General features: G+C 32.9%; 4 protein-coding genes across 12 annotated transcripts; 3 read left to right on the top strand and 1 right to left on the bottom strand.

The window, feature by feature from the left end:
• Nucleotides 1–15812: 15812 nt before the first annotated feature.
• LOC108327875 (uncharacterized) lies at nt 15813–17663 on the bottom strand. Its single transcript, XM_017561600.2, has one exon. The coding sequence runs from the start codon at nt 17457–17459 to the stop codon at nt 16146–16148; it is 1314 nt and encodes a 437-aa protein (XP_017417089.1). The 5' UTR covers nt 17460–17663; the 3' UTR covers nt 15813–16145.
• A 19672-nt stretch (nt 17664–37335) lies between these two features.
• On the top strand, nt 37336–44400 carry LOC108329664 (pentatricopeptide repeat-containing protein At2g41720). Its single transcript, XM_017563991.2, has 10 exons — nt 37336–37787; nt 37882–38054; nt 38424–38529; nt 39010–40119; nt 40217–40322; nt 40409–40613; nt 41265–41397; nt 41515–41619; nt 42676–42796; nt 43949–44400. Exons 1-10 carry the CDS (start codon nt 37428–37430, stop codon nt 44017–44019), a joined length of 2490 nt encoding a protein of 829 aa, XP_017419480.1. The 5' UTR covers nt 37336–37427; the 3' UTR covers nt 44020–44400.
• Nucleotides 44401–49182: 4782 nt separating this feature from the next.
• LOC108326875 (AP2-like ethylene-responsive transcription factor At2g41710) lies at nt 49183–53092 on the top strand. Of its 5 annotated transcripts, none has more exons than XM_052873715.1 (10): nt 49183–49581; nt 49713–49795; nt 49924–49932; nt 50278–50366; nt 50609–50682; nt 50754–50804; nt 50891–50950; nt 51043–51104; nt 51282–51913; nt 52646–53092. In XM_052873715.1, the coding sequence occupies exons 1-10, from the start codon at nt 49388–49390 to the stop codon at nt 52697–52699; spliced, it is 1308 nt and encodes a 435-aa protein (XP_052729675.1). In that variant the 5' UTR covers nt 49183–49387; the 3' UTR covers nt 52700–53092. The 5 variants fall into 5 exon arrangements, with proteins under 5 accessions (XP_052729675.1, XP_052729674.1, XP_017415956.1 ...); XM_052873714.1 differs by having other exon boundaries at nt 49188–49581; nt 51276–51913; XM_017560467.2 differs by lacking the exon at nt 50891–50950 and having other exon boundaries at nt 49208–49581.
• Nucleotides 53093–62005: 8913 nt separating this feature from the next.
• On the top strand, nt 62006–134274 carry LOC108327956 (ABC transporter A family member 1). Of its 5 annotated transcripts, XM_052873575.1 has the most exons (41): nt 62006–62331; nt 62800–62879; nt 63131–63299; nt 65739–65821; nt 66840–67056; nt 67898–68127; nt 68224–68284; nt 68729–68815; nt 79302–79534; nt 79626–79740; nt 79821–79910; nt 82942–83162; nt 83240–83352; nt 85606–85712; nt 89041–89103; nt 90940–91026; nt 97572–97670; nt 97753–97937; nt 98983–99037; nt 99146–99217; nt 100397–101104; nt 101216–101394; nt 102282–102492; nt 102798–102881; nt 103187–103228; nt 103316–103412; nt 107161–107288; nt 107363–107467; nt 110897–111043; nt 111328–111585; nt 111694–111829; nt 124056–124153; nt 124252–124359; nt 125748–125898; nt 126470–126606; nt 126694–126768; nt 126872–127175; nt 127950–128083; nt 133506–133564; nt 133646–133728; nt 133928–134274. In XM_052873575.1, the coding sequence occupies exons 1-40, from the start codon at nt 62245–62247 to the stop codon at nt 133725–133727; spliced, it is 5697 nt and encodes a 1898-aa protein (XP_052729535.1). In that variant the 5' UTR covers nt 62006–62244; the 3' UTR covers nt 133728; nt 133928–134274. The 5 variants fall into 5 exon arrangements, 4 of the variants coding, with proteins under 4 accessions (XP_052729535.1, XP_017417193.1, XP_017417191.1 ...); XM_017561704.2 differs by having other exon boundaries at nt 124074–124153; nt 133646–134274; XM_017561702.2 differs by having other exon boundaries at nt 133646–134274.
• The last annotated feature ends 364 nt before the right edge of the window (nt 134275–134638 follow it).

Raw genomic sequence — 134638 nt, 5'->3', positions numbered from 1 at the left:
CCAATTAAATAAGTTTATAAGTTAATAACTAAAAGATCTCTCCTATTACTGCTTTTTTTCTTTCTAGATCATAGATATATTTAAAGTCACCGAATTTTTCAATGGAAAATAAAGTTATTTTCTACATAAATGAACTTTAAATATATTACTTTATATAATATCTAATCTCGTATATTACCTGGTCCTATATTATAAATATAAATTCCATATTGATTCTTGAATGAGAGCAAGACAGATTTTATTCAAAAAAAAAAGTTTTTCTTATATAAAATTACTTTAATACTCTCATTGATCTACATGTTTTACCTTAAGCTCAAGTCTATATTTATTTTCTTATATTTTTTAAAGAAACATAAATCTAAAATATTGTTTACTAAATGTTTAAAAAATTCGTCTTACCTTTCTAATAACTAATACAATCAATGAAATTATTTCTCAATTATGCATACTTACAAGATAATAACATCATATCTGATCAACAAACAATATATGTAGGTATTTTTCTTTTTAAAATATAATGACAGTATAATTAAATGCTATCAACAACTTTTCAACTTGTATAAAGTTAATTAATTTTACGTACATTTAATTCTGGTAAAAGTATTTGTTTAATTTTACAAGCCTTCATTGTAATTCCCTCAATTAGAAACCTGTCTCTTCTGCAACAAAAAGATAAGCAGTGGGAATGGCGAAAGATTGATGCTTCTCATAATGCTAATTCCTAAAACTTTGAAAGCTAAAAAGGGGTTTGGTTTTTGATATCAACATCACAAGTTTTGCAGAAAAGGGATCCAAATGTTGATGTTGTTCATGATCAATAAATACACAGTTACTGTCATTCTTAAATTTTTAGGAGGAAGTAGGTGTGAATTTGCAGGTTCTGCTCTTCCAAACACATCTTTAATTACCATTAATGTTCTTGGAATGCTTACTTCCAAGGTAGGTGGTTGTTTCTTCATATATTTTTAACATTTCTTATATGAATTTCTCTGAATTTGCCATGTGGTAATTTGTGTTTTAAGGAGTTTTACTTTTAGAAATGTTATAATTCAAATTATCTTCTACACATATCCAACCATCTGTTTGGTTAATTTTTTATATTTTAAACTTAAAATTTAAAATGCTTAACATAGAAAATAAAAGAAAAAAATAGATGTTGCAATGGGTTTGGAAATAATTTCTTGCGTTTTTTTAATGTAACTATTTTAGTTATACAATACAGTGGTAATTTTATATATTCTATATGGGCATACACGCAATGGTATATAATGCGTATATATTTTTAAAATATATATTATTTTAATTTTATTATATATACAATTAAATAAATGAGAAATAGTAATTGAATTTAATAACAAAAAATTGCAATCACTATAACTGTTGGTGGCTAAATTTTTTAAAGTTAATAATTCATTTCATAATCAAATTTTTAGTTACATAAAATAAGTGACTAAATTAGTCACTATATATATTATTTTTATTTTGATATTAATATATTATAATAAATATTTTAAATAAATATGTAAAACTATTTAGTACATAATTATTAATATTTCTGATATTTAAATGTAAAAAAAACTATAGTTATGTATTATTATAAATATACTATACTATATATTATACATTATTTTAATAATATATTAATATTACTATTATGTTATATTATACATTAAAGTATGTTATTATATGATTTTTGCAACCATGATTTATGAGGGGAAAAATGTTCAATCTAATGTGTGAATTTTAAGAATAAAATTTTCATTAAAAATTAAGCCTAAATTCACTTGTGATAGTAAATATGCAATTACAGTCCCATAAAAATTTAATCATACGCCTTATATTTCAGTTTTTTAAAATTTAAATAATTATGATATCTAGTTAATTAATATACATTCAATTCATTCATTTATAGGAAATATTAACTCAACCATGTAAATTATCAAATTATCGATATCATAGGTAGTTAAGTAACAAATACATATTAACATATTAAAAACAAATCAAATTATTTAACTTCAGAAAATTGAAAAAACAAAATATATAACTAAAGTTTTATAGAGATAAAATATATATATATATGTATTCACACCAACGTTATTTTATAATATGATGGCTGATGTAAGTTATAGTGACCCACTTATAAGGGCTGATATATTATATTATCTTAACCTTATGATAAGTCATAATCTTGAATTATATGATAGACACACTTAGTGACAACAAAAGAATTAAAAAGTTTGACAGTCAAAACTTGAATAATTGGTTCTTAGATGTTTGGTGGTAGAAATAAAATGGGTTGAAACCCGTGAGTCAATCCGGCTCACCACGGGTTTGAGCTGGGTTGGATTGAAAAGAAATGCAAAATTTTTTATGCGAGCCAATTTTGACCTGGCTCACTAAGAACCCGGCTCACACGGGTTGAACCCGTGGTGGGTCGGGTTGGCTCACCAACCCACCTATTTTTTTAATTAAATTAAATTAATTAAATTAATTATTCAAATCCTATTTTTTTATTGAAATCAAATTAATTAAATTAATTATTCTGCACAACCTTTAGTTAGCAATAGAGTATTTCGCGTTGCTGTCTTTCCAAAAGTTCCCCTTCGCAAATAAAACCCTAAGATTATAGATTGGATAATATTATAGATGGAGATAAAGAAGAAGATGTTTCAAGAGAGCATAATACTGTGGATCTATCCATTCAGGACTCCAATTTAATAGATGGATAATATTATAGATTGGATAATTCGGGAATATATCATTTGTTTTTTCTTTTTTTTAGACCTATCTACAAGCATGACAATTTTATCTTGTGCTATATATTTTTGTTAACGTCTATATGTAGTTTCTTGTATGTCTCACTAAATTAAATTGGCAAAATTTTACACTTGATAGCTTAGAATATATATAACAATATATTTCTTTTGTTTCATTTTCTTTTATATCAATTGGTTCAATTATTATTGTTTCAATTTGATCGATCAAAGTAACATGTTATAAGAATCTGAGAAGAAAAAAGTGAAAAAAAAGTTAATTAAGTGAGCCAATGAGCCAACCCGTTTAACCCACCAACCCGTGGTGGGTCGGGTCGGGTTCGAATTTTTTTGGCTCGCTAATAAATGAGTCGGGTTGGGTTGACTCACTAAGTAGTTAACCCGTGGTGGGTCGGGTCGGGTCGAGCCGGGTTACCCGTTTTGACAGCTCTAGTATCACCAGTGAACAACAAAGTAATAACTAGAAAAGAAAATTATTGTTGTTTATGGCTTCACCTAACAATGAAAATGAAGGGTTTGATTATTTGGCATGTTGGAGGACATAAGTGGTGCATATCCAAACACCACCTTAGTGGCAATGTTTCATTTGGAACTTTCCCAAAGTGTATAAAAAGTAATATAAGACCCCACTTCAATTAATAATAAAATAAATAATTATAATTTTATAAGCACTTCCAAACCGACCAATTTTACATATAAGTTGACTGTTACCAACTTGCTTTTCTCAAGTCTACTTTTAATGTACTTGGTACAAAAGAAACTACTTTTATTTTCTTTTATTTAAAGTAAAAAGAAAAAGAACACAAGAGTTTTGATGGAAAAAAAAGAAAAGGAAAAAGATAGTAGGCTTTTTTTCTACTTTTATAAATATTAATAGAAGGGATGTAAGTTAAAGCATTATTTAGTTTACTAATTCAAAATTATATATATAACTTTCTCTTACCATTTTTTATAATCAATTCAAAACAACGTTTTGACTTAAAACAAAAACAGTTTTACATAATGATATAATATAGCAAATAATGTGTTAAAATATATGGTTTATTTATCACATTGATCTTTGTATTGTAACAGTTTTATTATTTTCCAACTCTCCTTTATATCATATTTCATACTCCACCATTGATAGAGTTTTCTGTTTTACTTGTTTTATATAGAATAATTTTTGTGAAAATTATTTTTGGACATTTGCTATCACATACTTCAAATAATCATTTTAGATATATGTACAATATTAGTATTAGTAGATTAGAAGAACTCATTGTGTTATTGTCATTATTTAAAGCTTTTCATGAGACTCAACTATCTCTGTTTTAAACCAAGTGCATTCATAATATTAATGAAAAGAAAAATACTTTAAGGAATGTCAAAAGAGTTAATAAGAAGATATAACATTAGTTAGAGTAATATGTTATCATTCTATTAATCTATTAATACTTTTAAATCACAATATTGAAGAAAGAAAACATATTAATATCTTAAAAATATAAATAGAATGCATATTAATATTTTTTTTATAAATAAATATGCCTTCCATTCACAAGTAAAATAATTTTGAATATTCCTATCATATTTTGAAAATAATTTTGAATATTCCTAATCATGATCACATAAAATAATTTTGAATCCACTAAATGCTTCTAGATTCTAAGACTCATAAACATATTTATTTTTAAAAAATAATAATGATTAAATCGAATAAAATTGTAAAATTATAAAATTAAATATAAACCTGATTCATTATATAAATATAAAATTATGTATGATATAGATAGATTAACAATTACATAAAAAGACCATAAAAATATTTTATTATAGAAAATACAACATCTCATAATCATTTTTATTTACATAAATCTCATATTGATTTGCACATCAAAATTTTTGTAAATACATTTCTCCTTTATAGTGATTTGAAAGTGCGAAACACATATTATCAATCTAATCAATCCATATGAGAGACTGTTCGAATATATATATATATATATATATATATATATATATATATATATATATATATATATATATATATATTTAAATAACATTATAAATTTAAGGAAATTGATACAATCTTTAAATGATATAGAGTTTTTTGCAAAATGATGTTTCAAACAATTTAAAATATATATAAGGTAAAGCCTAAATATATGGTATTGTAGTTGTAGTGGATGTAATGAAATGGGGGTTTAAAATTAGGGTTGAAAGAGAAGCATAGATAGGAAGGATGGATGAGAGAATTTAATGAGTGCTAAGATTGTAACGTTGAAGTTCAAATATTGGAGAAATAGTGATTAAGGTTGTTCATGGCATGATGATGACTCAGGAGACACCCGTGGATCCTATAATATGTGCATCAACCGTCCTAGTATCTCACAGTTAACCATACCATTCAATCGTACCATCATCACCAATGCCAAAGATGCTGACACCAATTGTCACATCCATACACACTAAAACTATAACATCCTTTACAAAACAACCTAATTTACTTCACATTACTGAAAAATAATTAAGTACCATAATTTATTTGTCTATAAAGAATTAAACGTGTGATAATAATTTTGTAAATGATTTTTTTTATGTTTGATTCTATGTGGTTAAATATAAAAAGTATATTATTTTTTTTACGTAAATAAACATTTTTACTAAAAACCAAAATATAAGATTGTTATCTTAATAATTTACCAATATATAATAATATTATTATTAATATTTATATTTAGGTAAATTATTAAGGTAATAAGCTTGTTTTTTTTAATTAATTATGCATTGGAAGGACATGTAAAATCATAAAAAAAAAATGGAATATAATAATTGATATGTATTTTAAAATAGTGAGAACATGGGTCTTACCCTTATTATAATTGTGTGAGTAGTAGGTGCAAATAAAGTTCCTTAAATGGACGGAGTCATCTTAGTTCTTGTAGAGTAGTTGGGTCTTCTATAAAATAAAAAAAACTAACTACTCTTTTTTTATGTTGCTAATGATTCAATATACATAATTGCATGCTATGTTTAGTTTGAAATTTATAAATATTTAGCATGTGAAGTTGTTGATACGAATTCTATTGAATGTGTGTTGTTTGATATTGAAAGAATTTGTAGTGATTGCTTGTTAAATGTATTGGTTTTAGGTTGCTTGAAATGATGGGACTAAGGTTATAATGAGTTGATATTTGCTGTTGAATTTTAGTGTGACATAATGATAGAGTTATAGTTAGTTTTCGATCTAAATTGGGATTTTGGTAGGTAAATTTCTACAAGAGCGACTATTGGAGCTATAACTTATGTTTGGGAACTGTATTTAGGTCATTTAGAACTTTTTTAGAAAATTTAATTAACCAAAAATTTGATGATGAATGGAAAATTAGTAAATAGATAAAAGTATAGGCTAGTTTTGGTCTAAAAATGAGAGTTTTTGAGATAAGAGTTAATTGGGAAAAACTGAAATTTCGGGTTTGTTTTTAAGTTATTTAAAACTGGTTTGGATTCTTAGTTCATAGAAATATGTTGGAAATTTGTAAAAACATCATATGTTAGCTTTTGGTGGATTGGTATGTGTTTGTGCAACTAAATTCTGGCCAAAAGATAAAAATGATATCTTCTTTTGAATATAAACATGTTCTTAAATCAATTCTAGGATACCTTATACTAATTTTGGTCATTTGGACGAGTCTTAGGTTCAACCAAACCAGAAAAATCATGTTAATGTCAAAACTAATAGAGATAATCGATTATCTTACTTGATAATCAATTATTTCAGTCATAATGTTATCTTTTCTTCAAAGCTTTTTAGAATAATCGATTATCACACCTGATAATCAATTATTTCAGTTAGAAAGTTGTCTTTGCATGATTTTTCTTTGGAATAATCGATTATCACACCTGATAATCCATTATCTTTTAAAAAAATATTAAAATTTAAATTTGTTGGGCGTTTTATTTCTAAGTTCTTAGATGTTTTCTTTGCTTTGGATTCCTTATTCGGGTGAGTTAGTTTATAAATTTGTTATCTTAATTGATTTGAATAAATGGATATTTATGGTTTGTGAATATGTTTATGTATATGTTTATGGTGGATGAATATGATGATTTGCATAATGCTTCATGTCACGTCCCATTTATTTCGGTGCTGAGTCACCTAGCTGCTTCCATCAATGCATCATGCCACGTGTTCTGGGCATTTAAAATCCACCCACGGAGCCCTGCATGCACGCCACTTGTCAAAGTGGAAGTTTCTGAAGTGAATGGTGGGGTGCAGGTGTCAAGCAGGGGGACGTCCGTTCATCTGAAAGTGGGATTTTGAACAAAAGTGCATTTTTCTGGAAAATTTCCCACTCTCCTGCGTGCACCTCCTCCCCTTCCAAACTCAGAATTTTCATTTCTCCTCCATCTCTCTAGAACCTTTCTTCTTCTCTCTTCTGCAACTCACCATTCCCTACTCCGATCAAACTTCAGGCACCGTGGAAGCCATCCAGGAGTCATAAGCTACGTTTTGAACCGAACAGTTTTTGATTCTGAAAACGGGTAAGTTCCACGTTCTCGACTGTTCTTCCTTATCAACATGCAAGCCTAAATCTGGACTGCATGCACCTTATCTGAACCAACCTCGGTTTTCTGTAATTTTAGCTTGAAGAGTTTGATAGAGCGTTAAGAGTAGAAGAGAGTCTTACTGAAAAACTGAATTTCTGTCTGAAGAGCGTACGCACATTTCAAATCCGGGTAAGGGAAGCTTATTAGATTTAATTCATCTGATTTTCTGTACTGTATGTACGTTTATGTGATGTTTGAAGTATGATTTATGATATTGGACTTTTGGTATATGAATATGATTCTGAGATGATGTATGAAAGTGATGCAATGTTCTATGGTTTGATTAAATTGAAAAATGAGCTGCATGATGAGATGATGTATGAAAAAGTATGAATTTTGTACTATGATATGAGCAATTTAATGTATAAAAGTTTATAATGAAAAATGTATTTACTGTAAGATGAATCTGAATATGAAATTCTATGTTAAAGAACGATTGTTATCGAAATGGTCTTTGACCGTTCGTTATTCTCAGTGTCATCTTTGAAATAGCTGAACCCTTTCATTTGGTAAGAATTCTATTCGGGTACGAACGCCCTCTTATATTAGCCTTACGTTTGAGCGTTCGGCCAAACGTAAATATCCTGAGTATTGTGTGAGAAATTGAGAAGCCTGAGACTATATTCAAACACTTAGTCATATTGTTCAAAATTTAACTTCAACATTCTAACTTATGAAAAATCCTATTTCAAATATCTTGAATCAGCGATGGGTCTCGACCCAAAGCGTACGTCCTAAGTAGCGCTCGGTCTTATACCGAACGCTCGTCCTAAAAGTGTAAATGATAAGTAGCGCTCGGTCCTATACCGAACGCTCGTTCCTTCCGTAATTATCAACGAGCTGTAATAGCGTTTGTCTTGAATTGAAATAGCGTTCGTCCATAAATTTAAATAGCGTTCGTCCAATAGATCTAGTAACGTTCGTCCAAGACTTCAGTGACGTTCGTTCAAAAACTTCATTAAATGCCTATTTTCGCGCTCGGTCATTGACTGGCGGTGGGTCTCCTGGATTAACTCGTGTCCGGTTTATTTATCTAAACAAGTTTGTGATGTATCTATCCATTGGATTCGTTCCAGAGTTATTGAACTTAAATTATTCTAAGTATTTTCCAGATCGTACTAGATTCAGTTCATCTAACTGAGTCAAGTTAATATGAAGTCCGTCTAAACCTGCCTTGGTTTTATTCTACTCGTGAACGAGCCTTCTTGGTATTGTATTAACGTTCGTCCTCTATTACAAAGAGGGCTGAACGTTCGCTCTTTTAAGAAAGTGGAACATAGAATGAAAATGTTAATAAGAGGTTGTATTATGGTGTGCGAACCGTATAAGAACTGAAATTGTGATTGTGGTTATTGAACGAGCGTTCCAGGGAGGAACGACTCTTGAATGGAAATTGAGATTTGTAAAGTATGAACGTGGTAAGCTTAGATGGTGGTTCATCCTGATATTCCGTGAGTGCTCGTTCTCAAGTAGAGAGGAGTATGTCATGCGTGGGAATGGCAGGAGGTCTAGTCCATAACTGTAACTTGGACAGAACAGACTAACCTCAGGTGGCTACTGATGAGCATTCCAGTTACCCCACCTGAGTGCACGGACGCCTTAGCTACACAGGATTCATACAGTCCGGACGGTCGGTCTAGTATCAGGATTTGGATGGAATTAATGTATGAATTGAATGTATATGTTGTGAATTTACTTGCTGAATTTGATAAGTATGAAATGTATTTTTGACTTGAATTAAATTCAATAAGCTTACCCTTGCATTTTTCCATTGTGTTGTCTGTATTTGTATGTCCGTCTTGTCAATGCAATGATCATCCGTGTGGATGTGAGCAGAGGGAGATACTTCTTTGGAGGAAACGCTTGAAGAAGGACTTATTGCGGAAGAGAATCTCGTAGAAGTGGAAGTGAAGGCCGAACAGTAGGACGTTCGGTTTTAGTTAGGGTAGTTAGGATAGAGGGCTGTTTGTGAGCGAGCGCCCTTTTGCTATTGTAAATTCTTGGACGTTCGGTATTTATTTTTGTAAATCGTTCGTCCTCATTATTTTGTGAACGCTCGTTAGTTTACTTATATATATGTAAGGCCGTTCGGCCATTTATGAATTCTGCTCCCTTTACTTTTAAAACTGTTTTGCCATATTGATATATGTGATTATTCTAAGTATATAGTTGATGACTGTATAATTTTGGGAGTTACACTTCATAAAATGAAATGTTGAATAATAATATGTATGGTAGTTTTTCACACATGTATGATGTTTTGATGATAATGATTATGTCTTTATCATGTGTAAATTTACGTAATTCCATGACTCTGGTGGAGAGATTCCATGGTGGTGTCCTGTAGTGTATGTATTATTGTGGGAGCTCAGTCTTAGAGGTTATCTTGACACTCCAATGGTCATTCAATCTCAAGTAGAGAGGGATGTCATGTGGTGAGAGTACTAGAAGGTCCTAGTATAGAGGTCGATACCATTGGCAAAGGACGTTTTAACGAATTAATCTTGTGTGGTAGTTTGGGGGGCCAACTATTTCACCACTACCAGTGTACAACCAGCCATAACTCGATAATAATGCATGTATCCATATTTTGAGTCTAGATTTCTTACCTGTTTAGGTGGTATGTTTAGTTTGAACTGAAAATATAATATATTAACTTATGTATTTCTATTATATGAAAGATCTTTTGGTAAGTTAGGTTACCCTTTCTTCTTTGTTTTTAGTTGTCTATTTTGTTTATTCTTTTTTGCAATGATCACCTTAATGGTGTGAGCTTAGGCGATATCTTTAGTGAGCAGGTGCTAGAAAGAGGTGAAGTTGATGTTGAAAGTCTCACATCGACTAGAGATAAGACCAAATTATAATATATAAGTGAGGTGCAAACCTCACCTTACAAGCCGGTTTTGTGGGGATGAGTTAGGCTTAAAACTCACTTTCTAATATAGTATCAGAGCCATGGTTAGAGCCTATCTTAGAGAGTTCTATGTGGACATTCTATTCTTCTATTCCATCTGCTATCGGGCCGTTATCGGACCACCCAATTTCTACTATCACGCACGAGATGTCTATACCTCGGCGTGAAGGGGGTGTGTTGGAAGTCTCACATTGACTAGAGATAAAGCCAAATTATAATATATAAGTGAGGTACAAATCTCACCTTACAAGCCGGTTTTGTGGGATTGAGTTAGGCTTAAACCCACTTTCTAATAGTTGAGATGTAGTAGAATGTTTGATTTCAAGTTTCATTTGTTAATGTAAATACCCTATTACACTTTTCGTTTAGTGTAATATCTCGTAATAGTTCAGGTTTTAGCATATATTTTATTATTATAAGTTATTTTTGGATTATTTGTAATAACATCTTATATACTTCCTTTGAGTTAACGGATTATTACTGAAATGTAAGGAATCCTATAATAGTTAAATGTTATGAAAAATTAGGATGTTACACACAGTATTAGGAGACTTTGTAGTTAAATAGAGTAAAAGATTAGTTAATTAAAATAATAAATTAATTAATTAAACTATAAATTCTTAATCTAACCGTCCATGTAACTCAAAAATTGAAGCATAGTACCACGTAGTCCAAAAATGAAAAGAGTATCAGAATTCATATATATAATTTTAGATAAGATCTCATTTTCATTTTCAATTTCGAAAGTTCATTAACCTTGGATTTTGAGATCCAGAAGCAAATGAATGGTTCTTAATTAAAATTTCCGTATTTGTTGGGAAAAGCCTATGAATGTTGGTTTTATTCGTGAAATTGGCAAAAGAATAATAACAATAAGTGCTTTCTTGGTAATATTTTGGCAGGTAGTTTTTACGTGGTTCTTTTCGCTATGTGAATCTGGTTTTACCAATTTCATACGCCTTAATTAAGTTGAAACTTTTATTAACACAAATTCATTTTGCTTAAATTCTACAAATTCGTAAGAGTGGAAAGTATGAAAATTCAATTTTGCTACGAATTCATTTTGGATATATATGATATGAAGTTTCAAACTTTACTAATTATAAATATATATCTTTCTTTTTTTTTCTTTCTTTTATCAGGCAGAAGAGAGAAAACAAAAGGATCACGAAGTGAGAAAGATGGTGTATTAGAAACTTACAATTTAATCATGTATCTCAACATATCAAATGTAACAACATAAGATTTTATTTTTCCTTAGAATAAACATTAATTAATAGAAAAATATGTAAAAAAGAATATAGTGATAGTTTGATAAATAAGATGAAACTTGCTACATGGATTGATATTAGGATTTGTATGCACATTTCAAAGCATAATTAATGTAATATAATAAATAATATATTAATTAATATTAATTACAGTAATAATTGATATGATTTTTTTAACAATTCATCAAATGGTGTACAACTTTTACATTGTTATCCATTTCTGTTTTCTTTCTTTTTCAGTCAATCATCTTGTTGTTGTCATTACTCCACCTTGGATTCATTCATCAAAAGATTAAATTTCTCACTAGTCAGCTATTTTCATATACAATATTTTTTGCATAGTTTTCTACTTGTGGCAAATTTGAAAAACATAGTATTTTAAAAACTATATCACATTTTAAATCTATTACGTTTTGGAGGATCCAAAATATAGTGTTCTAGATTTGATGGATTAAAAATGTATCTATGCAAATAATAATTCTTAATACTTTTTATAATTACTTATATCTTGTTATAATTACATTTTTTTAACTATATAATTAATCATTAAAGTATTATATATAATCAAATATTGATGTGAAATCCCTGTATTCATTATAATATATTTATATACACATGAAAATATTCCCTAAATTAAAGAAATGAAAAAAGAAAAAGAAAAAAAGAACTTGACCTATTATGTACCCGTCACAATAATCCCAAACAAAGGACTATAATTAAACTTTTAATAGCATACACCTAAATGTACAAGACAATAATATATATGGAGGACTAGTACGTGTGTTTAGTGTAGTAACTAATATGAAAAGACAAACATTTACTCAAATTTTATTTATAAGACAAAAATATATAGAATGTGAAACTTAAAAAACAATGGTGTATCACTAGTGAAAAATATACTTTTTATAGCTATTTTTCATATTTGTTCAAATCCACCAAGTATAGAAAATGATGCGGTGGCAGTTTTGTAAATATGAGAAACTTTTTTACACCGACTATAATGAAAATAAGTAAAAAAATGATACAGTAACAATATAATAATAAAATACAAATATGTTTATACCGGTTGCAATCAAATTAAGTATAAAAAATATTTTGTTTTATATCTTTTAACCCTAGAATAGGTATAAATTATTGAACTACGCCAGTTAAATATTATAACAGTATGAATTAGTTTACAAATTCAATTTTTTTTACCTACATTACTTTCTCTTCTCCTCTGTTGTGCAATTTCTTTTTCATTCTCCCTCCTTTCATGTTCTCCCTCCTTCCTTCTTCCTCATTTGTTTTCCCTCCTTCATTCTCCTCCATTCTCCTTCGTTCTCCCTCCTTCTAGTTACCATTGTTCTCGTTCGGTCGTTGTCATTATTGAAGTTGTCGAGGTGGTTGGGTGAAGCTGTTGTTCGGCGTTTAAAGTTGTTCGTCGTTGTTAAAGTTCTCGACTGTGGTGGGTGAAACCCTTGTCGTGATGTGATGTGTTGTCGTCAAGTGGTCTGCCTTGAGCGAGTATATTTTTATGAATTAGGAGTTATACTCTGACCAATTGTCTGCTTTCTTGGTTTATCGTTTTTACCATTGTAATATGTTATTATATATCTCATAATATGAAAGCAATTATTATAATTGGTATTATTATGAGTAACTGGTTTCATTGAATAGGCTAAGAAGTAATTAGAATAGACATATCATAACAATATTAGACACTAACAAAGTTTGATGTTTTAAGGATATTTTTGAGGACAGTCCCTAAATGTGTCCAACCCATATGCACGGTTCATTTGTCAAGTAACATTAAGACCTTATCTTCCTTGTTGTGGTACATATAAACTGGCTTTGTCCTTAGGAAAAAGACACCTAAAAAAATGTGTGATGCACAAAGTAAACCATTAGAACAAAAACTTCACTGGGGACCAATGTATGTTCTTCCATAACTCCTATGCAAATTTCTATCTTTCAGTACATTTCTGATATGCAAGGAACATCAATAATAAAAAATTCCAATTGAAAAGTATATGAACAACGTGTGACGTGATCTAATCTTCTTCTTTTTTACTGATTTCTTACACAGACATTTGTTCATTTTTATGTTTCTTTTTTACACGTATTGGATCGTTCACAGCTGAAGATTTCAAAATCTTCCATCTCTCTTTCCACAGAATTAAGAAGTGAAATAATAGAAAACAATGTAAAAGAAAAAAAAACAGGGAGAAGTATTTAATGAACAAACTTACAGTTAAACCTACAATTGACACGTATAAAATGTATAAGATGTTTCACGTGAATTTGTAACATGCGTGCATGTATTCTAAAATACATTATATTTTGTTTTATACATCTTCCTTAACGTAACAAGCAGTCAATTATTGGTGTCGGTGATTAAGTGGCCTTCTCCGTGGAAAGGAACTTGTGGTGGTGCTTTTCCTAAACATCCAAATTTCAAAACCTAGCTAAGTTTGTAACAACATTAACAAATTTATCGAGGTTATTCGAGTGTTGTTCTAATTGAACATTTTTCTAGAAATAACTACGTAACAATAACAAATAGTTAGAGAATCCGTGATCTGCCAAATTTATCAACTTATCTTCTACTTGTTGAAGTTGACCGGTCATCAACTAAACTTTAGAGGAAAAGAGAAAATTAATGGGATTTTGGTCAAATATTTAAGATTAAGGGATTTATTCAATTTTTTTAATTTAATTTTTATTTTTGTACTATACTCTCGTATGACTAGTGAGCAAAGGACTAAATATGTTACTAAGATTAATCAATTACGTGAAGGTGATGATCGATCGGTCATAAACTTTAAAGAGTTTTAAGTACAGTCTATATAAAAGCTTAAAAGTAAAGTATACTTACCAAGTATTAGATAGTGATTACTACTGTATCAGTCATAAGTTCATCTTCAAATCTATAAATATGAATTTGAGGTAAGAAAACAAGTGATTGTATTTATTGTAAATTTAAAAATTTACTGTAATATCTGATCAGTCAAATTACTTACTTGAAACCTCCGTGGCTTAAAGTTAAAACACAAAAACTTAAGAAAACTGGACAATGAATACTTAGAACAACGAGTGACAAGAAAAAAAAGTGTGAAAGGGAGTATTTGATTATGATTTCTAACCCCACACATGAAACAATATTATTTTAGAAAATTTAGCGTAGTTTGTTATATTAAATTGGAAAAAAAAATTAACAACTTTTTTTGACAATTTTTTTACAATATGGTGACATGTGATTAATCCATTTCTAATATTTTTCTAAAGTTAAATTCAAGGCTATTAAATTAGTGTTCAGAATCACTAATAATTTTCTAAATCGTGTTAACACCGATTTAAGTAAAGATACAAGAGTGAGTCTTGATTCTGGCATTGATGATACACAACACAGTAAGCCTAAATAAAAAGGAAATGGCAGTACACAGTAGCTTTATTTACAAGCTACCATAAATGGTGAAAAGTCAACATATGCGATCCCTTCAATTTTGCACCAAAAACAGAGGGACAATATACTGGGACTAACAAACTCTTCCAAATCCTTCATTTCCCAATTAACTAAACAATGCAGAAATTAATCACGTTGTCCATTAAACTAATCCCAAAATAAGTGCTTTTGCGCAGCTCCAAGTACAAGACCTCGTTTAGATAACAAAGCAAAAGACAGACACAAGAGCGTAATAAGCACGTTTTTTCCTGCTCTTTCTGCTTTTAGAAGCTGCAACTTTCAAAATTTAGTTTATATATTTACATTAATTGCCAACGCGTTCATTGCTGGAGCCAAAAAGACATCAACCACATGCACTCATCAATTCATTACACAGATCCCTACTGTTCTTTGCTTTCACCCTCTCAAACAACTTGCATTCATATTTTCATTTTACATTGCACTTTCTTCCCATCTACATTTCCGACCCACCAATCTTTAACCACACATGCCACAAAATCTAAGATCTTCATCCATCACAACGTTGTCAAAAACTCTCCAAAACACAAGTCAAAACCACTTTCCTTAAAACCACTGATTTTCCAATAACCTGTTATTTTGGAGAGTATGAAACTCTCTGCGCAGAAAGCTCCCAGAATAATACATTTCGATATTGAAGTTATCAAAACCCAACACTGTACTTTTTCAAATAGATTACAAAATCTTGTGTCCAAATAACTGCTAACAAAATATTACAAAATCAATGATGAAAAAACAGATACTGCAAGTGCCCTAAATCAAGGACCAAAATCAAATTATTTAAATGGGTATAGACAGAAAAAAAAATCATTCAACACGTTCTGATTGCATAAGATGAAGAAATATCATTATACAAATATGAGCACTTGGGTGCATCTGTTGCAAGGTCGTATCTTCTGTCAGCTGCACTGGTTTGGACACACTGGCCCATAACTTTCCCATTGAAGAAGAATACAAAAAATGTAATTTCAAGATGAATGGGTGTATACACAAAAGTAGTGACAAAATTGGTCAGACTAATGCGATAAATAAAAAATAACAACATAAATTTTCCTTATTAATTTTCCCTTGGTGTGTTATTATTCTATCTCACCATTATTAATTTTATTATTTATCCTAAACTGTTCTAATTAACAATCTCTATAGACAGAAGAATCCAACACAGAGGAACACATTTGTCTTCTGATGACATAATTAAGATCGTAATTACTCACACCGCGTTGGACCATCGCGAAGTCCCAAAACGACGTCGGGGAAGAACCACCGGCCTCGGGTATGGTCTCCGACGAAGCGACCAAATCAACATTCTTATTCTTCAAAACGAACCCGCTCCCGCCGACGAGTTGACTCAGTATGGCGTACTCGGTCACGGGGTTTTTCCTCTTCCTGTGCTGCGTGGCCGCGCGGACTATCTCCACCGCCATGGCGCCGGAGAGCCGCCGCACGCCGCGAGCGCCGCCTATTATAACGGAGGACAGAACAACCCGCTGCGTTTTCTTGCCGTGTTTTTCTTGTTTGGAGAATACAAGGACCGAGTTGGGGCCGGGAGTTTTGAGTCGGGCGAATGGGTCTTTGAGAATCAAAAGGGTTTTGACGTCGGCGAGGATCACGTGTTTGAAGGTGCGTCTGACGCGGCCGAGGAGCATGGGGTAGCAGGCCCAGCGGCGGAGAGAGAGAGGAACGCGGTCGAGGAAGCCGGCGAGCGAGTTCTCCGGGTCAAGCTCGGAGGCGTGGAAACTGAGGACCGATCCGTAACCGAGCGAGGAAGCGGTTAAGTTGGTTTTTGTCTTGGGACCCCAAAGAGGTTCCTTTTGTTGCTGCTGATGTTGTCTGAAGCGATTGGGGTGGAATGAGGACTTGGGGAGCTGGCGCAAGCGCGTGGAGTTGAGGCGCGCGTGGAGATGGAGCAGAGTGGAGAAGGCGTGGTTCTCTTGGGAGATAATGGGGGTGAATTTGGAGGAGGAGGAAGGGGAGGGGAAGAGGAAAACGACGTCGGAAGAGGCGGTGAGGTAGGAGCGGTGGAGGAGGCGGAGGAAGAGGCGGAAGTCGTCGAGTGGAGTGTCGTCGGGGACGTGGGAGATGAGAAGGTCGGACATGGATTTGGTGCCTCTTCGGTGGAGCGTGCCCATGCGTTGGAGCGCGAAGGGTGTGTGAAGGGTGTGTGAAAGGGCGTGTGAAGTGGGTTTTGTGGTGAGGGAAGTGTTGGGGAAGGTGGAGAGAGTGAAGAGGAGGAGCGTGGTGAAGAAAAGAAGAAGGCAAATGGAGATGGTTGATTGTGCTTTTGATAAGAGGGTTTTGGAAGGGGAAAGCAGAGTGAGTTTGGGTTTGTCGGTGATGCTCGATTTGTTGTCTTGGGAGAACAACACCAGAAGCATACCCATACCTATGCCACTGCTATTGTTGTTGTTGCTGTTGTTGTTCATGTTTGGTTTTGTAACTGTCATTGTTGTGTTTGATGATGTTCTTCTGCTATGCCTGCATTGCTGCTTCTCCTTCTTCTTCTTCTTCTTCAAATGGTTGAAAATGGTGGGTGGAGAACTTGCGAGACTGTTCGCTCATTTGCTTTGCTTCACACACCCTCTCTTTCTTCTTTCTCTCTTTTATCTCTCTTACTCACTTATACTCTCTCATTTTTTTAATGAAGACCTTAAAATATTGTTTGATTGATGATTGATGGTATTAGACTACACAAACTACAGTTATAAAAGAGTTAGATAGCTATTAATGATGACAAATTTGGTTTGGTTTAGGTACTTTTTATCTTTTGCTTTTATAATTATGGTTAACTTTTCTAGTTTTCTTTTAAGATTTAAATATCCATATTTTTCCAAATTAAAAACGCTGCGATATGATTTAGGCTAATTTTGTATTTGTGACATTACTCTTTCTATATTTTCTTTTTCACGTTTTGGTTTTTAAAATATATACGAAAATTTTGGTTTCATATTAAATTGTTCATACATAGATTTTTTTTTCTTATATTTTAATTAATTAAACTATTTCGTACCTGTGTGTATTAAATGGATATAATAAAGTTACGAAAGAAAAAACAATTGCAATTAAGTTTATTTCTGAATAATTGATATGCTTCTTTTTCTTACAGTGTAACATTTAATGACGTAAATATTTTATTAATATAGTACAAAATATTTAATGGTTTTTTTATTATTTTAAGATGTTTAATTAATCATATATTGTAATTTATATGTCAAAATTTGTATGATAAACTACGATTCTTTATATTATGGAAAATTAAAACTACAGATTATAATACTGTGTGTAAAAAAAAGGTACGCTTCAATTTTTTTTCTTCTTTTTTGTTAGGTAGTCGTAAATTTGTTATAATTTACACTCTTCATAATAAGAAAAATGCTCACTTTATATGTTTTCTAAATGCCACATGTTTCTTCCGTCGCATATTTATCTCATGTATTGAAATAATTTTATTCAAATAACTTCATTCCTTCGATAAGTGAATTATTTTTATTTAGACATAATGAGCATTTTTTTAGGAAAAAAACAAAATAGAAAATTGATGCTTGGTTGAAAATTCAAAAAACATTAATCACTTTATTTCTTTTTAAAGGATAAAAACTACATAGTATTAAATTGGATTTTTTATTATGAGAAATTATAACTACTTGTATATTTTTTATAATTATTAAGTAAATATCAAAAGGAAAATGTATGAATTATCTAACTTAATTTTAGAACTCGTTTTGATGATAAAAATGTATTCTTGCTAAACATGTTTTCTATTTACAGACACAATTTTATGATTTTTTTTTAATTTATAGATTAATTTTGTTTTTAACTTTTAAATTTTGAAGGTAATAATTGAACTTTGTCTTTCTCAAAATCTATATTAAATTTACATATTTGGCATAATGTGAGAAAAAAAACATTTTATTACTGAGAACTTAGGAACTCACAAAATAATATTATATATTTCATACAACAGAATCTATTTTTCTGATATCAAGATTCTATGTTTCTTACATATGTTTTTTATTATTTAAGATTAACATTAGCTAATGAACTTTTAGAAAATATTTTCACATAAATGGATATCTTTAACTATGAAAGAGATTGGAATTCTCTGAATTAAAGTCACCACACTTTAAATGAGAATAACTTTTTTTCCTTGTACTTGGTTCTCATATAGTGTAGTGGGAAACCATAATGTTGTGTCTTAGGTTTAAACTTAATTTGTTTTATTAGCTTAAACTGATTTATATTATTTACTTTATATCATTTTTCTGTTTGCAGTATAATAAACTAACTAAATCAGATCAGTTATATTGAGTTGAGCTAAATCAAAATAACCAACATAATGTGTTGATAAACTTTATCTTTTTATATTTTAAATAAATAATACACATATACATGTAACTATGGGATTATTATTATTTTTTCAATTGGAAAAATAAAATAAAATGTTGAATTGTTAATGGAGATTCCATGGTTGAAAATAAAGAGTACACATAGCAGTAGTATGATTGAAATGGGGAACAGAACATTGAATGCTATGAAAATGCATGGGACAGAGAGAACAGAACAACACCAAACTCAAATGAATAACTTTTAAAGAACCAGTAACAAAAGTCACACAACCCTAGTCTTATTTAATTAATAGTCCCCCACACTGTTAGGTTAAATAAGAAAATTAAATTAATTCATTTGGAAATGCTTCATAAATTCATTGTTCATGGGTGTAAAATAACATAATTTGATAGTTATTCAGTTATTCACTCAGTAGCATTTTACCTTATATATATTATACAAGATAAATATTTTTATGTAGTTACATTTATAATATATAAACATTTTGTTAATATAATAAATTAATAATTAGAAAACATCTTTAATCATATAAATTATATTTATGTTTATAATATAAAATAAATTACAATATAATGTAACTTGATTATTTTATTTAATTTTGAAATAGTAAATTGAGAGGGGTTGAAAAGAAAAAGATGGTAAGGATAATATAAGACTGCTTTGAAATGATTGAGAAATACTTATTTTGAATGTTGCACTAGAAATGTATTGTAATGATAAGATAAAAATAGACAACGATAGTTTAGATAATTATACATATGTAACTAAATAAATTTTACATGTTTTGAATTTATTATTTAAAATTAAAATAAATATCTTTATTAAATGAAATTAAATAATGTAAATTTATACAATATGATGATTTTATATTTTAAAAATGACATTTACTGATAATGGAAGAATCAGAGATATTTATACTAAATAAGATTCTTATAATATATTAAACATGCAACAACAAAAATTAAGAGCTTCAACCATTAAATATAAACTTCGAATATCATAAATGATATATTTTAACACACACAATAATAATTATAATGAAAAATCATAATTAATTAAATTAGGTTAAGGACATATATATAACCAAATATTTATTGTGCAGAGACTATGATAAACATTTTAATTTGTTGAGAAGTCAAATTATAAATATTAAAATTTAAGTTAAAATAACTCGATTTTTAGGTTTTTAGTGGTTTTAATTGAATCTTCATTTTGAAAATGTGATGCAATCTGACTTTTTTTTGTTAGTACAGTATTGACAATGTTAACTGAATATATGTGTTAATCCTTGGTTTTATAATTATTTTTATTTTTTTATTTTTTAAAAAATATTATCACGTGTCAAATGATAAACTTATCATGTAACAAAGATAGAGTGACAGGACCGTGATAGTGTCATGCGTCTTTGTTAGGAAAAGTGTCATGTAAGAAATATCAATTTAATCTTTTTATACGTATTTTGTCTCAATTCAGCATATTTTTTTTTAGATTTGAACAATTTCATCCCTTGTAAAGTAAAACCAAATTTAAATTTTATATACATGTATACAAATATTTTCATTAAAATTAATATTTTTATTAAATATTTTTAACAATATTAAATTTATTTAAAATTATATTTTACATTGAATTTTATTTAAATTTTTGTTTCAAATATTTATATATTAATAATTTCAATATAAATGTTAGAGTTGGTTTAAAAATAACAATATTATAAATTCAAATATAAAATTTTAAAATAGTATTATAACAATTTAAAATAAATCTATTTAAAATTTAAATAAAATTAAATCTAAAATATTAATTTAAATAAACTTAATCTTATTAAAAATATTAATAAAAATATCATTATAACAATTATAACATTTATTAGAGGTGACAAAATATGTCAACCGATCTGTTTAACTTTGACTTGATATTGGCCTTATATAAAAGTAAAATATAAAATATATATTTGAAAAGAAATTTAAATAAAGTTCAATGTAAAATATAAATTTAAATAAATTTAATATATTTAAATATATTTAATAAAAATATCGATTTTAATGAAAATATCATTATACATCTGTATAAAAGTTAAATTTGGTTTTAATTGGGAGAGGGATGAAATTGCTCCAATTTTAAAAAAATTATGACTGAATTAAGAGAAAATACAAATAAAAAGATTAAATTGAGATTTTTCACATGATAATTCTTTTACTAATGACACGTGACACTGTCATTGTCGCGTCACACTGTCTCTGTAACCTGACAGGATCCTCATTTAACAGGTGACAAAAACAATTTTTTGAAAAACAAAATTACTTAAAAAAGGATTAAGAAAAATATAGAAAAAAATCACATAGTGACACGTGACACTAAGTTAATGTGGTTAGTATTGTACTAATGAAATGGTCAAATTGCATCACATTTTTAAAAATGAGAATCGAATTGAGACTACTTAAAACTTGATGACTGAATTGATATTCCAATACAAATATCATAGGATTTTAAGCTAAAACTTAAGTAATTGAAACAAAATTTAAATAAAGTTCAATGTAAAATATAAATTTAATATTATTAAAAATATTTAATAAAAATATTAATTTTAATGAAAATATATTGTACATATGTATAAAAATTAAATTTAGTCTTAATTTGGAGATGAACGAAATTGCTCAAATTTAAAAAAATTTAGGATTGATTTGAGCCAAAAATACAAAAAAAAAAATATTAAATTGAAACTTTTCACATCATTTTTTTAATAGTAACACGTGATATTATTAGTATTATGTCACACTATCTTTGTCATGCGATAAGATCCTCATTTAACATGTAACAATTTTTAAAAAAAAAATACATAATTTTTTCTAAAACTTTTAAAAAATAAAAATTCACAAACTAACATGTGACACTAAGCTAATGTTGTTAGTATTGTAAAAGACCAAATTAAATGACATTTTCTAAAATTAAGAACCCAATTAAGACTACTTAAATCTTGAGGATGGAATTGAAATTTTAATATCATCTCATGGTAATTTTAACCTAAAAGTTAAAAAAAAAAATCAAAAAGTTACATGAAAGAATTATGATAAGCACATACAACTTTTCATATTTCCTTTTCTTAATCTCCAAAATAAAATAAAAAGAGAATATAAAATATTATACGTTAGAAAATCATATGCCAGTTCATCTACATTATTTTCAATAATCAATCTAAATACGTTTTCACTTATTGTTCTATACGTATTAGAAATTGTTCAATTAATAAATAAAAGATTTTTTGTTCATTAATAATTTATCTTGAGTTCATAATCTAACAAATAATTATATTTAAATTTTTAATGTAAAAGCAATTTCATATTCAAATTTAAACAGTCAAATAGAAAAAATTATACTTTTCATTTTTTTTTCTGCCGACAAAACAGTACCCGTTGGAATTGAATAAAGTGTTAAAATCCTTTTTTTTTCTTTTGTAATTTTTATTTTGTTATATATATATATATATATATATATATATATATATATATATATATATATATATATATATATATATATATATATATTCCTGATAGCTTATTTGTTTATTTTTATTCTTCTTCACTTTTCTTTTTTACCTCTCACTCTTCTCAAACCATTTCACCTGTTGTTTCACTCGTGATGATATATATCATTGAGTGTCTATTTATTGTTACTAATTATTTATATGTTTTCTGTATCTAACAAAAAATAGTCCAGAACTCTAAAGTTTGTAGTGTTTTTCCTTAAAATAAGATATTTTTCTTTCTCTTAATTTATAACAAACAAGTCAACGTTACACAGTTGAGGTAATTTCTTAATCATGAATTATGGTACTCTGAAACACACTTTTTTCGCGTCAACTGGATCAATTAAGTTACTGCTCATCAATTTACCACTGTAACTTTGCAGAATTATTACCACTAGCTATGATGAAAATGTTTGAATTACTTATTATCGTACAATATTAAATGCTTTTCTTACACTACCATAAAGAAATAGTATAATATTAAATGTTTCTATATTCATTGTTTTCTTTATCTTTCTTTTATCGTATATAATGTTAGATTTCTTATTAGGTTTTATTTGAATTAGAGGATTTTCTATCTCAAAAAACGATAAGCGTAAAATTACATTCATGTTTGAGCTTGATTAAGAATGATAGATTAGTTTGTTTCTGCATTTGGTTGATATAAATATAAATTTGAATGGTGTATATGTCAATTTTTTTTAAAATATTTTGATATGATTTTTTAAAAATAAATTAGACAATTGATAAATTGATTGTCTCAATCATAAATTAATTTATTTTTTAAATATTTTGATATGATTTTCCAATAATTTATAAATTAACTTATTTTTCCTAAGTTTAAATTATAAGATATTTTATAATTAGTAATAATTATTGTAAATATTTTTAACATTATGTAGCACTAGTGAAAAATATGAAATCATTTTTCATGACTTGGTATTCACCTAAGCATGGTCCACCTTATTTTTTCTTTCTTACTTAAGGTTTTTCTAGTTTCACAATTCTTATTCTGGTTTCGTGTGGTCTCGACCATCGTTTTTGTTTACAATCTTGGTTCGTAATTCTTGTATGTCGCTTTGTTTGTAGTTTCGTGCCTTGTTTTTTGTTGTGGTTTTTGTAAGGAGAGACAACACACATATAGATCTCCACACTGGTAAGATATTATCCCCTTTGGGTCAAGCCCTCACAGATTTGCTTTTGGTACCACTCCAAAAGGCCTCTTACCAATGGAAGTATCTTATGTGTATATAAAATCATGTTCATCTCTTATTTTATCTGATGTGGGACTTTGTTTGTACCCAACATCCTCCCCTCAAACAAAGGATTATGGTTCTCTACCTCCACCTCCCCAACATCGGAAGTCTTTTCTTATTCTCGAGTACATCATGGTCGCCACTTCTCTTTGCTCTCTTTCACGATCAATGGTCAAACACTAAGCATCTCTTGCTCTCTACCTCTCATGATTCATCTGGCTACCATTGACCACTTGCTAGAGCTTCACCTGATCATGAAGGGACATACTCGTCTTGAGCCCGGTCACCAGACCTGAACCATGGGTTCTGATACCATTTGTAGGGAGGGACAACATACACATAGATCTCCATACTGGTAAGATATTGTCCACTTTGGGCCAAGCCCTCACGAATTTACTTTTGGTACCACTCTAAAAGGTCTCTTACCAATGGAGGTATCTTGTGTGTATATAAATCCATGTCCATCTATTATTTTATTCGATGTGGGACTTTGTTTGTACCCAACCTGTTGGGTCTTTCAAGGAGGAGGTCCCCTGTGGGTTACACAAACACCAATAACATCTGAGCCAACTATATAAGGGATCGACACCACTCTTTACCCAAAACCTTAAGGCAATGGGTTAATGGGTCTTTCACCTTTATATATTGCTCTACTTTCTCATTTCTATCCTATGTGGGACTTTGGACTCACACTGACCAGGGCTCAGACGAGTACTTCCCATGATCAGGTGAAGCTCTGGCAGGTGGCAAGTGACAGATAGCCAGATGAGTCATGAGAGTTGGAGAGCAAGATATGCTCAATGTTGCGACCGTGGATCGTGAAAGAGGACAAAGATATGCTCAATTGGCCATGGTGTACTCGAGAATAAGAAAAGACTTTCGCTGTTGGGGAGGTAGAGGTAGAGAACCATAGTCCTTTGTTTGAGGGAGGATGTTGGGTACAAACAAAGTCCCACATCGGATAAAATAATAGATGGACATGAGTTTATATACACATAAGATACCTCCATTGGTAAGAGGCCTTTTGGAGTGGTACCAAAAGCAAATTCGTGAGGGCTTGGCCTAAAGCGGACAATATCTTACCAGTGTGGAGATCTATGTGTGTGTTGTCCCTCCCTACAATTTGTATATGTTGCTTAACATAAAAGTAAAGGTTGTGATATGTGACAAGTTCAATGCTTTCCATTTATTGTTTGTTAGTCAATTAATGGACACTGATTAAACGATTGTTTTAGCTCCAATTTATTTTTAATCATTTGTCCTTTGCTTGTAATAATGTTCTTAATCTCTATGAGGTCTGACATAAAAAATTAGGTTATCCAAATTATACTGTTTTGTCCCACTTACTTATTGGGAAATAAAAATGTTCTTCATGAGATCATGCTTTTGATGCTTTATGTGCTTTTCTTGGGTTCCAGCGCCTTGATTTGATTGATGTTCTTCCAAAGCACAAAATTAATCTATAAAATAGGGAAATTAGTGATGATATCTCCTAAGTGTAATCTAAAGTACAATTATTTACAAAAACAAGATAAAAAAGAGGATTAAACAAGTTTTAAGCTAAATGAAAGCTGATTTTATCTCTAAAATGAATCTAATGAAAAACATATCGTTATCCGTACTTTTATATATATATATATATATATATATATATATATATTTATATTTATATTTATATTTATATTGTGTGTCACTCATGATTTTTATTTATATATCTAAATATTATTTTTAAAGTAAGAATAAAATAAATAATTTAGTTACGACCTTGTTGTTGGAAGTACCATAGTAAAAAAGAAACTTGAGTTCCAAACTAATTGAGAAATAGAATAAAAAAATAAGCAATAATAGATAGGTTGAAAAAGTGGGAGAATTGATTCTCATGCCTAGAAGATGTTACATGCATTCAAAAGAGATATAATTGATTTTCCTTCGCTAAAATCGATTCACAGACAACTCGATTCAATCTTTGATTTTTATTAATTTAGTTAAATTTTTAGTCGTCGATCTTTAACTAAGTGTATTTTCGACTAAAACTAACTTAACTTAACCTTCAATTGAAGCCGATAACAACTTGTAAAATTTTAATTTCATTTCATTTTATGTAAATTTTAATTTTATTATTTTAGTTATTTAAAATGTTTTCTGAAAATTTTTCAATTTCAGTTCTTTTTAATTCTCTCATAAAAAATCATTTTACTTCAAAATTTTTAAAGTAAATAAATTATTCTCTTAAGTCATCTCATACAATCACAACATTAATTAAATACAAATGCTAAATATTTATTTGTTTTGTAATGTTAGGAGACAAATATCAGTTAATGTCTAAATATTACATTTTTATTAACGCAATGATTTAACTCAATCTGTAACACATCGGGCATCTGACAAATGAATAACTATATAGCAATAATATATATATAAATAGGGTACGAGGTGAATGGACTATCAATATGTGCAAAACAATCAATTAATATCAATGTAATATTATTACCAACAGTAAAAGGGTGGAAGAATAATATAACACTTCCATGAAACACGAGGACTGATTATTGGTAAATAAATTGAAGTAAGGCACATATATGGGCATGATTATATCTATAAATAAATACAAATTATGAAAATGAGGGGAGAATTTTTACAAAGAAAATACCGAACATTTGAAGATGATGGAACATGAAAATAAAAGGGTAAATGAAGATGTCTCAGACAAAAAAATCCACATAATGACAACATGTTTTTGTCGGTGGGAAATTCTAAAAACTATGTTTTCTTTACGAATTATTTGACACATTCAAAACTGTAAAATAATAATAATAATAATAATAATAATAATAATAATTATTGTTATTATTATTATTATTTTTATTTGATGAAAAAAAAGAAGGGTCCAACCGAAGCTTAAGATGTAGGCATTGAATCTTGTTGGAGAATTAGATGCAAATGCAATCTAATGGAAGGTTCGAGGAAACACAATACACGTGGTAACAGGAACTGTTTGGTCTTGTCCTCAACACTTTCTAGTACAAAAGATTGCTGTTTCAACTGTCACTAATAATTCATAAATAAATATGTAAAAACATATTTCTAAAATAGTTTTCAAAATATTTCTAAAAGTCATAAACAATTAATGCGACGTACATAATATTTTACATAAAAAAGAAATTCTGTAAAATAGTTTTAAATTGTAAGAGAATTTTGTCGTTATTTTTCTTTGGCTTCTTCCACTAATTACTGTGTCGGTTCTCTTGGAAACTACTGTTCTAAACATTCAAATCTGACAAACCTATAAATTTTCAATCTTCTATCGATTAGCTATGATCGATGAAAATGGTATTAAATTATTCATAACTAATATTTTTATGATCAGAGATTATTATATCAACTTTAATATTTAATGGTCCAATTTTAGTTGAATTATGATGAAAGTGTTACTGTTGTTATTATTAAGTAAATGGGAATAAAATAATATTCAAAAATATAAAATCATAATTTTCTAATATTAAAATTAAAATGAAAATTATTTTACAATTCAAATTGTTCATAATTATTCTAATCAAATAAGGGATAATACCAAAGCTTAATTTGTTCGTTACCAATAATAAGTTTATATTTAAACTGAACATGGCGTCGATATAATTGTAACAAGATTAAAAAGTTGTAAATTAATAAATGAGTAAATTATGTTTTTATAATAAAATTAATAATGAATATAATAACTCATAACTATTTGCAATCATTGGTAGACGTTTGTTTTTACTTATTTTAAAATTTTAAAAGATTAATGTTAGTGTAATTTGTTTTTGTCACTTTAACATTGATTTGAAATTTTTACCAAATACATTAACTAATAACGTCAGAAAATCCACCCATCACTTTCAATAAAGGAAAAAAAATTGACATAATGAAAGTGTGTTATCTTTCAATAAAATATACAAATTATGTTTTTGTTATATGAAGAAGAAAAATCCAAAATCTTATTTTTGTAAAAACTGAATAAAAAAAATATTAGCATGTAAACTTAGATTTAATCTAAACCTAGTTTAAATAATTAGAATTATATTTATAAATTGAGTTAAAAATATGTAAGAACCTAGAAAATTAGAAAATTAGAAAATAGAATATTAGAGTTGATAGGTGTTTTAAAATAATGAGACTAAATATTTTATTTTAAAATAATTTAATAATATAAATAAAAAATTTTAAACTCATCTCATTACTTAACACACCAATCATTTCTTTATAATTATTCCTCTAAGTTCTCTTTCCCTTTTCTCTAAGTTATTTTACTCATTGATCATCTGTTTGACGATCATGAAGTTCTTATGTGATCACAGTTGAGTTATCTTCATTCTCTACCAATCAGATTCTGTTTTAAAGCAAATAAGTTTCTATCTCTTTTTCCTTAAATCCTCAATTTATAATCATGTTTAGGGAAAACATTTCGCATGTATCAATTTTGTCCTTTTCTTGATTCTTTTATAATTTGAGGTCTTAAGGACTTTTTTCGTTTCCAATTTGGTGTTTCGTAAGCATTTCTAGAGTTCCTTGTGAGTGAAGCAACAAGTGTGCTTTGTATGTACTTGTTATATTAATATGCAAAGCTGTTTTGGGTGAGGTAAGATGGTAATTTGAGTGCATTCTAAGTTTCTAAAGTGATCTAGACAGTTGAGTAACCTTGAATATAAGAGGAAAGTAGATTTTGGTCAAAAATGGGAGTTTGAAAGGTAATTTACTAAAATCTTGATCTTCAGTAATGATTTCTGGTTTAGAATAGTTAATATAGTCTTTAGTAACTTGTTCAGGATGCGAGTTATCTAATATGTGGTTTAGAATGAAATGGTAATTATTCTAGTGTGTTTATAATGTTGTTTCAAAGGTAATTTATAGGTTTTGAATGGTCAAATTCTCAATTTGAAAGTCGATACTAAAAATGATGATTTGGAGTCTGTTGTGGAGTCATTTATGACTTGTTTAAAAGTTTGATTTTCTAAAATAGGTGTTAGAAGTAGTAGAATTGAGTTTGAGTAAGTTTAGATTGGTCAAGTTAGTTTGGGGTAGCTACTTTGAGTTCGAAAGGTGTTTACATATGTTTTCGAGTACCTAGAAGGTCGTAGGAGTCAGTTGAACTTGTGTAGAGAGTGTCTAAGGTCATATTAAATGTAAATCAAAATCTGGTGTCGCGCCGAGCGCCCCTTTTTCGAGGAGAATCGCGTTGAGCGCCCCTTCTCCCGAGAAGAATGGCGCTGAGCATCCTCAGGTCTTTTTTTTAGTGTGTTTTGTGTTGGTTTGTGAGCTTTGATGCATTGCTTATGATACTTTATTGAATGTTAATGATTGACTAATGGATTTATATGAAATCAATTATGTGAGTGAAGGGTTGTGGAAAAGAATTCCAAGGAGGAATTTCTTAATGTTGTTATCTAGTGTCGAGTGTATGAATGTATAAAATTAAGTGTTGGAATTTATCCTGACACTCTAATCATCATTCATTCTCAAGTAGAGAGGCATGAGACATGTGGTAAGAGTAGTAGGAGGTTCTTGTCTAGGGGATTTACCTTGGCCAAAGACAATTGTAAAAGACTAACCTTATGTGGTAGTTTGGATTGAACCAGTAGTATTATCATTACAAGTGCATAAACTATCATAGTTTGACATTCATACTATATCCAGATGAGTCAAGTGTAGGTTGATTAAATGTATAACATGTGTGATTATCTTGGCTTGGAATTGTGATTGGTTGATGTATTAATTATTTTAGAACAATTCTGTTTACACTAGCTTACCCTTTTGTTTGTATTTTGTTGTATGTTCTTGTACTTCGTGATCTTGGCTATGATCATGTGGTGGGTGTGAGCAGAGGGGTGTTGAGTTATCCGTGGAGCGAGCATTGGATGACGGGACGACAAATGGTTAGTCTTATATAGACTAGTTCTATGTTTATAGTTTTATTTTATGTTGGTTTGTATATAAAGTTAAATTTATAGTTATGTTTTGTATAACTATGACGAAACTTTTATTCCTTGTTTAACGACTGTTCTATTTTATTAAATATGGGATAACTCTTATTAGTTTAATACTATATTTTTGGGATGTTACATTTTTTGTATTAGAGAAGTACTTTCCTAAGGAATCATGTAGGTTATGAGTGTACCATGTTTGTGTTGTATACTCATAATTATTGCTAGCCAGTATCTCTATTTCTTTGAGTTGAACTGATGGTTTTTCTCTGTGTGAACAGAAGATGACACCTTGACCTCCTCCTCCCCCATCCACAAATCCTGAGGTTCCTAACGTAGTCTGTATGATGGAGTCTTTTGTGGCGGCGATGCAATAGCAGAATGCATCCTTTATGCAGCAGAATGCATCCTTTATGCAGCAGAATATGATTGCCTTACAACAATTAGAAGTTGTTAGACTGTCAGCTGAGACATCCTAGAGGCAGTATGTGGATATGACGAACAATGATAGATCACCAACAAGGCCTTTTCATACTCCACCTGCTCAAGTTCAAGAGTGTAGTTTAGAGAGTTTCCTCCAGCATCATCCGGCCAAGTTTCATGGCAAGGTCAATCCAGATGAGGCGAACCAGTGGTGAGAGATGCAGTGCGATGCGAGACTAGATGAGAAAGTGAATGTTATGTGTCGTGTGTTTGGAAAAAGAAGAGACATGTGTATGGAGAAAAAAGAGAGAAACAAAACGTTGGAACTGCTAGCTTGTGTTGAGTTGCTTCAAACAAAAGAAAAAAGTTTTGGAAAGAAAGCGGTAAACGGGTTGGCTTGCCCCGCCACGTCCCAAACCCACATGGGCTACTAGATTATACAAGTCGAGCTTAAACGAGTTAGCGAATTTAAAATCTTAATGTATTCTATGCTTTTCATTACGGCTTGTCGGCTAACTCGTCTGACACAACTCGCTTCATCATCCTTAATAAAAAAAACCAAAATCTTATATTTAATTATTATTTAGGAAAATTTAAAAAAAATGTTTTAAAAAAATAGATCTCTAGCTGGAGAGATTATGAAAGATTTGGTTGGCTTCATGCTTTATGAAACCAATATAATTCTTTAAAACCAATGTATACATTTGAATTGAAACCTCGTGATGTTAAAAAGAAGGTATATTGTTCATTAAACTAGTGAGGTGGAGGCACAAAACCGTGGGTAATATATACCATAATTAAGGTCTAGTTCACATGTAACAAGAAATTTGGCGGAATATAAATTCCAATAAATAACTTCATGTTTCTAATACCACGACAATGTCCTTTTATACAAGTGAACAAATTTAATGCAATATGGATTCAAGATTGGTCAGGAAATTGGTCTTTCCCATAAATGTATGTTTTGACAAAGTAAATTAATAAATATCATTTGAAGCCAACAATATATTGGTATAAACTTATATACAGCGTTTGAGAGATTTCTTATATTTTAAATTTTATTTTAAAACTAAATTAGTAAGTAATACCTTAATATAATTTGTTTGTGATATATACTACCACTGTAAAACATCACACAGAAAACATAATATATAGTCAATGTATATAACATATGTATGTAAGTGTACCTTATTGGTATGAAAACTAGATTTACCTTATATATTTCATAGAAGTATTTATCTAAATATCTTAAGTCCAATGAATATAAACAATATTTATATTAACATGTTGTCAAGTATTTATGTTACTAGTTAATTATTTCTTTTTACATGTCATTTCAATTCAATTCCTTCCACTTGCAAGCCTTCAAACCTTAATTATTTATATTATTATATTATGAGTAAAAATAGAATACTACATTAGCAATTGCAATTTTGATATATTAATTTCAATTATTTTAAAATTGTGTAGGACAAATGTACAAATTAGTGTAATATCTAAAAGAATTTTATCTTTAACCAAAAAACAAAATAAGGTCTTTAAAAAACAAGAAAAAAAACAAAGATAAGCTAATATCGTAAACGGATCAAATATGCAATTATAATTCAGCATATAACACATTTCACTTTAAAATTAAACAGGAACTTAAACATATATATGCATATTCTAGACTTGACAAATCTGAATACATGTATTGATGTCGAGTTATGGCGGGTCATGCACTTATGGTGGAAGAACAGTGGCCTCCTCCCAAGCTAAGTTCGTTAATCACCTCTGGACAAATAAAATCATTCCATAAACTAAGATATCCTGTTAATCCTCACCACATAATCTCCTTCTCTATCTGAGATGAAATTATTATTAAAATGTCAGGATAACCTGAAAACTAAGCTTCTTACATTATACTACCATAAAATCTATCCACATACTGTCTCTAAAAATTATTGTATTGAAACACAAATGAAACTCAATATCCATAGTACCAAATCAGTAAACTTGGTAAATCCGCTCATGCGACTACAGAATTAGGAAAAAGTTATCGAAAGAAGATTTATAATATTTAACTATTCTTAACTTGAAAACTACTTTCTTTTATGTTTACTTCAATTTATTTTGGTATTTTCTTCTCCTTTTGTTTAGTAATGGTTGGTCTGGATCGCTGTAACTCTTTAATATGGAAATTGGGTGAGAGAGACAAGAAAGTACGAAAAACAAGTCAACTTTTTAACTATGACGCATCTAAAATGGGTAGTTTCAGGTGAAAAGGGGAGAGAAGAAAAAGGGAAAAAAATATAAAATAAAGCCATATGCTATAATAATATAATAAAAATGATTAAAAAATTAAAGTGGAAAAAGTAATCATATATTTATAATTTAAGAAAATGCATTTGTAGTTTGTGTATTGATAGTCAAATTTAATTCCAGTTTCTATATTAACGAAAAAAATTCTAAATTTTAAAAAATGTGAATTTAGTGACCTGGATCATATTATTGCAATAAAAAATAATATCATTAATTTAAACATAAAAACAATTTTTTATATTTTTAAAGTTGAAGAAGTGAGTTATCAATTTAAAAGTTGATAAACTGAAATCAAGTTTGATAAATAAGTATTGAAATTCAAAACATGTTTTTCTAATAATTTTGTGGAATATAAAGGAGAAGATTGTTGAAGTTAAAACTAGAGTTGTCAAACAGACCACCCGACTCGATCTGGCCCGGTCCACCACGGGTTAGTCACTAAGTGAGCCAATTCAACCCGACTTATTTATTAGCAAGCCAGAAAAATTCGAACCCGGCCCGACTCACCACGGGTTGGTGGGTAAACGGGTTGGCTCACTTAATTACAATTTTTTTAAAATTAAAAAAATTACAAACTTTCTATAATTCAAATCTAAACAATTTCACTCCCAAATTTCACTCCCAACATGGGTGTTTAATTAATTTTGAAAATAAGGAACTTAAATAATTTTTTCAAGCAAAAACAAAATAATAAATATTTTTTTATAAAATTAAAATTAAATTTTAATAAAATAAAATTAGGTAGGTAGGTTGGTGGGTAGGTTTAAATAAGCCGAGTTGAAATCTGATCCGCATAAAAAGAAATACAATTTTTTCAAACTCAACCTGGCTCAAACCCGTGGTGGACCGAATTGACCCGCGGGTTGTGACCCATTTTGACAACTCTAGTTAAAACCATATTCTTTTCTCTCTTGAATTTATAAAAAAGAAGAAGGAAAACTCGTTCCTTTTCAATAATTAACTATAATAACGTTAAGTAAATCAGGTCTTAGAATAACTCTTCAGCGATTCATATGAGAATTAGAAAATCAATCATTTGGGATTAGAGAGGGATGTAAATTGTAAAGTGAAACATAAAAGAAAATAATAAAAAAAATAAAAAAAGCTCGGAATTATTGGAGTAAATAAAATTTGTACAATTGTGTCCATGTGCATCCAATGACAGCTTCATCAAACTATTTCCACAGAAAGATTTTGCAAAGTGCAAAGCACTTGTGTGTGTATGTGTTGTTCATGAAGCCACCAAATCAAAATTGAGTACTCATGTGGGTTTGAAACCGACCAATTAAGCACCGTATGTTATATGTGCTCAAAGTATATATGGCTTTCATTTGTTTTGTATTTTTTTTAGAGTTATTTGCTGACATTATCAGAAATATTTGAGAAATTTATGTTGTATTTTAGATAACAACTATGATTTCTTTTCGGATTTAGAATTTCTATGTTATATTTTTTTCATTGTGTTTATCTTTTAATAGGTGATTGATGAAATAAAGACGGTAATATTTTTCATTATATTTTTTTTCATCATGTTAACTCTTTAATATTATTTGTTAAGGATATAAGGATGTAGTTAAAAACAGTTAAAAGTTGTGATGTCAATATCATTGGTCATCATGTGGCTATATAGAAAAATAGAATAAAATAAATAATGTTTTTTTTAAATCTTTTTAATGGATTAATTATTTTAAGGAAGGTTTCTTTTTCGCAGACATAAAAGCGAGTTACAAGGGTATAAGAAAAAAGAGAAAGGTTACAAGTGTAACTCTATTTTGGGAGAATATTGGAGTTAAGAGCTTAACTCATGATTTCCCATAGAATATTTTAATTATATAAATGTGTCTCGATCATACTGATATATATTTTATACATAGATATTATTTGATAAAAATCGTTAAAATACTATATTTTGAAAATGCAAATATATTAATTTTTGATAGTTTGATATTTAAATATTGATTTTGATGTTGTACAGGTTATTGAATGATGTTGAGTTATTTTATGAATTATTTGATGTTTAAATAATTATGGGTGTTAGTAATCAAGTTAGTTTGAGTTCAATTTAAATTTCAAAGTCTTAGATATATACATATGTTGATTTATGAGTTTAATGAGAATGTAAGTTATACTTGAGAAATTTAAAATGTTAGTAATTTTTTAAATTGTTTAAAATTTGTAAGTTTTATATATGGGATAAGAGCTTTGAAAGTTGGTTGGATATGTTAAATAATATTAATATATGATATTTTTGCTTAAATGAAAATAGGAGAAAAATCCAAGTACCTCTTAATCCTGTTTTTGCTAAAATAAAGAAAATTTCGCTGAACAAAAATAATATTGCAAATGACTCTTGTCTTTTTCTTATTGTCAAGGTAAAGGAATTGTTCACTTAAACAAAAATAATATTGTAATTGAGTTTTCTATTTGCAATTTTTTTTATTCAAGCCATGAATTTTTAACTCAAGTAAATTTTCGCTCAAGCTTTTTTTTTTCTATTCTTTATTTTTCTTCTTATGTGTTGAATGTTAATATGAATGTTAGATACACATGGAAATGAAATAATGATGTGATTATATGTACTTTTGTGATGAGTCTTGATATAATGACTTTTAGACATAATTATTTCCAAATAGAAAATACTATGTTGTTGAGATGTTTAGAATATGTATTGAATTTTAGATTCATTCATTATATTAAGGAATAGTCTAATAAAATTCCTATAATCTCATATATAATGTGAAAAAATAAGGGGTTAGGTAAGTCATAGGAAATTATCTTATAAAATAATTTGACTTTTTAAAAGTCTATTATACTTTTACAAAAAGATGAATTCTAACGTTTTCTTTTTGAAAAAAGTTTTTCATTTTAACATAAGTAAATTACCCTTCACTGGTATACCTTTTAGAAGTATAATAATATAATAACCTTAGAACAATCAAATTTTTTTGGAGTCACGTCCGTCATTCCTCATAAGCACTATTCAAGAAAATTCAAATATTGGATTTTTTAAATGTCACTATTTTTCCTCGTAATATTAAATTTCAGTCTCAAATTTTCAAGCAATTTGTCTAATTTAAATCCTTTATGTTTATAAATTATAATTCAAAGAAAATTCTCAACATAGATATTATTCCCTTATGTTTGACTAAAGTTAGAGACGAAAACACGTTACACTAATTATAATGATATTTAAGCCATGTCATATATTATGACTTCTTTATGGTAACCTTTTTCATCTCATCAAATAACACCATCACAAAGTATGAGTTTCGGATCATAGAAAAACACATTGCATATGTATGAACATGGATGTTTACTGTATGGGATAGCTTCATAATTTATTTGATCCACTTCAATGTAAAGGAATTGAGTTTATTTTCTTTGTAATTTGATCAACTTTAATCTAACTTATTCTCATGTTAAACTTGAAATTTAACTTCATCTAAACAAAACTATTAAATAATAATGATATAAATATTATTCAATTCTTCAAATATTAAATAGTGCAGTATATTTTAAAAGAAAACACTCTTAGATGTCTAAAAAGAATTGTAAATTCTAAATTTTAGCAAATTATGACCAAAATCCAACATAATAAAAAAAAGTTAGAAGCCTATATCCATATAAACTAAAGTACTATTCAGTCAAGGAAATTTCTTCATACATGTTTTAAAATATCAATTATACCTGTTGTAAATATCAAAGAAAGTAAGGTGAGAAAGGAAGGATAGTGAAAAAAATCACCCTCTCAATGTGGCAGCTTCTTGCACTTCCATATATTTTTTTTTTCTGCACCCTATATAAAAGAAATTTTGATTTTTTTTTTCTTTTGGAGTGTGTAAATTGAAAGTTAAAACGAAATTTGGATATTATAATACGGAAATTAAAAATAAATTTCGAATTAAGTAATATAGAAGTAGTTGTTTTTATTGAAAAGATATTTTTAAATTGTACATTTCAAAAGTCAAATGGCTTTCAAATTATGTAATATATAAGTTAAATATTTTAAATTGTATTAGAAGTTAATCATTTTATATTTTCAGATTGCATAATTTAAAAATAATTTAATAAGTAATTTTTTAATTACACAATCTAAAAATAATAAAATGAGGATTTTTTTTTCATATGAGAATACAGGAAGAAACATAAAGAGTTGCAAGAAAAAATTACCTCTCAATTTACCCGGATAAAGCCCAATGGCAAACCCATACGAGCCCAATTATAACTACTCAAGTTTGTCACAACAAAAGGATAAGCTTCCTTCTGCACTCCATAATTTCAACATGCATCCCATATATTTAAAAATTTCAATTTTATTCTCTAATATAAGATTTTCATTAGCCTTGAAAAATTCAAAATATATAATTTATAATACAAATTTTTTATTCTATTCTAAAATACAAATTTATATTTTAAAATACATAACTCAAAATACGAAGTTTATATTTTGAATTATGAATTTCAGAACATAAATTTAATTAAAATTATATTAGCTGAGGAAATGTGTAGAGATGCCGAGGAAGCTGCCAAAGAAATATCTAATTTTTCTGAGGACATTTATCCACAATCCATTCTTCCAACTACACTCCCTCCACGTCATAGTCCATGGCCACCACCGCAACTCACTGTCTCCAACTCGCCGGCGCCACCGTGTCCACTCACCGAAGAACTTCCGTTTCCTGCAAGAAGAAATCGGATAAGATTGCATTCAAGGAAACGAAAGAAGGCTTCGTCGACTACGACCGAGGCCTGCACGACGTCTCCACCAAAATCTCCGGCCTCCGCAAGGACAACATCGCCACCCGCTACCGCGTCCGCGTCGCCGGAAACCGCTTCCAGAAGGACTGGACAGTTTCCGAGGTCGCCGACCTCGTCCTCTCACTCGACCTCTCCGACGACATCGATGGCCTACTCAACCGTTGGATAGGCCGCTTCGCACGCAAGAATTTCCCCTACCTCATTAAGGTATTCCGCAATTTCCGATTTTCGTGTGCACCAGTTTGAGTGTTTTTGTTTATAATATAATCAGCATTGGGTTTTTTCGTTTTCGATTTTGTAGGAGTTGACGCAGCGAGGGTCCATTGAACATTGTAATCGCGTGTTCAGGTGGATGAAGTTACAGAGGAACTACTGTGCGCGTAATGATATATACAACATGATGATTAGGTTGCACGCTCGTCACAACCGAACGGACCATGCGCGTGGATTGTTTTTTGAGATGCAGGAATGGAGGTGAATTAATGGATTTAAGTTCTGGATTGTTAAAAGTTTCATAGGAGGAAAAAGTACTTTTGCGAACTCCGTTGTACATTTCCGAATTTTTTGGAGTAAATATACTTTTTGAACTGTCTCAGCTGAAATCCAAGCATGCACTGTGGTAAAATCAATCTGCACACCTCAATGTTTTGGAGTTAATTGAGAGAACTTTTATACAACTTAAGTACATAGTTGATTTTAGCTTATGGGAGAAGCTATATTCATTTTACCTTCTCATTTTTTCTTATTTATGCTTATTATTTTAAGTTCTTATGAAAAAGGCTTATTCAAACAAGGGTTTATTGTTGCGGGGATTGAATTGTTTCTGCGTTGTCGTGGTTGTAGGTGTAAACCGGATGTTGAGACTTACAATGCTCTTATCAACGCACATGGTCGAGCTGGACAGTGGCGTTGGGCTTTGAATATCATGGATGACATGCTGCGTGCAGCTGTGTGTACTATGCATTTTTCTTCCCTAGTCATATTTAGTGAGTTCAACTTGATGTGATCAACTTTTTAACTTAATTATGGTGTTAAATTTAGTTAAGTATATTTGGTGAAGGAGAGGATGCAAGAGAGCATATTTTATAGTGCTGTAATACTTTTACATCTTTAATGGTCACTTGGACATTTAATTAAATTTGTTTCAGTAGATTATACAGAATATCTGTCCACCGATGCTGGTGTAGGAACCCTTAGGTTTTGTTCTGGCTACTGTTGAATTGCTTCATGCATCATGTACATGTTAGAAATAAATTATTAGTCCTGGTGATGAGATTTTTGTGATCAAAGTGATCTTGCCGGTTTTAATTTCATTTTCTTCAAACCCTTTGCTGTCGTAAACTGTCAATTTGTAGAATAAACATTTCAATTGGTGGTATGGTATGTTAACTATAAGTCCTGTTTTTGACACACTGACATATTTTTGCAGATACCGCCGAGTAGGTATACTTATAACAACTTGATAAATGCTTGTGGATCTAGTGGGAATTGGAAAGAAGCACTCAGCGTTTGCAAGAAAATGACAGACAACGGTGTTGGGCCCGATCTTGTTACTCATAATATTATTCTGTCTGCATTTAAAAGCGGTGCTCAGTATTTGAAAGCTCTGTCATATTTTGAACTAATGAAGGGAACTCATATTCGTCCTGACACAACCACACTTAATATTGTTATCCATTGTCTAGTAAAGCTTCAACAATATGACAAAGCTATAGATATTTTTAGTTCCATGAGGGAGAAGAAATCAGAATGTACCCCTGATGTTGTTACATTCACAAGTATCATTCACTTGTATTCTGTGTGTGGGCAAGTTGAAAATTGTGAAGCTGCATTTAATATGATGCTTGCAGAAGGGCTGAAACCTAATATAGTCTCATATAATTCACTGATAGGTGCATATGCTGCTTGTGGGATGGACAATGAGGCACTTTTGGTTTTCAATGAGATAAAAAGAAATGGTTTCCGCCCTGATGTTGTATCGTATACGTCTCTCCTTAATGCTTATGGAAGGTCACAAAAACCCCAAAAAGCAAGGGAAATATTTGATATGATGAAGAGAAACAAGTTGAAGCCAAACCTTGTCAGTTACAATTCACTTATTGATGCCTACGGATCTAGTGGTTTTCTGACAGATGCAATTGAAGTCTTGCGAGAAATGGAAGAAGATGGAATTCAACCAAATGTTGTTTCAATATGCATACTCTTGGCTGCATGTGGACGATGCAGTCGGAAGGTGAAGATTGACACAGTCCTAACAGCTGCTAAGATGAGAGGAATTAAGTTAAACACCATTGCATATAATTCAGCTATAGGAAGCTATATGAATGTAGGGGAATATGACAAAGCTATAGACTTGTACAAATCTATGACCAAGAAAAAAATTAAAACTGATACTGTTACCTACACTGTGTTGATTAGTGGTTGTTGTAAGATGTCAAAATATGGTGAAGCCCTATCTTTTATGGAAGAAATGATGCATCTAAAACTTCCTTTGTCCAAAGAGGTCTACTCTTCTGTCATATGTGCCTATAGCAAACAGGTAAGTACATAATTAAGATGAATTTCAGTGGTGTGAATCCATTAAATTTGAGACTTCTGTTTCTTTTCCTTCACATTTTTCCATGATAATGTTTTAGGGCCAAATTGAAGAAGCAGAGTCTACATTTGACTTGATGAAATCATCTGGTTGTTACCCTGATGTGGTTACATACACCTCCATGCTTGATGCTTACAATGCAGCTGGTAAAATAATTTTTTAATGAGTTAAATATTAGGGTCTTGTTAATATATTAATATATGTATGCTGAATAACAATATTCTATGATCAGGGAATTGGGAGAAAGCTTATGCACTCTTTGATGAAATGGAAGCAAGTGACATCAAGCTAGATACCATTGCCTGTGCAGCCCTAATGAGATCTTTTAATAAAGGTGGTCAACCGGGAAGGGTTCTTAGTCTAGCACAAAGCATGAGAGAAAAAGAAATTCCTTTCACTGATACCATATTTTTTGAAATGGTATCTGCCTGTAGCATGTAAGTACAGATTTTATGATATATTTTTCATTTTACAAGAAGTATTGCACTAAACCTGTCTTTCCCTGTTTTACTCTTTTGTGGGTTTTCTTGAAAACTTCTATGTTAGGTCTAAATTGAGCTAATTAAGCCTGAATGTAGCTAGTATATTCCTGATCAAGACATCGTGGAACTTGATCTGACGCTAAATTCTCATGGCTACTACTTTTCATAGTTAGAATTCTATTATTTGCCGCTTTGATTGGTGTAGATGCTGTAAAAGGGTTTTATTTTAATGACAATTAAGTAGTTTTCATACTATCCACTGTTTGCACACATTATTGTTATTATTGTTCAGCAGAAAATATATTTCTCCACAATAATATTTGGTACTTGTTAATTATATTATTGGTGGAACTTGAAGTTGAATAGCTTGGTTTTATGATGAATTGATACATTTTATACGTTCTTTTTTCATATTATGAAATTTGATGCTTTGGTACATATTTACTTGCCAAAGCTCAGAATTTAATGAGAAGAGTAGGCAAGAAACAAAAGGAAAGATGCCTTCACTCAAATTACATTGGTTTGATTAGCATAATATTTTTTCTTTAGTTAATGATTTTTACTGTTATGTTCCTATCAAACTGAATGTGTCTCTTGTGCCATAAGATTACAAGATTGGAGGACAGCTGTTGACATGATCAAGTACATAGAGCCCTCACTTCCTCTAATTTCATCCGGATGTTTGAATCAGTTGCTGCATGCTTTAGGAAAAAGTGGAAAGATTGAAACTATGTTGAAGGTCAGCCATTTATTCTCGTAGGAGATATTAATGTCATCAAGAACAATAAGTATGATTTCCCACCACATTGATATCTTTTACATTACCTTTTTTTTATTTTATTTTTCATGTGTGCAGTTATTCTTCAAAATGTTGGCGTCAGGTATTGATGTTAACTTAAACACTTACTCTATTTTATTGAAGAACCTTTTATCATCTGGAAATTGGAGGAAGTATTTAGAGGTAAGATCTTGCTCTCTCTTTAAGATTAATCTGATGCAGAGAAGTTCATATATGTAGCTAGAACAAATATTAAGAGTTCTAGCATCTAACTTATTATAGTTGAAAGATGAAAATATATGGTTTTGATGGAAAATGAAGGGAAAGTGCTAAAATTCCTATTTATACTAAATATCTTGGTGAAATACTACTGTAGGACAATTACTACAAAGCCCAACCCAACAACAATATTAACAAAAGGAACTTCAACTTTCAAAGAATCTTAATATTCAAATAAACAGTATCTTTTTTTGCCAAAGTGCTTCAAATCCCACACTAGTTCCTTGTTTATGAAGATGTTACACTCTGGCAATTGTACTAGTTTGTAAAATGTACTTCCAGTGAACGTGAAGTAACATTCACGTTGGGATTTGTGTTGACAGTTATTGTTTTACTTAAACCATAACTATCAATTTTGCATAGTGACCTGTAGCAGCAAGATTCTGCATAGAGGGATGATCTCTATTCAAAATATTTCTTTATAGATTAAATAATTATGTGGGTGTGCTCAAAATTTTAGAAGGGAATTACCCAAAATTCACGACTATTCATAGCTAACAATAGAAGATTGTAGGTCTTAGCAAAACAGTCTAGTGAATAGAAACCGAAGATAAGGAAAGAACTAAATTCAATAGATAATTGCATGTCAACTAGCTTTTAAGTGTGGGTTCCCCAAGTATTTAGATGCTTATCTTAGTTTTTCAAGTTCTAGCTTTTATCTCGAAGTATTACTGTGTTATTTTTCTGCTAAAATCAAAAGAGGAGAAATAAGGAATAACTTCAAACTAGGAACACCTTAAAAAACTATAATTTTTTTATTCCAATCCAACAAATTGCTTTGAAAGTTGACTAACAAGTTCTAAATGAACAAAATTATTACATGATTTAGAACCATGCAAATTACAGAACTATCAAAACTTCTGTTTTTTTCATTACTGTAGATATTTGGCTTTTTAATTTCATTTTGGGTATTTCGCGTTGTAATAAACCATATCTGAAAAATACGCAAATCCTTAGCAGGTATTGCAATGGATGGAGGACGCAGGCATTCATCCATCAAATGAAATGTTCCATGATATATCTTCGTTTTCACAAAAATGCTGTGGGCACGAAAATGCTGCTGTTATAAAAGAAAGACTTGGTATGAATATTAATGTTGCATTGATGATTGCTTTTCCTTATGTTCATATGAACGTGCTTTTATTCTTATAGTAGAGGTTTGCTTAGGCATGTACTAGGATGAATGTGCTCCTTTTAGAGGGTGGGAGGGGAGGGGAGGTTTACCAAAATCAGGCTCAATACTAATATCACAACAATGCTTCTATGTCCCTCTGCTTTCAATGATTATCAACTATATTACGGTCGGTGCCTGTCATATGGAATTTGAATTCTATTAACTGATGATTCTTTGAAAGACTCAGAAAGGGGGAGATTCAAATTGCTACCTGGATCTGAAACCAAGAGTTTGCATTAGCTAGATATATTCGAATTTCAATACTTAGGAGTCGCTACTTCAAACCTCTTCTTGCAGTGTCCTCTATTTTGCTTGCTCCTTGTGTAATGCAGACGGTTTATCCCAGTCAACTTCAACTGTGTAGAAGTGATGTGTGGGTGCAATCTTAGACTTCTTTCTTATTCAAACTGTTTTCTTATCAAGAAGTTATTTTTTCTACTTTTTTTGCCTGCTCAAAATGGGTAGCAGTTAGACCTCACTGATACTGTTTGTGCTCCCACTTACTGTCATGTACATGGAGGAACATTATGGAACCTAATCTAGAATTGACAATAGTATGTCTTTTTGATGGGGTTACTTTGAGTTGGTGGATATACCGTTTGGACAAATGCTACAGGTGGGAATTGATTGTATTACAATCAATTGTAGCAAATGTTCCATTTTACTACCAAATTTATCCCCTTGGAACAGGAAGAAAATAATTAGGGTAATCAATTGATATCTTGACTTGATTTCTAAGTTCACAACAGAAGCCTCAAAATTACACTTACATTGGTCAATAGACATCTTGTACATATCCTATTTTCTCGTGCCACTCCTGGAAAATAAATGTAAGTGATGGTTTCTTTTACACTTAGAAGAGAATAACACCTTTAATGGCATGTTTTTGCCGGTATCATTTTTTAATAAAAAGCCCCGGTGTTTTCTGTCTTATGATCAGCTTTCATGATAGCTCATTGCTCATCTGTGTTTTAATAGCTTCTGCTTTACTCCGTATAGTATGTGGACATTATTGAGAGACACAGATCATACAATAATCCTGGTCATAAATTTGTACAGAATCCTTGAAAAGAAAATCTGAGGATCAAATTTCTTCCAGCCGACCAGGTGAAACTCCGGTTCTTAGTTGACCATTGTCATGGAATCACAATTTGTTTGCTTAGCTGTGACACGCAGGTCCAGCTGTTGCTGAAGTTCAGCCTCTGAGATTTTTTTTGAAGATTGAAGTTAGAACTCAATTTATTGGATCACACGCTACTCTTGTATAAAGATTTTGGGTAAATGTTGATAATACACATTTCATTATTGAATGAAATGAATTTTTTTATGAAAACTACAATATCTCATTAAATAAGTGATGTTTACTAAAATTTTGTTAGATCAATAAATTTTACTGAGTAATAGAAAAATGTTCAAAAGGGTGTGAGTGATTGAGTTCCTAGCATTTTCCAAAGACATTTTGTTCATTTTAGGTCTGCAACATGTAAATAATATCAAGTTTTGCTCCTGTATATATACTACTGATACGTTAGTGCTGCACTGTAAAATGTAAGGGTGTTACTTCCTGCTGTCAAATTTGTTCTTGTATCCCATCACAGACTTCTGGAAATTTTGATCCGGAATTGGTTTAGTATGTTCCGGAAAAGAAAATCTGGTTTGATTGGATGTAGAGAGAGTTGCAGGAATAAGCACACAAAATGTAAGCTCCACTGGATCACTCTTCTAATTATTCCTTCTCACTCATATTTTCTTTTCCACTTCCATAACGTAAAAGGTGACCAACGTGCCTTTATCTTGTCATTTCAAGTTATGTTCTAAATTATGGAATCTGGATTGTGTAGGTTGGAATATAATGTTTGGATTTAGTAATCCATAATTTAGAACTATATTTTGGATTCTTTAATATGGAACCATGGTCCATATTTTTTTTCTGTTGAACTGTTATTTGAAATTTGAAATATAATTTTAGAATACATTTTAAGTTGTGTAATTTGTAAATATTTCAAATTGTTTCATTTGGAATCTGAAATATAATTCTGAATGTTTTAATTCAGAAAATTGTTTCAGTTTTGAAACATATAATTCGAAAGATGGTTGACGTATTTTGGAAGTAGTGAGATTTTTATATATTTAAACAGTAGATAAATGTATTTTAGTAGACGTATTAATATGAGAAGAAAGTGCGGGTAGAAGGAAAAATTGACCCTCTCAAAAACTGTATAAACTCGAGGTTATTTTTTCTTCTTCCCCTCCTGATTTCTTCATGTATTTTCATGGGATGTTTTGAGAAAGTTTAAAATGCCTGTATTTTATATTTTTTGTTTGCAAAATTTGAAAGTATGTTTTAGATTGTATAATTCATAATATATTTTTAGATGATAATAAAATTTGGATTATAAGTTAAAATTTATTTTTAAATTATGTGATGTAAAATATATTTTAAAGTTTTTTATAATATAATTCATAATGATAAATTTGAAGTTATATAATTCGAAACTTGGAATGTTTCTTACCTATAAATAATTTGAACTTATTCACACTTATAAGAGTGCAGGAAAAAAAAGTATGAAAATGCTAAAAGAAATTACCTAAACTTATGGCCCAAATAGGCCCTCAAAGAAGGAAAACTAAGTGGCTTAAGAATTTTATAAGATTGCAATAGAATATTAAAGTAACACTTAATATTATTTAGTTTCGATGATGATACGGTAGGGTCAGTATTATAAAGCAACACTAAAAAATAATCCTGTTTATGTTTATTTCTTTATGGCTTTTATGGCAGTTTTAAGGAATCCAAGTTGGCCTTAGCTGCCTGTCAAATAGTGCTACCCTCTGGAGGACCACATTGGAAGAGGTTAGTTTATTCTAATGCTTGTATAAAGGTGCAATAAATTTTTTTTGAAGATTATTGAATGTGAAAATGTGCCAACCGAATTCATGGTTGATTACGGATTGACTTGAAAAATATTAATTCGACTTGAAATAGAAGTTTTGTAATTTAACTATTGATAAATTAGTAAATTGACTTATTTTTTAAAACTTACATCTCTTAAACTCGAACAACATACTTTTCAATATCAGTACAGGTATCAGCTATTTTTTTTGAAAAAAAAAAGAAAAGAGTTATCTCTGAATCTTAACCATGTTTAGCCATAAATAATGACTATGTTAATAGTATTCTTAGAATAATCTAAACAGTAAAAGGGTAAAACCATAAGTTTCTCTGACCCTTCAGCAAACAAAAAACAATGAAGCTGCTCTTCTTTCCCTTATTGAGCTCGTGGAACCATATGACAGTAAAAACAGACCGTTGAAAATTCGTAAAATAGAAACATTATTTTGCATAGAAAACAATTAGTTATTCTGACCAAAGTTTTGGATTTGTTCCATTAAATAAATGAGAGTATGATGAGGGTTCAGATTTTGATTCTATAAGTAGCAAAAGCTAAGAGATAATAGAAGGAATCTGTTAGTGAAAAGAAGATAAGAGTTAGAGGTATAAATGAATGGGAATTTGACTGTGTGCAAAGGTTATTAAAAGCAAAGGTGTCTGTAAAAAGTTAAAAACAAGGGTGAGATGTTTGAATATGTGACCACAAAAGGATAAAGTGATGGCCAGGACCATGTGATTCCTTCATCGATTTTTCTACATCCATCAAACCGTTAACTAAAGTTTTGCATGCAATCATGTACCATCTTCACCATTTAGGGTTTCTCAAAAGTGGTCAAAATTATTCCCCTACATAATAATCAAACAGAATCATTCTCTGAATTTTCTGATCAACTGGTCCTTCGTGTTCACTGATTTTTTTTTTTCACGACAAACTCGTTGAGAGATATAAATATAGGATTAATGATGAAATTATGTATATTTACATTCATTTAATATGTATTATAAAAATAAAATAGTTGTTAAAAATGAATTTTTATATTTTTAAAACATAGTAAAAAAATAAAAAATATATTATCAAATAAATATAAAAAAATGTGTCAACTATAATAATAAAATATTATTTTATTTACTTATTTTTCATGTGATTTATATTTTCTAAAGAAATTTAATGTGATTTTTTTGTTATATATTATACTTTTTTTACTTATTTGATTTTTGAAATTTAATAATGAACACAAAAAAAGAGAGCAATTGTATTAATAGATACTAGCTTCTCACTCGTTCATCTAAAAAAACTACACATTGCATCTTTTTAAAAAAAATATAAGAACCATACCGACTAAAAAATAAATAAAAGAAATAGTAAATCATTGTTACATGACAATAAAAATGCTATTAAGTCTTTATTCTATTATTTTCTTCTTCATTTTTCTTTTCAATTTCTTAATAATTTATCTTAGGGTAAATGATACAGAAATTAATATTATTTTTAGTTTATTACATTTTAAAAATAATATGTCGTGGTTTATTTTAGTGAATATATAATATATTTATTTAATATGTTGGCTATGCATTGATGATCGATAATGTGAAAAGGTTTTACCATCTCAAAACCAATTTTAAATAAAAAGATTAAATATGGTTTTTGCTCTTTCACTTGGTGAAAATTGGAAATTATTTTTCTTTAAAAAATTTAGTTTTCAACTTTAAAATGGTGTGAATTTAATTCTTTAAATAAATTTTTAAAATTTAAAATTTTATTAATTTTATAAATACATAAATTAAAAAATACATTTAAAACGTTAAATTTAACAAAATTTAATTAAAAAATTTCAATTAACATTTTCTAAAAATAAAAACAGACTCAATTAAAAAATAAAAAAAAATCAATTTTATGAGACTTAAAATATATTTAATCCTAAATAAAATTAAAATACTCCATTATTATTTTTTATAGTTACTTTTTTTTACATTTTTTATGAGATTTTCGGCTTCTTTCAACCTATGCACTCTGAATTTATTTTAATCTTGGATTCGTTTGTCTCTAAATTTATTGGGAGCGTGCTCTATTTTGTTCTTTCTTTTTGTAATTTTCAAACATGTTACTTCTTACCTATCAAAGTATTATTATTATCTTTTTCTTTTTCATAAGGAAGCTTCCTAAGAGATTTTCCATTTTTTGGAAATTGAGATATTCCAATTTTTGAAAAGAGAATTTCCAAAGATTTTGAATTGTATTTATAGTTTTACATGCTTTATTTAAAATAGAAAATATTTTTCTTGTTCGTTTATCTCAAACAAATTTTCAGTTAGCCCCCATTGAAATTGAAATCTTAAACATTTAAACACCCACATTTGATTGATGTGACTTGATGAATTTGTTTGACATTTCAATTTAACTTAATTTGATTACACAATAGAGAATAAAGATAAAAAAACTTGTTGCTAACACTAACAAATTGTTAAGGTAGATTGAGTGAAAATCTAGCAACAAAAAATTACTACTAAACAAATATGTAAAGAGGTGGTTTGAATTAGGTGAGAAAATAAAAAGAATGAAAAAAAAAGTGGTTTGAATTAGGTGGAAAAAATAGAATTAACTATATTTTTTTCTATTAATAATTTAATTTAATTTATTATTTTAGTATTACTTTTTAATTAATTATTTCATCGTTTAATATTATTATTATTATTATTACAAAATAGAAATATTAATAAACTATTTAGGACATGATTATGTAACATAAATATTTTATTATATTTATTATATACTTAGTTACGATAATTTTCACATTTTTTTCTTTGTTTATATACGAAAAGACTTTATTCTTATCTTCATAAACTGTACTTTTTACATCTTTGATAAAAAAAATAATTAATTTTACATTCTTCCCCATCTATAGTTTGAAACAAATTATACAGAAATATAGCCAAACTAGAAAAATTTAAATATCCAAATAAGATAATTGTTTGATGAACATTTGATTAAAAATAATTATTATGAAATTGTCATATAATTATTATGCACTATTACAAACATGAATTTAGGGCATGGTAGATAGGTTTAAAGGAATTAACTATAATTATTTTTTCTTACAAACACATTTCATGAGATTAATTTATTTATGCGACTAAATACTTACTTTAATAACAATAAAACCTACCACAAAAGAATTGGTCTAATTTCATTTTCTATTTTTTATTAAAGATAAAAAATAATTAAAAAAATTATTGGTGGAAAGTAAGTAAGTAAGATGGTGAGTTTAGAAAATAGAATGAGGAGCAGACAACAAGTGGCACCTAACATGCACAATGGTCATACTAATCAAAATCGGCATGAAATGACAGGAGTACCCTCAGGGGGTCCTAGCCGTTACATCGCCTCACAGTACCACTTTACACATTGGTCATTTCAAAACCTGGAAAGGGCATTTCAGTAACTAACTCCACTCATCACTCATTCCTCCTTCTTCCTTTGTAGTTTTCCCCCTCACTCACTCCCACTTCCATTTCACTTCATTTCCATTCCCAAATTCCAATCGCTATCACTCAAACGAACGTACGAACTTCTCTCACTCAGGTTAGGGTTAGGGTTTTCTCCAATCATGGCTTCGTCTTCCTCCGATCCCGGAAAGTCTGCGGAGACGTCGGAAGCGGCGGTGCCAACTGATCAGCTCTTGCTCTACCGAGGATTGAAGAAAGCGAAGAAGGAGAGAGGTTGCACCGCCAAAGAGCGAATCAGCAAAATGCCTCCCTGCGCAGCTGGAAAACGTAGCTCTATATACCGCGGCGTCACCAGGTAGTTACTTAGTAAGGTTCGGTTTGGAGGAAATGAATGGAATTTTTTCTTGGAAGTTAAGCCGATCGACTAATGAAATGAATATATATCTTGGATTGTTGCTGACGGAATTTTGTGGATTGATTGACTAGGCATAGGTGGACTGGTCGTTATGAAGCTCATCTTTGGGATAAGAGTACGTGGAATCAGAATCAGAATAAGAAGGGAAAACAAGGTTTGGTTTGGTTTGTTCTTTGTTTCGGGTTTGGACTTGTGTCAGACTGAAATAGCTTACCTGTTTTTGTTTCCCCTGTTGTTTCGGAATTGGTTCGTTGGACAATGGTTCGTTCGTGGTGGGGCCAGTTTACTTGGGTGAGTTTGCAATCCGGTGCTCAGTTCAGTTCGCATTTATTAGATCATGTTTGGATAAACTTCGAAATAAAGAAACGTGTAGGAGAAGAAATGACAAAATGGATTAAACTTATTCTGTATGTTGAAATCAACTTATGCACACCTCTTGGGGAAATTAGATGAAAGAGCTTGTGTGTGGGATGAGTTTAATTTAGTAACTTTCTTATCTTGCTCTCTTCTCTAAATGTATAAGTATAAGTTTATCCAAATATGGTCTTATTCTTTTGCTTATCATCATTATTGAAATTTCTCGCTCTACACCCTTTTGTAAGGTAATGATGTTAGTTGCTGATGGATTTTGGATAGGGGCATATGATGACGAGGAAGCAGCTGCTAGAGCTTATGATCTTGCTGCTCTCAAATACTGGGGTCCAGGGACTCTCATTAACTTTCCAGTAAGATAATGAAAATTGTGTCCTATTAATAATGTATGATAACTATGGACTATTAGTACAATATCTACGATGCCTTCTTTGCCCAAGTTATTACGTAGCATAAGATTGAACTGTTTTGTTGGTGAATAAGTTTTGACCGTGGAGACTATAGATCCGGTGCCCTTTGATTGGAAAAGGATGTTTGTTATTCTCTCTGGTGAATGTAGTAATTTTTTGTATCACTTATGATGTGTGTGCTGCAGGTGACTGATTATACAAGAGATCTTGAAGAAATGCAGAATGTGTCGAGAGAAGAGTACCTTGCATCTTTACGGCGGTGTGTGTATACTTAAAAAATGTTTTATATCATGTATCCGTGCTGCTTCTTACACGTGATGCTTTCTGCAGGAAGAGCAGTGGTTTTTCTAGAGGACTATCAAAATATCGTGGACTCTCCAGGTGTGTTAATCTATCAACTCTCTTTTACTGAAGCTGTCTGGAAATTAACTTCTTATCTATATCCACATCTCCTTGGGTTTGGCTAGCTATATATGTGGAGCTAGTTCTTCTCTGCTTTGCTACACAGCTACAGATTTTATGATCTGGTATAGCTGTCATCCATCCAGTGTATAAAATCTGATGTGGATTTGACCGCTAACTTAAACGTTCATCTTGCATGTGGTGCTAACAAAATTAGTCGGTGGGAGTCGTCATATGGCCGCATATCTGGATCTGATTACTTCAATAGCATGCATTATGGTATGTTATAATCAAATTTAAAGTTCAGTTAATCTTCTAGCGAACAGAGTTATATGAACCATGTTCATTTCTGCTCCACATGTGGCTATTGGAAAAATAATAATATTTTCAACTTATGTTCACCTGTTTTTCTGGTTGGTAATATCATCTCACTGGTTTACAACGTTAAAGGTGCAGGGGATGATTCAGCAGCAGAAAGTGAATATGTAAGTGGTTTCTGCATAGAAAGAAAGATTGATTTAACAAGTCACATCAAATGGTGGGGATCTAATAAGACTCGACATTCTGACTCTGGGACAAGATTATCATCGGAAGAAAAAAAGCTTGGTTCTGCTGGAGATATTTGCAGTGAGCTAAAGCAATTGGAACAGAAAGTTCAACCTACAGAACCTTATCAGATGCCACAGTTAGGAAGGCCACACAATGAGAAAAAGCAAAGAAGTTCTTCAGTCTCTGCCTTAAGGATTCTTTCTCAATCTGCTGCTTACAAGAGCTTGCAGGAGAAAGCGTCAAAGAGACAGGAAAATAGTATTGATAACGATGAGAATGAAAACAAAAATACAGTCAACAAATTGGATCATGGAAAGGCAGTTGAGAAACCATCAAATCATGATGGAGGCAGTGATCGGCTTGACATTGCAATGGGAATGAGTGGGACAATGCCTCTTCAAAGAAATATCTACCCTTTGACGCCATTCTTGTCAGCACCACTTTTGACAGCTTACAATACTGTTGATCCAATGGTAGATCCTGTTCTCTGGACATCTCTTGTTCCCGTACTTCCTGCCGGCCTTTCTCGTACAGATGAGGTTGGTGTAATGACCAAGTGTTTTACTTTATTGAAATTACATGAGAAGTTATTTAACAGAGCTAAAATAGTAGAGAGCGTAATTTTATAATAGATTGTCAACTGATATTCAAAACAAATAATTCATCAAATTCCGAAGAAAACAGTATTTAAAACAAAAATAATCTGCCCGAGTTTGTGTGAGCGTAGCAATTAAAATTTGTTCTCAGTAAAATATGATTTGAATTATCATCTATAACAATCTCTTTTATGTCTGGTATTAAGTGTTTAAGACGAACTGATTTCCTATGCTATTAAGCCAGAAAGGTGGTATCAACAAATTTAATTTGTTATCTCTTGAATATGATGATTGTAAAGCTGAACATTATTACGAGTGCTTCTCTCACTTCTTCTGAGCCTTAACACCAAAAGGTCCCTTTCTCTTCGTGTTGACACAATGTGGAGGCAAAAGGTCCCATGGATGAAATTTGAATTACAGAGGCCGAAGTTGTAATTTTATATACATGGCAATTATTTCTAGCCTTCTATTACTTCCTGGAGATTTGATTGCCCAGAATTCCCTAATTATCATTTAACACTTTAAAGAGGAAACAGTTTCCTGATTAGTGAGGGGACAGTTGTTCAATTCGAAATCGTCAGTTACACGAAACAATTGATTGTATATGGTAAGATAAGAATTGCTTGTAACATTCTTGTAAACTCACGTTTCCAAGACACTTGGTTTGATGTGCAGGTTACCAAGACAGAGACCAGTTCAACGTACACAATGTTTCAGCCAGAGGAATGATTGGACATTTGAATTTCTAATCGAAAAATGGCTTAAAGACAAAGCACCTGAAAGCTGAGCCCTGTATCAAACAAAAGAACAGCGTATTGGTCTGAAGTGCTCAAGCAGGTCTACCAAGAGAATGCTCCCATGGCTTTTTTTGCAAGATTACATGGGTTTTTAGAGGTCAGAGAAAATAATATATTTACGGTGGTTTTTCATCGATGATACAATATAGAATTAGCCGAATATTTTCATTTAAAGTCAGATATGTATCAGTTAACATCTCCTTCATGTATATGCAATCAGAGTTAGATAAGGTTTGATTTTATGCGGAATATTCTGTACAGAATAAGAGTAGAATTATGCAAGAACGTGTTCATTAATTGATTACCTTGAGTTTATTAGGCGCTATTTTCTTATACCATTGTTTCTGTTTAATAGTAGAATCTGACAAATAGATGTCTAGAAGTTTAATTTCGGAACCCTAAATAGATTTCTAGTTTAATTTTGGAACTTGCAAATATATTTCCGAATCAACTTCCGATAATTTAACTTATAATTTAAATATATATATATATATATATATATTAAAATTGTGTAATTCAAAATATATTTTTAAAAGTAATATATTTATGATTGTACAAATGTATTAAGAAAACACAATGAATTTTGGATTTAGTACCCATTATTGAACATGCATAAAAAAAAACTTTTTTGAGCACAAACTTATTCAATCTGTGTAATTAAACAATGTCTCTTGGAACAAACTTACGGACGATGGGAGGTGAATTGGAGGTGCACCACTGCTAGAAGGAAAGTGAGAGATGGGAATAAAATTTAAGTTTTCATTAAGAATGTGAACATCATTTCATCACCCTATGGGGTGCATGCTCGGAAAATATGGGGTGCAGGAAGCGATGCCCTTGTTTTACTCTGCCTCGGGCCTCTTCGATTTTTATTTTTATTTTTGTAAACAAAAAATGAAGAGTATTCATCATTTACCAAATTAAAAGATTATAATTATAATAAATTAACAATGTCTTTGAAAATTTTTAATTAGTAAACATATTCTTATTCTTATACATAACTTTTGAATTTGCCTTTTTTTTTTTTGGGATCGCCAGATTTGTAATAATAGCACCTTGTTCTGAGGGTTGAAAAAACACATCTACGTCAAGCAAAGGAGAATAAGGAGAGAAAGCAGGGTGATTCAGACTTACAGTTAAAAAGTGAGATTAGATTGAAGTGTGAGTGTTAAAAAAGTTAAACAAGATTGAAAATTTAGTTAACGTTTTAGCTTTGGTACAATAAACTGTGTATTTGCATCTGTAATCAGAACGAGAAGAGATAATTATTATCTCAAAGGTGTTCTCATTTATGTATTTATCGCCATAATACCAATATTTCTCGCACTGGTCTTCGGAAGAAAGCCAAATTTGACTTAACACACATCAATTGAGCGTGTGCTTTACGCCACAACCCCCACCCTTCATTTTGTAGCCGCCCCACACAACTTTATTTTCCACGAGAGATGTTTTTCTCATGTCCAAAGTTTGGTAAGAACAAAAATAGAGATACAAATCATCACTGTGAAGTTGTTTTTATATTCTTTCTCATTATTGAGTACCAGATATTTGAATTTTAATTAACATAGACGTGTGTTTTTATTCTCATGATTGTTTTAAATAACAAAAGGCTGCATACAATTTTTAAAAATATGTTTAGTTGAAAGAAATTATACTTTCACTTATAATATAATGATCAATCTTAATTTAATAATATTATACATTTTTAAACTATTATTTCATTATATTTAAGGAAGAAAGGTTGCTTTCGAGTTTAAGTTATACCGGTTTTCTTAATCATTATAGTGGTGTGGTTTATTAACACTATCAAAAGGAGGAATAAATAATATCATTTGATATAATGAGTGCACATAAGTTAAACATTTGTCATCCCAATATAGTTTATTATTTTCAAAACTTAAAAGTTATACTTGTTTACTAATTATGTGTTAAGAAATTGTTAGATTATTGTATAAAGAAGTTTACATTTTTTTTTTTGATAAAATCTGTTTTTTTTTCTCAATTATAATGTAAAATTGGAATTATTTTTACTCGAAATTTTAATTGTTTGATTTTTTAAATTTAGAAATTAATGAATGGATTTAGTCTTTCACTTTGAATGGCATTAAATTTTTTGATTGATTTCTAAAATTAAGGAACCAAATGAAATCAAAGTTTCAAACAAAAACTAATTTTACTTCTACTTTTGCATTATAACTGATAAACAAAAAGCATATTTAATCGTGTTTTTCTCACTAGCATTATATACTTTTACATTCTTTTAGTGATGTGTCAACAAATTATTAAATTTTGTTTTGAAAAATTATACTGACAATTTATAATATCAATATCAAATTATTTAAGTGTCAAAAATATATTTTACTTTCAACAATAAATGTATGTAAAAACTGATTATAGAAATCTAGATCATACAAGAAGATATTGTCACTGTTTATGAATAAAAGTTATGGTTTCATTTGTTGAAATTGGAGCAATTTTAATCATCTATTTTTTTTAGTTAAGAGCTTATTCTTTCTAAGTTATCGTATTAGAGTCTACTAAGTTCATTCATAGGTGCAACGAATGATTCTTGTATAGGAATGATTATTACCACTCCGAAAAAAGTAAAGAAAAAGTAACTACAATACCTATCTTACAAAAAGAACAAGCTATGTTCTTTATTGCTTTCTTCACCTTAATTTCTAGAACCTTTCTACTAATTTCTTTTTAGGATGAACTTTCACATTGTTTACTTTGCTAAATTCATTTATTACATACTGCACCAAAATAGTATTCTTAACAAACAAAAACTCTATATATTGCGATGTAATTTTTCAGTAAATTACTAGACAAATTTTAATTCTATTAAATAAATAAGAATTATGTTCAATAAGTACTGTACCGTGAGGCTAGACAGCCAATTATGAACTAGTGATCTCAAATCATATCACTAATATTAATTAGTTTAGAATAAAATGTAATTACTAATAACTGAGTCCTAATTAGATCACAGTTAATTCGAATATGATCTGAAAAATTATAAATACAAATTTGATCAAATTTTTACCGATTCACAATTGTTAATTCAAATATCATTCCAAAAACTATAAATACATAGGTGATTGTATTTAATACATGTTAATCGAATAGACATCTAAAATAAAGGATAACTAAAATAAACATTCAAATATTTAAAATACACCTAATAATAAACAGTTAACATTAACCTCAATAACCAAAACAAATAAAATTTCATATAACAAAAAAAAGTATATTTTAGAGTTAGTTTAAGATTTACATACAATTAAACTTTCTGTTTTTCCTGAAGAAGTTATTTTTAGCATAAAAAACTTATAATTGCTTTTACTATAAAAGTTTTCTTTCCCACACGATCTTGATTTGATTAATTTTCTCATGTTTCTTTTGGTATATAGTAAGCTTGTATTATAATTTTTTTAACACTAAATTTGTGCATAATAAAATTGACTTAGTAATTTTTTTTTAACTTAAATCGTGCATGGACAATTTCTTTATGTTTGAACTAAAATCGTGTATAATAAATATAATTTTTATTATATTATGTATGAGTTAGAGTCATGCATAACAAATGTCATTTAGACTACTTTTTAAACAAATGTCGTGTATGTAAACATAACTTTTGTTAAAAAATATATAAAAAATCATGCCTGTTATCCATAACTTCGTTTCAAATATAATACAAGAGAAATTATAGTTGAGACACATAATATCAATTTAGTTATAGAACAATAAAAATGGCCTTTATCATGAATGATTTTGATTTAAAAAAATTAATCATAAACTATGTTTGTCATACACAACTCTAGCTCAAATATAAAACTGTTTGACTTTAATTATAAAAATTACAAGTAATCTTTGTCATGCACAAATTCAATATAAGAAAATTTACAATAATCATGCTTGCTAATACAATTTTAATAATATTATGAAAAAAAAAAATCAAATCTAAGCTGTGTACATTGAATAATAAAATGAACAAAAAAATGAAAATTGATTATATGAAACCTAACTTCTTCAAAGTATTTAAACACGTCTTCCTTAATAAGAACTTGTACTTTCCAAACATAATTTACTCATTTACATAATGATTTTTATTTATTTATTTTTGCAAAAATGTACCATAATGATTTGATTACTCTTTGGAAGTATATGTTTATCTTCCCTAACAATTGGTCACAAATATATTAATTTGTGAATGATGTGATTCATAATTGATATAAGTGTGCTAACTAACGTTTCTTAATTTAGTATATTAATTTATTTGTTTTGATGTATCGTATTTTCGTTTTTTATAACCTACTTTATGTTGCATTAATGCCCTTAAAATACATTGATTTGCTCGTATCAACGTTATCAATGTAAAACCACAAAAATAAAATATTGAACTGTGTTTTATAGTCTTTTAAAAAAGTTCAGAGCCATTTGTTTTGTTGTTTAATTATGTTAAAAACTATCAAACTAAAAGTAAACAAAGTACAAATGATAAAGAAATGAATCAATGGTTGAGAAAAAAGTAAGTGTTTGTGGGAGGAAACACAATATATAATTTTTATTATGATTTGAAATTATGTCTAATCAACAAATTAATCAAATATCAAATATCATTATTAGTTGATAGACTATTTTTCTACTATCACTCCTCTTGAGTGCAACACCCTTATGCTAGTATTTCTCTTAAATTTTTGCAACACAATAATGATATTTAAAAAGAATGATTTGGAATAACATACTAAACCTAACCCGTGTAGTCTGAGCTCTCAATATCTTAAAAGGACAAATATAAATAGTTAATTCGTGAGGATAATAAAAAAAATTTAAGAGCTTTACAATAGTTTAAGGGAAGATGAGTTTGTAAGACAATAAGGTAGTTTTTTCTAAATTTATTTTCTTATATTTTTATTTCATATGTTCTTTTTTATATAAACTTAGAGGGGTTTATAACTAGCTAGTTATTGAGGGGTACATCATCTTGTATATTTATTAATCTGTACTTATATACTTATTTATTTTTATCAGTTAATAATTATGATAAAATTTTCATTCATATTTATTATGAAAATAAAAATTATTTTCATTACATTATTATATAAATTATTTTGAAGTAGCATGTGACATACTACTTTTGAAAAAAAAACTCTTTTCAAAATCCTAACAATGCCACTTTGCTTTATTCTAAGGCTTTGTTCACTTGGAGGAGATGATTTGGGGAGAGTGAGTGAATAAATTTGAGGGTAAATTTTTTGTTATTTATTTAAGTGAATTTGGAAGCAAGTGAAAGTGAATTTGAAGTAAAGTTTGTGAGGATTACGGTAGAATTTGATTGATGTGACAAATAAAAAAATTGTTTAATTGGTAGAAATTAAAAATTACAAAAATATCCTTTGTGATAAAAATAATATAAAATTATATTTATTAATAATATTTATTGATAAAAAATATTATAAAGAGGGAAAAAATCAAAATTATTTTCTATAATAAAAAAATTGTATTTAAGTAAAATTAAATAATTATATTTGAAATATTTTTTTAAGAATAAAGTATTATTTTATTCAATACTCATATTTGAAATATTTTAACCGAATAAAGTAATTAAAAAAACAAACCATTTTAAATTAAAAAATTATTTCAATTTAATGTATTTTAATTCCCCAATAAAAATGGAATAAATTGATGATAAATTATAAAGTAAAAAATAATGAAGAGAGCACTCTTCCCCATGTTCTCTACATCACCATGTTCATTCTAGGTTTACCACCAATCAGTTTATCATGTACCTTATAGATGGGAAGGGTAAAATGAGTTTTTCATAAATAATCAACGCAAATCCCTTCCCTTCACCATAGATAAAAAAAATGCAATGTATCGCGTAAATCTTCACTCTTCCTTCTTTCCAAATTCATGAAAGTGAACACAAATTATTCCGCAAATCCGTCTCTCCAAATTTACTTGAACAATAAAATTCATTGAAGTGAACAAAGCCTAAAATACAATCAGTTAGTCCTTAAATATAATTATCTTTAAAAGAAACATTTGTCAGATATAATAATAACTTAGTATTATATCTATGCTTAATAAGGATGACATTGACAAAATTTGAAATATATTGCATTGAATTAGTTACAATGTTCAATAAAAAATATTATTGATTAATGTGAATTTGTGGATAAATGACAAAAACTTAGTGATAATTTTGAAAGTGTATGTTAATAGGAATGAAATTCATTACTATTTCAAGAGAAGAGATGCATAGGAAAATTTATAAAAAATATTAGTTATATTTTTAAGATAATCATGTATTTTGAATTTATGTTTTTATTAAAATAATATTTATTTCAAATATATAATAACAATGTAATTAATAATAATATAATGATACTCTTAATCATAAATATAATAATACTTAATTATAAATAATAAATATGGATATTGCATTAATAAAAATAAGTTTAAACTATTTCATAATGTTTAACTAACTTTATCATATTATTTAATATATCTATTTGATTTAATAAGAATAATTGTAATATTCAAATATAGTATAGTGTAAAAATAGTTAGGTACAGTATATAAAGAAAAAAAATCATAAAAGTCTTGATGCTAAAACCAGAGTCAGTGTCAATTTTTATATTCATGACACTAAATAGAACGACTAGAGTTAAAATTCAAGAGTTTTTAATGGATAAATAATAGACAAAACTCATTGTATTTTTTTGTTGTTGACATTGATTTATTCTTGACCAAATGAAGAATGAAACCTCCTATACTTCTAGAAAAAAAAAATCGTTTAATGTTTGAAGATAAGGAAAGGACAATAGATTATAAAATGTGCAAACTCTCATAATGCAACTTTCATTAAACAATTCCTCCAAATTTTAATAATCACCATACATTATAAAACAGCCGACCAAACCGTTCTTGATTTACAATAAGAGATTTTCTTATTTCCTTTTTATTTTTCTCAATGTTTCTTATATGAACACACAAGTCCCACTAAGTTAAATATAAATATTATGCACCAAATGGCTACAATAATGCATGTTTCATTCGGGTACCATAATTCATTGTAAATTACAGTAATAGTCTGAAAAAAAAGACAAAAAGAGAAATTAGGTGATATTTTACTAAAAAAAAGGACAAAATTCATCACGTGCTTTTTATGTATTTGAAATAGCTAACCATCGACTGTTGATAAGAAAAACTCCCTAAATATTATGATAATTCTACTTTTACTCATATATATATATATATATATATATATATATATATATATATATATATATATATATATATATATATATATATATATATATATATATATATATATATATATATATATTAATAGGCTCATGTTGTCATGTTTGAATGAAATATTATTATTATTATTATTATTATTATTATTTTATAATTTATTCTCAAATGAATTATTTTTCACCTCGCAATCAAAGTAATATCTTTATTAAATTATCATAAAAAAGGACATATTCACTATTATTATCATATGAAAAATCTTTTAAAGTATTTTGATACAGTAAATAAAAGAAATAGTATAAAGTATGTATTAAACAATTTTTCTATGAATTTTCCTATCCCACCTCATAAGCCTTTTTGTTTTCTACGTAACCATTTAGAAAACGACGCAAGCATATTTATATTTTCTACCTAACATTCGTTCTATATATAAACTAAGCATATAGAAAATGACGAACCGTATTTATGGTTAGGTGTGACATGTTCCGACTAGCAAGAAACTCAAAATTAAGATTAAGTATGGTAAGAAATTTATAAAATCGTAAATTATACATTTAACTTATAAAAGTTAATCTAACATATCAAGTTAACAAATTAAGCATTACAACCTATATATCTTTCAATTAAAATCACACATTTAACTTTGTCATGTATTATTATAATTCACTGGTTTTTCTTACTTCGATTATGAGCTACTATTTAAAAAAAATAATTTTAAATATCTTTACTGTAATATCTGTATGTTAAAAACTTAAATCAAATCACATTTTAACAATTTTAACTAATAAATATTCATCTCGAGTCTATATATAAAAAAAATGTAATATTATATGTTATTTCAAAAGTTGTAAAATTAAGTTATATAAATGTTATGAATTGGATAAGTGATCAAATATTTTTTACATGCAATTTGATATATTTTTATCATGCTTAATCTTAAATTATTGGAACCCAATTCTAATTTTAGATTTTTTTTTTCTTTTGAAATAGATCGAAATAAATATTGTTGACAAACTTGTTTCAATTTCTTGCAAAACTACCCTATGCTACATTTAAAAAAAAAAATTCAAAATCTTGTACTCCAACTATAGAAAATTCTCAAAGTCCTCATTTTCTCCCTTCTTGCCACAATAACACTGAAAAATAGATTTCTGATAGTAAAAAAATACTCATTGTCATCTAATCCAAAAACGTTGAATGATATTTTAGAAAGTGGTAAACCATCATATATTAATAGCTAAATGAGACAAAAAGTTGTCAAGAGAAATATCATAAACATATTTAATAGATATTATGTGTAACTTTATTTACAAGTCATTGTATTTTAAGTTGTTTTTAATCTTTCATTATTTTTATCAATGGAAACATCAATTATTAATATATATTTTTTATTTTTTAGTAATTAAATATATTTAATGTATTTTAAATTAAATCTTAAATAAATATAAATTGTCTGTCCAATTTGGACTAACAAAATTACTTAAATTCCAAGACTTACCGTTGAAGCAAAAACTAAAATAAATTTTGTATAACCCACAAAAATAAAATAAAAATTATTTTGAGAGCTTAGAATAACCGTTGTTGCTTTACGAAATTTCTCATCCTAGGTTTCATCGATGAACAGTAGAAAAACCCGTCAAAGAAAAGAATCTTAAATGAAAATATCTCATTTATTATTGTTTTTCGGGCAGCCCTTTGAGCCTATGACTCTGTCAAGATAATACCGCTTGCATTCATTCGTTCGTTTTTTTCTCGCGAGAAGAGCACGACACCGGCGCGCCAAGTCCCAACCGAAACCTGGAATGATAAATTCGCGACAAGTAACAGACCCCACCACTGCTCAGAACACTTCAGTTAATTAATTAGTTTCCTCCATTATTTCGAAATTAAATTAAATAAATATTACCATACTTATCCGAACACCGTTTTTTTGTTTGGTTTCCTTGCACTTTTCGCAAGCAGGCACAGAATAATAGTAATTAATTACATAGTTTAAAAAGAAAAAAAGTAAAAAAGAGACGCTGGTGGGTCTTGGTATTGTCCGTTTAAGCCTCCACCTTCTCCCACTACAGCCAAATCAGGAGGGAGAGAGAGAATTCAACGTGAAGAGTACTAGCACTGCACACTTCTTCTTCCTTCGTTCCTTCGCTTTTTGATTTCTTTCTCTCTGAACCACAACCTCGTCGCTTCTTCTTCTAGGGTTTCGCAGCCATGGGAGCTGCGTGGAGGCAGTTGAAGGTCATGCTCCGCAAGAACTGCCTCCTCAAAATTCGTCATCCTTTGGTCACTGCCGCCGAGGTTCTTGCATTCTCTTCTTCTCACTTTCAACTTTTTCTTTCCTTTGCATGTTTCTCAATTCTCTCTCTCTCTCTCTCTCCACACACACACACACACACACACACACACTTATTCCTTACACGCACAAACACACTCTCTGTTTTAGAAGTTTGATCCTTTGCTTAATTTGAACGATTTCGTGCGTTTGGTTGCTTGTGCGGGATGATGTTTGCTTGATATTTCTGCTTTTATTAGTTTTTTTACGGTTTACTTTTTTTTTTTGGAGTTGATAAAAGTTATTTATTATTTTTCTGGATATGTAATGCAATGTAATGTTTCTTTTATGGTGTGTGTGTGTATATTCATTTACATATTGTTTTAAAGATGTGTTTAGGATTTAGTGTGTGTGTTTTTGTCGGTTTTTCTTCCAAGTGCATTTCAATCTGGTTAATACCGGAATTCTTATCCATATCGCTCTATCCATGGCAGATTTTGCTCCCTACGATTGTATTGTTGCTATTAGTAGCTGTAAGGACAAAAGAGGATACACAAATTCATCTTGCTCAACCGTGAGTGTTTTTGTTCATTGCTCAGTGTTACCGTGTGAGTGTGTTTTAGTTATTTCTCTGTCCCGTGTTGTATGGAGGACCGTGGAAGGTTTTCATTTGTTTTTCTAATACGCATTTTGAATATTCGTTTATTTATAAAGTAAAAGTGAATGGAAATGACTTTCCGAAACTGGTCTATGTGGAGGGAAATTTTAAATATTTTTCACATTTAGTATTTTGTGAGGAGTAACGTTTATGTGGAAATGGAGCAGGCACATTCAAAAAGATATGTTTGTGGAAGTGGGCAAAGACATATCACCCAACTTTCAACTAGTTTTGCAATCGTTGTTGGAAAAGGGAGAGTATTTAGCTTTTGCGCCAGATACTGATGAGACGAAGCTGTTGATAGACGTAGTGTCAATAAAGTTTCCACTCTTGAAGGTACCCATTCATTCACTGCGTAATTTCTGATTTTCTAGGCTTAATTTATCCCTGATACGAAGGGGAAGTATTTTGCTTTGATTCCTCCATTTGATGAAATGTACCCTCTGCCAAGCTTAAACTTTGCTGTGGTTGAGTGCTTGAATGCAGTTTCTCCTTGTGTCATGCATGATTCCACACATTAAACCCCTGTTTTGGATTTTTTTAGCCTTTGTTCTTTGTTGGGAAGTCTCAAATTGCTTTCCTCAATTTTTGGAGTGCAACTTATATATTTATTGGTAACTTTGCTTAATGTCAATTGGTTTTAAGGCAAAATATGATATGATATTGTAGCCTATATCTTGGTAAATTGCCTATTTTGGTTTCGACTTTTAGTGGTGGTATTTGATAGTCTTTGTGACACAAAGAAACTAACGGATCACCTTAAGAATTCTGGCTTGATTTTGTTTTTTATTTTAAAGAAGGGTATTGACACTATACTCAAGAAATATGTGAGAAGTTAAGTGAAAAGTTATGGAAATCTACAAGGAACTAACATATAATCATTGAAAAAATGTACAACGAGTAAAGAGTTTATTTCAATCCGACAACTTCAAAAGTATTGCCAACCTGAAGTGGACTAGAAAAGCATCCCATATTCTCAACGTTAGAGTTCCTCCAAATACCACCGCAAGCTGATAAATTCCCTTGCTTTAAGAAGGTGCCATCTGTGTTGCAGTTAGCCCATCCATAAATTGGAGGATATCCATTAACTTGAGTGATATTTTCTGTATTCTTGACGTGCAAGTAACAGCAAAAGCTTTTGAAACTTTTATTTCAGACATAAGAGAGTTCATACTTCCATTAACTGCAGAAAATATCCTGCTTTTAATATGCTGATATGGCATGATAAAATTATCAAACTTGATCCTATTTGTACTATTCCAGATGTCAGCTAAAACATGACAGTATTCACAACATCACTCCCTTTAATCTGTTACAAGGTAATGACAGAAGTAGTGGACATACGCTGCTCAGCGAGGCTCCCAAGTCAGTTCCCTATATTAATTGCAAAAGTACACTGAAAAGAGGCACTGTTTTTGCAGTTTCACAAGAATTATAGCAATGAGGACAATAATGCCACATTTCCTGAGAAGATCATCTGTTGGAATTGTACTATGTAAAAGTCTCCAAAGAACAAAAGTCTTAGAAGGTAGAAACTGAGCCATCTGACTTAGCACACTTAACCATCTGATTAGAAGCTGAACCATCATCCTCCAACACCTTGCTAATATTTGTTAGGTTTTTCATCGTAGCTCTGCAAAAAATATGATGTCATCAACACAATGAGTATGAGTAGGGAAATTAAAGGATTTAGATCCCGCCATTCTTTCAGTAAGTAAATTAGACATAATCTTGTATTTGAAATTAGCTAAAGCAAACCAATCTCATTAGCCTTAGGTTCTTTGGGAATTCAAATAATGTAGTTTGAGTTAAAATGAGTAAGTATCCGTTTACATTGTGGTAAACCTTCTTTGTAAAGATCTTCAGGAATTGTAATAGCCAAATGATAGCCTTTCCTACGCAGTGTAGGTAACTGGGATAATGACAGTTGGCTTTGGAATCAATGATGGTTGTTCCAAGGAAGGGGCAAGACATTTCCATGGGCATATGAAGTTTTCCTCCATGTTTGAACATGGGAGAAAGAAAACAGAACAGTTTTGAAATTTCAGTGATGAAGATGATTCATGATATGAAACTTGTAGAAATTGGTAGTGGGTGGCACTGCCTTTGAGCCTTGGAGAAATTGGTGGTTGATGCATGGATCTTCTATCGCTCTTGTGAAGCCATATCATTCCTCATGTTGTGAGAGCAATTGGAGTAGTTATTATTTAATGAGAAATGATCAATGTCTCAATCTTCACTACTATGTTGGACCTATAAAAAATTCTTTATAAATTTTTGTTAACTTATCTGGTACGCATCAAATTCCAAAGTTTAAAAAAAATGTGCATCCTTGTATCTTATTGTAAAATTACTAATCTTAAAACAAGTTAACTAGTGTATACAAAATGTTAACTAGTGACTGCTATTTTCTTGGAAAAGCTTCTCAGAGCATCAAACCAGCACTTTCAACGTTTTTCCTTTTTAGGAAGGATGAAAGTTTTAAAAAAATTTCAGTGATGGTTATTTTAATGAAAGAAGTAATTTACAAACTTCCAATGCCTTTATACAGAAGTATTGTCGTACTAAATTTTGAATTAAGTCGTAGCTTTATTTCTTTGCTGCTAATTTAACTTGGTAAATTAAGTCATTCCCCTTTATTTTTGGGGTATCTTCTTGCAACTAAATGCATCATCAAACAAAATTCTCTTCCTATTTTTTCTTTCTTTCTGAATTTTTACATTAAGCAGGTAAGTATAATCTCTGTTCTTACTAAAATTTGATTCCTATATGCAGTATGTTAATAGAGTATACAAAGATGAGGTAGAGTTGGAAACCTACATCCGCTCTGATGCTTATGGCACCTGCAATCAAGCAAGGTAAATTCCGTTTCTATTTTGGCAATAAATCCTGCTGGAGTGATATGTTATTTTTTTTATATGCTGCAGTGGGTACAAGGTAAAAAAAATAATTCTTGTTACATACCTAGAAGGGATGAAGGATACTAACAAGCAAATGTAGGATAATTTCTGAGATATCTTGTTAGTTGTGTAGGCATAGCTGAGTGAGGTCCGGCCCAGGAAATGGAGTGGCAGGTGTATGCAAGGAGAAAGAAAGGACAGGCTGGCTATTATAAGGGCAATTAATATATTAATAATCTGGGTAGTATCTGATTTATATGCATTTGGAGGAATGCTGCATTTGTGGATAGCAATTTAGGTTATATTCTTGTTGATTTAACTCAGTTGTAAGGAGACAGTCTCCTTGGATAGCTGCACAATAATACTTACTCTCTTCTGATTCTTTTTCCCAATTTCTCTATTTTGCTGCTGTACAATTGTTCTTCTACATGTTCTCTACCTTATCTACATACTTTAGTTCTTCGATATTGAGATTTAAGTTGCTTCATAGATTATTTATTTTGTTATTAGTATTTTGGGTTACCATCAGTTTGGATTCTTGTGTGCTTTATTCTTGTAAATAATCTCTCCTATCAGATAAATAAAGCTTCTGCTATTAGTTGAAATTTGGATTTTTAGTTTAGTGTACTAATTTGTGCTTGCTTCTATTTTACTATGTTGAATGAATACATGGATGTCTATGTTGAGTGATCATGATGCATATCTCTTGTTATATATTTTTCACGTAGAAGGAAAATGAGTCAATTTTTTCCGCCATCTTTTCTCCCCTATTATAGTTGCTTTCTTTTTCTCGTATGTACATATTTCTATTGAAAATTGAAATTATTCATATGACTACCTTAGATTATAACAAACTTTTTAGCTTTAGTCTTTACTACAATTTTATTAGTCAGTGACATGACACATGAAAATGATGCATTTATTCATATGGATGGTTAACTGATTACTTTTCTTTGTTTCTCTTCAACCCATTTAGGAATTGTTCAACTCCAAAAATTAAAGGAGCAATCGTGTTTTATGAACAAGGCCCTCAATCATTTGATTACAGCATACGCCTCAATCATACATGGGCTTTCTCTGGTTTTCCTGATGTTACAACAATAATGGATACCAATGGTCCTTTTCTTAATGACTTGGAACTTGGTGTTAGTGCTATACCGACAATGCAATACAGCATCAGTGGGTTTTTGACTGTATGTTGCTTTATTCTCATTCAATTTCTTATTTGTTCTTGTCTCTTTCCTGCCTATTTTTTTATCTCTATATATTGGGGTAGTTGGAACTTGGAAAGTGTAATATTGCTTGTGTTGTGATGAGGAACCCAATTACTAAAATGTGTTGTAGAAGGAATAGGAAACTCCTAGAGGGGAATTACGCCTATGAGTCACTGTAACATAAAATTACTCGGTGTTGGAGATCTCACATCTACAAATATGATTAAATAAAGTGTATAAGCAAGGGATATCCCTCGTTTTACTAGCTGGTTTTGTAGGATTAAGTTTTGTCTAATTCTAACATGGTATTATAATATATCCTAGTGATTGTTATTGGCCTATTGTGCTAGTTACTATCAGGTTGCTGTCTATCATCCACTAATGTCTAGTTGCAAGTTCAAAGTGTCTAGTCACACGTTCAAAATGTCTAGTTGCACATTCGAAATGTCTAGTCATTGACTTCACGGGTGTTTGTTGGAGATCTTTATAGAAATATAACTAAAATAGATTATACAAATGGGGCCAACCTTCACCTTAGAAGATGATTTTGGAGCGTTGAGTTAGACCTAAACCCATATTTATAGTTAAATAGTGCTGATTAAAAAAAAATTTAAGTAGTTGTAGTTAGGCAATTCAAATATAGGAAAAACTATCCATCAGTTTTGTAGTGATTCAACCGGTGGGAATGGGGGAGTCTTGCTTTCTTCTGTCCTTCCTTGCTTTCCTATGTTATAAATTTACATCTTCGTCGCTGCTATGTGTGAATTTGATATATATACTTTGTTCATTATTAATGCATTTATATGTTCTGGTTCTGTAGCTCCAGCAAATGGTTGATTCGTTCATAATATTAACAGCGCAGCAGTCTGACTTAAATCTGAATGCTGAAAGTCTGGACCTTCCTCTTCCAGGCTTCAATAACTCTAATTTCTCTATGAAAAATCCATGGACTCAGTTTAACCCTGCTCACATACGAATTGTTCCATTTCCCACGCGAGAGTATACTGATGACCAGTTTCAGTCAATCATAAAGAAAGTAATGGGAATATTGTAAGCTTGTCTTGGAAACTTTTATATCGTGTTTAGAATATTATTAGATTATATCTCAAACAAGCTATTATTTTTAATGAAGACTTTTATGTGTAGGTACTTATTGGGGTTTCTCTATCCAATTTCTCGCCTAATCAGTTATTCTGTGTTCGAAAAGGTTTGATTCTTTTGTTAGTATTGCTTTTTGGTTTACACATTTTCTTTGTTAAATGTCCCACAAGATTTGGAAAATCCTTCCCTAGAGCTATATTTTGGAAATGCGTTAGGCCTAGTCTGTTTTTTCATAATATGATATAATGACCCATCCTATCTTAGTTTGTGCTAATAGCAGATGTCCAGTCTTGCAAATTTAATGCACTAGAAGTCCACTTCTAGGCATAAGAAATGTGTGTTAAAATATCCTACAGTGGATAAGAATATGCCTAGAATACTCTTTATTATTATAAGACTTGGGCTAATCCTCTTTCACTAGATTTCCACGAAGAATTCTAAGGCCCTTTAATTTTTAATTTTTAATATTATTTCTAATAATTTGTCAGTTATGAAGAGCCATCATCTCTTGTTTGCTTTTATCTCTCAATTTATTGATGTAATATTTCAGGAACAGAAGATTAAAGAAGGACTATATATGATGGGCCTAAAAGATGGTATATTTCATCTTTCTTGGTTTATCACATATGCATTGCAGGTAAATCGATTCTTTTTCCATAGGACTTTCTTTTCTTTTGCAATGTTTACAATCTTGCTCATTATCGGGATTAATGAATTGGGCTTTCCAATTCAAGAATGAAACTTGAAATCTACTCTACCCTAATGCATTGTTTGGTTTTAAAGGAGGGAAATGAAATGGGAGGACACCTTGTTGAATTCACAAAGGGAGGGGAGGGAAATAGAATGTTGAACTTTTATAAACTTAAAATAGATAAATAAAGCCATTACTTAAGGATAGTTAATTAGTATAAAAATTTCTCTACCCCTCAAATTCTCCCAATTTTTCTGCGCATGAAGGGGTGGGAGGTGGAGGAGCCAAAATTGTGTGGAGGCATTCTGGTCCCATCCCCTTCAATTTTTTTTTTCAAGCAATTGTTATATTCAATTTACCACCTTTTTTTTTTTAATTCCACAAGTGCTTGTTGCGAAGTTTATCCAACTTAGATATTGTCAACTCACAAAAAAACAAAGGAATAGTGTATGGAAAGATATTGACAATTTGCTAAATAAGTGCTGGGGAGCTTTCCGTGATTATGTCATCAACATAAACTTGTAAGTTTACAATACTATACTTGATTGCTTGCCGAGCACAAATAAACATCCGTTGCATTAATCTATAAATCCAAACAGAGGAGTAGTCCTGAACTTTTCAAACAAGCTCCAGGGGCTTGTTTTAAACCACAGATAACTCCAGGGACTGTGAGAATTAGACTCTTTGGAAGGCCTTGGTAAAGTAAGCCAAAGATTAGAAAACAAAACAGTTTTTTGCATTAAATGACAAATAGACATGATTATCATGAATGCACTTTCTTTACGCCAATGAGATTTTTTATTGTGAAGAAAAAAGTTGGATAGTATACGGTGACTGGATATTAGATGAACTAGTGATAGAGATGGTCAGACCTTACCCATGACCAATGAAGATTTGGTCAGGTCCTTGTAATGGTGAAGATTGCTGTATATTTTGTGAATTATTTTTTACATGATATTACGATATATTAGAGTAAAGAATATAAAAGGTTTTCTTTTCCCTTTTCATGTGTTTTTGTTGCTAGTTTCCCTCTTTAGTTTGTTATTTCCAGCTGACCTTTTTGGTGAATCTGTTTTTGGGTTTTTCATTCTTTTTGCTGTCAAGGCTTAGCTACTATAAATGCTCCTTTGCATTCAGCTTTAAACATCATATAAATAATAAAATATTATATCAGTTTCTCTTTTCTCTAAGATGCTATATGGAGGCTTCCATTGTAGTTCTGATCTTTAATATCTTTTATTGTACATGGTTGCCACTACTCCCAATGCTTCCTCTCTTTAGTTTCCCTCTTCCCTTGCTGAGCTCATTATTAAATCGCATCGCCTTCAGTGATTCATTGTTAATTCTACTATTCCTCTGTGTATGTCTTTGATCGAGATCACGATGTTGATTGTGTAAGTCCTCCATATGAAGCTTGGGAAGTTCAGGATCAAAGGTTTCTTACTTGTCTTCAGCCAACGTTATTGAAGTCAAGTCTCTCTTTCATTGTTGGTTCGATACACTTTTATAAGGTTTGGCACATGATTCATGAGTACTTTCAACTTCAGAAGAAAGCATGTGCTCATCGTTAGGGTCAAGCCAAGCGGGCTAGCCTGCCAACCTAGCCAAAAAAGGTGGGTCGGGATGGTGTTTTCAAGACAGTAGCCCGAACCAACTCCCTTAATCTTGGATCTAGTCCTACTAATGACCATGCTCATGCTGGTGACAAATGTGGCGAAGGTGGTGGTGTTTAGAGCAGAGAGGCTGTGGCAGCACCATCAATGGCTGTTGAGGGTGTGGTTGAGGCTGTACTGGAAGCTTTTCCAATTTTCAATGCCAAATTTGTTTGAAGTATGGTCATATTCATTTGCTTCTATAGGATTGATGCCTCTTATCAACCACACGAGTCTCTTATTTTCTATGATCCTTCCGTAGTGCCACCTGTCCAGTTTACTCCTCAAAAGAACTCCTAACGGGTAGGTCAATCCTAATTTAAATCCATATACTCATGCTGTCACTCCCAACAGTATGCTTACCAACACATCTTCTCGAGGTGGTACCAATTCTCCATGGATTTCCAATTTTTGTGCTATTTTTTATGTTTGTGTGGAGTCACAAAATATATCAACTTGGTCATTTGAGGGACCAGATAAATTTTTTATTGCAAATGGTCAAGGTTTGCATATTGAGGGACCTGGTTCTTCCTCCTTTTTGTCTTCTGTTAACTCAAATATATGTTGGAAATGGTCAAGGATATTTTAGTATTTAAGATTCTAGAATATCAAATTCTACAAAAAAAATTTCATATTTTTTTCTTCTCTTATTTTATGTTAAATATTTAAAATGGTCTAATGTTTGATATTAAAATTTCAATTTTAAATGTATATTTGAGTTTTTTGGATATAGTAGAAATTAAATTACACTCCCCAAGATAAATTTAAAATTTGAACTGATTTTTCCAAACAATATTTAGAAATGTGAGAAATTTAAATCAAAGCAATTCAAATTCTCTGAAATTATAAAATTCCTGATCCGAACACAACCTTAAGCTTGTATATTTCTATATACGTTTTCACGTTCTAATTATTTTTCGTGCAGAATATTTTTTAGGGATCTCCCTAATTGTAATGAATCTTAGGGATTGATTTATTGCTTCTAGAAAATGTAGTACTTTTAAGTTATTGGTTTATTGACTTGATGCAAATTGATGTGTTAATTTGTGTTGTGAACATGGTTATCAAAATCGCAAGTCAAGTCGTAAACTCGGACGTGTTTATGTTTCCACCCCTTTAAAGCCTGTCAACTTGCATGTAGAATCGGTTTTTAGTAGGGTCATATAAACTCAAACAAGCTTGTGTAAAAGCGTGAGTATAGAGGCGATTTTTAGCGACCTCAGTTAGCCATTAGAAATTAGCCAAAAGTGACGTTGGCTTTGTTTGTTTCTAGTTCAAGATATATGCAAAACATACCTAGGGGACAATTTCGTGGTTCATTGGTTCTCTCTTTCAAGAATCTGGCTGTTTTTGGTGTTGATGTTGCATTTGCCTGTTGCACCAACAAATCTCTCTTGGTGTCTTTGCACCACTCCACTCCGTTTTGTGCTTTTTGGTTCTCCTCCACCCTTTGCCATCCCACTCCTCCCATTTCCTTTCTCTGCAATAGTTTTAGGGCCGAAGACATAACATATTTGGGTTTTAGCTCTTTCATTTTTAATCCACTCTTACTATGTTGGACTATTTGGCCTCCCTCTTACTATGTTGAAGTGTTGAGGCCTCCATTTTAGTCCAACAATTCTTTTTGTGAATTAGATTTATAATAAAATAATGATATTAGAAAAAATATTTAAAAATATAGAATATGTTAAACTAATAATTATAATAATTCAGTAAAAAATATAAAAATTATTTATAGCATCATATAATATGAAATTATTATGTCATTTATAGGTATTTTAATATCTTTTATATGAAGTGAACTCAAAGCTCCCATGAGTTTACGTAAACTTGAAGCTTCGACGAGTTTACGTAAACTTGAAGCTTCGACGAGTTTACGTAAACTTGAAGCTTCGACGAGTTTACGTAAACTTGAAGCTTCGACGAGTTTACTTAAACTCGAAGCTCCCACGAGTTCATGTAACTTGAAACTCCTCGAGTTTATGTAACTCTCTAGTTTGAAAATCTTGGTTGTAACTGTTAGGATATAGGATGATAGAATAGGTGGGTTTAGGAGTTAAGGGTGTGGGGGTGTCGGTTGTAAAAGGGGTAGCGGGTCAGAGCAGATATAAATAGAGCTCTTGTAACTCTGTAGAGGATTATCAAGTATTATTTTGTAAAGTCAGGTTTAGCCTATAGAGAGAGGTTATGCTCTCAACTAGGGAGGTTATGCTCCTCCCAACCCCATTCTCTGTAAAGTGACAATTCTACTACTGTGAATAAGAGAATCCATTCATCTCTATTATTTGTTGTAGTGGTGTTGTTGTTTGGGTTTCATCTCTTTTATCGACATCAAGAGGGTGTGTTGTTAGGTTCCAAACCCAGGAACCTAACAAATTGGTCCGACCTGCCGTTTCGAGAAGCGGCCCGATCATCCAGAGCGTGCCGTTTCAACAGGAGCACTGCCGATTTTCCTAAGGAGAGGGGTGCCAGAATTAAGAAGTAGTCAAGAACCTGTCGGATCGAGACGTCGCCAGAATCGTGTGAGGGTGAAGGAAATTGCGGTTGATAGAATGAAGGCGTAGACAGGGGAGCTACGACCAGATTATGTAGCAATATGCCAAGATTATGCTGCAATACGCCAAAATTATGCTGCAATACGCCAAAATTATGCTGCAATACGCAAAGATTTGCAAGAAATAATGAGGATGATGGGGGAGCGGGCTCACAACAACGACGGACAATCAGGTGGAAGTCAGGCTTCCGTAAACGGGAACCAGCGACGGTGCGAGGAGGATATTGGAGGGAGAGTGGGTGGCGATCATGGTGGGACCCAAACCCACGATCACAGTGTCGATCACCAGGAGGTGCAGAATCAATGGCGGAAAAGGGTTGAATTAACCGCTTTCAAAGGTCTAGACCTGTTAAACTGGATCAGTAGGGCGGAGAGGGTTTTCGAGCTTCAAGGAGTAGCGGAGGAGGAGAAAGTGCGGTTCGCGGACATAAGCATGGAGGGCAGCGCGGGCTACTGGTTCAGAGTCTGGAAGGAGAAAGCCAAGAATTGTTCATGGGATGGGTTGAAGGAAGCCCTGGTGACAAGGTTTGGAACCTACGTTGAGCGTTTGGCGGCATCGAAACAGATGGGGATGGTGGCGATGCGGATTGCAAAGTGTTAGATGTTAAGATGTGTGTTTCTGTTATTTGGGCTTAGTCTATTCTGTATTAAGGGCATTGGCCCATATCTTACAATATAAATAAACTACCCTATGTGTAGTCTAAACACATAAGGGATATTTTCTCCCAATCTTCTTTATTTCTCATATGGTATCTAGAGCACAGGAATAGTTCCAGTCAACTCCACGGTCTCCGGCACCCATCACTGCTGCTGTTGTCGCGTCGCCGCCGCTGCCGTCGCCACCGCCGCCGTCGTTGCCGCCGCCGTCGCCACCGCCGGAGCTCCAGAATCGACCGGCGACCACACCATCGGAAGCGTCTCGGCCGGGCGACCACCGTCGCACGAAGATCGCCGCGATCGGAGCTCTCACGCGCCTCCACGCGTCGCCGCAAGAGTCGCCGCTGCCGCCGCGCGTGCCGGCGTGTCGCCGGAGCTTTCCGCTGCCGATCAGCACCGCCGTGATCGCCTCCTTGCCCTCTTTTTGGATCTGCGGTCGTTGCGTCAATCGGAGCACTTTGAATTTTTAGGGTTTCTCCCTCTCCATGGCGTCTTCCTCGTCACCTCTATTGGTGGCTCATCTTCTGATCCCTCAATATATACTAATTATGTGAATGTACACTTGTCCATTGACAAGTTAGATGGCACAAATTATGCAACCTGGGCGTCCGACATCAAACTTTGGTTGAAGAGTCAGGGGTACTTAGATCATCTTACTCAAAATGTGACTACTGCTCTCATAGATGACACTTCCTGCTGGATGAAAATTGATGCTCAGTTATGCATTGTTATAAAGTCCACCATTCACTCCTCACTGAAACAAATGTTTCGATCCTATGAGACATGTTCAGAAGTATGGGCACAAGCGAAGTTGTTATACACAAATGACACTCAGCGTCTTTATGGTGTTTGTCAGGACCTATTAACTGTTATTGGTCCGCGCAATCCTGGTCCCATGGCAGAATATTTGGGTAAAATTCATGCCCTTCTTCATGACTTTAATGATATATTACCTCCTGCTTCCACTCCTGCTGAAGAATTGGAACAACGATCAAAGTTCTTCATGTTGTTGGCATTATACGGACTCTCTGATGATGTTTCTCATGTCTGTGATCAGATTTTGGGTTCTCCTGTCATACCCAACTTCACTTCTACTCTTTCTGCTCTTTTGCGTATACCGAGCAAACCCGTCACTGAGACATCTCCTCCTCGTACTGATGATTCCTCCTCTGTTATGGCTGCTCAACGTGATGATCGAAGTCGGTCTCGCAAGCCAAGTAAAGGACGTCCAAAATGTGACCATTGTGGTAAGTTAGGCCACAAGATTGATAGATGTTATGCTCTCCATGGACGTCCTCCTCGACCTGTAGCAGTGGCCAATTCTGATCCACCTCCCCGATCACCGTCTGCAGACCATCCTACTTCATCTAATATCGTAGACAAACCTGCAATCTTTAACGAATTTCTCAGATGGTATGAGGATCATCAGCACTCTGGTTCCACTACATCTGCATCTGTTGCACGTACAGGTACACCTTTTGTTGGTCTAACTCACTCCCTTGGACCTTGGGTCCTTGACTCAGGCGCCACCGATCATATCACTGGTAAGAAGTCCTTGTTTTCTTCCTTGTCATGTCCGGCTAATTTACCCTCGGTAACAATGGCTGATGGGTCTAGAGTCTCATCTCATGGTATTGGTACTGTTAATATTTTTCCATCCATATCCATTGATCATGTACTTTATGTCCCTGGGTCTCCCTTCAACTTATTGTCCATTAGTCATTTAACTCGTACTCTTAATTGTGTTATTTCCTTTACTAAAGATTCTGTTTGGTTGCAGGACCGGAGTTCGAAACACATGATTGGCACAGGATGTGAGTCTCATGGCCTTTATCATCTCCGCCCTTCTCCACATGTTGGCGTAGTCATGGAGTCACCATCCGTTCTTCATGCTCAGTTCGGTCATCCTAGTCTTGCCAAACTACAACAACTTGTCCCGAGGTTGTCCACATTATCAAGTTTGTCGTGTGAGTCTTGTCAGTTAGGGAAGCATACTCGTAGTTCCTTTCCTCGTAGTGTCTCACAACGGGCGTCGTCCCCCTTTTCTTTGGTTCATTCTGACATTTGGGGACCTAGTCGTGTTAAGTCCATTTTAGGTTTTCAGTATTTTGTTACCTTTATTGATGACTATTCCAGATGTACTTGGTTGTTTTTAATGAAGAATCGTTCTGAGTTGTTTTATATTTTTCAATCTTTTTTCAATGAAATAAAAACACAGTTTGGGGTGTCTATTCGAAATTTACGTAGTGATAATGGCCGTGAATACCTTTCTCAACCGTTTAAACAGTTTATGGCTTCTCATGGCATTCTTCACCAAACCTCATGTGCTTATACCCCTCAACAAAATGGGGTGGCTGAGCGTAAGAATAGACACCTTATTGAAACAACTCGTACACTTCTTATTCATGGTCAAGTACCCTCACGTTTTTGGGGTGATGCAGTTCTCACAGCATGTTATCTTATCAACCGCATGCCATCTTCCGTCCTAGATAACAAAATCCCTCATTCTATCTTATTTCCTCAAGACCCTCTACATCCATTACCTCTTCGAGTTTTTGGGTCTACATGTTTTGTTCATGATTTTAGTCCTGGTCTTGATAAGTTATCTCCTAGGTCTCACAAATGTGTCTTCTTAGGATTTCCACGGTCACAAAAGGGCTATAAGTGTTTTTCCCCTTCCCTCAATCGTCATTTTATCTCTGCTGATGTCACTTTTGATGAGTCTTCTTTTTACTTTTCACATCTATCTTCTAGTTCTGTACCTCTCCCTGTTACTGTTGATATTCCTCTTATCTGTGATCCTCCTGGTGATGCTCCACCCATTTTGTCTTCTCCTTCTTTAGACTCTCATTCACCACAGGATCATCCTTCACCTCCACCCCTTCAGGTTTATAGTCGCCGTAATTGTCTCCCTCATGACTCACTTCCGGTGCCGCCTCATGTGTCTCCTCCGGCTCCAGCAACTGAGTCTGACTTGCCTATTGCCCTCCGTAAAGGTATACGCTCTACCCGTAACCCTTCCCCCCATTATACTGTTCTTAATTACCACAGATTATCTCCATCTTTTTATACTTGTCTCTCATCCATTTCTTCTGTGTCAATTCCCAAATCTGTGGGTGATGCCTTAACTCATCCTGGTTGGCGTCAAGCTATGATGGATGAATTAAGTGCTTTACAGGAAAGTGGAACTTGGGAGCTTGTCCAATTACCATCTGGAAAGTCTGTTGTTGGTTGCAGGTGGGTGTATGCTATCAAGGTTGGTCCTGATGGCACAATTGATCGTTTGAAAGCTCGACTGGTTGCCAAAGGCTACACACAGATTTTTGGTTTGGATTATGGTGATACTTTTTCTCCAGTGGCAAAAATGACCTCTGTTCGCCTTTTCATTGCCATGGCCGCTCTTCGACAATGGCCTCTTTACCAACTTGATGTCAAAAATGCTTTTCTCAATGGTGATTTGCAGGAAGAAATTTATATGGAGCAACCGCCTGAGCTCAATGGCATCAACTACTTGCGAGCTTGTGTGGCTTAAACAATTGCTTAGTGAATTGAAATTTGGAGATGTCACTCACATGATACTTATATGTGATAATCAAGCTGCTCTCCATATTAGCTCTAATCCTGTCTTCCATGAGAGAACCAAACACATTGAAGTTGATTGTCATTTCATTCGAGAAAAAATCATATCCGGAGATATCAAGACTGAGTTTGTTAACTCAAGCAACCAGTTGGCAGACATATTCACTAAGTCCTTACGAGGACCTAGAATTGATTATCTTTGTAACAAGCTTGGAACATATGATTTATATGCTCCAGCTTGAGGGGGAGTGTTAGATGTTAAGATGTGTGTTTCTGTTATTTGGGCTTAGTCTATTCTGTATTAAGGGCATTGACCCATATCTTACAATATAAATAAACTACCCTATGTGTAGTCTAAACACATAAGGGATATTTTCTCCCAATCTTCTTTATTTCTCATACAAAGGATGTTGAAGAATTCCAGGGAGGCGAAAAGGTCGGGAACAGGAGCGGGATTGAAGACCAGTCGTCTTGGGGACGACCGAGCGAAGAGGTGACACTGTCCGAGACCTATTGCTATAACCCATGTCGATTGAAAGTTACCGAGCGGTCAGAGGCCGATCGCCATAATCTGGGACGACCGTTCGGTCCAGGCCATCAATGGCCAGAAAAGGGTTGAGGGACGATTATTTTGGGGGAGGATGAAGAGGTGGAGACTGAGGAAGCGGAGATCGAAGTAGACCGAAAGCAAATGGAGATGTCCGTTTTCTCGGCTGGAGGCCTCACTTAGCCAAAAATGATGAAACCGAACGGTTTGATAGGGAGCCGAACGGGTATGGTTTTGACCGACAGTGGAGCCAGCCACAATTTCATAGGCAAGGGACTAGTCGAGGAACGGGGTTTACCCATGGAGGGTACCCAACCGTACCAGGTGAGCTTGGGGGATGAGCAGAGGAAGAAAACCAACACGGACCGAACGGTTGAAGATAGCGGGAAGGAACCGAACGGTAGATTGAGGGTTGCCGAACGGTCCGATGTCAAGCACAATATTCCAGGTGAGGTTGCCGAGCGATCCGAGACCGAACTAGACCTGAAGCAGACGGAGTTGTCCACTCTCTCGGCTGGAGGCCCTATTCAGCCAAAAGCAATGAAGCTGCACGGTTCGATAGGGAACCGAACGGTATTGACCATTAAAGGACGAAACCGAACGGTGTTGCCCGTTAAAGGACGAAACCGAACGGTGTTGCCCGTTAAAGGACGAAACCAAACGGTGTTGCCTAGTATAGGACGAAATCGAACGGTATTGACTAGGGTGTTGAATCAAGGAGGGAAGAAGGTGTTCAGCAATGGGGATCCAACACTAGCTAGAAGGTGGGGGGAGCCAGAAGCTTTGTTAAAAATAAAGGAAGTAGAACCGTGGACCTTGGTGTGGGATTTGGGGGTGATAGGAAGGAAAGAGGAAGAATGGAAGATAGTGGAGGAGGAATTGCCACCACCTAGGCCTCCTGACCTGAATTGGTGGGCAGTAGCCAGTGGTTCTCTTCAGGTGATAACAAGATGATGAAGAGGAGCCAAGAGACCAAGTTTTTCGGCTCCAACCTTGAGGACAAGGTTGTTCTGCAGGGGGGTGTAATGTTAGGATATAAGATGATAGAATAGGTGGGTTTAGGAGTTAAGGGTGTAGGGGTGTCGATTGTAAAAGGGGTAGCGGGTCAGAGCTGATATAAATAGAGCTCTTGTAACTCTGTAGAGGATTATCGAGTATTATTTTGTAAAGTCAGGTTTAGCCTGTAAAGAGAGGTTATGCTCTCAACCAGGGAGGTTATGCTCCCAACCCCATTCTCTGTAAATTGACAATTCTACTACTGTGAATAATGGTGTGTTGTTAGGTTCTACTACTCTGTAACTCAATTCTTTTATTTATTCTCTTACCTTAAATTGTGTTTCCAGTAGGAAATAATTGTATTACTATATGCTGTGATGAGATTCTAATTATTCCTAGATCAAGAAATTGTTATTTTCTCATCTTTTTATATTTTCATGTTTGCAGTTTGCAATTTCTTCTGGAATCCTTACAGCTTGCACCATGTATAATTTATTCAAGTATAGTGATAAGACACTGGTGTTTGCATACTTTTTTGCTTTTGGGCTAAGTGCAATCATGCTCTCATTCCTTATATCAACATTTTTCAAACGGGCTAAAACAGCCGTAGCTGTTGGAACTCTATCTTTTCTTGGAGCTTTTTTCCCATATTACACAGTAAATGACGAGGGAGTTTCAATGTGAGTGCTTGTCCTTTAAATAACTGTTACTTTTGTAGTTCAATTTTTTATATTAGTCTACATTTTATTCATTGAGGTCGTCCACCTTCAGAATCTTGAAGGTTATTGCTTCTTTGCTTTCACCTACTGCCTTTGCTTTGGGTTCGATCAACTTTGCCGATTATGAGCGAGCACATGTCGGACTTCGTTGGAGTAACATATGGAGGGTGAGTTTTTGAGTGGTTGTTAACATTACTTTTTTAACCCATTCTTTTTACCCCAAATTTCTGAGATATTTATCGTTCAGGAATCATCTGGAGTGAACTTTCTTGCATGCCTTCTGATGATGATACTTGATACACTGCTATATTGTGCGATTGGACTTTATTTTGACAAGGTATGTCTTTGGGTGTGTGAATATATATCCTCTAATTTAGACTATTCAAGTAATAGGACTAGAATGGAAGGGGACCACTCTAAGCGTTCTCCTCACCTCCTTGCTGGAAGCCTGCATCTGTATAGATGAACTCCTTTCAATCCATTGGTTCTTACCAGATAAAATGAAGCCTGACCAATTTACTGATGTACTAGTTTATGTAATAGCTATGTGTCATGGCACTTGAAGAATGGAGAATGGTCCATGGTTTTTATGTATTGAACACTTCATAATCTGATGCCTTTAAATAATTCTCTTCCTGAATGACAAATAGTTGAAGTTTTGATTTTTTCAGTTATTGTTTAGGTGTCAGAGTGACATAATTTGAACCTTATTTCATTGCTTAGAACAGTAATAATTATGTCAGTACATTAGTCCCTATTTATGGAGACAGTGGCTTACTTAGCAGGCTCCTCAATCTCTTAAAGATGACAATTACTGTGAACAGCTGTTGAAGACTAGCAGAACTAACGAACCACGAAAAACTGAGTACTAGCGATGTTGACCAATGGTCAACCTAATAAAATGTTGTAGCAACTAAAGATATTCATCTATCATCCCCTGCAAACTCAGTGTGGTTCAAAACAATGCATTGTGTTTGTCTCTCAATGTTGAAAACTTTGCTGGGATGGAGATTTGGTTGAGATATATGCAATCCAAAGCTGAAATGCGAGATGAAGCTGGTGTTGTTCAACTCCTTTTTTCAAACAAAAAATATTGTATGTTTGGCATGGTAATAGATGGTACAAGTGGAAACTAAGACACAGTTCAGCACAAAGGGACTGAATCCACACTGACTCTACTGCAGTTTCTGCTAGACAGCTGTATTTTTCCTCTGTAGTGGATTTGGCCACCAAATTTGGTTACTTGGACCACCAAGAGATTATATTTAGTCCCCCAATGAGTTCAGGAAGCATGTGCGGCCCTGAACTTAATCTCATGCTCTAGCAAAAATCAAAACTCTGTTGCTCTTTCAACAGCGATTCAAAATGCAAATAATATTTTCAAACTTTATCTTTTTCTTATTGTATATCTAATACACTATCTGTTAGGATATAGGGTGATAGGACATTATGGGTAATGTGTTTAGGATAGAAGGCAGAGGAGTAAAGAAGAGCGGGGAAGTTTGTTAGGCTGTTAGAGGGAGAGAGAGTATAAATAAACCTTTTGGGTAATTCTGGAAGGGGGAATCATTTTTACTATTTATAAACAGGTCTTGGACCTTGTTGAGGGGGATTAGGCCTCCGCTAGGGTTAAGAGGAGGATTAGGCCTCCATTAACGCTACCTGTGTACCTTCTTTCAATATCAATACAGAAAGCCATTCCTTTTACAGTGTTAATTCTTGTTTGTGTGTGTGTGATTGGGTTGTCTTAGTTAGGTCTCCAACTCAGGAACCTAACACTATCTTTCTCTCAAGGTCTATAAACCATATAGGAGGATGAAGTGGTAATAAAGCACAGGACTCATTAAAACCACCACATGGGAACGGAGGAAGAAACTGTTAGAATACAAACTAAACACTGGTACAAAAACAGAGAAGAAAAGAGAGAGAGAACAGGGGATATGGGTACTCAATCTGAAATTTTATTTCTTACATCTATTCATTACAATATAACATTACTGTTTATTTTACAATAACAAGCAGTTAGTTAACATTCCACAAAGTATCTAACTAACATACAAGTATAGCTGAATTATTCACAACCAAAACTGGAAAACTTAATCATGAAGAAATAACTCAAGCATTTCTTCATCAATCATTGTGAGAAAGGGGTTGTCAACAAAACTAGTTGTGTGGGTGCCCCTCTAACCCACAAAACGTCTAACTACCATACAACAGTAACTGAATTATCCATAACAGAAACTGCTAAACTTAATCTTGAATAAAGAACTGGTATTACTCAAGCATTTCTTCTTCAATCATTGTAAGAAAAGGGTTGTCAACAACACTATTAGTGTGGGATGCCCATTTAACATTGTGGTCCCATTGCACTGTGGTTCATTGTTTATGGTGCTTTCGTGGCTTGTGGATATTGTAAGAGAGTTAGTAAACTTGGCTCTCAAGTAGTTAGTTTAACAAATTATCTGAGTTAGTTAAGTAACTCTTAGGTAGTTAGCTGTTAAAATTAGTTCTCATGTAGTTAGTTTTTTAGAATTAGCTCTCGGGTAGTTAGTTTGGTAAATTAGGTCTCAGGTAGTTAGTGTGCTTTTTCATTGTAGTTTGAAATACAGAGAGACAGAGTAAAAGAATGAAATACACACAGAGAGTAAAAGAATGAAATAGGAAGTGTTCCTTCATTTTCTTTTCATTTAACTATTCAAGTTTATACTAATTTTCAATTTCTCTCACGAGAATTGGTGAAAGAAAAGTAGAAAAAAGGAGAAACCTTGAGGTCATTTTATGTCAATGATGTGAAATTGCATAGATTCATTCATGTGTTTAAGATTCAAAGTCATTTTATATTCATCATATATATATATATATATATATATATATATATTTATATAAATTGATTCTTGATTGTAAGATTCTAATGTATATGTATAAAATATTCAAGTTTTTCTCCATAAGTCCTGAAAGGTGTCTTTTGCCTTTTTGGATTTTAGTCGGAGTAACTTTTAAAATTGTTACCATTTTATAATAGGAATGTACCTAAGAAAGGTAGGGTTAGTTATATACCTCTTCCAAGAAGATGTATGACTAGTTCCAAATTTACAAGAGATAGAGTCTGAAGTATATAAAAAGAAGGGTGGAGGGCGTGGCCTGTGAAGACTAATTTTACAAATTGGTTTGTAGGATTGATATAAACTCCAACTGAAATTGTTTGATGGTATCAGCTTCTTGGTGTTGATCATTAAAAGGGACACATCTAGATTAGCCATTTCTTTGTTGTTTTTCAATGAAATTAACTTTTTGTTTTATTTCCATGAATTCTCTTTCCATACCGTCTTGTAAGTGGTAAAACCATTTTAACTCGCTTCATCTTAAAGGTTCTTCCGAGGGAGTATGGAAGGAGATACACATGGAGCTTTATTTTCCAAAGGGACTTCTGGAGGAGGAAAAAAGTTGTAAAAGATAGTTCCTCCGGTTCTAATGTTAAAGTATCTGGTAAGACTTCTGAGTCAGAAGGGAATATTTCAAGGGAATATACTTCCAGACCTGCCATTGAACCAATAAGCTTAGACATGAAACAGCAGGAGCTTGATAGCAGGTATATGATATACAATTGAAGTGCATCAATTTGTTATATGATGCGTTGCCTCATTGTGATTTTTTATTAATTTTCAGGTGCATTCAAATCAGGAATTTACATAAAGTGTATGCTACAGAGAAAGGAGATTGCTGTGCTGTTAACTCTTTACAGCTGACACTGTATGAAAACCAGATTCTTGCCCTCCTAGGTCTGTGCGGTTTCTCTTTTATTCTTTGACTTAAATACCGTTGAAATTATAGGCTTTTAGGTAGGGAGAACACAGGAACATTATGTAATTTGTCCTATGTGTTACAAAACATAAACCATTAACCCTTATTCATGATACTGAATCATAATGGTAATTGAATAAGGAAACAAATCATTAAATATTAGAAAACATCTAAACTAATTTTAAGAGACAGTAAGGGCATATGAAAATTAATCTTATAAGTTATGATACTATAAGTTACTCTGGATTTAATCGAGATATTGTAAGATATTATTTATTTATTGTAGTCCCCTTGGGCATGTGCATTGTAATTTGTCACATAAGACTAAAATATGAGAAAAAGAGTTTGAGATTGATTATCTCTCGGCTGATCTTTGTTATTTATAAAAGAAAATTACATCAGGAATATATAGGTAATTAATGCTATCAGCTCATACTTACAACTGCAATCATTTACATTAAAAACCTATTCTAACAACTATCTATATTTAATACATATTCTAACACTCCTCCACAAGTTGGAGTATACAAATGTATGTATCAATCTTAGAGCAAATAAATTCAATCCAAGATCCTCTCAAGGATTTTGTTAACACATCTTCTAGTTGGTCAATTGATCCAACAAACTCAGTGTAAATTTCCTTGGATAACAACTTTTCCCAAATAAAGTGACAGTCAATTTGTACGTGTTTAGTCCTTTCATGAAACATTGGATTGGAAGAAATGTGGAGAGTAGCTTGGATATCGTAATACATCTTCATTGGCTGAATCTCACAAATTTAATTCTTGGAAAAATTGTTTGAATCATATAAGCTCACAAGTAAGGAATGCCATTGTGCTATACTCAACTTCACTAGTTGATTCTGTAAACATTTTGTTTCTTGCTCTTCCAAGATTCATCCAATGAAAACACAGTAGCCTGTAGGCATCTTCTAACTACCTAAAGTAATAATTACAAAGAGATCCCTAGAATCTTCTAACAACTTCTATTAGCTTCTAGTAAAACATTGAATATTCTACCAACTTCTAGTAATGTATTTAATATCCTACTAACAACACTGTCTTGCCTGGAAAACCATGTAAGGAGAAACATTTATCTTGAATGTGGCCAATTCTCCTAAAAAAAGAACATTGAGGACGTTTGTATCTGCTTTGAGTAAAGGAAGACATATTGAAGGAAGAATTCACCGGCAATCATAATTAAAATGACAATCTACAGTCCACAGCTAGTTCCAACTATAAGATGGAAAACAGTCATGGAGGAAGAGTATGAGAGAGAGAGGAGAGAGGAGCCTACCAACCAAAGCTGAAACTGGTTGAAACAAGGGTAAGGAGGTCTGATGAGGCTTGTGGAGAAGATGTAGAGTCCTGGTGACAAAAGGGTTGCTGGCAACGGATGATGTTGGCCAGCGGACGGGACTGGCAGTAGCTGGTGGCCAGCAGCCAGCAGCGAATCACAAAACTAACAGAGAGGGATTAATCCATTTTGATACCAACTTAAGACTGAAAATATGAGAAAAAGAGTTTAAAAGATTGACTATTTCTCAGCTTATTTTTGTTATTTATCGAAAAACAATTATATAATTAATGCTAACAACTCAGGTACAACTGCTAATCATCTATATTAAATACCCATTCTAACAGCTACCTATATTTAATACATGTTATACTAACAGTGTCGGTGCAGTTCCACAAGGGCCATCTTACTGCATTATAGTTAGTTTGCAGCAGTTAGAATTCAGTTTGTGGCTCAGTTAGCTGTTACATGACAGCAAAGTTCAAGTATTCCGGAATAGTACAAATAATTGTATCCTGCACTTTTCAGTTCAATAAATACCATAATTCTTTCTCAAAATTCGGTATCCTTTCAGTTTTTTGCATTTCTGAAATTCATTATGGTATCATGAGGATCTAACCATCCCAATACCAAGTGCCTGCCTTTCATCCTTTTGATTCCTCCAAAAATCACAAGCATTGATTACATTCTGTATTTCAATTTAAATGAAAATATTTTTTTTCAATGGAATAACAAATTAAAGGGAAATTAAAGGCTATAGCTCATTAATATGCATTCATCCCCGTTTGTCATTGTTCCTGTTATCAATGGTTTTATTTTCTTAGAAGGATATCTAATTCCCATTCTTAATTTACTTTTATATTTGCTGATAAGCTTTATCTACTACCAATAGGGATAGGAGATTGTTGCTCAATGATTTTGTTTCTGTTTTCAAGGACATAATGGAGCTGGGAAAAGCACGACAATCTCAATGCTTGTTGGTCTGCTTCCTCCTTCTTCTGGGGATGCTTTGGTATTTGGAAAGAATATTGTATCAGATATTGTAAGTTTTAAGTCAGGTGCTACATAGTCTCTTGTGAGCTCTTAGTCCTAAATAGTATGTCTTGAGGAATTTAGTAGACTATTAAGTAATTACAGTCTTGTGTCATAGCAATGGTAATTTAATGTAGTGTGTATGTTCAATTGGATAATCTGAATTGGAATTTGCGTTGTTTACTAAAGTGTTATGGATATTTGATAACAGAAAGTATTAGGGACCCAAAAAATTCTCTTTGAAAATATATCAGAAGCCTTAGAGGGTTATAGCAGAAGCATTGTGGACAAAAACAACGTACAAGATATACATATATTTAATTCAAAAAAATGCAGAAATATAATTGTAACATTATAATAATAGAAGACAACCATAATTAATAATAATATCATGTCGAGAAAATATCAATGACCGTTGTGTTGCCGAAAAATAGGTGATAATTTTTTTCAGAAAATAATTTGAGTGGAAAAGAAGAAAAGAACATTAGGAAGGGTGGGTGGTGCTGAATAAAAAGGAATTTGGAAGAGAAAAAAAGGACTTGTGGGCGGGACTGCACAATAAAAATAGAGGCTGCTGTAATGTGGGTAGGGTACCCTAGGTTGATATTCTGTTGTAATGTTTGGTTTGGATGGGTTGGATAGCCCAACTCCTTTAAAAGGAAAAGAAAAGCACTTGGGCTGACTAGGTTTATTACTCTAGGAGAATTAGTAGAAAAGAGAGAAGATTAGGGTTTCACTTCCTCGGGTGAGGAGGCTTCTCCTCCTTCATTTCCTTCATTTTGAATGCAAGTTTCGTGCTACCACTCCTCAACCCCCCTTGTTTGTTCCGTGACACCCAAAGCAGTTGCAATGGGTTGACATGGAAAACCTTCATTGCCACTGCCATGTTGGGTGGTAAGCTATAACTCTTCCATGGCTTGACAATAGCCTATATTTGATAACACTGATACAAATATATTACATGAAACAGAATGAATTTCCTAATGGTTAGGGTTTTAGAGTTAATAACAGGCTAAACTGTTTATGGACACTATGAAAACATAAGAAAGAATTGAAGGAAAGACTAGCATATAATTACAACCACAACCATCACTCCCACGCAAGTTGTACTGCATATATCATATACATCTAACTTGTTATATATGTATGCAGTTGTAGGTAGGACCTTGTAAGACTTTAAGATATCAAATAATTAATCCTTGGAGCTCACAGAATAAGTATTTTGGTGGTGTTCCAAAGAATCTTTTCTCTGACAAAATTTGTATTGTTTAGTTTGGTAATGGAAGCTTGAGTTTGAGTAAAGGTACAAAGCTGATTGATTATCACAAGCAAGTCCCTGTTAGTATGAACCATAGCACAATGTTTTTTTTTTATACTTGATCTAACAACAACAATCTACTTGCTATTCCATGGAATTACACTTCCTCCAATAAGAAACACAATAAACTAAGTGGAAGTCAAAGTTGACCTAAAGAAACGTGTTTTGGATCATGCAATCCGGAACACAATTTTGACTTCTGATTGTGCATTCTAGAAGTAACTACTTTTGACTTCCGGATTATACAATTTGAAACATTTTTGGATTGCACAATGTGGGATGAACTCTGACCCAAAAACCCATGCTGCCTGGAACAAAAAACCAGAACTCAAGATCTACTTGCCTTCTGGCTTTATGATCTTCACTTCAGCTAAAACAGTGTGTCAAAATCTACCTGTCAACACCTCTCCACCAACCTCAGCAAAAACCAACAATGGTGTGGCTACTCCGTTGCCGTATGACAGAAAAAGTGTAATCTGGGTATGTTGAACATTTTTGGGGTGTGGGCGAAGTTATGTGGGTCAAACCCCTCCCCTATTGAACTTAGTTGCTGAGCTTTAGCCCAAACTCAGTGTCCTGACACTATCAACTATGAGGTAGCAGATACACATGTATGAATGAACTTGGAAGAATTATGAATGAAAGAAAATTTTTATTCAAGAATTAATTCATTTGAAACATTTCAGTCTCTAAATATAGAGAACTCTAACCCTAAAGTAATAATTACAAAGTGACCTCTAGAACCTTCTAACAACTTCTATTAGCTTCTTGTAGTACATTTAATATTCTACCAACTTCTAGTAATGCATTTAATGTCCTACTTGCAACAAATGACATAACATCAAGCTTTTAATTTATATGCAGAATTTAATTGCATGTCTTGTTTAGATTGACTTCTAAATTCAAGCAAAATTACGGTTATATGTCAACTTAGGCCGGTTATAGATAGATAGCATAGTGATGCTAGTGCATGTTTATTTACTAAACAAAGTTTTGACTTCTGAGTGATATGGTCTTTCCAGACAAAAGTTCTCTCTATAATGTTTTATTATAAAGATTAGAGAACACAAAATATGCTCATTGAGATGCGTGCTAAGACAGATATGATAGCCCTGATATATTTCATGGACAGTATTTACTTGAAGCAAACTTTGGTAGTGAATGTTATGCTTTGGAGGGATAACACTAGGAAAAGGGGAGTTGCTGAAATAAGAATGGTTAGATGGATGTGTGGCTAAACAAAAAAAAAAGCATATGAAATGATTGTGTATGAGGAGATATAGATTTCGGAAAAAATTGTCAGAGAATTAGTTAAAGTGATTTGGAGTGGATATGTACTAAGAAGGCCACACTGGCAGCACCAATGAGATTGGATGGTATAGTTTTTAGATCTTTGAAAAAAGGGACATGGAGACCTAGAAGGACAATAGAGGAAGTTGTTAAGATCTCATAATTAATATCCCTGAACACTTGATGTTTAACCAAGCTGAGTGACGTTGTTGAATCATTTAGCCAACCTCACCTATTGGGATAAGATTGTGTTGTTCCTTCTACAGATAAAGGTGGAATAATAAAAAACCATTTAATCTATCTGCTCATTAGTAGGCTTCATATATATTTTACTTTTTAGTCTTTATGCTGTGATGAGCTAATGTGAGTTGGAATTCCTAACCACAGTTTCAGGGATATCAGGCTTGTTAAAATTTCTGAGTACAGTAAAGCTGAGAAAACTAGACAAACTAAATGGAAAACTGAGAAAATAGAAGATTTGATCTGAAACAGAAGCTAAACCTGTATTGATATCAGAATTAATCTTTGAACAGATATCACATACAATATATCAACATAATAATAACTGAAACTGAATATTGTCAATTGCAACAGAAACAAACAAAAACTGCACTCTGTTATAAATGTATCGATATCCTCTTTCTGACTTTGTTTTGTTACTTCTCCTTTCTTGCTGACCACGTGCTCTTAGTCTTGTGTTCATTCAAAATGCAATCGTCTTGTGTTGTAGGATGAGATACGGAAGGTTTTGGGTGTCTGCCCACAACATGATATACTCTTTCCTGAATTAACAGTAAGTAGAAGTGGTTTTTATATATTTTTATTCTCTGTATTGTGAGTACTTATTCCCTGCAATCTACGTATTTGTTGGATAGTAGTTCTAATTTCTAAATTATTAATCATTGTCCTTTTTCTATAACTAATTGCTTGTATTGTTCTAAAAGGCTGATTCATATTCATATCCTCAATATTTTATAGTACTTTTTTTTTTGTTTCATTTTGGTGGGCCTTTCAGCGATTGTCAATTGCATCTTAATTATCATGTAGTTGTGATGATGATTGTAAGGAACACAATCTTACGGATTTTGTACCCTTATTTTATACAATAGCACAGAAAATAATTGTAACCTTTTCTTCAATTATTATTTTTTTGTTTCTATGTCTTATATATATATATATATATATATATATATTACATCCTATGTTTTACTGTTATCATGTATATGTTGCCACAGGTCTGTGAGGAATTGTTGCAATGAAATTTTCTGAATGTGCTTGATTATTTTTTCCACTCACTAGATTGATTTATTTATGACAAGAATGATTACAAAGATAATAAACAACTAACATTTTTGAGAGAATAACTGAAATGTTTAGTTATTTTTCTAGTATCTACATTTTCAGACAAGTCCCTTTTTAGTCCCTTAAATTAAAAAATGTTTATTTTAGTCCCTCAAATTTAGTAAAATATGGTTTTAGTCTCTAATCACACTAATTTGAGGGTCTAGTTCCCCCACTATCTTGTATTTTTTTTTAATATTTTATATCTCATTTTAGCATACCTACCTTTCCATAAAAAGAGGGACTAAACTAGTTTTAAACCCTAAACCCTAAAATCTCTTTTTTTCCAATTTTGAGGTACTAAAAATACATTTTTTAATTGGAGGGATCAAAGCTAGAATTATCCTACATTTTAGGGTTTATACCATGATGCTTTAGCATACCTACCTTTGCATAAAAAGAGGGAGTAACATAGTTTTAAACCCAAAACTCTGAAAAAGTTGGTTTAGTCTCAAATTAAATGTTTAGGTTCTAAAATCATATTTTTTCAATTTTGAGGAACTAAAAAAACCTTTTTGAATTTGGGGGATCAAAGCTAGAATTATCCTATATTTGTAGAACTAAGAACGTAATTAGGCCTAATTAAGGCATCACATTTTCCTGTCTCTATCTCTTGCATAGCTTGTTTCCGATTTTTATCAGATAATGCCACAAAAACATTTTGTGGAAATTGAAATACAGTTTGGATCTGCAATAAATGTTTTATGGGTGAGGGATAAGTATTAAAATGAGACATAATTCAAGAAAGTATAGAGTGGTTTTTCTTTAATTAATTTATTTGTTACTATTTCTTTTATGTATATTACATGCTATATTTACCAATTCCATGTTATATGTTGCATAGGTCCTTTGGAGAAAATGTGAGGAAATTTTCTGAATGTGCTTGAGTATTTTTTTCCACTCACTAGATTGACTTATTTATAACAAGAGTGATTACAAGGGTAATAAATAACCGCTACTATTTTCAAGAGAACAGTTAAAAAGTCCCAACTTCGTAAGATACATTGAACTATACTTAACATCAACTAAACTACTTGGAAAGATAGTAAACATTAAATACTCAATCTCCAAAAGTCTTACAGCTGTTGCCTCAAATTATTAGGTCCATTGCAGCTTGTATTACAGGTTTTAGGGGGTCTTTCTTCTCTGATACTTGCACACCGACACCCTTCTAACGGATATCTGATTGGATTGCAGTGCTACTTTTATTTAATTTTTTTTTTGCTAAAATTGCCTTTTCAACTTTACATTGTATGATATGCTGAAATCTTTCATTCAATTTACCCAGGTTAGAGAACATTTGGAACTATTTGCTATATTAAAGGGAGTGGAGGAACACTTGTTGGACAATGCTGTTATTAATATGGCTGATGAGGTAAGTTTAGTAATTACAAGTTTCAACAACTGTTTTTACCAGAAACACCCCGGATTTGAGCAGAAAGAAAAATATATTGGTTCTTTGAATGAAAAGAGTACAATGACTTACTGACTATTCTCTGTATATAAATATCAGAAAATATTCATTGAGAAAAACAGAAAAGACGGCTGACGAAACAGCTAATGAATAGAAACGGGATGGAACCAAGATGTAGAAGTACAGGGGCTAAAATTAAATGAATATATTAGTATTAACATTCATACAAAATATTTGTATATTTCAATTTTATAAAAATTTATATAATACCAACTGTACTAGATATTAGTGTTTTAAAGATAAAAACTTACAAATAAAATAACAAATTTTACTTGGCCTTCAAGAATTTATTATAGAAATTTGTGTTTTTATCATCCATACTTTTCTAATTTTTTTTATTAATAATACTTGAAAAATAAATTAAATTAGAATACTCATTAAATTATTTTTGAAGACTCATGTAAATAAAATCACCATTTTACACACCCTTCAAGAATTTATTATCAAAATTTTGTTTTTATTATGATTTTTTTTTTAAATTCTTATTAATTTTACTCGAAAATAAACAAATTAGAATAAACTATATCATTCATTAAATTATTTTTGAACACATTTGTAGTGAGCACCGATGAAATATAATTTGTTTTAAGACAATTTGAATATAGAGCAAGATTAGCAAATACTAGAGCTCTAAAACCAAACTATGGTAAAAGTTTGATATCTAATTTGCTTTCACAATACTTACTTGCATAATGCGCAGGCTTAACATATGGATTCCAGTTTTTTTTAATAAAAGTGCAGAGTGCTAAGACAACACAATGTTGTTTGCCATGCCACTATCTTAGCACCACAAATAACATTAATCATATGCAACTCATCAAAATATAATAAAAAAGGAAAAACACAAAAAAGACTGGGGCACCACATCTGTAAAATGGTATACCAAATCTCTTATTAAGTGAGTTTATGGTTAACTCTGTTAGAAATAGAGAAGATTAGGAGAAATCTCCCTTGTGTCTTTTGCATATACATAGGGTAGTTTATTTATAATGTAAGATATGGGCCAAGGTCCTTAATACAGAATGGGCTAAGCCCAATTAACATAAACACACATCTTAACATCTAACACTCTCTCTCAAGCTGGAGCATATAAATCATATGTTCCAAGCTTGTTACAAAGATAGTCAATTCTAGGTCTTCGTAAGGACTTACTGAATATGTCTGCCAACTGGTTACTTGAGTTAACAAACTCAGTCTTGATATCTCCGGATATGATTTTTTCTCGAATAAAATGACAATCAACTTCAATGTGCTTGGTTCTTTCATGGAAGACGGGGTTAGAGCTAATATGCAGAGCAGCTTGATTATCACATATAAGTGTCATGTGAGTGACATCTCCAAATTTCAATTCACTAAGTAATTGTTTAAGCCACACAAGCTCGCAAGTAGCTGATGCCATAGCTCTATATTCTGCTTCTGCGCTGGACCTTGCCACAACACTTTGTTTCTTACTTTTCCAAGATATCAGGTTGCCACCAATAGAGACACAATATCCAGAAGTAGACCTTCTTTCAGAAGGAGAACCAGCCCAATCAGCATCTGAATAGCAAACGATTTTTGTATCGTTGTTAGGACCATATAGCAAACCTTTTCCAGGTGATCCTTTAATATACTTCAGTATGCGAACAACAACATCCCAATGGTCTTCACATGGGGAGTTTAGGAATTGACTCACCATGCTAATTGCGAAGGAAATGTCAGGACGCGTAACAGTAAGATAGTTTAATTTATCAACTAATCTTTTGTACCGTTCAGGATCTGAGAAAGGCTCCCCCTGATTTGGTAGGAGTTTGATGTTAGGATCCATAGGTGTCTCAACAGATTTAGAGTTCATTAACCCTGTTTCCTCCAAGATGTCTAATGCATACTTCCTCTGAGATATGACAATACCAGTGTTGGATTGTGCTACTTTAATACCCAAAAAGTACCGGAGTTTGCCAAGATCTTTGGTTTGAAAATGATGACAAAGGTGCTGTTTCATCTGAGAGATGCCAAGATAGTCGCTTCCTGTGAGAATAATGTCATCGACATACACTATTAAGTAGACACATCCAGCACTTGAGTGGCGATAAAACACTGAATGATCCGCTTCACTGCGAGACATACCAAATTGTTGAACAACAAAGCTGAATTTAGCAAACCAGGCTCGAGGAGATTGTTTTAGGCCATATAAGGATTTGCGAAGACGACATACCAATCTAGATGACTCCCCCTGAGCAACAAAGCCGGGCGGTTGCTCCATATAAATTTCTTCATGCAAATCACCATTAAGGAAAGCATTTTTGACATCAAGTTGGTAAAGAGGCCATTGTCGAAGAGCAGCCATGGCAATGAAGAGGCGAACATAGGTCATTTTGGCCACTAGAGAAAAAGTATCACCATAATCCAAACCAAAAATCTGTGTGTAGCCTTTGGCAACCAGTCGAGCTTTCAGACGATCAATTGTGCCATCAGGGCCAATCTTGATAGCATACACCCACCTGCAACCAACAACAGACTTTCCAGATGGTAATTGGACAAGCTCCCAAGTTCCACTTTTCTGTAAAGCACTTATTAATTCATGCAGCATGGCTTGATGCCAGCTAGGATGAGTTAAGGCATCACCCACAGACTTGGGAATTGACACAGAAGAAATGGATGAGAGACATGTTTTAAAAGATGGAGATAATCTGTGGTAACTAAGAACAATATAATGGGGGGAAGGGTTACGGGTAGAGCGTATACATTTACAGAGGGCAATGGGCAGGTCAGACTCATTTGCTGGAGCCGGAGGAGACACAGGAGACGGCACTGGAAGTGAGTCATGAGAGAGACGATTGCGACGACCATAAACTTGAAGGGGTGGTGGTGAAAAACACTTATAGACCTTTTGTGACCGTGGAAATCCTAAGAAGACACATTTGTGAGATCTAGGAGACAACTTATCAAAACCAAGACTAAAATCATGAACAAAACATGTAGACCCAAAAACTCTAAGAGGTAATGGATGTAGAGGGTCTTGAGGAAAAAAGATAGAATGAGGGATTTTGTTATCTAGGACTGAAGATGGCATGCAGTTTATAAGATAACATGCAGTGAGAACTGCATCACCCCAGAAACGCGAGGGTACTTGACCATGAATTAGAAGTGTACAAGTTGTTTTAATAAGGTGTCTATTCTTGCGCTTAGCCACCCCATTTTGTTGAGGAGTATAAGCACATGAGGTTTGGTGAAGAATGACATGAGAAGCCATAAAATGTTTAAACGGTTGAGAAAGGTATTCACGGCCATTATCACTGCGTAAAGTTCGAATAGAAACCCCAAACTTTGTTTTTATTTCATTGAAAAATGATTGGAAAATAGGAAACAACTCAGAACGATTCTTCATTAAAAACAACCAAGTACATCTGGAATAGTCATCAATAAAGGTAACAAAATACTGAAAACCTAAAGTGGATTTAACACGACTAGGTCTCCAAATATCAGAATGAACCAATGAAAAGGGGGACGATGCTCGTTATGGGACACTACGAGGAAAGGAACTACAAGTATGCTTTCCTAACTGACAACACTCACACGACAAACTTGATAATTTCGACAACCTCGGAACAAGTTGCTGCAGTTTGGCAAGAATAGGATGACCTAACTGAGCATGAAGAAGGGATGGTGACTCTATGATTACGCCAACATGTGGAGAAGGGCGTAGATGATATAGGCCATGAGACTCACATTCTGTGCCAATCATGTGTTTCAAACTCCGGTCCTGCAACCAAACAAAATCTTTGGTAAATGAAATAGCACAATTAAGGGTACGAGTTAGACGACTTATGGACAATAAGTTGAAGGGAGACCCAGGGACATAAAGTACATTATCAATGATATAGACGGAAAAATATGAACAGTACCAACACCATGAGATGAGACTCTAGACCCATCCGCCATTGTTATCGAGGGTAAATTATCCGGACAAGACTAAAAGAAAACAAAGACTTGTTACCAGTGATATGATCGGTGGCGCCTGAGTCAAGGACCCAAGGTCCGAGGGAGCGAGAGTGAGTCAGACCAACAAAAGGTGTACCTGTACGTGCAACAGATGCAGATGTAGTGGAACTAGAGTGCTGACGATCCTCATACCATCTGAGAAATTCGTGAGAGATTGCAGGGTTTTCTACAGTATTAGATGAAGTAGGATGGTCTGCAGACGGTGGTCGGGGAGGTGGATCAGAATTAGCCATTGCTATAGGTCGATGAGGAAGTCCATGAAGCGCATAACATCTATCAATTTTGTGGCCTAACTTGCCACAGTGGTCACATTTTGGACGTCCTTTACCTGGCTTGCGAGACCGACTTCGATCATCACGTTGGGCAGCCATAACTGAGGAATCATCAGTATGAGGAGATGTCTCAGTGACTGGTTTGCACGGTATACGCAAGAGAGCAGAACAAGTAGAAGTAAAGTTGGGTATGACAGGAGAACCCATAATCTGATCACGGACATGAGAGAAATAATCAGAGAGTCCGTATAATGCCAACAACATGAAGAACTTTGATCGTTGTTCCAGTTCTTCAGCAGGAGTGGAAGCAGGAGGTAATAGCTCATTAAAATCATGAAGAAGGGCATGAACTTTACCCAAATATTTTGCCATGAGACCAGGACTGCGCGGACCAATAACAGTGAATAGGTCCTGACAAACACCATAAAGACGTTGAGTGTCATTTGTGTATAACAACTTCGCTTGTGCCCATACTTCTGAACATGTTTCATATGATCGAAACATTTGTTTCAGTGAGGAGTGAATGGTGGAGTTTATGACAATGCATAACTGGGCATCAATTTTCATCCAGCGGGAAGTGTCATTTGTGATAGTAGTAGTCACATTTTGAGTAAGGTGATCTACGTATCCCTGACTCTTCAACCAAAGTTTGATGTCGGATCAGAAGATGAGCCACCAACAGAGGTGTTTGTAGACGAAGAAGATGCCATGGAGAGGGAGAAACCCTAAAAATCCAAAGTGCTCCGATTGACGCAATGACCACAGATCCAGAAAGAGGGCGAGGAGGCGATCACGACGGTCCTGATCGGCGGCAGAACTCTCCGATCAAGCACCTTCTTTCAATGTCATATCGAGCAACAAAATTCCATTTCAGAGAAAAAGTGTTATTTAGGTAACCTCATATTTCTTTAGCAAAAGACTACAACGTATAATTCCGTGTGATGTTAGCTACTATGGATTTCCACATCCATATCAAGATCAATGAATCTTCGTTGTACCAAATTTTGAAGTTAGGGTCATTATGGTCTAATTGTTTATTGTTTTTTTTTTAAATCCTCCAAATGTAAAAACTCCATTGCCAATAATTTTGCCATGAAACTGGTTGGGACTCACCACATTTGGAAGATCATTTGTACACACAAAAAACATTGGTGATTGGCCATGGCCGGTGGTGGTGGGGACATTAGAAATAGAAACGGCAAGATCTGGAGCTCTATAACCAACTTGAGAAAAGAGAGAAAATAAATATTTTATTATATACTCGTAATTATTACAATCTTACTTCCTCTATTCGGAAGAAGCACACTTTTAAAATTGGAAGTAAAAATCAGGTGATAAGAATGTGTAGATTCAATGGATATTTTTCCTAATAATTATAGATGTATTAGGATTTTTTATCCATTAATCCGTTATTTCCAACAATTTTATCCATTAGCAAGGTTAAAAAGTATATTTAATTCTTAAATCAGTATGAAAAACTTTTGATAACATTGTGAAAGAAAAACTATTACAAAGACATTTAAATTATCCTTCAATTGATGTCGAGATGATAAATAAATACACTAATCTCTATATTGATAACTAAAAAATAATAGAATGTTTTTGTTAAAATGTAATAATTAAATGATATTTTTACTTCTTTATTTAAATTTACTGACATATATATTTATTACTAGGATTGAAAATCTAGGGGCCATGGCCTATGAATGAGGTTTAATCTCCGACAATAAGTATGATTGAGAAAGGCTTATTGATAATTTGTACGGAGTATGTAGTTGATTTAGGTATTGTTACTCGTATAATCTTATTATTCCAAGTCTTAAGTCTGTAATAAGCATTTTCCTTTGCTGTAAATAGTTTGTAAAATATAAGTATAAAATTTATTGTTATATAAATGTGTATTTACTTATGCGTGAGTGCACATGCAAAATATTAAATAGTGTTTAGATTTCAGCTTGTTTACTAATCAAGGAAAGCTTCCGGGCATTCCTATTTTGTATGGGTCTTTGTTATAGTTAAAGAACTCATGACCTGAATTCAAGGTCCATGGGTGGGGGATAACTGGGACATCATAGACCAGTGCAAATCATGAAAGCCTGAAAACATACCAATAACTAACCCTGCATTGTCATTGTTAACTTGCAAAACAATCCAACCAACACAGAATTTTAGATAACATTATTCCATAAACAGGTGGGCCTGGCTGATAAAATCAACAGTATTGTGAGAACTCTTTCTGGTGGCATGAAGAGGAAATTGTCTCTTGGAATTGCATTGGTTGGCAACAGTAAGGTAGGATCAACATCGACAGCACATTCTTATATTAATGTGTTGAACACAACTGTATAGATCTTTTGGATGATTTACTTGACAGGTTATAGTTCTTGATGAACCTACTAGTGGAATGGATCCATACTCAATGCGCTTGACTTGGCAGTTAATAAAAAAAATTAAAAAGGGCAGGATAATTTTGCTAACTACACATTCTATGGATGAAGCGGATGAATTAGGTGACCGGATAGCGATCATGGCCAACGGCTCTCTGAAATGTTGCGGAAGGTTAAATTCATTTCCACTTTTTCTTAGATATTGTTATGTCTTGGTGCTACTCTGAAGGATTCCTGGTATTTTAATTTTGTGATAATTCCTGCTAGAGAGTTTACTCTTGACAAGTCCACTTGGAAATCTAAGTAATACTTGTTAAATGCTTTATCTACTAGACAGGTTTGCTTGACATATTAATGGCATGCTGTAGGTTTGTGTACCCCATGCATTTTCTCCAGATTCTAGGGACGCAATTTTCCTTTTGATTACGTTTAGTGTATTTACCCTTTAAGTTAGCAATGAGTTCTTCCATTTCATTTTATTAGAGTTTGACCATAAAAAGAAAAGGCATAATCTGAATATATGAATATACAGTCTTGTGACTCTGTGAACGTACTGAAAATTATTGTAGTAAATTGTCACTGAAAAAGTACTTTACACGTTTTGTACACATCAGAACAAATAGGCAGAAAACTACAAAACTGTTAGTGATGGTTATAAAACCGTCTAACCTCTTAATAACTACAAACAACTGAAAATAAAGAGTACAGAGCAGTGATGAAATGGCACGGCTAGTACAAAATGAAATAAAAATAAAAACTGAGTTAGATATAACAGTAATACATTTATAGCTGATGAATGTGAGAAGCATACCAACATATTGAAATTAATAGACACTTCATTATGATACTCTTGACAGAGGTCTTGTGGTTACAACCTATGTTCCTACAGGATTTTAGGTAGTGGACATTTTCTCTCTAGGGCTTCTCCTTGGCAGATTCCAAGAAAGTTGGTAATGATAGATATTTATTTACCAACATGAGGAGGAATGTTATAAATACCGGTTTGTTAGAATAAAATATCTTCAATATCTCCATAATATGAGAAAATATCTTCATAAAGGGTTCTATTCATTTTGACATATTTTTATTTTCTTATTTTAAAGAGATTTATTGTTAAACATAAAGGTGTGATGAGAATGTAATTGGTGTGGTTTTTATTAAGAAAATAATTATATATTTCCTTACATAGTTCAATTATTTGTTTGATCTGTTGGCAGTTCCCTTTTCTTGAAGCATCATTATGGAGTTGGTTATACTCTAACCCTAGTGAAGGTTTGTTCACTTGATCATTTTGTGTTTAATTCCTCTAGTCTCTGATGGTTCACAATTGAAAGGCTTTAGCTGTTTTCATTTGTATTTCTTTCTGTCTTGTGCTTTCAGTCAGCTCCCACTGCTTCCATTGCTAGTGATATAGTATACCGTCATGTTCCAAATGCAACATGTGTAAGCGAGGTACTTTCCTCAGTATCATTCATTGAGATACCCGTTAATGTCAACATCATACATGTATTCATGTGTCAATGTTAATGTGCGTGAGTATCGATCTTCCCTCTCTGTAATGAGTATGTGTGTGCTAATGAAGGAAGTTTATTTTAATCAAGAGTTTGTTTCTTCTAAAATAAAATTATCATAGGTTAGCTCTTGTTGGTTTTCATGTCTCTAGTGTTCTAGAGATATATCTTCAGAAAAAAATTGTTTGGGTTTAGCAATGTGGCCCCGATGAGTATTTTACCATACATTAGATCCAGATTCAAATATTCCTTTGAAAATTTGAATATTTTTTTCTAACGAGCACCAATTCATCACATACATAGTGCAGAACTTTAAAATATAGTCATTCTTGTTAAGTTGTTCTTGTAAAATCACTGTGTATTACAACAGGGGAATATTGTTATATATAAGTGTCTCAAATACAAAGAAGATACAAAGAGATGGACAAATGACCATATATTTTGTTACATATAAGAATAATATCGATTTTTTCTTTCCTTGTCTCAGTCATTTCCTTTGTTGTGATAGTAGATTGCTGTATCAGATCTAAATCCTTAAGATTCATGAACATATGCTGTACTCTTGCATATATATTTGCAAGGCGAATAGCTTCTTCTCAGCTGTAATTAGCACTATTTTAACTTTCAGGTATAAATTGTGATAAAATTTGAAAAAGCTTCTTCTTGAAGAGTTTATGTAAAATCTATCTAAAACTACCTTTTACCTATTCTCAGAATCGCTTCTTCTATAGAGAACGGGGCTCTCAATGTACTATATGCATTTTTTAGTCAGTTAGAGAAAAGGGCAAGGGAGCATTGGTGGGGCATAATGCCATGCATGGAGAGGAACAGGGTCTTATTCATTTAATAGGAACAAATAGAAATGGATGAATGCTCACTTGCCTACTTTTTCTACATGTTATATAGTTCATGAGAGAAATCATAACTTTTTGACTTGAACAGTATGAACATGATAATTGATTGTGTAAATATTGGTGAGTTCATATTTGACAGTATCCATAGCCATAATTTTTTTTCCCTTTATTTTTTGTGAAGCATTTAATTGTCTATCTCACTTCTAGTTGTATATGAGATTATGATTGTTGATTCCATTTTATCCTTACTCAACACACATTTCCAGGTTGGAACTGAGATTTCTTTTAGGCTTCCAATGGCATCCTCATCAGCCTTTGAGAGGATGTTTAGGGAAATTGAAGGTTGCATGAAAAAACCAGTTTCGAACATGGAATTGAATGGTAAAATTGAAAAAGACAATATTGGTATTGAAAGCTATGGCATATCTGTAACAACCCTGGAAGAGGTATTTTTAAGAGTTGCAGGATGTGATGCTGATGAGGTTGAATGCTTTGAAGAAAATAACCATTCTCTGATATCAGACACTGTGGCTTTACTTCCTACTAATGATGATGCTTCCACAAAAATAAGTTGTCTTAAAATTCTTGGAAATTATAAGAGGATTCCGGGTTTGGTGTCTACCATGTTGGGAAGAGCTTGTCGATTAATTTTTGCTACATTTTTTAGTTTTATCAACTTCTTGGGTGTGCAGTGTTGCAGTTGTTGTCTCATTACTAGGTCAACATTTTGGCAACATTTTAAAGCCTTATTCATTAAAAGGGCAATATCTGCTCGCAGAGATCACAAAACCATTGTTTTCCAGCTAATGATTCCTACTCTCTTCCTGTTTGTCGGTCTTCTATTTCTTAAGCTCAAGCCACATCCTGATCAGCAATCGCTGACCCTTTCAACAACTCACTTTAATCCTCTATTGAGTGGTGGTGGTGGGGGAGGTCCAATTCCATTTAATCTTTCTTTGCCAATTGCTGAAAAGGTTTGTCACTGATTTAATTCTGTTTCCTATGTTTTTTTTGTTTTTGTTTTCATATACTTATGGCTGCTAAAAAAAGTGGACTCTAGTTCTGAAATTTTTATTATGTTAAAGGTAGCACAAAATGTCATGGGAGGTTGGATACAGAGGTTCAAGTCGAGCTCATACAGATTCCCTGATTCAGAAAAAGCATTGGCTGATGCAGTGGAAGTAGCGGGACCAACACTGGGACCTGCTCTACTTTCTATGAGTGAATATTTGATGTCTAGTTTTAATGAATCCTACCAATCTAGGTGTGAAAACTTGAATTTCTTGCTTCATTTTTAGATTTGATCTGTTTAAACAACTGGCAATCAATTGTTATGAAAAGTTTTAGTGCTAACCATGCATATAGTTGCTGTTATCCTAAAATCCATAATAGTATTGGGTAGCCATGAAAACGAAATTATCATATGTCCTTTCATGTTTCTGTCTCTGATTTTATCATAGGGACAATGAAAATCTATTTGAAAATAGGAGTGCTTATATGAATACAGGACAAGAAAAGTTAAGCTTCTTAGAATAAAGCTCACTGATCATTTTTCCCTAGTTCAACTTTGTTAGTGTAGATTATTTAAGATTGATGCTTCTAAAGTTTCCCGTTGCTAACATAAATGAAGTGTACCATCTGAGAAATTTGAGAAAATCTAAAGTAACGTGTAGGCTAAATTTTGATTTATACTGAAATTATTTTTATCATAAATGAAGCCAATTTTTCCTTAATGGAATCTATGATTATATATTTTTTTTCGTTAATATCTGTGAGTTACTAACATATACTTCCGTATGGAGATGGTGGGTGATTTCTCTTAACTTTAAAAGTCAATATTATGCTAATGCTTTTTCCTTGCTGTCACCGTCCAAAAATTGAAATTGTATTCATTATGTAGTTTGCTTTGGTAAAAGCCTGATGTGAGTCTATGCTGTGTCCAGATGTTGGTCCTGTTGTTGTCTGCTTGTCGGGGATCAGTTGTCATATTTAAACTTTTGTACCGTTGGGATTTATAGTTATTTCCAATAAAATAATGAACAGATACTTTTGCTATTTTAATAAAGTTATTACATGTCAACTCGGATAAAACCCCTAATGCAATTTTTATATGACAGAATAGTTATTTTACTGCTATGTTCTGATATTCAGGTATGGGGCAATTGTGATGGATGATCAAAGTAATGATGGAAGCTTAGGATACACTGTATTACACAACTGTTCTTGTCAACATGCTGCTCCCACCTTTATCAATTTGATGAATTCTGCGATTCTTAGGCTTGCAACTCAAGACACAAATATGACAATTCGGACACGCAACCACCCTCTGCCAACGACACAAAGCCAGCGCTTACAACGTCATGTAAGCCTATGTTTATTTGATTTCACCGAAGTGGATATTCTTTAAGTCTCATGATGCATTATCCTGTTAATAATGATGGGCATGCCTTGGGATTTTGGGAGCGTTGCCTTGTTATATTGCAATGTTTTTGTAGTTCATGCTCTTTTTTAGTTCTATGGTTCTTAATTTTCATATTTTCACCTAACACTGACTTTTATACTTATCAGCACAATTAAATAATAATGGATTAATATTGCTATGTGCCAATCCCGTTTACATTATACAGAAAATTATAGATTTGATAAGCTATAGATGAAATTCTGTAGGATCTGGATGCTTTCTCTGCTGCAGTTATTGTCAACATTGCTTTCTCTTTTATACCTGCCTCATTTGCCGTTTCAATTGTTAAGGTAAGTTGTGTTAAACCTACTTCCTGCTTGCTGTCTTTTTAATTGTGTCCTTTTCTTCGTCCAGGAGCGATTCATAAAACAACTTTTCCTGGAAGATTCCTTGAAGTTTCTTTCATAGTAATCTTAGATAATTGTGGAGTTATTTTCAAATTTTCCCTTTTCTAAAAGGAGTCTATATTTTTTCATTTCAAATGTTATGAATTAACAAGAGGGAATTTCTTGACACTAGAGTGTGAAATACTATTTGACATTCTCGAATTGCTTGTTTCTTGTTCTAAACATTTATAAATTCTTGATTGATACAGGAACGTGAAGTGAAAGCTAAGCAGCAACAACTAATCAGTGGGGTATATAATTTGTCAAAAGAGACCGCATTCAATACTACTTTTCTATCTGATGCGGAATATTCATCTAATGTTGAACTTGCTTAATAGGTTTCTATCCTGTCATATTGGGCTTCTACATATATTTGGGACTTTGTGAGCTTCTTGTTTCCTGCCTCTGTTGCCATAGTTCTCTTTTATATCTTTGGTATGTATCCAAATAATTATTAATAGTTAGTTTTTATCTGCTTATTTAATTTGTTGGGAAAACTAACATAGATCACAAACCCAAGTCTAATAGTTTATTCACGTTTTTTTGCTTTTAGATTGGCAAATGTTAGTTGTTAGTATTATGTTAGTGGGGGGAGTTAAACCCACAATCTCTCCACCCTCCCTTCCAAACCCACTAAACCAATCTTATAACTCCTAAGTGTTAGTGGGTAGAGTTAAACCCACAACCTTTGCCACCTTTCCTTCCAACTTTACAAGGAGTTAAAGCTCAAACTACAAAATTATCATTGTCTCCTCCAAGGAATTGATTGGTCTAATTATATAGATCAACTCCAACTTACAGCACTGCATCCACTTATTTTTCCATTTCTTCCTTTATTCATCGCTTCCTTTATTCTTATATTCTATGATAACCTTTTCCACTGCTTCCTTTTATTTTTCCTTCTACAATAAACCTTCCATATCCTATCATTCCTTTTATAATACCTATTCCTTTCTTCCTCATTATTTGCATGCCCTAACAATACTCTCCTTTGCTGGAATAACCTTGTCCTCAAGGCTGTACTCTGGAAATTTAAGCTGCTGGAGTGCTTCATCCCTTTCCATGAGATCTTGTTTCTTCCACAAATGTTTTCCCTACTTCAATCTGCTCTGGTTTAGCTGCCTTCAATTCTTCATCTTGTAATTCAGCAATTGACTTAGAATTTGGTTCAATTTGAAGAATTCCATCGAAACCTATTATCAAGTCATCAACAGTAAGAAAATACTGGTAATCTTCATCTGTTATGCTGCCACAAGCAAATTTAAAGGTTCAGTTTCCATCATAGGCCGGTTCCCATCGTCAGTGTGGTACTAAGCCCATTTGTTTACAACCCATTGGTTTTTATCGTTGGGTCATCATTAACAATTGACCTAGGAATCAAAGCAGCAACATATTCACCAGCCTCCACATGAGTCAAAGTTGCAGTATGTTTGTAAGTAACCCCTACAAGAGCATCTTCATATATCTCAGAAGGTAAAATGTTTGCAATGAGTTTTTTGTACAGGTAACTCTTCAAATTCTTGATCATCAAATTCATCACACGAGTCTGAACTTCCTTTTTGTACTTAAATCATGTGATTCGTCCTCCGCTTCTGGTTCCTTGTTCTTATCTACTTTATCATCACCCTCATAATTTATCATTGCATTTTCCTCCATGCTGATGGAAGCCAAACCCAATTTTTCCCTTGAAGTGATATTTTGAACCTCAATTCTTCTCTGCACTTGATACCCATCCGTGAGGATCCTTCCCCTCAAATGTGGGTAATTCCAATTTTGTAGTTCAGGGCCTTAGCATTTCTTCTCCTTCCTCATTTGATCTACTACCATGTAGAGAGCTTTCTTCCATCTTTACTTCAATGTTAATTAAGTTTTCTCCCCCTTTGGATAGTTTCTTGCTTTTCTTGAGATCTTGCAGCAGTTCTTCCTTCTTTTCTTCTAAATTCCCTGAATTCTCCCCACATTTGAAAAACTTCTTGCTTTTCTTGAGATCTTGCAGCAGTTCCTTGATCTCTTTCATGTCCTGCAAGATATCTTTCCTACTATCAAAACCTGTCTTTACCTCTTTTTTTTCCTTTCTTGATATCTTGAAGAAGATCTTTAATCTCCTTCGTGTCCCATAGGATATCTTTGGAAATTGACAAATTTGTCTTCATCTCCGTCATAAATTCCTTCCTTGCTTGCTTGCCAACTTTCAAAAATTTTCCCTTCTCTTTGGATTTGGTAAGTTTGATAGGAACCCAGAACTGAGAAGAGGAAAAAGAGTAATATTCTTTATTGAGTAGACTGAAAAGAACACAAAATAGGAGAGCACTTTCTCTCTAAGGGTTTTCCCTCGAGAAAGAGCTAAAGCTCAACCTATAAAATTATCATTATCTCCTCCAAGGAACTGATTGGTCTAATTATATAGACCAACTGACAGCACTGCATCCACTTATTTTTTCATTCCTTCCTTTATTCACCACTTCCTTTATTCTTATATTCTATGATAACCTTTTCCACCGCTTCCTTTTATTTCTCCTTCTACAAGAAACCTTGCATATCCTATCATTCCTTCTATAATACCTAGTCCACTCTTCCTCATTATTTACATGCCTAACAGTTTCCCTTTTTGTTTTAATAAAAAACAAAGGTTTTTAATTATTTATTTCATTTTTTTACCTTTTACGTATTGCTAATGTTACAATTTATATTATCATGCTTATGCTTGTATTTTTTTCCTACTTTGGAGGATTTCTTATTCATAGCTGTCATTTCAGTCATTGACACGTGATTACACCACTTTAGCATTGTTGCATCACATTCCTAATCCCCTATGACTTTGTTGGAGCATTTATGTAGAAGCGGGTGTCAATTGTGGCTTCTTTTGCATGAAATCATCACCATCACTGCCCAGGAATGGAAATAACCCTTCTGGCCTTAGAATGGTGTTGATTGGTGCTATTTTTGATATAAGAAACCCAATCCCCACCTACACTTGTGTGCCCTTCTCGCTCAGAGGGACCCTCTCTTTTGAAGATCAACCTTTCTCTGGTGTGATTTCCATAATAACACAACATTTTCCAGCCATTTATGGGATAGCTTGTCACTGTTCTTGCCAAACCCTGACATTGCTATGTTTTATCTTTTGTTCTGTCTCCTCTCTCAACATCTAATAGGTGTTTTTCAGTATTGTCTTTTCTTTTCTCAATCATTCAGTTTTTATTTTTTCTGATTCTTACTGTGTATTCACTTTCCATCCTATTGATCAACAGAGGTGGCCTCATTCTTCCATTAGGAATATCTTAATTTTAGGGGAGATTTTCCAGCATTTTTTTTTGTAGTAACTAATGTAATGTGTAAATCAACTTCAGAATAGAAGTCATCCGGGTGTAGTGCTTTTGGGTTTGTCTTCTTTGTGCAGCTATTTGGATTAACTGCTATGGATGTTTTTATCATTCCTAAATTCGTATTTTACCTGATTCCTGTACATTAAAACTGCTTTTCTCTTAAAAGTTAAGTATTGAATTTGGTCTTAAGCTGTTTATTTTCATCCTTAATAAAATATGTGCGTTTTTTTCTTGTATTAAGTTCAACCTGTAGAGTTGGGTTTGTGATGAGGAATAGATGCTTGTGTGTTTTTCATGTTAATTGGCCAAGTAAAGAAAGAATTAAATGTGGAAAACTCACATGGGATGATGATCTATTAGTGGTCTGAGAGATATTTGAAGGATATTAATAAGCTCTCATTTATATTATTTATCTTTTAGTTCATTCTTTTCTTCATATAGTACTAAGTCTTGTTAACTCATATCTTGATCGTTCTCCTACTCCAGTGTATTAAAATATCAACTAAATTTCAGGAAAATATAATAGTGTTATTTATTTGCATATATTTTTCATATTGGAGAAAGCCTTTGCATAACATGATAGATAAATTGATTTCTTAGACAGCTTTACTCTTTTAAGTCAAATTTTTGGTATATTTAGTTAATTTAATGTTAGAACCTTTCAATCCAGCCCTATCCCTAAACTTTCTATCACTAATAAAAAATATTAGAAACATCACCACCTGGGATTTTGTCAGGTGGTTGAATAGGTATGATCCCTTATGCACGACAATACTACCATGCCTTAATCCCCTTTTTTGCGGTTTCTATCTTACAGTATCATGGATGTTACTGCTAATTCTTGGTACTGAATGTAGGTCTGGAACAGTTTGTCGGAGGGGTTTCTTTGCTACCAACAATCCTCATGCTCTTGGAATATGGACTTGCAATTGCATCATCAACCTATTGCCTTACATTTTTCTTTTTTGACCACACCATGGCTCAGGTATGTGGAGATCTTGTTTTCTCCTTTTTTAATTACATTTGTTATAAATGCTAAGATATTCAACTTTTATACAGAACGTGGTTCTGTTGATTCACTTTTTCACCGGATTGATACTAATGGTTATCTCATTCATTATGGGACTCTTGCCATCAACAATGACTACCAATTCTTTTCTCAAGGTAAGCCCTTCAATTTTCTTCAAATGTTCAGCATGATTTATTTGGCCTTACTTGGGTAATTATTTTTTCTTGAAGCACAAAAAGCAGGAGAAGTTATTTTTCGGGGGACTAATTTTCAGTAAAAGAAATGGAAACACAATGTTTTAAGCCTTTGACCTCCCAATTTTGTGTTTTCTAAAGTGCTTACTACTGTCACCACTTTCTGCTTTAGCGTTCAGGGTTTGTATGATAAGTGGATACTAAAATTAGACCGGTTTCTTTCTATCTCATGTGGTGAGTAATAGATCTGGATATTTTATGTTTTTAGTGAGTGGTCACTGTCATGGGTTGTCATTGTTACTATATATATATACACACACACACACTAGAAAAGAGTTTAGGTGTATGAGAAAAAAGTTCGGATTCAATTAATTCAGTTGTAAACCTGGGCCAGAGGGTACATATAGAGCTATACTACCCTGGAATAATGATTACAACATCTCCTTTAGCGTCTTATAATATCTTTAGTTTCTTTTAATATCTTAGATGTAATAATTGCAGAGATTGTTAATATCTCCTAAAAACTCAATATATGATAGGATCTGAGTAATAGGAGATAATGGGTTTAAGAGAGAAGGAAGAGTTAATACACAGTTAATATCCTAACTGTTTTAGTAGTTAGGAAAGGAGGGAAGGGAGGTCTTGTATAAATAGAGTTCTATTCATTGTTGGAAGGAAGTTTGTCATATTCTTTTTGTATAGACAGGTCTTGGACCTTGTGATAGGGGTTAGGCTCCCGTTAGATTGAGGGAGGTTATGCTCCCAGATACTGATTGTACACTACTTTTGTTGATGAAGATATAGATAATTCATTCTTTTCCAATTGTTTTCTTGCTGTGATTGTGTGAGTGAGTTGTCTTAGTTAGGTTTCACCTAACAGTATATCTTTTCATAACTCAACACTCCCCCTCAAGCTTGAATGAATATCTATTATTACCGTGTAATTGTATAATTGTGGAGTGTGTACACATGACTACTCTAGTTTATCCAAAGGAACAAAATCAATCACTAATAATGATAAATATTTATCTAGACATTTCCCTATTTGATGTGATCAAAACATATCATATCCTTAACATTACCCCTCATGCTGTATTGCATCTGTCATGTTTGTTACAAGACTCCTTGAGGAACTTGGCGAACATGCCAACTAGCAATAGAGAAGCCTCACGTACTGATTTGGAAAACATGTCAACTAGTTGGTTGCTAGAGCTGACAAAATCAATCATTATAAAGCATTACAAATCAATTTTGTGTAGGTGTGTGAAGATGACATGCTGAGAAACCAGCAATGGAGAAGCCTCATGTGCTGATTTGGTGTGGGATAGTGAATGAAGATGATGCATTAGGAACTAGCAGCATGTTGCAACAGTTTATCTTGAGTTTAGTAACAGTTGGTTGTGAGTTTAATAACGTAGTAAAAATGATAGCAGAAAGGCTTAGAAGGCACAATGGCTGCTGAAATGCAAAAAGTATTCAAGGGCTTGGCTTCTTGAGATGAAAAAAATGCTTGGACAGTGTGATAGGGAAAAAGAATGCTGAAAGTGAATACAGGTTTCCAAAGTCCCAAAATGCTCAAAAGGTAAGTTGGTGGAGAGCAAAAGTGCTCAGCGGGCAAAAACTATTGCTGAAGAACAAAATTGTTTGGAGTGTGTAACATTTGTTAGAGAGCAATAGTTCTCAAAGGGCATAGTGACTGCCAGAGAGCAAAAGATTTTTTAATTGTATTATTTACCCACTAGAGGAAGTCAGAGTGAAATAACAAGTCATGAAGGATGGTTCTATGATCACTTGCTTGTAACTATCTTGGTACTCATGTAAATACTCATATTTACAGTGAGGAACGAAATCTATCACGGGTTTGCTCTATAAAGTTTTTGTCTATGGGTGTTGATGTTGGGTTCTCCTATAGATATCTCGTGATTTCTTCTCAACCCTGCTCCAGTCTGCTCTGTTTGTGTTTCTGAATCTCCTCCACACTTTGCCACCTCACAAGTCCCATTTCCTTTCTCTTTCTAGTTTCAAAATACAGGGTTGGCAGCACAAGCTAAAACGTAGAGGTTTTGGCTTTTGATTTACTCCTTTCTTGCTATGTTGGAAAATTGGGCCTCCATTTTAAGTCCAACAAATTTTTTGTGTAATGCGTAATATATCATATAATCAACTAGGGTAATGATAAAAGGAGAAGAATATTAGAAAATATAACAAATATTTAAAAATATATATAATATAATAAACTAAGAATAATAATAATAATATTCTAGTAGAAAAATATAAAATGTTATGTGTAGCGTCATATAATATTAAATTATTATTTGATTTATTTTTATTTTAATATTTTTTTATGTGAAGTAAACTCTTACGAGTTTACTATTTGAATTTACAAAGTTCCACGAGGTTATGTAAACTCTCTAGTTTGACAACCTTGGTTATGATATTTTCCTATTTGACCTAATTAAATCATATCTTATTTCTTTATTTTATGTAATCAAAGCTTTAGCAATCTTACGAAACTGGCTCATAAAATGAGTCTTAGAGTTTGGGTTTGGGTCTAATTCTACCCTTCAACCTTGACTTATGAGAGTTCTCCCCTATCTGTATACTTTTTTCAAGCTCTATCTTCATCGATGGTGGGCTTGCTCTCTCTATACACACAACCCCCTTAATGGATTTAGGATAGACACACAATATTAAAATTAGGGTTTGGGCCTAACTTAATTCAACAAAATTGGTTTCTCCATTAATTTACTTTTTTTCAGGCTCTATCTCAAGTCTTGGTGGTATTTGAATTTCTCTCAATAGTCATAATTGCCTAAGTTGTATACGCTCTGTTTGTCATATCTCTTGGTGTGGGACTAACCATTTTTGAGAATGCATTTAAGGCAGCTTCATTAGGAAGCTGCTACAAGGTGGGCTAAGGGTGACCACAAATAAGACATATGTCCTACAATATATAACTTGAAAAGAGAATGAATTTTATTATTATCATTCGTTTCTATTACATTCTCCTTACACCTATTTGTAATAATCTAATCTTCTAAAACAAGGAAATAAGGAAACAATAAACTAAAAAATAAACTAGAAGATTCTATATATATTTTCTCTAATTAGGAAGATTCTACAAATATTTTCTCTAATTAGGAAGATTTTCCTTTAATTTAACAATATATATGAAAAGGGATTGGGGCAACTTCTTGTAAAAGGAAGTTGGATTCTAGGATTGAAATAAATTATATCTTTTAGCAAAATATTGTTGTGATTTAATTGGCACAAAGAAAAAGAACACTGTTGGAAATGATATATATCTTGTTTCTAGCTGCTTGAATAGTAATTTTTTCATTCACTTGGGAAAACACATGATGTTAATATGCATTTGATGTTCTCTTCCAGAATTTTTTCAGAATATCTCCTGGATTTTGTTTTGCGGATGGTCTTGCTTCATTAGCTCTTTTGCGGCAAGGAATGAAAGATAAAACAAGTGATGGAGTGTTTGATTGGAATGTTACTGGGGCTTCCATCTGTTATCTAGCTGTTGAGGTGCACATCTCTCGGTCTAATTTTGCTGCTATTGTGTTTTTTTCTTTTCGTATTCCATGTATCAAAGTTTAAAACTTAAAAGTTGTTTACATCAGCTCTTAGAGGCTGATTTTAAGAACCTATAACTAGAATGTTGTTATTGGGAAACAGCATCTATTACATTGAAAATACAAAGCTGTAATAGCTGCTTTGTTTCAGAATAACCTCATCAACATCAGTAGATATAAAATACACTTAAATTGGGACAAAAATATTTTGCTAATCCATTTTTTTCTTGATGACAGAGCTTTAGTTATTTTCTGTTGACACTTGCACTTGAAATTGTACCTTCTATCAAATTGACTTCATTCATGATCAAAAAGTGGTGGGAAAAAATTAATGTCTTCCGGCATGATAGTCCTTATTTGGAACCTCTGCTGGAATCTTCCTCTGAAACTGTTGTTACGGACTTCGATGAAGATGTAGATGTACAAGCAGAAAGAAATAGAGTACTTTCAGGTTCTCTTGACAATTCCATTATCTACCTGCGCAATCTTCGCAAGGTATTTCCTAGTATTATTTACTTAAACATGATTTTGTGTAAAGAAAAATAATGTGCATTTCAAATCATTGTGTCATCCTAAGTTAAAGTGGTATTTTCTGAATTTAAGGTATATTTTGAGGAGAAGCATCATGGAAGAAAGGTTGCAGTAGATTCTTTAACTTTCTCAGTTCAGGAAGGAGAATGTTTTGGCTTTTTAGGAACAAATGGAGCTGGAAAGACCACAACTCTTTCTATGCTATGTGGTATGTCAGAATTCTGATCATGATATCTTACTGCATCTCTTGTGTTAAGCCCTTTTTTTTTGGCTATCAAACTTAGTTTTTAATAAATACCTCTGAAAACCTGCATTGTTTTTTTTATCCTAACTTTGAGATAAAGGAAAAACTACAGATAGAGGATGAGAAATACTCTAGCTAAATAATTGAAGACCAAGAAGAAAAGATTAAAAAGAAAAACTATGTACTAGACACATACAACATAGAATGCGTATGTCTCTGTAAATTTACTAGATGCTTCCCCTGGAAGACAAATAGAAATATTCCAAAGTATGTAGGAGAACTGTACATTCTTAAAGACCACAGTTGAAAATAAGACTTATTTTATTATTCACAAATCATTAAAAAATACATTCTCATACCCTCTATTTGTAATAATCTAGTTCTCCTAAAAAAGGAAATAGGGAAACTAGGAAAACTAGAAAAAATAAAATAAAATAAAAGATTATGTATCTATTTCCTCTAATTAGGAAGATTCTAAAGATATTATCTCAAATTACAACACTCCCCCTCAAGTTGGTAAATGAATATCAATCATTTCCAACTTGCCTACAAGATCTTGAAATCTATCCGAAGGAAGCCCTTTTGTAAAAATATCTATTTGAAGTTCTGTAGGAACATGAGTTGTAATCACAAAGCCTCTGTCAAGATTATCTTTGATGAAATGTCTGTCAATTTCAATGTGTTTGCTTCTATCATGCTGTACTGGATTATGGGCTATGCTCATAGCAGACTTATTGTCACAGTGTAGTGCACCGGGTTCTCCACTTTGACTTTAAGATCATCCAAAATGATTTTCATCCAGAGTCCTTCACACATTCCTTGAGCAAGGGCTCGAAATTCAGCTTCTGCACTAGAACGGGATACTCTATCTTGCTTTTTGCTTCTCCTATTACCAGACTATCTCCAAGAAATACACAATATTCAGAAGTAGATTTTCTGTCAGTAATAGAACTTACATAGTCAGCATCAGTATATATCTTCATAGTCAATGTGTCTTTTCTTTTGAAGTATTGGAGAATTTTGTCAACTGCTTGCATGTGTCTCTTTCTTGGATCACGCATAAATTGACTCAGTACACTAACTGCATAAGCAATGTCTGGTCTTGTGTGTGATAGATAAATCAATTTCCCCACCAATCTCTGATATTGGGCCTTCTCTACAGGAGCACTTTCTTCACTTCCAATTCTGTGATTTTGTTCTATAGGAACTGTTGAGGTACTACATCCTAGCTTTCCTGTTTCTTTGAGGAGATCAAGTACATATTTCCTTTGGGAGATGACAATTCCGTTCTGGGAGTAGGCAACCTTTATTCCAAGAAAATATTTGAGTTTTCCTAGGTCTTTCATTTCAAATAGAGCTGCCAATTTTTTTTTTAATGCCAATTTTTTTGTTTCATCATCTCCTGCAATAATCATATCATCCACATAAACAAGCAATAGAGTGAGTTTACCTATAGAAGAGTGCTTTATGAATAGAGTATGATCTCCTTGGCTTTGTCTGTATCCCAAGGAAACCATTGCTTTTGTAAATCTTCTAAACCATGCTCTAGGGGATTGCTTAAGACCATACAATGCTTTCTTCAAGAGGCATACCTTGTTTCTTTCATTTTTCACTTCAAAACCTGGGGAATCTCCATGTACACTTCCTCATCTAGATTTCCATGAAGAAAGACATTCTTCACATCCAGTTGGTGTAAGTCCCATCCAAAATGGGCAGCCAAAGCGAGAATAATTCGAACTGTATTCATCTTTGCCACTGGGGCAAATGTCTCCTCATAATCAAATCCCATATGTTTGGGTATATCCTTTTGCCACCAATCTAACTTTCTATCTTTCTATTGTCCCATCTGCAATATGTTTCACTGTGAATATCCATCTACACCCTACTGCCTTCTTGTCTCTTGGCTTATCAACAATCTCCCAAGTTGAATTTCTTTCTAATGCATTCATCTCTTCTTTCATGGCTTGATTCCAATGTTCAAGTTTCATGGCCTCCTGGATTGAGGTAGGAATTTTTGTGGCATCAATGGCAGCAATAAAACTTTTGTGCTTATCAGAGAGATTGTTAGTGCAAACATACTGAGAAATAGGATATTTAGCACATGATCTTCTTCCCTTTCTCAATGCAATGGGTAAATCCTCATTAATTCTTACGGGTAAATCCTCAGTAATACTTACCTCCTCCTCATTGATATCTTCAGGGATCCTCACCTCTGGAGTAGACAATTTTTCTTGCTCAATAGTCGAAGTGGGTTGTTCTCTTCTTTCATATTTTTTGCCAAAAAATCTGTCTTCTTCCTCTTCTTCCTCACTGTGGACTATGGTAGCTTCATTGCTCAAGTCTTGGGCATCCTGCAAAGACAAACATGGTAATGACAAGGAGAGTTCATCCACTTCAAGTGCTTTCTCCCCCTGAAGTGGTGGACTGACATAAAAGGATTGTGTTTCATGGAAGGTGACATCTATGGTGATAAAGACGCGACCACTTTGAGGATGATAACATTTGTACCCATTTTTATTAGAAGGATACCCAATAAAGACACGTTTAAGAGCTCTGGGATCTAATTTACCACGGTTAGGATGATGGGAGTGAACAAAAACAACACATCCAAAGACTCGACTAGGTAGACTCGTTAGTAGGGAACAAGAAGGAAGAAAAGACAATAGAGACTCTATAGGACTAATGCCATTTAAGATACGAGTGGGTAACCTGTTGATGAGATATGTGGCAGTTAACACAGTTTCTCCCCAGTAATTTTTTGGAACAAACATTTGAAAAAGAAGAGCTCTAGTTACTTCAAGAAGATGACGATTCTTTCTTTCTGCAACCCCATTTTGTTGAGGGGTGTTAACACATGTTAGTTCATGAACAATACCATTATGAGACAAAAAATTGAGAAATTCATGATTCACATATTCAGTACCATTATCAAACCTAATTCTTTTGATATATTTTCCAAATTGATTTTGGACAAGATGGAAAAAATTAACAAAAATTTGAAAAACTTCGGTAAAGAAGTGGGGAAACAAGGACTTGATAAAACTAAATGAAGGATGCCCAAGCCTTTGATGATGTAACCATATTTGGGATTTTGCCCACATCTCAGATGTAGCTTGTTGACTCATGATTTTTGTGTTGCTTTGGTCATCAAACTCTAAAAAATAGAACTCACTCTGCTCCTTAGCATTTAAAATGGTCTTCCCCGTGGCAAGATCCTAAAAAACACAATATGTTGGAAAAAATGTTACTGAACAATTTAAATCCTTTGTGAGTTTTTGCACAGAGATAAGACTATTAGCTAATTGAGAAACATGTAAAACATCCTTCAATACAATAGATGAGTCCAAAATTATATTCCCAGAGCCGCATATAGGTATACCCTGACCATTCACAACTGTTATAAGTTGTTTTTTATTTCTTTTACCATATGAGTCGAAGGACACACTAAAAGGTGTCATATGATCAGTTGCACCCGAATCAAGGATCCAAATACCTTGAGACATATGACCAATAGTATTGAGACAAAACTTACCTTTTATGGACGGAGTACATGATCCAAAGGGCTTACTGATTGATTCAACCATTGCTTTCAAGCGCTCGAGATCCTTTAATGAAAAAGCACTCTGTAAATCATCCCATATTTCTTTTGCAGAAGAATGAAACATATAATTTCTACTTATCTCAGGAATCATGGATTGCCACATCCAAGTCATAATTAATGAATCTTCATTGTCCCAAATTGAAAAATAAGTGTCGTCTGGTCCTGGTCCTCCTCCATCTATGTGATCAAGTCTTGAACGACCCTTGAGAACCCTTCGAATAAATTGGCTCCATTTTAAGAAATTCTGACCATCCAACTGACAGGTACCCTGTATATTTGGTAGGTCATTAGAACCCAAAGGAATAATTTTTACTTCAGACATCCCGTAGAACGCAACTAGGAGTCTTCGGTGACCTTTTCTGAGACGACAACGGCATGTAGGTCACACCAAGAAAAGGAGCAGAACTTAAAACTCATATCTAGTCAAATATAGGCCAAACGGGTCGTCACCGACCCTAGGAACAGACTCAAGAGGCTCCGACGACTTTGTCTGTGGCAGGACGACGAGTGGGTCTCGCCGGAGGTGGGCGCGTGGGCTACACGGGCCGGCGACGATGGCGGCTTCTCTCATGGAGCGACTTCCAACGATGTGGTTGCTGGTGTTGGGCGCACCTTTCTGCCCTATCAACAACCCCAACCGGCAACGGTGGCAACGGCAGTGGTCGGACAATGACGGCGGCGGTGCGGCATTGCGCGGAATGGAGCCCCAAGATTGGGAGCTCCGACACCAAGTTGAAAAAAAGCACTAATTTTATTATATTCTGAATCATAAAAAATACATTCTCATATCCTCTATTTGTAACAATCTAATTATCCTAAAAAGGGAAATAAGGAAACTAGGTAAACAAAATAAAATAGAAGATTATATATTTATTTTCTCTAATTAGGAAGATTCTAAAGATATCTTCTCTAATTACAACATAAACACTAAACTAAGTTTTAATTTCATTATAAAAGGTTTGAAAGATATAACATAAATTAGAACGATTTTTCATTAAAATTAACCAAAGTACATTTGGAATAATCATCAATGAAACTTATAAAATATTAAAAAACTAAATTAGATTTAACATGACTAGGTCCCCAAATGTAACAGTGAACTAAAGCAAAAGGGGATGAAGAACATTGTGAGATACTACGAGAAAATGAACGATGACTATGTTTTCCTGATTGATACTACTCACACAAAACCAGACAACTTGGAGAACCTGGGACAAGCTGTTGTAATTTGACCAAATTGGGATGATCTAGCTGAGCATGATGTACCTGTACAGAAGTAGTGAAACTAGAGGGTTGATGATTCTCACACCATTTAAGAAACTCATTGAAGAGAGCAGATTTGTTGGCGTTATCAAATGGAGGAGGATCCACAGTAGGTGATTGTGAGGGAGGATGAGCAACGACAACAGATTGAGGAGGAGGACCATGTAATGCATAACACCTGTCAATCTTGTGACCCAGCTTGCCACAGTGGTCACACTTGTGATGCCCTTTTCTTAGCTTGTGAGAGTGGTTGCGATCATCATGTTGAGATGCCAAAGTAGAGGAATCATCAACAAATATAGTTGTTTCATTGACGGGTTTACTTGGCACACACAAAAGGGTGCAACAAGTAGAAGTAAGATTGGGTACAATAGGGAACCCAAAATCTGATCCCAAACATGGAAATATTTATCAGTAAGTTCGTGTAATGCCAATTTCATGAAGAACTTTGATCGTTGCCTTATTTATTGGGCAAGAGTAGAGACAGAAGGTAATACCTCATTAAATTCATGAAAAAGAGCAAAAATGTTACCCAAATAATCAGCCATAGAGTCTTGACTTCGAGGAGCAAGAATATTGAAAAGATCGTGACAAATACCATAAAGATGTTGAGTGTCATTGGTATATAATAATTTCACATGTTCCTAGACTTTAGAATAGGTGTGTAGATTCTCTTTGATGAACTATCTATCAATTTCTATATATTTGGTTTTAGATATGTGCAATATTAATAGCAGAAATGTCCAACTTCTCTATCAATTGCTATATGTTTGGTGTTAGATATGTGCAATATTAATAGCAGAATTGTACAACTTCTTCTCGGGTTTCAAAATCTGCATCAGCTTTGGCTGGACCATTCCCTTCAAAATGACTGAGCTTCTTACACCTTTTGAGAGTAGTATGAACCATTTAGGCAATTGAAGATAATTATGGTCATCCAATCATATATGGTTGGGAGATGACTAGCACCCAAGGGCAGTGGGTTGCCACAAGGAAAGATGACTATATTCCATCACTGAGAAAGATGACAGCATAAAAAGAGAGACATTTATTTTATTGTCTCTATATTAAATCAAAGCATTATAAAAAGGGAACATTTATATTAGCTACCCTTGCAAAAACAAATAGATCAAAAGCAAACGCAATATAACACAAAAAGCTTATGGTGGAAAAATGAATTAAAGGCAGTTAGAGATTTCATATTGACTAGAGATAAGAAAAATTTACCGTATATAAGTGTGTGTAAATCTCATCTTACAAAGCAGTTTTTGTAGGGTTGGGTTAAACTTAAAGTTCATTTCTTAATATAGTCTTGAAGTCATTTAAATGTCAATCTTAACGAGATTTATTGTTTGTTAGGCCTATTGTGCCACCTATTTTTAGGCCGATGTCAGATTATTTCATATTCGAGATGCATATGCCTCAACATAAGAGGAATTTATTAGAGATTCCACATCAATAAGGATAAAGCAAATTTACAGTATATAATGAGTACAAACCTCATCTTACAATCTGGTTTTGTAGGGGTTGAGTTAGATTTAAAGTCCTCTCCTTAATAAAAGAAAATATTATGTTGTTGGTAACTGAAATATAAGGTATTAAGAGAAAACAATATTTTTTATATTCTTATTCTAATAATAAGTTCAATCCTCTATTGAAGAAACCCAAGGTGACGAATTTTATGTTAGGCAAAATATAATAGATTTCAAAAAATTATACTTGTAGAAAAGGATTTTGTAATTGTAATTTCTCACTGTTGAATAGCTGTGAACTAGGTTTTCTCTCATCTTCTTAGGGGTTTATTATTCCTAAATTATGTTTTTCTTGAAAAACATGTAGAACTATATTTATTTCAATACATATTATTACAACATACTAATGTATTTATAGGAGTAAAAGTTAGGCACCTTCTTAAGTTAGGCACCTCTAAGTTAGGCACCTCCTATGTTAGGCACCCCTAAGTTAGGCACCTCATACCTAAATAATTATAGAAAAATACTTAGTAAGGTTTTCTCTAATTACAACACTCCCCCTCAAGTTGGTAAATGAATATCAATCATTCCCAACTTGCTTACAAGATCTTGAAATCTTCCCTGAGGTAGCCCTTTTGTAAAAATATCTGCTAGCTGAAGACCTGTTGGAACATGAGTTGTAATCATAAAGCCTCTGTCTAGATTATCTTTTATAAAGTGTCTGTCAATCTCAATGTGCTTTGTCCTGTCATGTTGTACTGGATTATGAGCAATGCTTATGGCAGACTTATTGTCACAGTATAGTTGCATAGGACTGTCTATCTTAATTTTAAGATCATCCAAAATGATTTTCATCCAAAGTCCTTCACACATTCCTTGAGAAAGGGCTCGAAATTCAGCTTCTGCACTAGAGCGAGATACTCTGTCTTGCTTTTTGCTCCTCCATGTTACCAGACTATTTCCAAGAAACATACAATACCCAGAAGTAGATTTTCTATCAGTAATAGACCCTGCATAATCAGCATCAGTATATATTTTCATACCTAATGTGTCTTCCCTTTTAAACAACAATCCCTTCCCTGGACTTGACTTCAAGTACTGGAGAATTTTATCAACTGCTTGCATGTGTCTATTTCTTGGATCATGCATGAATTGGCTTACTACACTAACTGCATAGGCAATGTCTGGTCTTGTGTGTGATAGATAGATTAGTTTTCCTACTAATCTTTGATACTGGGTCTTCTCTACAGGAGCACTTTCTTCACTTCCAATTCTATGATTCTGTTCTATAGGAATTGTTGAAGTTCGACATCCCAGTTTTCCCGTTTCTTTGAGGAGATCAAGTACATATTTCCTTTGGGAGATGAATATTCCTTCCTTGGAGTAAGCAACCTCTATTCCAAGAAAGTATTTAAGTTTTCCTAGGTCTTTTATTTCAAATTGAGCTGCCAATTTTTCTTTTAATGCCAACTTTTCTGCTTCGTCATCTCCTGCAATAATCATGTCATCCACATAGACAAGCAATAGGATGAGTTTACCTGAAGATGAATGTTTTATGAACAGAGTGTGGTCTCCTTGGCTTTGTCTGTATCCCAAGGAAATCATTGCTTTTGTAAATCTTCCAAACCATGCTCTAGGGGATTGCTTAAGACCATACAATGCTTTCTTTAGGAGACAAACCTTGTTTCGTTCATTTTTCACTTCAAACCCTGGGGGAATATCCATGTAAACTTCCTCTTCCAGATCTCCGTGAAGAAAGGCATTCTTTACATCCAACTGGTGTAAGTCCCATCTAAAATGAGCCGCCAAAGCAAGAATAACTCGAACTGTATTCATCTTTGCCACAGGAGCAAATGTCTCCTCATAGTCAATCCCATAGGTTTGAGTATAGCCTTTTGCCACCAGTCTCGCTTTATATCTTTCTATTGTTCCATCCGCCTTATGTTTCACTGTGAATAGCCATCTACATCCTACTGCCTTCTTGTCTCTTGGCTTGTCAACAATTTCCCAAGTTGAATTTCTTTCTAATGCATTCATCTCTTCTTTCATGGCTTGAGTCCAATGTTCAAGTTTCATGGCTTCTTGGATTGAGGTAGGAATTTTTGTTGCATCAATGGCAGCAATAAAACTTCTATGCTTATCAGAGAGATTGTTAGTGCAAACATGTTGAGAAATGGGATATTTAGCACATGATCTCCTTTCTTTTCTCAATGCAATGGGCAAGTCATCAGTAATACTTACCTCTTCGATGTTGTCTTCAGGGATTCTCACCTCCGGATTAGACAATTTTTCTTGCTCTAGAGTCGAAGTGGGTTGTTTTCTTCTTTCATATTTTTGACCAAAAAATTTGTCTTCTTCTTCATCCTTATTATGGATCCTGATAGTTTCATTGCTCAGGTCTTGGGCATCCTGCGAAGACTGACATGGTAATGACAAGAAGGAGAGTTCATCCATTTCAAGTGTTTTCTCCCCCTGAAGTGGTGAACTGACATAAAAGGACTGTGTTTCATGAAATGTGACATCCATGCTGATAAAGATGCGACGACTCTGAGGATGATAACATTTGTACCCTTTTTTATTAGAAGGATACCCTATAAAGATACATTTAAGGGCTTTTGGATCTAATTTGCTACGATTAGGGTGATGAGAGTGAACAAAAGCAATACATCCAAAAATTCTACTAGGCAGACTTGATATTAAAGGGGAAGAAGGAACAAAAGACAATAAAGACTCTATAGGACTAATGCCGTTTAAGACACGGGTAGGTAACCTATTGATGAGATATGTGGCAGTTAACACTGCTTCCCCCCAGTAAATTTTTGGAACAGACATTTGAAAAAGAAGAGCTCTAGTTACTTCAAGGAGATGACGATTCTTTCTCTCCGCAATCCCATTTTGTTGAGGAGTGTTTACACATGTAAGTTCATGAACAATACCATTATGAGAGAAAAAATTGAGGAATTCATGATTAACATATTCAGTACCATTATCAGACCGAATTCTTTTGATATTTCTTCCAAATTGATTTTGGACAAGATGAAAAAATTTAACAAAGATTTGGAAAACTTCAGATTTATTGCTCATAAGGTATGTCCATGTGACACGAGTGCAATCGTCAATAAAGGTAACAAACCATTTTGCTCCAGAAATAGATGCGACAACTGGTCCCCAAACATCAGTGTGAATTAAATCAAAAGGAGAAGTACTCTTTTTATTACTAATAGGATAAGATGCACGATGATGTTTTGATAATTGACAAATATCACAATTAAAAGACTCAACAGACTCATTGGTAAACAAATGGGGAAATAAAGACTTGATAACGTTAAATGAAGGATGTCCAAGCCTTTTATGATGAAGCCATATTTGAGAGTTTGCCCACGTCTCAGATGTAGCTTGTAGACTCAAAATATTTGTTGTGCTTTGGTCATTAGTCTCTAATAGATACAACCCACTTTGCTCCTTAGCAGTTAAAATCGTCTTCCCCGTGGCAAGATCCTGAAAAACACAATGAGTGGAGAAAAATATTACTGAACAATTTAAATCCTTTGTGAGTTTTTGCACAGAGATAAGATTATTGGCTAATTGTGGAACATGTAAAACGCCCTTTAATATAATGGATGATTCCAAAACTATATTCCCAGAGCCACATATAGGTATACCCTGACCATTCGCAACAGTAATAAGTTGTTCTTTACTGCTTTCATCATATGAGTTGAAAGACACACGACAAGGTGTCATATGATCAGTTGCTCCTGAATCAAGAATCCAAATACCTTGAGTCATATTACCAACAGTATTGAGACAAATCTTACCTTTCATGGACAGAGTACATGATCCAGAGGGCTTACTCATTGATTCAACCATTTCTTTCAAGCGGTCGAGTTCTTCCTTATAAGCTTTCATGTCAAGATCTGGTGGTGGAGAAACATTAGATTGATTGGTGGCTTCCTGTTCTGAGGTAGTGTGATTTACCCATTTTTGAGTAGGCCCTTTGTTATTCCTCATACGCTCTAGAACATTACTTTTCCCATGGAGTCTGAAGCATGTTTCTTTGGTATGTCCAGATCTTCTACAAAATGAACAATAATCTCCACGATTTCCTGTTTCAAATGACTTTCCTCCAGTATAATAATCTCCACGATTTCCTCTTTCAAATGACTTTCCTCCAGTGCTCGTTCCTTTGTGGAATCCCTTTCCGGTTGTCATGGCAGAGCCTGTGTTGGAGATCCCCCCATCAAGCATGACAGCTCTTCGAGTTTCTTCTCCTCTTGCCATAAAAAATACTTCTGATAAGGAAGATAATTTTTCTCTTCCTAAGATCTGTACCCTAATTGGGTCATACTCTTGATTTAGGCCATGGAGAAATTTAAAGATTCTTCCTCTTTCCACGACTTCAGCATGTGCGGCAGCATCTGTCTTACACATCTTTATTGTTTGGTATTGATCTAATTCAATCCAAAGACCATTCAAAATTCCATGATATTCTGATACAGAATGTGAGCCCTGTTTTGTATTAAATATCCTGCTCTCAATGTCATAACATGCAGCAAAATCCTTTTTTAATGAAAAAGTATTTTGTAAATCATCCCATATCTCCTTGGCAGAAGAATGAAACATGTAATTTCGACTTATCTCAGGAACCATGGAATGCCACATCCAAGTCATAATTAGTGAATCTTCATTGTCCCACATTAGGAAGTTTGAGTCATCTGGTTCTGGTCCTCCACCATCTATGTGGTCTAGTCTTGAACGACCCTTGAGAATCCTTCGAATGTACTGGCTCCATTGTAAGAAATTCCGCCCATCCAACCGATAGGCACCTATCATATTTGGAAGATCATTAGGACCCAAAGGAATAAATTTTACCTCAGACATCCTTGGGAATGCAATCTGGGGACCCTATCTGCTGACGAAACAGTGGAAAACGGTGCCGGACAGCAGCAAACGGCGCCAGACAGCGGCAAACGGTGCCAGACAGCGGCAAAAGGCGCCTGGACAGCGCCAAACGGCGCCTGGACAGCGACAAACGGTGTCTGGACAGCAACAAACGGTGTCTGGACAGCGACAAACGCGGCCTGGACAGCGACAAACGCGGCCTGGACAGCGACAAACGGTGCCGGACAGCGGCACAAGGCGTCGGACAGCGGCACAAGGCGTCGGACAGCGGCACAAGGCGTCGGACAGCGGCACAAGGCGTCGGACAGCGGCACAAGGCGTCGGACAGCGGAAAAACAGCCTGGGCAGTGGAAAACAGTGTGGGCTACACAGAATAATATGGAGCAGTACTTCAAAACTCAGATTTACTCCGATCTGAGCCAAAATGGGTTGTCACCGGCCCTTGTAACGGAATAAGGAGGCTCCGGCGACTCCTTCTGTGACGTCGGCGGCGAGTGGGTCTCGCCGGAACTAGGCGCGTGGGCTACACGCGCCGACAAGGCTGGTTGTGCGTGGCGGCGCGTGGCAACGTCTTCTCCGGAGCGATTTGCAATGTTGTGTTTGCTGCAGATAGGCGTCCCTTTCTGTCCTATCAGTGATTCCAATAGTTTCTGCTACAGTTGAAGTGGCTGGATAGCTGCTGTTGTTGGTGGCTGGTAGCTTATCAGTGCAGCGGAAACAGAGCTCCCAAGATCGGGAGCTCTGATACCATCTTGAAAAACATGTAGAACTATATTTATTTCAATACATATTATTACAACATACTAATGTATTTATAGGAGTAAAAGTTAGGCACCTTCTTAAGTTAGGCACCTCTAAGTTAGGCACCTCCTATGTTAGGCACCCCTAAGTTAGGCACCTCATACCTAAATAATTATAGAAAAATACTTAGTAAGGTTTTCTCTAATTACAACAGTTTTGCTTTTCCAAACAGGGGATGAATCTCCTTCTGATGGGACTGCTTTTATTTTTGGCAAAGATATATGTTCCCATCCAAAGGCTGCTCGTCGATATGTATGTCATTTTTTCTTTGGAAAAAAAAACATTGAGAAATTTAACATATACTTGAATACATCTGACCCTTCTTTGTGTATCTTAATTTTTACTCTCAGATTGGATATTGTCCACAATTTGATGCCCTATTGGAATACTTAACTGTTCAAGAGCATCTTGAACTTTATGCCAGAATAAAAGGTGTTCCAGATTTTGCAATTGAAAATGTATGCGTAAGAAAGTTCTATTATCTTTATGGTTAGGATAATTTATGAAATAGTGTTCATTTGTTCATAATTATTTATAATTCATAATTTCCTGCTAACGGCCTTAAAAATTTGAAAAGCCATTCTTTTTCATCTGGTTCATGAGATAAAAGTTAATAAAAAGGAAAAGTAGTTACAATATATGAACATAGGCATTACATCTTATATAATCTATAAATTCTATTAAAACAACATGATTTAAAGTACCCTAAATAAAAAGGGTTTTGGACAAATATTTTAGCACAAACATTGAACAATATATCATGTTAGCTGTCAGTCGATCATTTCGAATATTTGAGTTCTTAAAGATAACTTCTAACCATGAGATCAAACATATTTGTGTTAGCCATGAACAATGTACATGAGACCGGGAGAAAACCAAACTCCACTACATCAAGCAAAATTTACACATAAAAAACTTTTGTACTATTGAAGCACTTGGAATACTAACAACAAATGCAAGGAAAGAAACCAGTGCTGCTTTTGTCCAATTTTACCCATCTCCATCTTTTTATAAGAATACCTTTAATTTTGTTACATTTTCACTTTAGTAAAGGTCCATGAATCCTCTGATAAAATGTAAAATATATGAAAGATTTATAAAGAAATCAGAGTTTGAATTAATTTACGCACCGAAGTTAAATATAATCTTTTTTGTTAGTCTAACCATTCTTCAACTCTTGAAATAGTGGTTATTAAACAGTCTAAGACTTAAAAAGCAGTCAATGATGGCCAACATTGATCTATAGGATGATAGCACCAGTGACTTCCTATTAACCCTTTTCTTCATAACCTAGTTATTTTAGTTGGAGTTTATCCTTCACTTTGTTATCTACAATCAACCATGGTCAATGGTCAATGATTAACTTGCATTCTTTCTTTTAAATCTGTACAGATGTAGTTTTAAGTACAGCTGTTAGTTTTGTATCTTGTAGTATAAATACATGTAGAGCATATTCAAAGTGGGGATAATTCAATAAAATCAGTTTGTTCATGTTACATTTTTCCCTCCATTTTCTCATTCAAATCGTCTAACACACTTAGAACAGATTCAAACAAAATAAAATATGCTTTATATGGTTTTGTTTGCTTGATTCCCATCAATACTTTTAAAATATTAGAACAAACTACTAAATTCAATGGCATGAACATTGTTTTTTACACACACACATAATAATGAAGAATGGCATGAACATTGTTTTATACACACATATATAATGCAGATTAAAATTTTCAGGCTTAGAGTTGGAGTAATTTGATTCCTCATTATGTTATATTATATATGTGTGTGTTCGTGCGCATGCATATGTTCATATATTCTCTTTCATAGACAATTATTATTTGGGCAGGTTGTTATGGAAAAGTTGGCCGAGTTTGACTTGTTGAAACATGCCAATAAACCATCATTTTCGCTTAGTGGAGGAAATAAAAGAAAATTGTCTGTTGCAATTGCAATGATTGGTGACCCACCTATAGTCATTCTTGATGAACCATCCACAGGTACAATAACAGTTCTTCTCAATTATCATATTTCTTTAAACATAATGAAAATGCATTTTTACCATTTTAATTTTTAGAATCGCATTTAAATCTATCTTGGTCCTTGATTTATAAGCCTAAACTTTTAGCTCATTTGGTTCCTTGTGATGCTATAAAATCCTAGTTCACCAAGTGGTCTAGAATTGAATATTTTTTGCCTTCAATTCTTTGATTAAAATTGTTTTAAAATAGTTTCTGCATATTTATTTGTTAGTGGTTTTTATTTTGAAGTGAACGGGCATGTTCTCCATTCATGGATCTTAGCATAGGTCTAATGATTTTTCACACAAAGCAACTGGACCTCTCATTTCAGGAAAGAGCTTTTTAAGCCATATATAGATTAGTCATGTGAGACATATTGCTATGCTTGATATAATTGTTATAAGGTTTGGTTTTATAGGTTTGGAAGAGAGGTTGAGGGTTCAACTCCCCCCACTAACAACTAACACTTGCTTACAAAAAAAAAATATATTGCTATGCTTGATGAATTACAGAAGTAATATCTACGATAGCTGATCTTTTATAATTCTAGGTATGGATCCCATTGCCAAAAGATTCATGTGGGATGTAATATCTAGGATCTCAACAAGACGAGGAAAGACTGCTGTAATTCTGACTACACACAGCATGAATGAAGCCCAAGCCTTATGTACCAAAATAGGGATAATGGTACAAACTTATTTTCGTGTCTCTTGACTCGTGAAGCGTTGTCTTGAACCCACAAACATCTACCTATTATTTGTTTAATTTCTGAAGGTTGGTGGACAATTGCGATGTATTGGAAGTCCACAGCATCTAAAAACAAGATTTGGGAATCATTTAGAACTAGAGGTATTTATGGTTATAGTAACAAAAGGCATTTTTTATGCTTTTTCCTTTTTCCTAGACAAAAACTATCTTCAAAATATGTAATTCTTGGTTACCCTGTTTCCAGGTCAAACCTACCGAAGTGAGTTCTGCAGACTTGCAAACCCTCTGCCAAGATATTCAAGAAAGACTTCTTGAAGTCCCGTCTCATCCTAGAAGCTTACTTAATGACCTTGAAATTTGTATTGGGGGCACTGACTCTGTCACATCAGGAAATACCTCCATTGCGGAGATTAGCTTGACACGAGAAATGATAAGCTTAATTGGGCACTGGCTTGGTAATGAAGAAAGAGTAAAGACATTGATCTCTTGTACTCCTATCTTTGAAGGAGCTTCTCAGGAACAATTATCAGAACAACTGTTTCGTGGTGGTATGTGTGAATCTTCTATATCATTGGAAACTTTTCAGAGTCAACTATCCTTTTTTTCTTTGTGGAATTCATTATCAAGAATGAATTCGTATTGTGTTTTACGTGTTTGTAAGTATACATGTATTGACCAAAATCCTTATTTAATTATCTTATAATAACAGAAGCAGAGTTGTGTGAGTAGTATATTTTAAGCAGCTTTTGCAAGTACAAAAATCCCTTAGGTGCCGCTTAGGCTGTACCAATTCCTCTTATGACTTGTGTGTATTCCATTAAAAAAAATGTGGGTAAATTGCATGATGGTTTTCAAACTATAGTCCGCTTTTCAACTAACGAATTATCATTGTTTATTGTTTGTACTTAATAGTGTGCAAATTCTTTATACATTCTTCATCATTTTCTTTCTGAGCTAAAGATGAAGAAACAGACATATATTTCATACCTAAATCCTGTTTGGATAATTTTTTCCACAAACATTTATACATTTTCTTCTATAGGTTCACATTAGTTTATGTTGTAAAAGTTAAAATCAGATTTGGAGAAGCTAAATAAGATAGCTTTTACAAATTATCTTATGTATAAGCTAGTTTTAGATTATGGGAAACGCTTATTTTATTTGTTTTCTACTTTGTAATGCAATGGCTTACACTGAAGTTTATCCGAACATGTTCATACAAAGCCAAACGTGGGCCTTCACCTAATAGTAGCTTTAAAGAGAGTTGGTTCATGACGACAACGTAAACATCTTATTTTATTTTTAATTGTGTTCGTAATCAGGTGGCATTCCATTGCCAGTATTTTCTGAGTGGTGGCTGTCTAAACAAAAATTCTCAGAAATTGATTCATTTATTCTCTCTTCATTTCGTGGAGCAAGGTGCCAAGGGTGCAATGGTTTGAGCATCAGATATCAGGTATTTTTAGGTTAAGAGCTTTGTTAATGCAAAAATTCTTTGTTATGATGTAAAAGCATCAGATTTTCGGAAGGCATGTTTTATTTTTTAACTATTTACACTTGAAGTAGAGTAGTTTTACTTTCTAACTAATTTCGTATTCAGGGAAACTAATGCCATACAGATAAGAAAATCCCACTTCTCTTGGATTTTATCCCCATATCTTCTCAACTCTTGCACTCCACACCAATATCTATTTTCTGCCTCTCTAATCTTCCTTAATCCAGCGCCAATGTACTCTTGATTTCATTTCAGAGATAATAAGTTCAGTTGTCATATGTATTGTTCAAAATTACTTTAAATCTGCTGAAACGGGAGTGGAATGCCTTTGAACAGAGTAGAGAGGGCAGAATTAAATGGAAGTAATCCCCTATTTTATGTTACTTTAGAAGAAGTCATGAACAAGAAAATTTCAAACACTTGAGTTGTTGGGTGAAAAGCACGTGAAAAGTTTAGATGTCATGTCCCTTCATGCAAATGCCCTTTGTACATCAAGCGTGGGTAATGTGCTAGCCTACCCTTCCTTGTGCTAAAACTTAACTTTTATTTAAAAGAATGGGAGCAACAGGCGTCCATTTCTTGATAATCTAGTCTTGGAGGCAGCACTAATATCAAGTATACCAAAACCGAAGATATTAGGTGAATGCACATATTATTCTAAAATCAAGGCACCTTGTAAGGTATGTCTGTTTGCCCTACAACTAGAGATATTTGGATCCTTCTTTTACATACCCATCCTAGGGATTCAAAGTGCCAGAAGTAGACGAGAATAATGAATCTTTACCTTTCTCCAACATGACTTCCATATAACCTGAGAGGTGTTGAAAGACTTTTATTAGTTCTGAAGTTTCCAACCTTGAGTCAAAATCATTCAAGAATGAGTAAGGAAGAGGTGGGATTGAACTATGTGGACATATAAGTTTATTCTAACAGTTTGTTGGGCTTTTTGTGCCACCTACAATCGGGCCACTATTGGACCTCACATAAATGTCTTGTCCTTCGCTCAAGATGTCTAGTCTCTGATGAAAATGTGTGTTGAAGATTTCACATTGACTAGAATGATGATCAAATTATAGTATATAAATGAATGCAAACCTCATAAGTTTGTGAGATTGACTTAAGTTTAAAGTCTAGTTTCTAATATTAACCTTTGACTTTTTGTGTTGAAAAGATGAAAGATATAACTATGAAAATGGAGAGACAAATTTGTGGGACATTACTGGGGCATAGTGTTAGACTTCTTGAATTGGTAGAATTACCTCTTGATGAATCAAATTTAGAGACTGCACTTTTTTCTTTCTCGTATGACTGTTATGGAGAAGAGAAGAATGAAACAACTAGTGTTAGACAATAATTTAGTAATGATGTTTCTAGATTGTAGGCTATTATAGCCAATATTGGAGTTAGACTAATGTTTAGGTGGAAACTATATTTCTTTTGCTATGTTCACTGTTAAGAAATGAACTTTAAGCCTAACTCAACATTACAAAACCAGCTTGTAAGATGAGGTTTGCACCTACATATATACTCTAAATTGACTTTATCTCTAGTTGATATAAGACTTTGAACACACCTCACTTACGCGAGACTGGACAGTAATGGGTGGTTCGATAGCGGATGGAACAATAGACTTAACAAACATCGAATTTGGTTAGGATAAGAAGTAGACTTTAAGCCTAAATCAGCCTTACAAAACTAGCTTGTAAGGTAAGGTTTGCACTTGTTAAGAAGTAGACTTTAATTCTAACTCAACCCCACAAAACTGGCTAGTAAGGTAAGGTTTGCACCTACTTATATATTATAAATTGGCCTTATCTATAGTCGATTTGAGATTTCCAACACACCCCTCTCACGTTGAGGTATATACATCTCGTGCGTGGGTCTAGACTTTAATGGTGGTCCGATAGCGGCCCGGGTGAAATGATATGCCGAACGAAACACAAATCTTGCTATGATAAGCTCTAATCTGTGGCTCTGATACTTTGTTAAGAAGTAGATTTTAAGCCTAACTTAACCTCACAAATCTGACTTGTAAGGTGAGGTTTGCACCCACTTATATATTATAAATTGGTCTTATTTCTAGTCGATGTGAGACTTCCAAAACCCCTTCCTCACGCCGAGGTATATACATCTCGTACGTGGGACTAGACGTTAATGGGTAGTCCTATAGCGGGTGGAATAATATGCCCAAAAAACACAAATCTCGCTAGAATAGACTCTAACCCATGGCTCTGGTACCATGTTAAGAAGTGGACTTTAAGTCTAACTTAACCCCACAAAATCGACTTGTAAGTTGAGGTTTGTATCCGCTTATATATATATATATATATATATATATATATATATATATATATATATATATATATTATAAATTGGTCTTATCGTTAGTCGATGTGGGACTTCATACAACACTCACTTATATACTCTTAATTGATCTTATCTTTAGTTAATGTGAGACTTCTAACACACACCGCTCAAGCTGAGGTATATATGTCTCGAGTGTGGAACTAAACATTAATGGGTGGTCCAATAACGAGTGGAACAATAGATCCAACAAACAACAAATTTTGCAAGGATAGGCTCAAACTCATGGCTTTAATACCATATTAAGAAGTGGACTTTAATCCTAACTTAACCCTACAACATCGGCTTGTAAGGTAAGGTTTGCACCTACGTATATACTTTAAATTGACTTTATCTCTAGTCGATGTAGGACTTCTAACACACCTCCGTAGAGGTGTATACAACTCAAGTTTGAGACTAGACATTAATAGATGGTCTGATAACAGCCTGATGGCGAGTGAAATAATAGACCTAACAAACATCAAATTTCGTTAGGATAAACTCTAACTCATGACTTTGATACCGTGTTAAGAAGTGAATATTAAGCTTAACTCAAGCCGGTTTTATGGGATTGAGCTAGGCTTAAAGTCCATTTCTTAACACTCACAAATGTCTTTTTTGTAAAATTGTGATCACCATAATTATGGATTAGTGAGAATTGATCAATGTAACATCCCATTTTAATAGTGTATAACTACTAAAGGAAGCATTACACGTTCAATAAACAAAAACATACACTCAAAGAAATACATATAATATTCTATTATAGTTATCCAAAAATATAACAATAACATCACACATATATATATATATATATATTTATATATATATATATATATATATATACAAGTTCTATGATACTAAGAATATTATCACACCCAAACTAAGAGTGTAATGGGGTCTTTCAAAATAGTTCAGAAACAAAAGAATATCATCCTACTCTTTATTTCAGCTCCATCACCACTTAGCACCTGCTCAACAAAACCTCCTCATTTGCTCTCACCATTAAGGTGATAATTCAAAACAAGAAAACAAATACAACAAATAGACACAAAAAGAAGGGTAAGCTAATGTGCCAAAATTTAGAATCTAACACATTCATTATGTACAATTTTATCGACTATGCTTGTTAAACATATCACATATTCATACGTCCATACAAACAATTGACACTAATTCAATTATCCGGATACATGCCTTTGACATAGGGCTTCAATGCAGGCATGCACTTGTATTGGTATTTATACTATGTAGAGTCATGAACAAGGGGATTATCACCTACCACCTACAAGGTTAGTCTACTTTGCGCCTAAAACCCAAATCAGTGTCCATAGACTAAGACCTCCTGCCACTCTCACCAGATAACTCATTCCACTCTATTTGAGCAATGAATAGTTGTTAGAGTTCAAGATACCTTCCTTTTTACCCCCTGTGTCAACGCATACATTAAACTTTACCTTTACCGTATCACAAAATTTCTCCTTGAAATTTTCATCACTACATACTTGATTCATACATATAGTCATAATATAATTCATAAGGCGTCACAAATTCACATTAAACATACTTAGCATCCATGGTAAACCACTTCAAAAAATCACAGAACAATACATTGGTGTTCAGATTGACACTCAGCACAAAAGCTCTCGCACTTTTGGTTGCTCTGCGAGACACTCTCGTCGCTCAACGAAAAAGTAAAAAAATAGCTCCCAACCTGGCACTCAGTGGTACCTTATCACCACTTAACGCCATACCATTTGCACTTTTGGTCGCCCAGCGGCACAAACATGGCGCTTAGCGGTCTAGAGCTAAAATGCTCCTAGCCCCACATTAGGGTTGCTCAGCGCCATACCATAAGATGGAAACTTCAACACTCTGAATTGGTGAACCAGAGACCTGTTCAAATGACCAAATTGGTATTCGTGACTCGATACATGGTTTTAAAATAGGTTTAGGTGTCGAATTGAATACCACTTTATTCAAGTGGCCAAATTCTCAATTCCTCAACTCAACACCAACTTCAACCAAAACAAGCACACATCCAACAACAACCACAACAGCATCCCCACATACCAAATTATCAATTTCAAACTACATTAAACATGCATCACATTATAACAAAGCATCAACAATATCAAAAAGTGGTAGTTAGCTTCTCTTACCTTTAAAGGACCAAATTGCTCTACAAGTGCTAAAACAACTCCACAAGCTCAAGGAACTCTATTTGTTCCTACAAATCACAGAATCATGATCATGGCATACCGTTAGTACCATTGATTAATAGAGAGTCTTATAGAAGACTCAAATGACACAAAACTCAATAACTGAGAAAAAGAAAAGACATTAACTTATTCTTTTGTAAAAATTGATCAGACTGCCTTGAAGGTGTCGCTGCAGTGATCACTTAGGTACTCTCTGATTTTCAAACAGATGAACTAGAAATGAGAAGGCTTAGAGAGATGGTAAAGAGCTCTTAGGGAACAATTTTTAGAAAGATACTATGTTTTAGATAATGAAACTCATTAACTGAAATTCTACTTATATGTTTGAACTTTTAAAATTAAAATTAAATTAGTCTCATTATTTAGAACAGTCACTTCTAATACATTATTTTCTCGCCTCTTACAATCAACATCTCTTTATTTATCAATATTATACTTCATATAAAATATTTTATAGATCTTTGTTAACGTATCCAAAAATGTATTATATACCAAATCTGTTAATACTAAACTTTAAGAAAAACTGTCATATTTCTGTATCCGTATTAAATCAAGATTAATATCTGATGCATGAAGAGGGAGTATGTAGAGATGTAAAATCATTCATGATTCTTTACTTGATACCTTAACCTTTTAAAGAGAGTTTGGTTAAGGTTTTGATGTCTTGAATAATGCCAGACATATCTTGTCATCGATGGTCGCCAGTTTATCTTCACTTTTTTTCTGCCAAGGTGGAACATTTATATATGCATGTGAATGCAGTGTATCCAGGTTCAGTTTTACAGTGGATAGAGTAATTTATCTTTTGTTGACTGCAGTTACCATATAATGAGGATTTTTCCTTGGCGGACGTTTTTGGAGTTCTTGAAAGAAATAGGTAAAATGCAAGGGACCTCTTGTTTATTTTTCCTGCTCATCAAAAAAAGGTGACCAAATTTGAGCAAAATATCATTTACAGGAATACATTCGGGATTGCGGAGTACAGCATCAGCCAGTCAACTCTAGAGACAATATTTAATCATTTTGCAGCTAATCCATGAGGTGCCCTCATTTTACAATCCCTTTCATAAAATGTTGTTTGTTGGTTATACCGTGCTAAATGTATCAAAATGATGATACTCCTGCTTGGATTAAACATAGAGTCCTTGGATGTATATTGTACAGTCAATGATTATAGTGCCACTGAATCGTAAATAGATTTCTAGTACTAAGTCCCTTAATCAATCTAACTGTTTGGTAGGGGCTGATCCATCTTGGGATTATCCTCAATTAATATTTTTCCGTTCTAACACCCAACGGTGGAGAATACGGAGTTCGTTATTGTTCGCTGGTATGCACTCCGCACCGCAGCCATCTACTAGCTACCAGCGTACTCAAAAAATGGGCTCCAATCATGAATATACTTATTATTTCTCAGGCAATAGCATTTTACCCTTTGTAATTTTTTTCGGGATATCATTTTTATCCATATTAGTGTACAGAACGTAATTTTGATTGTTAGTTCAAGTTCTGGATTTTAATTTTTGGAATGCAATATATTTTGAAAACTAAATTCTGGAAATCTATGTAAATTAAAATTTCAGGCTACATTTTAGCACTTTTTTTGAAGACCTTGTAGAGCAAGGTGTTCTTCTTAAAGTTGGTCAACGTTAATTTTGATAAAGATGCGGTGAGTATAAATTTAAGAGCTCGTCCTTCTATGGACTAACCAAGCTCTTTTTTCTAGTACGTTCATGATTTCTTCTTATATATACATTTATATTAAAAATTGTCACTTTTTCCTCTTTGTTATATAACTAATTACTCAATTTATTATATTTATAAAATTGTATAATCTTAAATATATTTTTAAATTGTATAGTTATAAATGTATTTTCAGAATGTACATTTTGGATTGGCAGCATTTTTCACTGTTGTGCTGTGCACCAAGAGCTAGATTCTCTTAATCACT

Source organism: Vigna angularis, chromosome 2 (genome assembly GCF_016808095.1).
Source record: "Vigna angularis cultivar LongXiaoDou No.4 chromosome 2, ASM1680809v1, whole genome shotgun sequence".
In the NCBI taxonomy this organism is placed as follows: domain Eukaryota; kingdom Viridiplantae; phylum Streptophyta; class Magnoliopsida; order Fabales; family Fabaceae; genus Vigna; species Vigna angularis.
The sequence above is the reverse complement of the archived record's forward strand: the minus strand, read 5'-3'. Positions and strand labels throughout refer to the sequence as shown.

Excerpts from the sequence above, each read along its gene's own strand:
- LOC108327875 (XM_017561600.2), bottom strand. The coding sequence starts at position 17,459 with ATGACAGTTACAAAACCAAACATGAACAACAACAGCAACAACAACAAT.
- LOC108329664 (XM_017563991.2), top strand. The coding sequence starts at position 37,428 with ATGGCCACCACCGCAACTCACTGTCTCCAACTCGCCGGCGCCACCGTG. Across the intron at positions 38,530-39,009 it reads ATGACATGCTGCGTGCAGCT|ATACCGCCGAGTAGGTATAC; the intron begins GTGTGTACTATG and ends ATATTTTTGCAG. Across the intron at positions 41,620-42,675 it reads ATTGGAGGAAGTATTTAGAG|GTATTGCAATGGATGGAGGA; the intron begins GTAAGATCTTGC and ends AATCCTTAGCAG.
- LOC108327956 (XM_052873575.1), top strand. The coding sequence starts at position 62,245 with ATGGGAGCTGCGTGGAGGCAGTTGAAGGTCATGCTCCGCAAGAACTGC. Across the intron at positions 83,163-83,239 it reads CAGCAGGAGCTTGATAGCAG|GTGCATTCAAATCAGGAATT; the intron begins GTATATGATATA and ends ATTAATTTTCAG. Across the intron at positions 126,769-126,871 it reads GGAATCATTTAGAACTAGAG|GTCAAACCTACCGAAGTGAG; the intron begins GTATTTATGGTT and ends CCCTGTTTCCAG.
- LOC108326875 (XM_052873714.1), top strand. The coding sequence starts at position 49,388 with ATGGCTTCGTCTTCCTCCGATCCCGGAAAGTCTGCGGAGACGTCGGAA. Across the intron at positions 50,805-50,890 it reads AAATATCGTGGACTCTCCAG|CTATATATGTGGAGCTAGTT; the intron begins GTGTGTTAATCT and ends GGGTTTGGCTAG. Across the intron at positions 51,914-52,645 it reads GCCTTTCTCGTACAGATGAG|GTTACCAAGACAGAGACCAG; the intron begins GTTGGTGTAATG and ends TTTGATGTGCAG.